Source organism: Xenopus laevis, chromosome 3L (genome assembly GCF_017654675.1).
Source record: "Xenopus laevis strain J_2021 chromosome 3L, Xenopus_laevis_v10.1, whole genome shotgun sequence".
Taxonomy (NCBI): Eukaryota; Metazoa; Chordata; class Amphibia; order Anura; family Pipidae; genus Xenopus; species Xenopus laevis.
The window spans coordinates 38,864,399-38,986,294 of NC_054375.1; the positions used below are offsets into that span (position 1 = coordinate 38,864,399).

The 121,896-nt window shown below is 37.3% G+C and overlaps 1 protein-coding gene and 1 long non-coding RNA gene across 2 annotated transcripts; one reads left to right on the plus strand and one right to left on the minus strand.

Annotated features, from left to right (window-relative positions):
• Nucleotides 1-31,169: 31,169 nt before the first annotated feature.
• On the plus strand, nucleotides 31,170-95,604 carry lcp2.L (lymphocyte cytosolic protein 2 L homeolog; the record flags this gene model as incomplete). Its single annotated transcript, NM_001092298.1, is given in 21 exon segments — nucleotides 31,170-31,493; nucleotides 35,550-35,612; nucleotides 39,117-39,163; nucleotides 63,037-63,102; nucleotides 73,745-73,776; nucleotides 75,463-75,506; nucleotides 76,556-76,733; nucleotides 78,121-78,209; nucleotides 80,308-80,353; nucleotides 80,459-80,545; nucleotides 80,789-80,814; nucleotides 84,263-84,288; nucleotides 84,367-84,462; nucleotides 85,776-85,806; nucleotides 87,038-87,050; nucleotides 88,217-88,325; nucleotides 88,985-89,025; nucleotides 90,402-90,493; nucleotides 90,731-90,808; nucleotides 93,164-93,319; nucleotides 94,547-95,604. Coding segments are annotated over 21 exon segments (1,527 nt in total). The 3' UTR covers nucleotides 94,676-95,604.
• A 6,063-nt stretch (nucleotides 95,605-101,667) lies between these two features.
• On the minus strand, nucleotides 101,668-121,585 carry LOC121401445. Its single transcript, XR_005966252.1, has 3 exons — nucleotides 121,142-121,585; nucleotides 104,761-104,854; nucleotides 101,668-101,958 (listed from the first exon to the last, which is right to left on the minus strand). It is a non-coding gene; the product is annotated as an uncharacterized LOC121401445 (long non-coding RNA).
• Between the last annotated feature and the right edge of the window lie 311 nt (nucleotides 121,586-121,896).

The following is a 121,896-nucleotide window of genomic DNA, read 5'->3' on the forward strand; positions in this document are numbered from 1 at the left end:
ACAGACGTAGACAACTATTCGCTAGCGAAAAAGACCGTCACAAGCACAGTTTAGAGGCCTATCGCCAGGTGAATTTTTTTAGCGGTCTTTACTCAGCAAATTCACTAAAGCAAACTTTACAGAAGGTTACCTCTTTTGCCACAGTTTCCTTCACCACCTTAGACCAGGCGAACTGATAAAATGAAGCTACATCCTCCTCAATCTTATGTCAGTGACATCATATCCTGTATGCCGGAAAGGCATAAAAGTTGTAAAAAACGATGGCATTTTCTAATTTTTTAAAGTGGGATTGCCATCAAAAGTCCTAACTATTAAAGATTTTTGTGTTAACAATTTTTCCCAACCATTTGAGGGGCATGCGACATTTGATTTTGGGATGGCTCATGTCTAGGGCATTAGAGGATCTCTTTTGTCTTTATTTTGCTTCCTTGGACATGTGTAATAATAAGTGGCGACTGCAAGCATTTTAACCATCTCTACTAAAGACTTATGTATGATCTATGTGTACCCGCCCTTTTCAAATTGACCTAAGCGTAAGAGTACTAATGAATGACTATGAAGATTTTCATTCATCCAGGTCATGGGATATCTCGTATAGGTAAATCTAAAAACAACTGGACTTGCTGAGTAATCACTGAAGACTTTCACTACTCATCCGAGCAGCTTTTTCAGTTCAACTGACTGGTGTGGGAAGTTCTCAGCATATACAGATGAAGCCACTTGGATTTGTGAGTTAAATGCGTCATGACTCAGGGTTAATTGAAGAAACTGGGTTATCTAAAGTCATCTTAACTCATTTAATGCATTTAACCTTTTCATTAGCATACCAAAGCACCATTGTGAACAATGGTGAATGCTTTAATTAGATGGGATGTTGTGACACAGTTTTCTGTGTTAAATGAGATAAATGGGATATCTGTGTTTAGTTATTCTGTGTCAAACAGACAAACCAAAGTGGCTGCATCTGTAAGTGGAAAAGTTTACATGCCGAGAACTTTCCACACCAGTCAATGTCTTCATTGATTACTCAGCAAGTCCAGTTGTTTTTAGATTTACCGATACGAGATAGTACTAAGTTTCGCTAGGCAGAATTGAACGCTAGCGAAAGAACACTAAGAAATGCTTGCGCTGACGCTAGTGAAACTTCTTCAGTATTCGGCTGCAGAGATGCAACTTTGCATTTTAGCGAATTAGTGTACTGGTAACGAATTTGCACCTGACTTATTGGCGCAAAAGTGTGGCAAATCGTTCGCTCTAGTGAATTTGCTCCGTTGAGTTTTTGGCGGTGCCAAAAGGTTTAAAGGAACAGTAATGCCAAAAACTGAAAGCGTTTTAAAGTAATGAAAATATAATGTACTGTTGCCCTGTGCTGGTACAACTGGTGTATTTGCTTCAGAAACACTACTATAGTTTATATAAACAAGCTGTTTTTTAGCCATGGGGGCAGCCATTCAAAGCTGAAAAAGGAGAAAAGGCACAGGCTACACAGCAGATAACAGATACGCTCTGTAGTATACAATTGGATTCTTTAGAACTTATCTATTATCTACTGTCTATCCTGTGCTTGAATGGCTGCCCCCATGGCTACACAGCAACTTGTTTATATAAACTATAGTTTGGTTTCTGAAGCAAACACTCCATTTTTCCAGTGCAGGGCAACTGTACATGATATTGTCATTACTTTAAAGCACTTTCATTTTTTGATGTTACTGTTCCTTTAACTGAACATCCAGGTGGTGTCTCCAGTGAGAAGCCACCCTGCATATATTTTTTTCTTTTCTTGAAACATTGTAGTACAGAGAAGGAAGAAACTGCACAGATATATAGGTCACTTTTTAATTTTTTTTGTTCCGGTACCAATCAGCAATCTAGCCTGTAGCCGCTAGGCTCACTTACTTTGACAAAAGCATTTGAATGTTAATTCATTATTTCAGACTGTTCCAGCAACAGGAAAGTTGAATATTTACTTTATATTAGAAAGATACATAGCTATTTAATGTTCTCATAACCGTGAGAAGTAAGCTGCAAACCCAAAACTGAAACGAGATTATAAATTACATTTGATATTGCTTTGTGCATTGCTCTGGGTGCTTCCTGATATTAATTTTGCTTCCAACGTGAGGAATTTGTAAGGAATCTTATGTCTCTTAAAATGCTTCTGCACTTAGTGGAGTTTTTTTCTCCCCTATATAAAGCAAGGACCTGGCATTAGGTTCACAGCTACAGGGGTTGCTATGGTTGGAACCACTTCTTGGCCCCAGGATTGAACGAGCCTTGTGTATATTGCTCTGTTTCCACTAGTATTAATTTAAGAACTCTGTAAGGCATATTTAGAAAGTTGTGTACAAATAAGTAGGTAGCATACACCAAACATAACTGCTTTCATGCAATGCAACACATTATAAAATGAAAATTGGGTAATGTTTTTTGCAAATTCTGGTTTAAAGATAAAGTGCACCCCTTTGTTCCACATGTGTGCAATAAACAAGGATTCTGCTAAACACTGCTAAAGTGCTAAAGTGTCCTTAAAGGGATACTGTCATGGGGAAAAAAAATCAATCAGTTAATAGTGCTGCTCCAGCAGAATTCTGCACTGAAATCCATTTCTCAAAAGAGCAAACAGATTTTTTTTTTATTCAATTTTGAAATCTGACATGGGGCTAGACATATTGTCAATTTACCAGTTGCCCCAAGTCATGTGACTTGTGCTCTGATAAACTTCAATAACTCTTTACTGCTGTACTGCAAATTGGAGTGATATCACCCCCTCCCTTTTCCCCCCAGCAGCCAAACAAAAGAACAATGGGAAGGTAACCAGATAAGAGCTTGCTAACACAAGATAACAGCTGCCTGGTAGATCTAAGAACAACACTCAATTGTAAATACCCATGTCCCACTGAGACACATTCAGTTACATTGAGAAGGAAAAACAGCAGCCTGCCAGAAAGCATTTCTCTCCTAAAGTGCAGGCACAAGTCACATGACCAGGGGCAGCTGGGAAATTGACAAAATGTCTAGCCTCATGTCAGATTTCAAAATTGGATATAAAAAAATCTGTTTGCTCTTTTGAGAAATGGATTTCAGTGCAGAATTCTGCTGAAGTAGCACTATTAACTGATGTGTTTTTAAAAAAACGTGTTTTCCGATGACAGTATCCCTTTAATATATTGATGATGGGCTGAGTGCAGAGGATCTCTTGTATTTGTCTATATGAATTTTGTGGTCACAACCTCATTGCACCCCCGCTTAATGTTTTTAAAAATTAGTGGTGAGTACAACATTCCCTTGTTTGTTATAGTATAGTATAGTACATTTTTCCTATTGTTTTCATAACAGAAATAATTTTTTTTTTTTTTTTTAACTAAACAGGGCAAACAGACAATTGAAGTTATTTCATGTTTGGTCCTTGCAAGATACAGAATTACATTCCCAGCGCAGAGAAAACTGAAATCCATTGCGTAGAGAGATTATCTGTGCTAATCTTATTATCTACCTAACAAGGACCAAACATGGAGAATCTGCAGTTTGTCTGTTTACCTTGTTTAGCCCAATAAACAATAAAAAAACAGAGATTTTTCATGATTAAAACAATAGGCAAAAAGTATGTTCAGCACAAGCCCTATTGGCTGATTCATGTTGAACTGGTGTTAAATAAACTGGTGGTCAGAAAGAGGATAATATGCAAAAGCAGAAGAGCTTAGCGTGCACCCAAGAACTACATTCAGTTATTGAATTTAGGTCCAGATGGACTTTTTATTTTGAGTTTGGTGACATGTTGTTGCTTTACATTGATGTTACGACGCAGCTCTGGGGCAACTTTTCTATTTGCCATCTATTTTTCCGACACTTTGATATTATACACTCCTCTACAGATAAACCCCTTACCTAAAATGTAATGCTTTAACCTCAGGAGGTGCAGTAAATACAAGTTGCTATGTTTTTAAATTGAGTACAAAAGACACATTAGCTATGCAACCTAGTTCTGAAAATGTACTAAATCCTTCTCTTCCAAGGGAATAATGCATCCAGGCTTTTCACTTTCAGGTCTGTAATGTTTATAAATATCTTGGGATTGATGTTAGCTGGCTAATATTAGCATGGTGTCCCTATGATAAAACCTGATGTATTCATCTCATTGCAGCATGCATATTTGTCATGCTATCACATTGCGCCTGTAAGCGATATAAATCCTGATTTATTCTTAACTTCTAGCGCAGCATTTGTCATTCGTTGATTCTAATGCCAAAAGGGATCGCCGCGCCATCAAGTAAAAATATCCCTTTATCTAGTTTCATCTTTCAGGATATTCCTTTGCACATTTATGGTGGACTAACTCAACTGGGTAATTAGAAGTCACTAGACCCCACATCCAAACCATTAAAGCTCCCATCATCAAAACTATGGGAAACCAAAGGGTCATTTATGAATGCAGATCAGTGCTCAAAGTGCAATTTTCAGACCATGACCATGAAATCAAGCATGTTTGGAAAAAAGCACCTTAAAAGAAATATGTCAATAAGTGCAATACACCGGATGTGTTTATAAATTGCCCCTATAATCTCTGTTACAGTACTGCTTTGCTCTCAAAAGAAATTATAAAGGTTTTTAATCTTTGAATTCATGGTTTCCTAAAGAATATGTGTTCTTTGACAAGATATTTTAGAAGCTGTGTGGGTTGGAGCAGAAGGTCCCAGTGAACTCATAGGCTGAGAGATGTAGCCAACAATGAGGTGAGCCTGGATGCAATTTGCACATTGTTTGCTCTGTGTCACTCATTTTCTAATAACATATGGATAAACAAAACGATAGTGTGTTTTTCCAACTTTCCATACCACCTTTAAAATGATTTCTAATTCGTAATGTAATTTGAGTTGCCATTGGAGACAGTATGCTGCATTTTCATTTCAGAAAAATTTAAAGCAAGCAGGGGATCTTGTTAAGCTTCACATAAACGACCAAATAATAAAATACTCTGAAAGCCCTCTCTGAACTTGATTTACTTGTTATACTTGATTAACCTGCACATTCGTTTATCTTACAGAACACTTTGCATTTTTTAAAAATCCGACTTGTGAATTTGCGGTGTTTTAATCAACCTTATCCTGATTCGTTCATTTATGGGCGAGATTCATAATCTATGGGAAACTATGCGGAACGGAAAATTATGCTCTTGGGAGATAATACGCTTTCTTTTCATTACAGTTGTCAAAAGCACTCGAGCAATGATATAGAACTCTCCACTTTGCTGATTAAATGCATTCAGGCACCTTCTTCCAGTCCTCAGTAGGAAAACTTAGAAATGCACTTATAAATATGTCTTGAGCACAGGAATTTAACACTGTAAATAAAATGTATTCATTAACATAAATAGAGTTTTTGGTATGCCTGGGTTTAGGAAGTTGTGTTTCTTGTTCCTAAATTCTGCCTATTTTGAATGATTTAATTTAAGGCAAATGAGCTCTTATATATCCATCAGACAAAGAATAAAAATGTAATTGTATATTGTGACCATGTTTGGTCTCTATTTCTATTTGTGATTGATTTAAGAAGTTCAGTTGGCAAGAAACAATGTGGTTCCCAACTGCGGCAGAGGAGGGTCAGTTTAAAGTACAGTAAGGTTGAGAACTGGGGAGAATGGTCATTTGATATCCTAGATTTTACTGAGAACCCAACTTAAAGGGCAATGAGGGTTAGATCTACAGTAAATTTGGAATGTATTTGCTGTCTTAGATATTCTTGAAATGATGGCTAAATGACTGATATGCTAATATTTCCTATATTGATACTCATTTTAATGAGCTAAAGTGGGCCCTGACCAAAGGTTGGACCTGAAAAAAAGGTGGCCCTGATCAAAGATTGGGCCGTAAAGGGGAGCTTGAAATTAAAACATTTAACAACCACTGATCTAAAGGAACTCCTGGACGTTTTCTGCAGATAATACTGCTTTAAAATATTTGTGCAATACATTTAACAATGCAGCTATGTGTTCAGTACACTGCGTTCGGTATGCCTTTGTTGCATTTTTCATGTGTCAAAGTGAAGAATGGCCACACTAACTACAATTCCCATGGTCAGCTCTGCAGAAAACATTGTATAACATAGTTACAAGTTATATATACTGTATATATATATATATATATATATATATATATATATATATATATATATATATATATATATATACATATATATATATATATATATATATATATATATATATATATACGGATATACTGTACTATATATACTGATATCTATACTAAGGCCTTGATTTGATTTGTTGCAAGGCCACAAAGGCCCGGGTCTAGGGTGGCACATTTTTAGGAGCGGCATGCCACCCAGCTGCATCTGTAGTTCACACCTGGAGCATGGAGCAGAGGAGCTGGAACTGTGAGAACGAATGAGTGTGTTGGGGGAGGGGTTTAGGAGGCAGCCGGCCTAGGGGCGCATCACTTCCAAATCCAGCACTGTCGATACTTAAGTAAAGATCCTAAGATTACTATAGCCATGGATATAATGCTTCTTCAAGAAGACATCCAAACCATTCTTAAAGGCATTAATAGAATCTGCCATCACAACCTCACTGTGACAAACCACCTACACTGCTTCAAATGAAAGTTCTGTTCCTCTAGTCTAAAGGGGTGGTCTCTTTCTTTGATCTTTTCTAAGGGAGAAAATATCCCCCACTGTCTATAATAGCTTTTAATATATTTGCAAAGCGGAATCATGTCCCAACCTTGACAGTCTTTCCTCATATTTTATTCCTTCCATCCTTCCATTTATTTTACCCAGTCTAGTTGCACATCTCTGCACTTTCTACAGCTCATTAATATCCTTCTGACTGGAGCCCAAAACTGCACTGCATGCTCAAGATGGGGCCTTACCAGGGACCTACAGTATAAAGAGATGAAATTATGTTTTCAACACTTTATGCAACAGTGTTTAAGTAGCCACTGAGTGACTCTGCCTAGAGATACACAGCTTGTTATCCACAAACATCCCCAAATCCTTCTCAATTAAAGACACTTCTACTTTGTGTATAACTTGTATTTACAGTATGTTAGTTCTACCAAAACTCCTAAGGGGCAGATCAAAGTGCACCCTTAAAAACTCATATGGGGGAATGTAATAAAAGTCGGTAACGGAAAAACTATTTGAAATAAATTTTGCTTTGCGCGAATTTACAGTAATACAACTTTTACAAACTTGGAAACTGTTTAGCGACCACTTCCAACGGTGGAAGACCGTTTGCGAATTTTATAGTTTGAGCCAATCAATGTAATAAAACTTCTTACTGAAAAAGTCGTTCTGTTTGCTCCAAAAGATTACGACACCTTCAAGCACTTCTTAATAGTGCGCAATTAAAATTCGCAATGTAAAAACAGTTTAAGGACCAATATTACATTGTGAGATGTGGCTTTTTATTCTTATTGGTGTGAATTGTTTTGCTCTTTGCGCCTTTCATTACATTCCCCCGATAGTCTAGAAAATGCCCATAAAGTTGTTTTTGTTTGACATAATCATAATGCTGTGAATTTCATTGGTTATAGGCTGTATAGAGAGTTAATTAGAGAACATAATTCATTTCCTGCCCGTTATCCATAGTGTTATGTCACACAGCTCAGCCCGACTTGAAGGAAATATTTACTGAGAACGTGGCTCTTGCACCCATCAATTCAAATCATACTGACTGTATAACATAACGTATTTGGTACGGCTGAAAAGCCCCATAAAATGTTCATGCGGCTCCCATTTATTTAAAGAGGAAACCCTGAAACCTTCAATATAGGTATTTTTGCCTATAAAGAGGTTTTAGGCCATTGCCATTCAAATAAATGGGAGCCACAAAGGCAGTTTTTTGCTCTTCCATGATGAGTGGTTTGTTATTGCTTGTGTTTACCATGACTTCTCTGTAATGCTAGGTATATACAGTTTACAGGACGCTGTCCCACATTATATATATTTTTTTGAAACCTCAAATTATTCCATGCAGTAAAATAAGTTAAAAGGGTAGTTTACCTTTTTATGATATAGAATGTTTAATTCTAAGCAACTTCTCAATTGGCATTCATTTTTCTTTTTTATAGTTTTTGAATTATTTGCCTTGTTCTACTAACTCTTTCCAGCTTTCAAAAATAAATGCTCTTTAAAGCCACAGATCTATTGTTATTGTTACTTGCTAATCTTTCTATTCAGACCCTCTCCTATTCATATTCCAGTCTCTTATTCAATTCAATGCATGGTTTCTTTGGTCTCTAGCCGCCAGATTGCTGAAATTGCAAACTGAAGAGCTGCTGAAAACCAATTGCAACTTATTTCGGAATATCACTCCCTACATCATACTAAACGTTAATTCAAAGGGGAACAACCCCTTTATGTACACCTACAGTATAGTTAGCTATTCATATTTTTTAATATGTTGTATAAAAAGACTGCACTGTGGTCTTTTTTCTGTCCCTCCTTGCAGATTCTGTATTGATTGCAGAAAGGCAGAACAAGTGCTGTGTAGTCAGGCATTCACTGAGGCTTTCAGACCATTTTCTCGCTGGATTAAAGCCCAGCATTAAATCTATGTTGTTAAACTATCACTCGCTTTTAATAAATAAGTCATGTGAAATTGTGTTATCATAGCAATATATTAAACAGCAATGAGATTTTTTTTTTGCCGTAGCAAACAATATACACTTTTAGACTGGATTATTATAGTGTTTTTATTGTTATTATTATAGAGTCATTTATTTCAGTGTCTTGGATTCTGTAGATGAATGAAAATGCAAGTCATCAGTTAATATGTTTTAAATATTGGGCTTTGAAATTAGTTTCCTTTGATTCATTATAATGCCTATGATCCTTCCATTTTATCCAATCCCAGCTGTATATTTTTTCCAGTTATCTGGCAGTTACATATTTCACAACCCCAACTCAAACCTCTTGCTTATAGGGATACTGATACTTTTCTATACAGTAGTATATTCTAAAGGGCATATTTGTGGTGTATCAGAATACACCACACATCACTACTTTAACACCATGCTACTCCCAGTAAATTTGCATTAAGTTATGATGCTGTTTAGATTCTATTTTTTAGGAAGGTCACCTCCTTTAATGCCAAGTGGGCACATTTTAACGGGTGTCTATAGAAAAAGTAGTCCAAGTCACATCACTGGTAGCAAATATTTGCCAGAAAAGCTCCTGTAATAGTTATCTGTTGTACTTTGTATGCAATCCGTATGTTCAATCTATACGATAAACAGCTCAAGTGTGAGAGCTATCAAAAATAAGAGCCATCAAAAATAGAAAAAGTAGGGAAAGTAGGGAAGTAGTTTAAAAATGAGAATCTTTTATTAAGACATTTATATCCTAATGCATTATGTGCCTATGAGTAAGTGCCCTGTTAGGCATCAAATGCATTAGGTTGTTAATGGCCTAATAAATGATTTTTACATTTTTAAGCTTTAAAAAAGAATTAATGTGAGATGGGATTCCAAGGGAATCAAAAGCCACTACGAAGAATAGGGGAGATGGTCAGGAATGTAAAGATACATTGTTAAATAAATGTATGTAGTTAGAAGGCTTTTGGTTTTCACTTTGGTGTCCATTATCAGAGAAGAAAAAAGATAAAGATAACCCCAAAGCAGAATATTCAACCAAGAAGCTTAATAAGCATGCTAACAGTAAAATAACCATATAATTGTGGTGGCAATGCATGTAGAACAGACAATTAAAGTTGGAGCCTCTGGACTTTCCTGTGATTGAGGGAATACAGAAAAAAAGAAAACCTGTCACAATATGCACTGGATGAAGTGCACAAATCTTTTGCATTGAATTATAATGCTTCATACACATACTCTTCATTATTTCCTTACTATACAGTAAAGCTGAACATAGATGTAAAGATTTTTAAAAGATCTGATCATCGTTGTGAGACCACGATTATATCGAAACGATCATATGAATTGTCCATCAACTAAAAAGACCATTTGCCAGGAAAACAAAGGGGAGCTGCCTGCTTGTCCCTGCAAACATAGATAGATTGCACTGGGGCCGATAAAGATTTTTTAAACTGGCCGATCAATTTTCTAACAGTTGTCGGACGAAAAATCGTAAGATGTACGATCGTTCGAATCCCACTAACCGCACGATAATTTCGAAGGATTGGTCGGACTTCGCTAAAATCGGACGTTCGGCAAGAAAAATCTTTGCGTCTATGGGGACCTTAAGTCCATTGTGTAGTGAACACTGGTTACATATGTCATTTCCCAATGGAAAAATGATAAACCATTTTAATCTAACATATGTAGCTGTCAGGCAATTGCTGATTCTGCCCTTTGCCACAGTTAACTGGGCACAGTTTGTACTCTTATGTATCCAGGCACGTGGGTTGTTTTTTGTTCCTTTCTCAATATATTTGAAAGAATGCTGTATTTCATGTCTTCAGAATGTTGGCTAAGTGAGCCATTTTGCTGTTTCTCCTTTATTTATGGCTTAGTATTAACAGTATTTTAGAATTGGGGGCTGATAAATGCTTTGTAAAGGTAATAACCCTTTTTATACAAAATAATAGGACTCATTACTAACAGTAGAGGCTCGAGTTCTAATGGAAGCAACATTGCCCATCTAGAAAGCACTTGCACCTTTACCATTACATGGTTTTGGACGCACTCTGAACTAGAGCACTGTAGGCCAAGGTCAAACACAGATCAGAAGCGCAGCACCAAACCAGGATCTGAAGAGCAGAGCTGGGGGTTTTATAGCCAGTCTAATGGCTTACACCTGTGGCCAGGGCCTTAGCTATCTGCTTGCATAGACTGACTCCCATTCAAGATGTGTTTGAAGAAGGGACAGTTGTGGGAGCACTCCTGTGATAACCTGCCTGGAGTTGAACCAGGGACCTGGTGTTCCTGTGTTGCCTGCATTACCACTGCTCTATGCGAGCAGATAGCTAAGGCCATAGTTCACTCCTATGGCTATGCTTGGTAATTGCTAGTAAGCATGGCTTGTTTCACCTGTTGTCAATCTGGCCACAGGTGATCTGTGTAAGCCATTAGACTGGCTATAAAACCTCCTACTCTGCTCTTCGGATCCTGGTTTGGTGCTGAGCTTCTGATCTTGTGTTTGACCTTGGCCTGTGACCTTGACTACACTTCAGCTTTCTGATTTGGTACCACATTGTCTGTTTGGTATTGACCCGGCCTGTCCCTTGACCACACTCCTTGTTCCCTGTCATTTTTGTATATGTTACATTTCCTTGCCTGCCCAGAGCTTCCCCATTGGTCCTCTCATGTTGAGTCCTGGCAGCATCTGAGTAGCGGATGGCTCCTCCCAAAACCAAAGGCGGCTGCTATAGGCAGAAGTGTGAGCTGAGACCGAGACCTTGGGGTTTGCTCTGGGTTTTGGGATACCATACGTTACAACTCCAAGGCCAAATAAAATTACAAAGGAAGTGCAGCTGATCTGGCCAGGATGGTTAAAAACATACAAAAAAGAAATAATTCCCTGGTCCCCCTGTTTCACAAATAAATTTAGTATCTAAGCTAATGCATGTATTTTGCAAAACAGCGTTTTTTTAGTAACAAAATTATTACGATCGGCTTATCGATTTTATGATCATAATTTTGTAACTAAAAAAACCCTGTTTTGCAAAATACATGCATTAGCTTAGATATTAAATTAATTTGTGAAACAGGAAATGTTCGTTGATCCATTTTTTCTTTTTTTGTATGTTTGTTACGGACTTGTTTGACAAGGAGAGGGTGGGTTCAGGAAGGGTTAGGGTAGGGAGAGACACCAGAGGTAATGCATGTGTGAGGGTCCATGTTGGTTTGTGGAAGTGAGGGTCTGGGTTGGGTGCTGGTCTGTAAAAACAGTCTTGTACAGGACTCTACTTTGTATCTTACTAAAGATGAAAAATACCACAGAAGGTGCAGAATGTAGAGTTGTCAGGCACCATGGGCAGGAATTAAGTACAGGGCTCCCTAGGCATGGATTTGTGGAGAGGCCACCAAGGCCTGGGCCTAGGGAGGCAGGATTTTATGTGATGGCATGCTGCCCAACCACACCCACATTGGTTCAGAAACACTGGGGATACGGAGGAGATACAATTGTTTTTTAAATTTCCTGTGAACTAATCCCTGGTGATGAAAATTTGAGCGAATGAAAGGGAGGGGACGCGGGTGATAAACGCTATGTAAATCCGACCCTGGGGCTCCCATATCTTATTGCATCCCCCCAGCTTGCATATTATTCCAGGGAACATCCACACACCAAGCAGAATATCTTCCTTTTGCTGACTATCTTTACTTGCCACAGCTAAGATTATTTCCCTCAAATACTCTTGGGTGCCAAAATCATACATGTATCAACATTTCACTTAGATTTGCAATTACTAACCAGACTCATCAGAGGGGTCATTAATGCATGCAGTAGGAAGTGTGGTTGCACTAAAATGGACACACTTGTTGCACTAATTGACACCATTTCATAAATGTACTTGCACCCAAACACTCTCTAATGCAATACTGCATTATGGATAAAATATGGCCTTGCACTTGCATAAGAAATTGGAAGAGAAATCCCGCAGTTGCTAGCATTTATTAGTAATGGAACAACACCAGGACATTTTTAATGTTGACAAACATACTTTAACAGGGAAGTGGTTTGCATTGTAAGCTATATTTTCTTTGAATATAAACATTCCTAGGGAATAATGCTGGGATATTAACCAGCTGAAGAAATACAGATTCTACCTGGGCAACACTATCAGGGAAGCTTGCACTGCATCAACAAATATGTCCTGATCGCTCTTGAGACTTTACACTGCTACGAATTTTCATTTGATTAAAAAGACTGCATCACTTTTAACTGAACTAAGCTAGCTAAACTATTAAACTGCCACTTAATATATGACAGAACAGCATTTTAAAACATGGCATTTCAGTACTAATTATTGTATATACACACGATAGATGACAGTGAATCAAATGCAGACTGATATAAACCCCATAACAATTACCTGCATAGCTATATTAAAAAGCATTTCTTTTAGAAAACAATGAACCTGCTCTGGATGTCACTCAGTTCCTAGATATTGTATGCAGTACCTGAATTGTGTTGTCAAATTTTGGATTTTTGCAAACTTCAATTTAATTGATGCCAGAAAAAAATACAATAAATATCTACAAATGTAGTGACATTCTATATTCTGTAATAACAATCTCTTATTGAATCTCAATTGAAAAATGTCAAACCTGCAAAATAAGTAATATCATTTTTTAATTGTGTATACCGTATATACTCGAGTATAAGCCAATCCGAGTATAAGCCGAGGTACCTAATTTTACCTACGAAAACTGGGAAAACTTATTGACTCTAGTATAAGCCTAGACACAATTACAGCCCTGTCTCCCAGTAGCGCACATTCTGCCAAAGCGACCCCCCCAGCGATCAACCGGACTTCTTTGCAAAGTTGATGGTGACAGAGAATTGCCAAACGGATTACTGTGTGCATTGTCCCACTGTCCCATAACCATGTGCAGAGGGTGCTGTGTGATATTGCCATCACTGTTAATCTTTCGTATAACCAACAGAGGGCACACTGTTATTCTTTCATATAACCAACAGAGGGTGCTGTGTGATATTTCAGTCACTGTTATTCTTTCATATAACCAACAGATGGCGCTGTGTGATATTGCAGTCACTTTATTCTTTCATATAACCAACAGAGGGTGCACTGTTATTCTTTGATATAACCAACCGAGGGTGCTGTGTGATATTGCAGTCACTGTTATTCTTTGATATAACCAACAGAGGGCGCTGTGTGATATTGCAGTCACTGTTATTCTTTGATATAACCAACAGAGGGCGCTGTGTGATATTGCAGTCTCTCCCCAAGCGAACTGTTGGTATAGGAATGATTAAAAGTGACTGCAATCTCAGCTACTGCCTGCTGACCCGAGTATAAGCCGAGGTAGACTTTTTCAGCACATTTTGGATGCTGAAAAACTCGGCTTATACTCGAGTATATACGGTACATTTATTTCATGTTGTCGATGCTTTTCTTAAATGATAATAGTTTAGTTACATATACTATATACTATATAAAAATTACTCATTTACTACAAGTAATAATAATTCTGATAAGGATTAGTGATGGACGAATGTATTCGCCAGGCGCGAATTCGCGGTGAATTTGCGTGATTCGCCGCTAGCGAATAAATCTGAGGTGTAGTAAATGTGCCCCATAATGTTTTAGCCCATTTACAAGTGCAAGTGAAAAGTGTAAATTTTAGCATAATATCAGGCAACTGCAAATTAGCATCTGATCAGGTAACTCTCAAGCTGTGCAGAAATGACATGAATAATGGCACTTGCTAAGGGAAGCCTATGGAAGTAATGTCTTCTTAAGATAACTAAATATCAGAGCTCCCGTGTGCCCATAGGCCTTGCAGTTGCACTTTTTGTGCAAATGTGTGCAATTAATAAAAGCAGTAAATTGATGCTAGGTAGAAAGTGTAAGACGTGTATCATAGTAGATTGCATCCAAGCATGCAAGATTATGTACACAATTTAGTGCTTTATATACTGTCTGTTTTTTTGTTTGTTTTTTGACCCAGAATTTAGCTCCACTAGTAGGTCACAAAACACCCCAAATGCGTTCACATTCAATTTGATGGCAATCACCCAGATTGGGACAGTGCACCCCCAGGCCATTGAAATGAATGGCAAACAACTGAATATTTGATAACAATGTGTGCCATTGCATGGTTGAAAAAATGTTTATATGTGCACGGTTGTTAATGGCATTTCAGTGAAATAGACATCACTGTTTATTTATACAGCGCAAGGAAGTTATGCAGCACTTTACATTCATTTATAGTCTTACAATAATTTAATAAACAAGAGTGACAGGATAAAAATAGGACTGGAGGGCCATGCTAACAAGAGATTACAACCTAAAGAGTACAGCACCAGTGATCAGCACCAGATTTCCAAATGATGCTCTACAAGGGCAGCCGCCTCCCCCCAACACACGTGATTGTGCATTCTCTTACCTGTGCCAACCAGCTCCTGTGCCTCCCTTGCATCTCCAATCCAGGTGTTCTGTAGGAACCCAGAAATACAGAATCAGCTTCGCGGCATGCGACCCTAGGCCTTAGTTTTTATGGCCTTGCCACAAATCCTGGCCTGCTGATGATTCTTTATGCTAAGTTGTCTTCTGATAATAGTCTCTTAAATATGCTTCAGGCGGGTCTCTAGGGACTGTTTATGGGTTCAGAGGGAAGAGGATAGTTTGATGGCTTGTGCCAGGTAATTCCATAGACAGGCAGCAGAAGCTCCAGAAAACATGAATGGGATGAAATGATGATAGGAGAATTGAGATCAGAGCTTTGGTAATTTGTTTTAAAGGGATTCTGTCACGATTTTTATGGTGTAGTTTTTATTTCTAAATGACACTGTTTATACTGCAAATAATTCACTCTACAATATAAAATTTAATTCCTGAACCAGTAAGTTTATTTTTTTTAGTTGTAATATTGGTGTGTAGGCAGCCATCTCAGTGCATTATGTTTGGTCATGGGCTTTCAGAAAGAGCCAGCACTTTAGAATGGAATTGCTTTCTGGCAGGCTGTTATTTCTCCTACTCAATGTAACTGAACGTGTCGCAGTGGGACCTGGATTTTACTATTGAGTGCTGTTCTTAGATCTGCCAGGAAGCTGTTATCTTTTGTTAGGGAGTTGCCATCTGGTTACCTTCCCATTGTTCTGTTGTTAGGCTGCTGGGGGGAAGGGGAATAGGGTGATATCACTCGAACTTGCAGTGCAGCAGTAAAGAGTGACTAAAGTTCATCAGAGCACAAGTCACATGACTGGGGGCAGCTGGGAAACTGACAATATGTCTAGCCCCATGTTAGATTTCAAAATTAAATATAAAAAATTATGTTTGATCTTTTGAAAAATGGATTTCAGCGCAGAATTCTGCTGGAGCAGCACTATTAACTGATGTGTTTTGAAAAAAAAATTGTTTTCCCATGACAGTATCCCTTTAAGGGTCTTGAATGTCAATGCTTGTATTGCAAGAGGATATTGGGTGCCAGTGAAGGTAGTTGCACAGTGGAGCAATTGACATTCAACTGTGAGTTAAAGTGATACTGACGCTAAAAAAACTATTTTTTAAAATATGAATGTACATTAAAAGTTACCTATAGCTCATGTTGATCGTTTTTTGCTGATCGGTTTGTTTTTGTTAGTTATTGTTAGTTGATGTTCCTAAACCTGACTGTTTTGACAACCTGACTGTTCCATCTCAGCCTGTCAGTTAAAGTTTCTAATGCTAACGGACTTCTGCTGTACAAATATGGCAGCCCCCTACTAGACGAGTATGAGGAGTCAGATGGATAATGCAAAAGCTTTGAACAAATACTTCATGGCAAAATTATAAGTAGCAAACAAAGCCAATACTATGATAGATGTAAAAATGGTTTAATTTCTGGTGTCAGTATCTCTTTAAGTAGAAGAGTCTAGTGGCAGCGTTTAGATCAGAATGAAGTTGTGAAAGACAGTATAAATGGAATACTAGCATGGAATAAGTTTCAATATACAAGGTGGGAAACAGTAAGTGACTGAATAAGTGTTTTGGGAGAGATAGGTAGATATGGGTATCTTTAACATAAGCGTGCATATAGTAAAAAGTGAGGGGAGCAGCTACAAAAAGAACCTTGTGGGACTCTAATAGAGATGTTTGATTTAGAAAAGTGTTTTGAATGTAAAGTGACATTTCTTTGAGTCTTTTGTCACGCTGCTATTATAATTCCACTCCCATAGGACACATATTCCCAAGAGCAGTGCAATCTCAGTCTGTGCCCAGTGTGCAACCTATCAAAGACGATAACTATAAAACAGCTCAGCTTTATCACTCAAGCGGAATGCCATCAGCATATCTTACAATCTTACCGCTATACAAATTACACTCAGCGGTACACTTGGCAGCAGTGACCATACAAAGAATCTGATAATTATTTACCTTTTACGGAGAATAAAATCAGCACTTGTGAAAACGAATTTACCTAAAGTACTCTTGTACGGCAGTGCTAAAGTGGGTTTTATAGCAAGTTAAAAGTATCAAACGTTGCACAAGAACACTTTGTCAGCAGCAAACAGAGCACATACACCCCGAGCATACTTGTCATGAACTGCAGTCATATATAAAATAATCTGTTCTGTGGATTTATCAGTTAAAGGTTTTAATATGTTTATGAAAATAATGGTCAGTATTTTAAGAATGGAACAAATCATTGTGATAAGCATTTCATTTATAAATAATATTTGTTATAGACATATCAACTCACCCGCATTTCTTGGAAGTCACCCTGATTTAAGCCGCCCTCATCTGCTGTCAGTAATTTGCACCCAAAACCTCTGCTCCATTAAAATGTATATAGTTGTCTTCTGAAGTCCTCCTATTGTCAGGAGCAGTTGGACAGTGATGGGGGTAGGGGGGCCAAGATGGACCCAAATCTCTTTGGAACCAGGCTGACATCTCGACTATTACAATATTCATTTTAAAAGTATAAACCTTGTGTTAGAATGTATATGTTAAAAATGGTTTACTTGGGAGGAGTAAACCCAACCATCCAACTGTTAGGAGGCAGGGCGAGGCTTTCTCTGGAGACGACGGGTAAGTGTTAGTTACAGGGTTCCTTTAGCGTGTTAAGCCTAAACACACAACTGACATTCTCTTACTAAATTGCATACTAATACTAAAATGTGGCCAACATTTGCATGTATCCTAATTTAAATTAGAATGGGCAAACCCACACAATGCACACAATTTTGCTGGGGCACCTGCACTCAACTACACTTAAGGGTTGCACTGTGGGTAAAACGATTTACTGGATGCACAATGTGTACCAAATTGAAATTGCATGTATTCATTATATTTTTGTTACATCAAATTCTGATTTTTTTTTACTCATATAAATTGTTTTGTATGAGTCTTTGGTAACAGTTCAGCCAAGTAAATAAAAATATGAAAAAAACAAACAAGTTAAAGGTACTAAACAGACATTGTAAACACCAAAACAAGTCCCACAATGATCGCTGCTATAGAGGAAGCAGACCCTGCGGCTGCAGGGGGGCCAATGAGGCCATAATTCATATACATTCCAATAAATACTGTTAAAACAAGTACATTTTTAGACATTTTTTGGGGCCTTAAAAATTATTTGCTGTTTGGGCCTGCAATATCTAGTTACACCACTGAAAATAAACAAGCCTGTTGTGACTTTACAAGCACAATGGAGATCATTTAACATCATAAATAACAGATCATGGTAGAGTCCTGCGTGGGAGCAGTTGGGCAGACCCTTACCCAACCCAGATCCGCTCAGAAAACGTGACCTGGACCCGCTGACCCACTATCAAGCAGCCTGTCTGCTACCCGACCCTACTAACACTACCCAAAACTTTGACTTTAAGTGCCATCGCTGGTAGGAAAACCAGGCAAGGGGAAAAATACTTTTAACTTCAGGAGGTGGGGGAAATACAAGCCTGCATCAGGTAGGTTACCCAGGCAGGATACTCTCGGACCACCCACATGTTCAGGGAATTGGGGTCTTTCTGGCCAAAAACACTTTGTGGGTTATTCCACAAGTACTGACTAGTACCCAACCCATGCAGGATGCAAAGCGGGGTATAGTTCAGACGAAAGGAGAGAAAATGGAAGAATCAGAAATGAAGAGGGAGTGAACCAGAGAAAAGAAGGCAATCTATTTTCAATACATAGTAATCTCCTAGCAATAACAGAATTTAAACAGTTTACAGTATTTAAAAAAATATATGCAGAAAAGCCCATCTAAACAAATTGTTAGAAAATCCAGCCAAGATATGGTGTGGCTCAAATACACTTCTTTTGAGTGATGATCTCAAACCAGCTATTATATTGTAATCTATCATATATGTATATGAGAAACTTGCAGCATCCAAAGGTTACCAGAGGTAGCAAAAAGTTAGAGCCAAAATTGTAGATTTTAAAGTGGAATTTCAACTCTTCTAGTGCAAGGAGTGCAATTGTGCTCTCTGTACAAGCCATGATAACCCCTGTAAAAAGGGAAGTGCAAAAAGGGAAGATTGGTTGGTGTGTGGGGGGGCACTGAGGGCAGAATTGCCCCGGGTGCTGCTTAATAAATAAGTTTACTGTACTGAGAACATTGACAGCAAAAAGCATTTCAGAAAATTCATTTATTGAGGTTAATTTTTGTTTCCTCATTTTATTTATCGCACAATATGATCCTCATTGTTTACCTCCACCCTTGATCAGCTAACCAGTTCATATGTTCCCCCAAAGACATGTTTGCCCTATTGGTACTACAGGGGGCCGGTTTATCAAGGGTCGAATTTGATAATAAACCCCAGAATTCAACCCTCGAAGTTAATTCCTTCGCCTTCGAATATTGAATTCGAAAGATTCAGCGCAAATCATTCGAACGATCGAAGTAAAAATCTTTCGATGGAACGATAAAATCCTTCGAATCGAACGATTCGAACGATTTTAAGCGATCGATCGATCAAAGGATTTAAAAAAAAATTTAGAAAAGTGCTGGGGAAGGTCCCCATAGGCTAACATTGCACCTCGGTATGTTAGTTATGTAGTCAAAGTATTTTTTAAAGAGACTGTACTTCGACTATCGAATGGTTGAATACTTGAACGATTTTTAGTTTGAATCGTAGTCGAAGGTCGTAGTAGCCTATTCTATTGTCGAAGTACCCAAAAAAATGCTTCGAAATTCAACGTTTTTTTTCATTCTAATCCTTCACTCGAGCTTAGTAAATGTGCCCCCAGATGTTCAGTTATGTCAGTCATTCCACTTGGATGTCCCATTGCGATCTTAAATTTGTCTAGAAAAGACAAAAAGAAGAGAAAGTCGTCCCCAAGATCTATAACATTCCATCTCTTTTACAGTTATCAATTCTAATATAACCCCTTTTTCCAGGATAGTGGCATATGCTTACCTATGGATATATCTGAAATTCAACCATTCATCTTATGAGATGCATTCAATTCTAACTCAATCTCTCATCCTGTCATATATTGACTATTGTAATTCTCCACTGATTGGTCTTTCTCTCCTATCTCTCCAGAGACCACTGCTATTCCAGTCTATAATATATGACTCAGTCAGGATCAAACACCCCACCAACTACTCTTTGTATGCCATGCTACTCTGCCAATCCATACATTGACTTCAGAACAATAATTTATACTACTAACACAAATGTTCAAAGTGGTTCAGAACTCTGTCCCACCCAATATCTTTGACCTTATCCCCAAGTACTTACCAAACAAGTTATTACACTCATGATCTTCTCAACACCTCACTCACATACATATATTCAAGTGCATCCACTTTCTATCAGTCTTTCTCCTTGTTTTTAGCTAAAATGATCTCTTTAGAGAAGTCATGATACACTATATGAGACTGCCATATTTCTCACTTTGCTGACTTCTTATTTCTCCATTCTCCAAAAATGTCTCCTGGCCCTTTTAGATTGTAAAATCTCCTTCAGCAGGCCCATCTTAACATTCTGTATTGTGCAGTATAAACCCTTCTATTGTACTGTGGAATATTTATAATTACTTCTTAATCATGATAATGACATATTCTCAGTTGAGCAACTGTGTTCATTTTTATTATTTTATTTATCCATGTATATTATAAATAGGTACCTCCATCACACCTAGAGGTGCCTGACCAATTCCAAAGCCAGTCAGACTAAAGAGGTTATCGTTCCCCCTTAAAACCCTTAGGGGCTGAGCTACTAGACTGCAACAAAATTTACTTTGAAAACTTTTATGAAACCAATTGTTTACCCATGAGCTAGAGCTATTCTTGTTCAACAGTTCTCCATGCAGACATTCTTTCTCGGTTGCACCAACTTTTTGCAACAGAGCACTCATTACTATTTGCTATTATCATATTCATTTTATTTGTATAGCATCAATCATTCCTACTTGGCTCACCCACCCCTACTTGCTTTATCGTGGGTATTACACACACTCACTTTTTACACACACAACAATTTTTAAGCATAATTAGACCCATTTTCAAGTAATTTTTCAGGCAGTAGCCTTCCCAGTTTAGCCAGACAGTCTCCAAGCCCTTTGCCAAACCTTTTCTCTTAATTAAACACATGCTAATCACAATCTCAGTTTTAAAAATAGTATTTTCTTCTTCCTCAGAGCAGCAATACTAGACACCTCTGGAACATTCACCACCCAGACTTGTGTTTGCTGGTCTTGTAGAACCTCTGCTGCAGGTTGCACAACTGGATTCTCTGAGAGGTCATCACAACAACCATAAGTCTTTTTGCTTGGCCTTGGCCACGTCTGGGCAATTTACCACTTACTTACCAATTATTTACCACTAGATATCTCAGGACACAGTCACAAGCTCTGTGGTTTCTCTACCAGGGCTCTTCTATTTGGCTGCAAGTTTGTGCTGTAGAAAGAGTCAAAGGCCACCCTTTAATTGCCAAGTGAAAAGCAGTATTAAATACTTTGCTACTGCTAAAACCCCTTATTTTAGGTTGTCCTGGATCAGTACCAACAGTAATGATCTTACTATAAGACAAAGGGCGATTGCACAAAAGTAAACTTAAATGTTATCAGAGTTAAACAGGAGTAGAAAGAAAGCTGAATTCACAAAAGCCTTAATCCATTTCATGAATACAGTGGTTTTGTACACTTTGGAGTTAAATTGACATTCCAGAATTTGGGGTATCTCATTTCTCCATACAACTTGTACCATTTAAAAATGTGTCTTTTAAGTTATCAACTTTACAGTTAATGGAATTAAATTAAACGTCTCAATCAAGTTCCGAGCTACAACAGTTGTAGGTTTAGAAACAAAGCGTCTAAGCTTTCCACTTCCACTGTATAGGAAATACTAGTTCTGGCAATATTTGGACTGAGATTTCTCTTATGACCAATACTAGTGCTGCTAATGATGTTTCAAGTAAATTAATGTGAGAAGGTGTTTTTGAGTGTCTATGGGGGAATTTAATAAAAGTTGCAAAGAGAAAAACAATTAGCACAAATAAGACTAACAATATTCTTCCTTAAACTGTTATTGCATTGCAAATTATAATTGTACCCTTTTGGAGCAAACATAACAATTGTTTCAGTAAAGAGTTTTATTACATTCACCGCGCACTGGCTCAAACTATAAAATTCGCAAACTTTATTCCGCTGTCGGAAATGGTCGCTGAACAGTTTCCTGGTTCGCATAAACTATATTACATTCATGGAAAGGAAATTTTGTTCTTGCAAAGGCATAACTGTTCGAATTGCGAATAGTTTTTCCGTCACCAACTTTTATTACATTCCCCCACATGTGTGCTATCAGCAATACAAGTGAAAAGATGTTCCTCTCTAACTTTAATTCGAGTTATATATACTAATTTAGATATGCTGTTCATGCATTTGTTTGTGATGGATGATTTAGACAAAAAGCCTTAAATATCTTCCTCCTCAGGGAGCTGAAGTGGCAGCTAAGTCTACATTGCTCTGGATATGCAAGTTGTGCTTTTCTGCTGGTTCTGACATCAAAGATTAATGGCTTAATGCAATCCAGGTTAAAACAGAGGGCACACACTTGTAACGGCATCTATTACAGCAGTGATAATATGTAGACTTGTAGAGAAGCCTGGCACAGCAAAATTCCTTTAATCCATGTTTCAAGGTCATACTAATATTGGGTATATTTTTATCGCACACTATACAAAATTCAAGGGGTGTATACATCGCAGGCATTTGTTATACAGAATGCATGGGACATCAGGTTTTTTGGATAAGTATTCCTTCCCAAATTTTGATCACTATGCTTTAAAATACATTTGGAAACATAGGATTGTTCTGCCACCAACATTAATTAATGTATTAGAAGCAATTATTTATATCATGTGGATACTCAGGGACAATTCTATATAATCCAGCTAGAAGAATTGCCTTAATTACATTTAGGGGCCCATTGATTAAGTTCGAGTGAAGGAATAGAAGTAAAAAAACTTCGCATTTCGAAGTGGTTTTTTTGGCTACTTCAACTATCGAATGGGCTACTTCGACCTTCGCCTACGACTTCGAATCGAAGGATTCTACTAAAAATCGTTCGACTATTCGACCATTCGATAGTCTAAGTACTGTCTCTTTAAGAAAAAACTTCGACCCCCTAGTTCGCCACCTAAAAGCTACCAAACTCAATGTTAGCCTATGGGGAAGGTCCCCATAGGCTTGGCTAACTTTTTTTGGTCGAAGGATAATCGTTCGATCGTTGGATTAAAATCCTTCAAATCGTTTAATCCAACGATCGAACGATTATTCCTTCGATCGTTCAATCAAAGTATTTGCGCAAAATCCTTCGACTTCTATATTCGAAGTTGAAGGATTGTCATTCCTCAGTAGAATATCGAGGGTTAATTAACCCTCGATATTCGACCCTTGATGCATCTGCCCCTTAGTTCACATGCAATCAGTGCAGCCCTGCAACTTCTTTTTATTAGACCCATCCCTGATGAAATTTAAGGCACATTTTTCAGCTGTGTTTTTTTTTTTTTTTTTAGCAAACCGTGTTTTGCAAAAAAAAGCAACAAAAAACCCTGTTTTCCTTTATGCCACCATGTGTTTTGCTCCGCTGGAGAAAAAAATCAGTTTTTTTTTTATTTTGCTCTGGAAAAAATGGCAAATGCAATATTTGTTTGGGATTTTTTTTTTGGGCCAAACAAAAGATATGGAGAAATTGACTTTTTCTTGCAATAATGCAACCCTTTGACTTTCATGATTTTTCTGTGTTTTTGCCAATATTTGGGCAAAGCAAAATGGCAAAGTTTCACTCATCACTACTAATAAGGTTTTTTTTTGATGGCATCAGTGCAAATTTTCCATTTTGTTTATCAATACAGTAGATGGCATTAAATATTAACATGCACTCAGTATGAAAACCTTAACGGCATTATGGTTTTGTTTACATTTGGGAATATGCTATGTCTTTGGGATAATTGTATAGCCTTTTTAAAATCGCCTTGTGCTTTATAGGTTTTCATCATATATTGCGGATAAAGCAACAAATTGATGCTGATTGTGCATTTTCTTCATTAGTGTTTTCAAATATACAGAGGCTGAAAACATAAAATTTGAATCAAGTTACTACTTTAGCACAAGCATAAGGTTTATTACCAAACTGGTAATTTCGGCACACAGAAAAGATCCCTTAAATAATATTTTACACATTTAATTCAACCAACTAGAAGGATAATGCACATGTAAAATTCCTGAATAAAAAAGTAGACTAAATAAAAATTGGCTTACATTCAGTCAATTTGATGATATAAGATATCTACTTGTAAAATATTCATATCAATCTTTATTTAAACATAAAACAATACATTCACCATTCAGTTTTAATACATGGCACCATTTTAAAATGTTCTAAAAGGCTTTTCTTTCTACTAATGCATCATGTTAGTTTGACCTATGATTAAGTGCCAAATGCACAACATGAGTAAAGCTGTAACATGTGTTATGTTTGCTTAAAGGAAAACTATACCCCCAAAATGAACACTTAAGCAACAGATAGTTTATATCAAATTGAATGACATATTAAAGAATCTTACCAAACTGGAATATATATTTACATAAATATTGCCCTTTTACATCTCTTGCCTTGAACCACCATTTCGTGACTCTATCTGTGCTGCCTCAGAGATCACCTGACCAGAAATACTACAACACTAAGGGGCCGATTCATCAAGAGTCGAATATCGAGGGTTAATTAACCCTCGATAGTCGACTAGGAACTAAAATCCTTCGACTTCGAATATCGAAGTCGAAGGATTTAGCGCAGATAGTACGATCGTACGATTGAAGGATTATTCCTTCGATCGAACGATTAAATCCTTCGAATCGAACGATTCGAAGGATTTAAATCCAACGATCGAAGGAATATCCTTCGATCAAAAAAACTTAGGAAAGCCTATGGGGACCTTCCCCATAGGCTAACATTGACTTCGGTAGCTTTTAGCTGCCGAACTAGGGGGTCGAAGTTTTTTTTAAAGAGACAGTACTTCGACTATCGAATGGTCGAATAGTCTAACGATTTTTACTTCGAATCCTTCGATAGTCGTAGTCGAAGGTCGAAGTAGCCCATTCGATGGTCGAAGTAGCCCAAAAAAACCTTCGAAATTCGAAGTTTTTTACCTTCGAATCCTTCACTCGAAGTTAGTGAATCGGCCCCTTACTGTAACAGGAAGAAGTGAGGAAGCAAAAGGCAGAACTCTGTCTGTTAATTGGCTCATGTGACCTTACATATGGTTTGTATGTGTGCACAGTGAATCTTACGATCTCAGGGGGCGGCCCTTATTTTTTAAAATGGCAATTTTCTATTTATGATTACCCATACTACTAAAAAAGTATATTATTATGATAATGGTTCATTTACATGAAGCAGGGTTTTACACATGAGCTGTTTTACTCAGTATCTTTTAATAGAGACCTACATTGTTTGGGGGGTATAGTTTTCCTTTAAAATAAAGTCTGCAGTTCCTTTACTGCCTTTCTGTGGGATCTGTGAGTGTCTGTTCTTCTTCCATGGTATGATTCCTCTGTTAGGAGCGCTCTGTTGCAGAGTGCTCTGCTTTGCATCCAAAATGGTGACACCCATGGACACTGTGTTGATGACGTAAATAAATAAAAGGACGCCAGGAACCCGGGTTCAATGCCTGCATATAGGTCCTTCTTGCTAAGTGTTTCTGGGTTTTCTAAATTACTTTTCTGACTTGTTCTACCAGATATAGACCTTCTGCTTCAGCTCCGACTTTGCTTCTATCTGCCTACCCTGCTTTTTTGCCTGGAAATCGACTGCAAATTTTCTTATCCCTTCGGACACTTTTCTGCTAGCGTCTTCCTCCTTGGTCCCTACTTCTACCTTACTGAGCCGTTAGTCCTTCTCCTCTATTGGTCTGGGGCATGTGCACCCAGACCCCACGTGGTTGCGGGTGAGATATTTCACCCTTTTGTAGCTTCAAGCTTGCCTGTCTCTCCTAGAGATACATGTCACAGACTTAGATTTACACATGTGGAGTACATTGGAATTTTACTACACTCCCTGCTTAAGTCTAAGCCTACTTCTTGTAGGATGAGATGGGGCAGCACATTTTCCTCCCTTTACACAGGAAGGGGGGGTTCCCCTCAAGCAGAGCAAGAACAAGTGCCCAGGTCCTTGTTAGGGGCATAACTACAGAGGAAGCAGACCCTGTGGCTGCAGGGGGTGGGGCAGGAGATATAGGGGCCCCATGAGGCCCTAATTCATATTTGATTTAAAAAAATATTGGTAAAACAGGTCTAGACATTTTGGGAGCCTGAAAAATAGATTTCTGCGGGCCCAGTAATATCTAGATATGCTTCTGGTCCCCATAACGGAGCTGAAGTGCTAATTCTCTGCCACTGCTCCTATTAACACTGCACTTGCACTGCTGATTGGGGGTGGCCACTGTATTAGATAATGACTGTATGTGATATTGGTATTGTATTACTGAGATATATCTGTGTGTTTAGGAATGTTTTTTTAATTCTTGATTTTTAAACCACAGATAAAACTGTTTTACAATATCAATGGGCATTCATTTGTTTTCTTTTTGTTTTGTTAATTTGTTTTTGTCTCTTTACCTACAAAGAATTAATTTTGTATTATTTGTTTCCTTACTGTCGGATAACACTAGGGCAAGTTCTGCGGCTTTTATCCCATCGGTATTAATGCGTGTAGGCAGCTACACAAAGGACAATGGGAAAGAGTTTCCATGTATCTGATACGGGTATTGAACTTGGACCCCAATGAAAAACATGACTGGGGCATTAGGATCGAACCTTTCTTCCCAAATAATATCACCTATTGCTTTCTACATGAACAGCACTGCTACACCCTTATGTAAGCTTTCTGAGCTTTAACAACACATACATTTCCTATAAACCAGGCATTACCTTAACACCTGTATAGAGGTGTAAAATTTTCTGCGGACCCCAATAATCAGATCCCCCTCCCTTCCCCCCCAGCAGTTTATCAACAGAACAATGGGAAAGTAATGGGGAATTTTAGCTGATTGACGAGAATCAACTGTACTTGCTATGTAAGGCAGTTTCAATTTACATAAATAGGAAGTGGTATGTGTGTTTTCAAGCATTTCTCTGCCAGCTAAAATATGTAGTTGAATTAGCTTGAACAGTAAAGGAGGTATATATTTATACACAGTATGCACTTGTAAATAATGGTACAATGACTTCCAAAAACAACATCTCCAGATCCTAAATACAAGAGAGGCAGTGGGAATTTTATCCTCAAATACATTATATAAAGTGAGACACAATGACTGTCCTGACACTTCCAAAAGCTGAAACCTCTTCCGCACACCACTTAATTGATTCACTAGGGTGCATTCACTTCCTTGGCTGCTCCCAAGTCCAATCCTATCCAGCGACTTTGTATGAAAGTAGCACACCTATCCACCAGCAGTGTCCTGACATTTCCCCTTAACCTCCCAAAACATAAGTTACCTGAAGACTGGAGAAGGTTTCAGTTTTAAATGGACCAACATTGTCTGAAATTTTTAAAGGGAAATATCAGTTAATAGCGCTGCTCCAGCAAAATCCTGCATTGAAACCTGGTTTTTAAAAGAGAAAACATTTACATTTAATTTTGAAATTTGGCATGGGGCTAGACATATTGTCAGTTTCCTAGGTGCCCCCAGTCATGTGACTTGTGCTCTGATAAACTTCAGTCACTCTTTACTGATGCACTGCAAGTTGGAGTGATATCACCCCCACCCTTTACTCTCCAGCAGTCCATCAATAGAACAATGGAAAGGTAACAAGATTAGGGATGCACCGAATCCAAATCCTTTGTGAAAGATTCGGCCGAATATCGAACCAAATCCTAATTTGCATATGTAAATTAGTGGTGGCAAGGGGAAAACATTTTTTACTTCCTTGTTTTGTGACAAAAAGTCACACGATTTCCCTCCCCGTCCCTAATTTGCATATGAAAATTAGGATTCGGATTCAGTTTGGCCGGGCAGAAGGATTCGGCCAAAACCAAATTGTGCAGAAAAAGGCCGAATCCTGAACCAAATCCTGGATTTGGTGTATCCCTAAACAAAATAACAGCTCTCTGACACCTGCATTGCTAAAAATTCTCCCATGCCCCACCTAATGGTAGTTATGAGAACACTTAATATCCAAGAAAATCCAAGTCCTAATAACCCATGTCACGACTCATTCAGTTACATTGAGTCGGAGACACAATAGCTTATCTGAAAGCAGTTTCATTGTGAAATGCTGGCTCTTTCTGAAAGCACATGACCAGGCATAATGACCTGAGATGGCTGCCTATAAACTGAGAGTACAACAAAAAATAAATTTATTGGTTGAAGAATTACATTTTAAATGGTAAAATGAATAATGTGCCATGTACACAATGCAATTTAGTAATAAACTATACCATAAAAATAATCTTTTAAATATGCTCCTTTTTTCCATCTAGTGGTAGATATGAGAATAGCGCCCAAGCAGAAGAAGTAGATTTAGGACCCCAAAATGACTCCAGTTACAATGAGCAGGAAAAACTTCTGAAAAACAGTTCCATTGTGAAGTGCTGGCTATTTCTATAAATAATTACATTTATTAGTTCAAGAATAAAACTTTAAACAGTAGAGTGAATTATTTGCAATGTACACAATGTGTTAATGTATTAAACACTGCACCATAAAAAATCACAACAGGATCCCTTTTATAAAATGTAGTTCACTGAGATCAACCACTTAGGGAGCATTTTGGATATTCAAACATTCCAGTTCAGCAGAGTTCCAGTTGAAGGTAAAATGTGAAATACATATAAATAAATACTGACTGAAATGGAAGTAAAAGGATAAAAAAGGGGGAAAAAGTAAATATAAATACATCAAATAAAAGGTGCAAAGAGAGAAGTGCAGAAAAATGTATCCAATGCAGAACAGAATAGAGACAGGAAGATGGGTAAATACCCAGAAGGGAAAGAATAAGAAAGTGTTGATTCTGTCCTACTGCCAGTGAGGAGTAACCAAAGTAAAGTAGATCAAAGAAGCATTAAAAAAGGCCATTAACCATTGTCCATTAACTACGCCATGATGTGATAAAGCGAACATAGCAGAATGATCTTCCTCAAACTGATTCAAAAGTCACTGCAATTTATCAAGTAGAGGCACTCCCAGCCTGATGCAAAGAAATCTCTCCGTTGAGAGGGGGATGAATAGCCTGTCAGTGTGGGTGGCCTTGTGTGAAGGAGTCTGTGTAAGTGTCTAAGGAGAGGGCATGGTTTTATTTTGATTGAAAAAGGAAAGGAATATATAAAGGTTTAGTACTGCAACACTCAGTCTCGGACTGGGACTCACCAAAAAACTTTAGACCAGGGGTCCACTCTCAGTTCTATTTTCTTCCTCTCCTCTCTCAACCTCTATTCCCCTAGTCTCTTTTTTCACAGACTATAATCTATTATTCCATCTATTTAGCCTCTTTGTTCTCATAGAAATAAGGAATGGCCATGAAATAGGCCAAATGTTTAGAAGCAGGAGGGCCCACTGACACCTGGGCCCACCGGGAGTTTTCCTGTTATCCCGTGGGCCAGTCGGACATTGACAATATTGGAAGCTGTGCTGTAGTGTCTGCATTTCTCCGCACGTACACACTCAGCAATGCCCTAGGTACCGAAGAAAGACCAGTTAAGGCATCATCCACCCTACAAGTGAGGAAATAAACAGGTGACTGGCTTCTGTCCTTGTTCCCTTTTATGCTTCTACTCACTAGTTAGTTAGTAAAACGGATTTATAAAGGCTGCCATCTTGTGGGCAAATGGGACTGATTGTCATATAATCTGAACAGAGAAACACAACAATAGTAACTGTGGAAACAAAGGTTCAGTGAGCAAGGAGCATTTTTAAAGCTGCTTTCTTGTTCTACTCTGTCTATCATTCCCTTTTCAGTCCAAGTATCCTTTTTGTAAAGCCAAGAAATTAAACATTTTTGGCTATTCCTGTGAGGACAGGGCTCCACTGAGGCATGCACCAACTGCTGCTCTTTAATTAGCACATCTAAATGATGTGCAACTAATGGGGAGTGTAGGGGACAGGTAGGGGGGAACCAACATGCCACCCACTCCTGACCAACACAGTCACCAGTGGCATAATTACCAAAGAAGCAGGGGGTACAACTGCATCCAGACTTGCGCCCCCCTAAGATCACACATATGGAGGAGGTAAATAAGTGCCTGCAGCAGACACATCCATGACATGTTCCTAGCTGCACTACTGCCAGAACTGCAAATTTGCAAAAAAATAGAACACGGTCAGCAAAAAAATGGCCAATCGCTGGTTATGTTTGCACTTTGCACCCTGCTTTCTGTATGGAAAATGACACCTTTGTATTTGTATTTTATTTGAAAGAAATATAATGAGCCACTCTACCAAAATTCAAACTTTGGGAATCCGGATCTTATCACATTTACAAAAACACGTCAAGTCTGCAGAATGTATTCAACACCATGGAGCTGTCAAGCACCAGTTTACTCTATGATGTATTAGAGCTATGACGCAGCACTGAGCTCTAACACCCTTCCCAGATGCAAATCACAAGCAGGAATGAATGATTTAAGCATAAATTCCCTGCCCTGGAAATAATTGCTAGAAAACAAATAGTCAAAAATTAAATGTTCATTATTTTTATATGTAACCATAGTAAACTGGCCCTGTGTCTTCTCATAATGCCCATAAATCATAGAATTCCCATTTTCTTGCTGATCAATATACACTGGAGTTTAAGTACAATATCATATCTCGTGTTTAGAACTACAGTTCTCAACTAAACAGAATTAATAGAGAATTTACAGGTGCAATGAAAAAAAATGCTGCATAAATGCCCTATTAATGGTGCTGCAAGGGAAGGAGGTCTGATTACTAATCACTAATTGTTTTGTGTGTGTTTTTTTTTTTTCGTATCTACAGTTTACCACCATGAACATGTCTCATTTGAGGAAGTGGTACAGGAAGTCTGTTGACTTTTTCTGAGAAGCGAGCAAGGGGAAGTTGCATTTTCAAAAGATGATTCAGTGTAATCGAATGGTAAAAGCTGAATTCTGTTTGCTTTGTTAAACTAACCCAGGTATCTACAAGAACACAGTCTTGGAACTTCACAGGAATAGCCAACATTTTTGAATATCTTGGCTTTGCAAAAAAAAACAAAAAAAAAACGGATACTTGGAGAATCTTGGGCTGAAAAAGGTATAAGGTGGAGGCAACTGGCTATTATGATCCAACCTGTTCAGTAGAAAAAAGAAAAGAAGAAAAACATGGATTTTCGAAACATCCCATCATGTTCTGAAGTCAGCTGTTGGAGCCCAGAAGCTCTCATTGAATATTTTAGAGATGTAAGTACCGTTATATAAAACTATATATTAGTATATATTTCATAGAATTAAACTTTTATGTTTTTAATACCTACTGCAGTTGAATAAAATAACTGAGCTACACACACACACATATATATATATATATATATATACAGGTATGGGACCTGTTATCCAGAAGGCTTGGGACCTGGGGAGTCTAGGGGAGATGCCATTTCTTAAATTCAGAGCTTTCTGGATAATGGGTTTCCAGATAACGGTTACCACACCTGTACATGTAAAAGAATATTTAATAATACTATGGGGCAGATTTATCAAGGGTCGAATTTCGAAGTTGAAAATACTTTGAAATTCGACCATCGAATTTAAATACTTCGAATTCGAATATCGAATTCGAAGTTTTTTCCGAGATTTTGGCAATCGATTAAATCCTTTGCAGTTGAACGATTCGAAGGATTTCATCGATCGATCGAACAATTTTAATTCGATGTGTAAAGACTTGGAAAAAGTGTGTAGACAGTCCCCATAGGCTAACATAGCAATTCGGCAGGTTTAATTTGGCGAAGTATTGAAGTCAAAGTTTTTTTTTAAAGAGACAGTACTTCGATTATCGAATGGTCGAATATTCGAATGATTTTTATTTCGAATTGAAGTCGAAGTAAATTCGAAGTCGTAGTATCCTATTCGATGGTCAAAGTATCCAAAAAATTACTTTGAATTTTGAATTTTTTTACTTCGAAAATTCCCTCGAATTCACTTCGACCATTGATAAATCTGCCCCTATGTCTTAATATATTTCTTATCTACCACTTGCATTCTAGGGGGAGAATACAAAACAAATGAAAACTTTTTTTTTTTCAATAGCTTCCTTTTCAGTTCCGAGTTCATTGTGTTTTCAGTTTCTAACTAACCTAAATATAGTTATCTAGATAGATAGAGATCTTTGCAGAATAGACTCATGACTATGTTTTTGAACATTGTGGGATTGTTTTTTACTCTGCTTACTTATAGTCATTCTAACCCCAGTAGCAATTTGTTGCTGAAATACAGATGGAGCAAACTGTATCCAGATATTTTGTTTAGATGGCTCATTGCGCCCCACCATGTGAATCCCTGTACATAGATACATATCACACTTCACGGAAGCCATGTTGTACCATGCGTGCTGTTTGAGCTCTGTGATGTCAAAACAAAGTTTGCTCCATCTACATGCTCCAATTTAACCCTTGACATACGGATGCATTTGTGACTTGTGTTGTCAAAAACAAAGTAATGCTGCACATTTCTAAGCTTAAATCACAGGTCTTTGGTCTATAAGACTTTTTAGGGCTGCCCTGTAAATTCCCAATTGCATTGTGTCTACTACTGTCATTTACTACCTGCACGTTCACCTTTCCTCTGCTGTTTGTTACCTTTGCTTTAAAGGACCTTCAATGCCCTTTTATTGATTTTTCAGCAGCTTCAAATGTTGAAGGTGTCCTTATTTAACATGAGGTTTTTCATTTAGTGAGCTATAAAATACATCTGATCCCTGTTTATTTCCAACTGGCAGCCTGCATAGTATGGTAAAAATAACAGTTTTTTTTAAAAATTCTTATACAGGTATGGGACCTGTTTTCCAGAATGCTCTGGACCTGGGGTTTTCTGGATGACAGATCTTTCTGTAATTTGGATCTTCATATCAGTAGAAAATAATGAAAACAATAAAGGGGTTGTTCACCTTTGAGACCTTTGAGATGAACTTATAGTATGATATAGATAGTCTGGGACAATTTGCATTGATTTGAATAAAAGACTGGAATATGAATTGGAGAGGCCTGAATAGAAAGATCAATAATAAAAAGTAGCAATAACAATACACTTGTAGCCTTACAGAGCATTTGCTTTATAGAAGGGAGTCAGCGATGCCCATTTGAAAGCTGCAAAGAATCAGAAGAAAAAGGCAAATAACTATAAAAAAAATCATTAATGAAAACCAATTGAAAAGTTGCTTAGAATTGGCCGTTCTATAACATAATAAAAGTTACCCTTTAAATAAACCTAATAGGCTGGTTTTACTTCCAATAAGGATTAATTATATCTTAGTTTGGACCAAGTACAAGGAACTCTATTATTACTACAGAGAAAAGGGAAATCATTTTTAAAAATCTGGATTATTTATATAAAACGGGGTCTATGGGAAATTGCCATTCTGTAGTTCAGAGCTTACTGAATAACGGGTTTCCGGATAATGTATCCCCTACCTGTACTTTATTTCTACTTGTTTTGCAAGCAGGCTATGGAATAACATTGCGAGTAACACATTCCCATTGATATATAAATTTACAGCAATGAAAATGGTATATTGGCAGTATTGTCCACTACCTATAATACACCTGTGGTCAGTGGTTAATGTGGTCTGCTGCTTGGTATCTTAATGCACAGACACATACCCACAAGCAAACTATATTTACATAGATCAAAAAATAATAATAATGTATCATGAGTCGACAATGGCCAGATTTCAAATGGAACTGATGCAAAATTGTTTTTAAAGAAATGTAGCCGGCTGTTGTTCTGGGTCTAGGTGGATTAACAAACAACTTTATTAAATACGAAAAGTCATGCCCTTGTTAAAGCAGTTATTTCTTAACTTCTTGATCGGTGTAGTAAAATATGTTTATCAATAAACTTACTACTCTATATAAAACTCTGTGAATTTACCCAAAATCCATCTGTCGTTCACTCTTTAATATCACGGTGCAGGTATCATGTATAAACAGGATAGATTATTTAAATGAATGAGATAATTATATTTCCGCATTTGCCTTTAAGCTCATACAATATTTAATGCCGAATTGGTAAAATTACCTCGACACCATCAAATATATTTGAATTCAGCAGAAAGATAATTTTATAGAATATACAATTTCATTACACAATGACACATACATTATCTGCAAAATACATTGTTATAAACAATTCTTTGTGTCATCATCAGTTATGATCAGTTATTAGTGTCACATTAATCATTGGAACACGTGTGCTGTAACATATAACATATCCATTGCTCAACATGTTTAATATTTAAGAACTCGGGAGTTCCCTGGAAATCTAAGGTGCCTTCTGAGATCTCTATACTGGTATGGAACCTGTTATCCAGAATTCAACCTGGGGTTTCCAGATAATCGATCTTTCTGTCATTTGGACCTTCATACCTTAAGGGGCAGATTTATCAAAGGTCGAATTTCGAAGTAATGGGAGTTTTTTTGAACTCTCATAAATTCAAAATTCTAATAAAAAGACCAACTGAAATTTATTAAAAAAATGTAAGTTTTTATCTGCAGGTGTATAGGCCATATTTATTTGAATTTGAATCGTTCGAAGTAACATCGTATTCGATTTGAAGTTTTTCCAAGAAAGTCAACCAATTGACTCCAAATAGGTTCTAGGAGGTCCCCCATAGGCCAAAACAACATTTCAGCAGGGTTTAGATGGTGAATGGTTGAAGTCGAAGTTTTAAAGAGACCATACATGATAAATTTAGAACTTTTTTTTTCAAATTCGATTTGAATTTGGACTATTCCCTAGTCGATTATAAGGATTTCAGTGATCGATCGAATTATTCAATCCTTGATAAATCTGCCCCTAAACAAACCCTTTAGGCTGGTTTTGCCTCCAATAAGGATTATGTTTGGATCAGGAACAATGTACTGTTTTATTATTACAGAAATAAATGAAATCATTTTTAAATATTAATATTATTTGGATAGAATGAAGTCTGTGGGAGATGACCTTCCCATAATTCGGAGCTTTCTGGATAACAGGGTAATGGCACCTGTATATTGTATTCTTTATCTCTTCAATTTATGATTACAAATTACATAGTCTAAAACGTAATCAGCATATGCACTTCAAACTTCTAGACTACAAATTCTACCAATGAGAATGTTCTCAAGTATAATGTCTATAAAATGAAGTAAATTTAAATTATCATTGGTTTATCATGAATAAGGATAGGGTTAATCATGTGTTTGTTTAATGGAAATGCGATTAATTTCTGTTTTTTTTAAATCATTATCTGTTTCCTTTTAAAAGCACAACCTTCGTGACTGTGAAAAGTTGGTTAAAAAGCAAGGAATTACTGGAAGACGATTTTTGGTGAGAACTTTATTCCAAAAATGTATATTTTCATATAAATATGTATTTATCTCCATTTGCACGCTGTACTCGTTGTGGTTAAAATACAACATTTTCTTGCAAGAAACTTTCTGCTTTTATGGTGCAAGATGGTGACCCCCCCCTGACAGATTTGAAGTCTGGGATCGTTGCTGCTATTGAGAAGCTGAAACATTAGGCTTGTGAAATAAGTTCAGTATATAAAATATGGCATTTTTAGCCATGTTAATTTTTAGGGTTTAGTTCTCCTTTAATTCTTCCTTCTCCTGCCACACATTGAACTTGTTCACAAAGTCCACCATCTTTGTGAACTTTATTTGCCTCTCAGGTAGTCAGGTAAAACCCTAGACCCTCTGTAAAAGTCAGGAACTAAAAAGTTGTACTTCTTTTCTGTATGTTGAACCATACAGGATCCAGTTGTAGTCATACAAAATGTTGGTGGCTTTTTCATGTTTTCATCTTTAAGAGCTGAGCACTTAAAGATGTGAAATGAAAAATGTAGTCCTAATGTGGTATCACCTAATATAACTGAGGATGCAGGCCTATGTCTATATTTATTAAGTGCAGCAGTGATCGTATTAGCTTCTACTTACCTCATCTACAGCATTTATCACACACACAGTGCTATATATTGCTCCTGTATGCTAATTTGCTGTATACATTTATCATAATAAGTGAAGTCCATCCAAATTCTAACCAGATCCCACATAGGGCTGAGCTATTAGGCGTTAGTAGATTTAGCAACAATACTTAGCAGTTTGTAAAACATTTGCAATAATTATGGATAGGGATGGGTGAATTTTTTCCCTTGTTTTGCCACGGAAATGATGCTCATAGACATGTGCGTCAGAAAAAAAAGACGCGCAACAAAATAATTTTGTCGCCCATAGACTTTAAGGGGCGTCGGCAACATTTCGCTGGTGGCTAATTTTTGGCGAAACGAAACGGGTCAAATTCGCCCATCCCTAATTATGGATTAATCAATTTTTTTTAGTTAATTTTGAATTCCCTGTCTACCATTTGCACTTGGGAGTAAGAATTTAGCTGGGTGTTGGTGCTCACTACAGCTGTTGTGCTGCACTGCACTGAGGGCCCACCCCCATTAAAATGCATGACATTGTGATGAACTGACACAGTTTTGGTAAATGTAGAAATTCTTAAAAACACTTCAGAAAATTGGTTAAACAGGCAAAATATCAAACTTCATAACAGGATTCCAAGCAGTTCAATATTTTTGTTTTAAATGTATATGAATTTGTGCCAGAAGTCTAATAAAATGGTGCTGATCTGTATAAAAAGGATCCCTACAATAAATACTACTATAAAAGTGGTCCCTGCGATAAACAACAAATATGAGGTCAATTGATCAATTTTTACTAGTGGTACTACTATGCTTACTACCAACACTGAACACTAACGCCACAGGAAATATATTTTTAATAAAATCAATAAAAAAAAATGTAGGCTAGCAAATGACACATTGAAAAAAAATTCCTTAAAAATTGAAATTTGAACTGCTGGGAATACCTGGTAATAATGTCTGGCCACCTTCACTAATTATATGATTATAGTACATTTTTTTTATTGAAGTTTAACATAAAATGGATTATATTACCAGGGCATACTATATTTACGAACATGGAATAAATTGCTTAAAGGGGACCTGGCACTTTAATAAATAATTCCAAATCTTTTTCTATTGTGTTTGTCAGGCAAGATAAACTTTACTTACACCATGTAAATTATTTAAATCTTGTTCATTCAGTCTTGGAATTACACCATCACAGCAAGCAGGCAGACGCCATTTTGGTCCTTATTAAGGCAAGCGTTGCATCATCCCAAAATATTGTTTATGTGCCAGAATAGATAATTAAAAAGAGACATGCCCATGCACTAGGTACATGATTAGAGGGTGAGAAGGGAGGAGGAATTTGAGGAGTGCTGGTACATCTAGGAAGTGCAGAGATTAAAGTGAAGGTAATTGCTGAGTACCTTTTTATGACAGTTATGGATGTTTTAAAAGAAAAATTTGGGGTTTCATGTTTGGTTTAAAAAACCCTTCATTATGCAGCTTTTTATGGCTGGGTGAAAGGTCCCCTTTAAATTCTGCCATCGGTAGCAACACATTGCATCTTTATTTTCATTTTCTTACTTATTATGACCGACATATTTATGATTTTTTTACCAATCACATCCACCTCTGCCCCAGCGAAGTCTAAAGTATTGTTTCCCCTACCACAAATGCACACACAAAGTTTTGTTTTTTATCAAAAGCCAAAAATATAAAAGGATTGCACACTCTCAAGTTCAGAAAACAAAAAATGTTTATTCACAATCAATCACATTATGAAAAATGCCCTATGAGCTTTTACCACAAACTGGTCTTCATCAGATAAAAAATAAAGAATACTATTTTTCCACGATGAAGACCAGTTTGTGGCTGAAACTGATAGGGGCATTATTTCTAATGTGGTTGGAAAATTATAACGTTGGTGAATTCTTGAACTTTTGCTATGGAGACATTTAGGGGGTTATTTACTAAAATCCTTATTTATTCAATTTTTTTTATAATACAAAGCTCGACTTAATCCCCATTCACGATTTTGCCTTATTTATCATTAAAATATTTTGAATAAATCAAATCGGGGAAAAACTTGATAAAATGGAGCGAAAACCTGTATCTGACTTTTCTCCTGAATGGCTCAATTTTTTCAGGATATTGCCCAAAACCCTGAATTTTTCATGTTATTGTGCTAAACCCAACGCAAATTGGGATAGAGACATCTGCCATTGACTTACACATGACCTTGACAGGTTTGAGATAGCGGATTTTCAGATTCAGGCTTTTTGCAGCATCGGGGTATAATAAATCTCGAAAAATGTTTTTTCTTTCCACAAGAAATTAGAGGTTTTTGCCCCAAAAAGCCCAACCAGAAAACTTAGTTTTAGTAAATAACCCCTAATTGTTCTCACAAATCCCTTGTCATTTCTTATAAGCTATTCCCCAAATGATATTAGGCCACACTGCTGAATTATAAACAATGTCACACATTTAGCCAGCTGAAAGGGCACATTCCATACAATTCAGTAACGAAACTAGAGGGGGGCAGGCCCTGGCGCGGGACACGCAGCCGGACCCCCCTCCGTACGCGTGGAACGCGCCACTGATACAATTGACAGGAAAGGCTAACAAGAACCAAATAATGTAGGGAACATGGAAAAAATAATGACAGAGGTGAAGCAAGTACCTTAAAATTTTTATTTCTAGATGCAAAGGAAAACCCTACAACCAAAATATAATGGTTCATTTCTTAATACTTTAACTTCACTAAAAGTTTTAGTAGCTCTTCAATTATTGAACACTGGTGCTATGAAGTACTTTTTTTGCTGACATGGAAACTTGCCTGATCTTTTCAAAGACTACGAAAATTGCATGTACCATAAATATTTTGCTTTCTTCTGAATACTTATTTATTCTGGTTCCAGGAAATGACAGAAAATGAAATTCAGAAGTTTCCTAAATTAGCAGTACCGTAAGTATGCAATGCACAAAAATTCTTAATACCTTTGCATAATTTGTTAATGTGATGGCGAGTATACGTTGAAGTAACAGTTGTATCAGTTGCACCACAGGGAATGAGTTTCTGTACAATATAATGCTGCTTATTCTGGTTTGGTGGTATAGTCACTTGTTTCAGTTCTTCTGTACCATGTTATAGACTCATCAGCAACTCTCATGTCTTGTCCTCTCATGGTCTTAGTTCCCTTATCCCTGTTGCCTGTAAAAAAAATTTGTTTAATTTCCCTTCTGGTTATATAATATCCATATTTGGGGAGCGTGGAAACACATATATTTTTATGCCTGAAACTGACTTTTTTCGTGGAGAAGAAGCAGGTTTTGAAAGCCAGAAAACTAGAATTCCAAAGGATCCAAGGATCAACATGTGACAAAATCTTTGAACAAATTAGAGCAGTGATCCCCAACCCCTTGAATGTTGCTGGCCTCATAGCAAGTGCTTATTTTTGAATTTCTGGTTTGGAGGCAAGTTTTGGTTGCATAAAACTTCATGTAGGCTGCCAGTTACATAGGGGCAACCAAATAGCCAATCACAGCACTTATTCTGCATCCCCATGGACTTTATTCATGCTTGTGCTGCTCCACGACGTTTTACATTTGAATCTGGCTCATGGCTAAAAAAGGCTGGGGACCTCTGAATCAGAGGTTAGTGAAGACCCAGTAGTCTTGGTACATATTTATCCAATGAAAAAATAGAAAAAGTAAGGACTTCATCAACAATTATTTCAGAGTAGTACATGCCAAGTAAATGACGGGCGCAGTGTCGATTCTGCACCTCTTCCTTCTGCCCCAGCCACATACCTCCTACCCCCAATAATACATACACACACCACTGGTTTGGAAACAGATGGCCGCAGTTGTTTATTTTAACACAGTAATAGGAATAATTAACATGTAAAACATTTTAAACTTTTACCAACCTTTTGTATATCAAAAATTAACTACCTTTATAATGTTATTCGCCCACCCGGGGGAAAGGGGAATGGGGGTGGGGTGGCTGTACCCAAACTGCCAATATAGGTTACTGTGCCATTTCTCCCAAGACCTAAACCGGGCTGCCTACCTTCCCATGAAGACCCAGGCCTACAAGGCTACTTCCATTCACTATGAAATACCCCCTTTTAAATTCCCCTGGGGGTCTACAGGGAGGGAGGGCGGGATGTTGCGTCCTGCTGCCTCCATGTCCTGGTAAGTATTACCGCTGCTCTGGCCCTTACCACAAGCCGGGACCCTCCAGCCAATCAGAGCCCTACAACAAAGAAGGGGGCGGGGACAGGCGCTACTCCTAGGCCCTGTCAAGTGCTTCCCCTATACGGGTCATGGGGTCCCAGGAAAATATATGAGCTATTAACTTAGCCACGAAAGAAATGTATGCATAGCCATTGGGGCAGGTTAGATGGTCTTGGTTTTCAGAGACTTAAAGGATATTTCTATAGGGAATGGCTTCTTTTTTCCAGGTGGGCTGCACTACAGTACAGTTGGTGCAGTTATTTTGGTAACGTGATGATCTGGAAAGGGGAATGCTATGTGGAAAATGGTGGCATAATGATATAATTAAGGTATACTCAGATGACCTGCAAGTTTGGAGATCACATATAGTGCAATTACATATAGTATGCCTATGATGTTACTGGTACTGCAGAAACATAGATTTGGATTGAATTTGTTACAAGACTGAGCAAAATATATAGAAATGCATGAAATGCTTGCTTGAGAGAATAAGCAGTAATTGATGATAATGCCAAACACTGTTTTCATAGAATTTTTCCTCATTTGATCTAGATTCCAAAAATTGAAACATAGACATTCACTACATCGGCAAATACGAAATCAGAGGACAACAAATTCACATAAATTCAGTACATACTTTAGATAGTATGAAAAGCAATCATACAAAATTCTAGTAAAAAAGATAAAGAATATTATCTTGAGGAGGGTTTAATTTCATATGTGAGCACATGAATTATACTTGATAATAGTTGATAATTTACTATAATAGTCATCTCATTCCTTGAGATAAACAATAACTACCGCTTTAATAAATAGTTTTAAGTCTAGTAATAATCAACAGTTAGCATTAACTGGTCAGTTGTTTGAAAGCAAAACAAACATCTACTCTTTAATGATTATGTAGAGCAGTGATCCCCAACCAGTAGCTCGCGAGCAACATGTTGCTCTCCAACCCCTTGGATGTTGCTCTTAGTGTCCTCAAAGCAGGTGCTTATTTTTGAAATCCAGGCTTGTAGGCAGGTTTTAGTTGCATAAAAACCAGGTGTACTGCTTAACAGAGCCTCAATGTAGGTTGACAATCCACATTGGGGCTACTAAATGGCCAATCACAGCCCTTATTTGGCATCCCAGGAACATTTTTCATCCTAATGTTGCTCCCCAACTCCTTTTACTTCTGAATGTTGCTCACGGGTTCTAAAGGTTGGGGATCCCTGATGTAGAGTGTTTTTAATAGGTTTAAATACATTTAGAGGGTTATTTATTAAAGTCCGAATGCCAAAAACTCGAAAAAGTCATGGTTTTTCCTTTACTATAAAATCCAAATTTTTAGTGGATAAAAAATTTGAATTTTTTTCGAGATTTATTATAACGTGAGGATGGAAAAAGTCAGAATTCCGGCATCTCAGACCTGCTGTTGTATACAGTATAAATCAATGGGAGAGGTCACTATCCTATTTGCAAGTTTCTGTGGTCTGCGCTCGAATTAGCCTGAAAATCCGACTATTTCAGACTTTTCAGGCAAAAAAAAATCTGGCTTTTCAGGGAAAAAGCCAGTTATATATATATGATTTGAGAAAAAACTCAAAAAAAATCTGATTTTCACTTTATTTTATAGAGTTTGATAAAATCAAGCTTTTTTATTAATAAATAAGGCCCCATCATGGATTCTAGTTTGGAGACTTTTTTAGTTAAAAAAATCTTGTTTATTACCGATATCAAATTCCTCTCAAGGTTTTATTATGGTAATTATAATTAAATATGTATTTTTTTTAGCATTACCTATTCATCATGGATTATATCACAGGGATCGGAAAACACAAAACATTTTGGAGAGGGCATATATCTTTGGCACCACGATTCCTGGTTTCAGCAAAAACTCTGTATAGGAAAGATGACGATTGGCGATTCCTGTGTAGTAGCTGCACCATTTTTTTATAATAGCATTATAGTGTTTGTCATTCGCAACCTGCATGCACAAGTCAAAAATGCCCTTCCCTGCTGACAGCTGCTTTTGTTCACTTGAATGGGAAACACAAGCTAGAGACATGTACTGGTAGGTGGGTATCACTGACTCATCCATTGCATCAAAAGCAGCAAAGAATCCATTTACCAAAAGAATCTAGGGAAGACATCAGCAACAATGTTGTCAAAATGATTTTCTGTTCGGATGGATATGGAATTGACTTCAATGCCAGTTTAAAGGAACTAGGGATGCACCGAATCCAGGATTCGGTCCGAGATTCGGCCAGGATTCGGCTTTTTTCAGCAGGATTCGGATTCGCCAGAATCCTTCTGCCTGGCCGAACCGAATCCAAATCCTAATTTGCTTATGCAAATTAGGGGCAGGGAGGGAAATAAAGTAAAAATGTTCTCCCCTTTCAACGCCTAATTTGGATATGCAAATTAGGATTCGGTATTCGGATTCAGTATTCAGTCAAATCTTTCGAGAAGGATTCAGGGGGGGGGGTCGTTCGAATCCAAAATAGTGGATTCGGTACATCCATAAAGGAACAAATAAATTAATACTAATCCTGTCCAGCTCAGAGAACTTGAATATTCCATTCCAAGTCATCTGGAATATAACATTCTATTACATAACACTCTTATGAATAATACAGGCCTTTTCTGTTGCATTTTGTAAATGGTTGTAGGCCAATCAAATTAAGTTTTACATAAACCAGTCTCCAATGAACTTTAAATAAATGATTTGTTAAGGTTTGATATTTATCGAATGCTGTTTTTTTGAAGCTTCTAAAATAACTTTGAGAAAGAAAAGCTTTTGTGATTCTTGAAAAACTGGGCCCTTTAATGCTACCCGTAACCCTTGTTCTATCATTTATTGTTCTAAATTTTTGTAAAGCACTGTATTACTAGCTAGTGCTATATAAATAAACGATGATAAAATTATTTATGTGCATAATCAGAACAGGGGTTGTATAGACTTAAAGGAACAGTAACACAAAAAAATGAAAGCATATAACATATAATATAATGTTAGCATGCACTGGTAAACGCTGTGTGTTTTCTTCAGAAAAACTACCATAATTTATATGAACAAGCTGCTGTGTAGCCATGGGGGCAGCCATTCAAGCTGAAAAAAAGAGAAAAGGCACAGTTCACATAGCAGATAACAGATAAAACACCATTGTATTGGACAGGGCTTATCTGTTATGTGTTATGTAATCGGTGCCTTTTAATTACATACATGTCCCTGGTGATCTAGTGGGGCGCGGGGACGCTGTGGGAACACCTGAAGCTTTGAGTCCGACATGCTGATACATTCTGTTCCTATGCGTGCGCCTCTGGGTTAGACGTGTGCCTCTGGGTTAGACGTGCGCCTCTGGGTTAGACGTGCGCCGGCGTCTTGACATCATTTTGCCTTGCCGCCAAATTTCAAAATTTAAAGGGGCCTTGAGCTGTTACTCATTGGCCAATGTAGGTTTATTCTGATAATTCCTGGGTGCTATTCTAGTTTGTTATTCCGTGTTTTACCTTGCCGGATCCTGATTCTTGTCCTGATTGCTGCCTGTCCTGACTCTTGCCTGTTTTCTACCATTCTCCCGGATCCTGATTTGTACCCGCTACCTTTTACTATCAACCGGCCTGTGACTTTGATTACGTTCCTGTCTCTTGATTTTGTACTGCGCTGCATTATTTTGTATTCTGTCTTTCGATTGTGTACTGCACATTTTCCAGCTTGGTATTGACCCAGCCTGTCCCTGGCCATGTTCCTACTCTCCGTTTCTGTTTGCACTTATGGTTCCCTTGCTTGCCCAGAACTCTCTCCCTTGTTCTTCCGTAGACCTGGCGGTATCTGAGTAGCGGAGGGCTCCACCCGAAGTCAAAGGCGACTGCTACAGGCAGAAGAGTGGGCTTAGACCGGAATCCTTGGAGTTAGTTCTGGGTTTGGGATACCTAATGTCACAATTACCAATGCAGAGCAACAGTACATTATATTTAAATTGCTTTCATACACTTACAGTTTTTGGTGTTACTTTTCCATTAAACTATGAATGATAGTATATTAACCTGTCAGTAGCTATTACTGCATAAAATGAATGATGTGTACGTCGGAGTACATTTGCCCGAGTGGACAACTGTGCACACAATAACGTTCTTGCCTTACATGAGGAAACAGGCAGGCATGATTCAGGCAGGATAACTGACAATGGTAATCTCTTGAATTCCCCTTGTGCCATTCTAAAACAACATAGTATTTTCCACATGTGTATACAAAATAGAGAAGCATATTCTCTGCATAACAAAAGCTCTAACTGTTGTCAAAGGCTTATGCAACTCAAACATTTGAGCAAAGTTAATGCAAACTAGGCACAAGGGCCCGATCAAGTCTTATTCCAGTTTAACCAGGACATTATTTCTGATTTTCTCAGACTCTCATATGGCATGTTACCAATGGATTGGAATAAAACTGATGCAACAGCATTATTTTAAAATAAAAAAAATTTTGCTCAAATGTTTGAGTTGCTTTTTGAAGAAACAAGTAATTGTGATGGATATATTAGGGGTTTCTGTGTTATGTGGGCCTCTTTATCAAATTTTGGTTTGGAAGCCTTCTGTGTGGTATATACCTGATACTTTTCAGTCGTCCCAGCTAACTTAAAAGCCTTTAAAGCATATCTTTTCTTGCCAACCAACAATTCTGTCAAACAACAAAGGGTTTACTTTGCGACAAAGTTCCTTGCTTACAAGGGGAATATACTGACAAGTATATTTATTAAGCAGCATTTTAAAGACTTCCCATTTTTGTTCTGTGTTTAATCATAACAGGCACTTCACGTGGGGGGTGGGTAGCATCCGGAAGAATATCAGCAACGGTGGAGCCAGAAAAATAGATAAAAAAATAATAAACTTTAATTAAATCCTTAAAATAGTATATACAGGCGGGCAGGGAGAATGTAGCTTGACGCGTTTCGTGACCAATATGTCATTTCATCAGAAGCTCCAAGCTACATTCTCCCTGCCCGCCTGTAATACTATTTTAAGGATTGTATTAAAGTTTATTATTTTTTATCTATTTTCCTGGCTCCACCGTTGCTGACGATCGGTCGTAAAACACCCTGGAGCACCGTTATTTCAAATGGGTCCTTTTTACCGAGGCAGGGAGGGTGGGAAACACAATTAAGTCTGAATTATTTTACTGTACATCCCCTTAAAAACCCTTCCAAACCAACACTTCTCCCCTTGCCTCCTCCCCTAGCCTGTCCCTCTTTTCTCCTCCACTGTTAGCCCCCTCCATTGTTCTTACCTGGGGGCTGGGGAGTGAAAGACTAGGCTACATCTGGGGGCAGGGGGCCCCGCCTAACCCAATGTCAGCCCTAAACGGGCTTCATTCCTCCTATTCTTTAAATGCTCACCCACACAAATGCTAGAGATGAGTTGAGAATTATTAGTTATTACCAAGTCCAAAAGAGAGTCATTCCGACTAAGTTCCTGAACTGGCTGAAATGAAAAGTTGTCATTAAAGGGGATGTAAAGGCAAAAAAATAAAATCCCATTTTTACTTTCTGTAATGAAAAAGAAACCTATCTCAAATATACTTTAATTAAACAATGTGTACAGTTTTTATAAGAAACCTGACTGTATGCAGTGAAATTCACCCTTCGTTTTTCTTGCTCTGACAGCTGCAGTTAGGAAACTTCCTAACTACCTCTAAAGTGACAATTTGCTCACGACCGCCACAGAGATAAGCAGTTTAGAACTCTTGCTCCAAATCTGCATACATACCATGCACTGGGTCAGACCTTCAATCTTGCTAGCACTCATACTGTAATCCCAGTTACAGATCAATAAGCAGGAACTCAAAAAATAGAATATATAAGAAACTTTTTACCTTGATTGAACTCCTGTCTTTGTAACTCCAATTACTGAGTCCCCACTAACTCCTGTGCTTATAACTCCACTTACAGAGTCCCCACAAACCCCTGTGTTTGTAACTCCATTTACAGAGTTCACACTAACTCCTGTGTTTGTAACTCCACTTACAGAGTCACCACGTAAAGAGAACCCACTTAAGAGCAGATATCCAATAGAGCAAGCTCCACTGGAGTCCCAGGGGTTCTATTTATTCAGTCTGTTCAGGAGCACTAATCAAACCCCTCCCATCTCAAAATGGGGGAAATGTAACTGCAAAGTAAAGCAGCTTCTGGCAAACTTGCTGTAAACACAAAATCACACCAAACTGTGCTATCTAGCACCTAAGTGTATGACGCGCCGGAGATTTCCCCAGCTTCTTACCTCCCGGCGCGTCTCTCCTTGAGTGATGGCACCCATTCACGCACTTCAGGGTCCGTCTTTAAAGTGACTCTGGCGTCCAACGCTGAGCGTCTTGACGCCTGCGACTTGTCATCAGGATGGTGTCAAATTTGAATTTTTGGTGCCAAAGACTGCTTAAAAGGCCATTTTGTTAATGCCCAAGCTGGTTCCAGTTTTTCTGATCCTGCCGAAGCGTTCTTTATTATTGAATTCCTGTTTTTTTTACTTTTTGCCTGACTCTTGACTACAATTTCTGCCACCTACCTTGAACCTTTTGCCTGACTTTGACTGCGTCTTCTCTTCATCCCTGCCGGTACCTCGCTTACGATTTTCGCTACGCACTTCCTTGTTGGATTCTGCAGCAGAAAGCCCAGGGCCCCAAAAAGGGCGTCTCCTGTGCGTCCGCAAGGTACAGTCACCGACCAAGGTTCTTGACAACGTGGTCGTTACAGTAAGACTGAGAAAATTAAAAATTAAACCAAAGTAGTTATGATTTGTATATACATGGAGAACTAGGCATGACAGCCTGAAGAAATACACTATTACAGTACATAAACTCATTCTAGTTTAGCCAGGCCATTATTTCTGATTTTCTCATGATCTCATATTGCATGGTACCAATGGATTGGAATAAAACTGATGCAATGCCATTATCTATTATAGTAATAATTTGAACTATTAGCTTTACCCTTATATTTGCTCGGGATGGGACCGATTATTCTCAGGTGTGGGCCCTCGCACTGGTGTGGTGGCAGGGTACAATGCAACTGTAATCAGTATTATTTCCAAAGAATGGATGCCAGTGGCCAGAACATTAACCAGAACTGATTTATTGTATAAGTATAATGCAACAATGCAGGGCACAGTCATTGACCAGACAGTACACACCCACAAGAAAGACCATCAGCAGATCAATCAAACTCATAAGAGGAATATATCCAGACAACCCAGAATTTTACTTCTTTATGGGGGACTCCTCTTTAAAGGGAACCCAGGTTGGAATCTATCTAGTCCCTTAAACCTGTACACTGGTTCCTTGTCAAAGAAACAATGCCAAGGAGGATCTAAAAAACAGGTTTTGGTGGAGCCAGGAGCTGCTTATCTAGGTAGCCCGGAACCTGGATATCTGTCCTAGAGAGAACTGTGACATAAATGAGCTGCCCCTTACTAAATCCTGCACTAATAATAAGCTCCTCAATTGACTCCCATCCACTTAGTGGAGTCTCTGGCAAAAAGCTCCTAGAACTGCATGGTTTTCCTTTTTATATTATAGCACTCTGCCACCATATAGCAAAACTAGGGAAACAATGGTTTGACTCAGGAAGAGGAGAATTACTAAGGGGGTTAGTTACTAAAACTCAGATTTTTCTGGTCAGGATTTTTGGGACAAAAAGTAAAATTTTTCAAGATTTATTATATCCCCATGCTGCAAAAAAGCCTGAATCCAAAAACCCAGCATATCAAACCTGTTGAGGTCATGTATAATCAATTGCAGATGTCCAGATCTCAATTTTAAGATATCGTGGTTTGTGCTAAATTTAGCCCGACAATCCAAAAATTTCTGGGTTTTCGGCAATAACTAGAAAAAATTTAAGAATTCGGGAGAAAAGTCCCAAAAAAATAATATGATTCGGGTTATTCAAGTTATTTTAATGATAAATAAGCCAAAAAATCATGGATTGGAATTTGGTCAAGCATTAATTAAAAAATGGGATAAAATTGGATTTTAGAAATAAATGAGTACACCATTTAACAGTCCCCTACATTTAAAAAGGATTGTTTATTTTTGATTGGCAATTTTAGGGCTGTAAATTGAAAATCTATATTAAGTTTATTAAGACAACTTCCATAACAAGAATTTGGACAGTCATATTAGAGTATATGTGTTTTTTTTAGATTTTGCCAAAGCATTTGATACAGTGCCGCATACATATTTTACCTCTAAAATAGGGTCTGTTGGTCTTGGTTGTGCTATTTGTATGTAAATAGAAAACTGCTGAAATATTGTGTACAGACAGCAGCTCTCCAGTTTGCAATTTCAGCAATCTGGTTGCTAGGGTCCAAATTACCCTAGCAACCATGCCTTGATATAAGAGACTAGAACATGAATAGGAGAGGGCCTGAGTAGAAAGATGAGTAATAAAACTTAGCACTAAAAATACAGTTGTAGCCTTAAAGAGCATTTGTTTTCATATGGGGTCAGTGACCCCCATTTGAAAATTGAAAAGAGTCAGAAGAAAAAGCAAATAATTAAAAAACTATAAAAAAAAATAATTAAGACCAATCGAAAAGTTGCTTAGAATTGGCCATATTATAACATGCAAAAAGTGAACGTAGAGTTGAACCACCCCTTAAAGGTGAACTACTTTAAATTAGATTGGCATTGGGGGGGACTCTCGCGCATATTGGAAAACTTGAAGTAATATGAAACTCTATTGTTCATGATAATGTACAGCTCACTTCCCACATACAAATCAAATTGTATAAATAATGTACAAAAAAGTCGATCTCTATATATATAGGTTGTGGTATGCACATCCTCCTTGTCTACAGACCTTCTTGCTATTTGTTCAGAATGTGAGAAGAAAACATAACTTCCTTTATGTTAGAAAATAGGACTTGTTCCTTACAATAACATTATTTGTTAATATGTGATGATTTCACATATTTTGCAGTGGCACAAGATGGATAGAATTGCAGCACAGATAAGTAATATCACTCAATGAGTTAAAATATTGATCTGATACTATAATAGGTGTTAACATATTCCGCAGTGCTATACTTAAGGGTACATAACTAACATACAAACAAATGGATACAGCAGGCGTAATAAGCACCATCCCCACAAGGGCTCACATTCTAAAGGGAACAGGGATATGTGAGACAAGATATAAAGGGATGTGTCTGTAAGGGGAAATTTGTGTTTGAAAAATATTAAGTCCATGGCTTTAGTGAGGAGAAGATGTGCAAAGGCTGTGACAACTTAACGAGCTAAGTTTTAAGTATTGGTTTGGTTGAAGAGTTTTGTGTAAATACTTGATATTTCATGTGATGGCACTGTATGTTGTGTAGGTAGCAGTGTCGGACTGGGATGCCAGGGGCCAACCAGAAAACCTTAGGCTGAGGGCCCACTTTCCAAACTACTATACCTCCTCTCCTCACTCAACCTCTTTATTCTCCTAGTCTCTTTTCTCTACATACTATACTCTTTTCTTCCAGTATTTAGCCTCTTTGTTCTCATAAACAAATATGTAATGACCATGAAATAGGCCAAATGGTTAGAAGCAAGAGGCCCACTGACCCCTAGGCCCACTGGGAGTTTTCCTGGTGGTTTTCCGAAATCTAGGAAGTGCTGAATGGAAGTGAAAGTAATTGTCTGCTCCGCCTCTTTGCCTAAGGCATAGAGGAGGGGCAGACAATATTTGATTGACACCTGAGATTTTTAAAAGAGTTTACAACAGCTATTAATGCTTTAATACAAAATAGAAATTGGATTTCATGTTTAATTTGAAAAGGAAATTTATTGTACAGCTTTTTGTGTCTGGGTGACAGGTCCATTTTAATACTCAGAAAAAAGGCAACTTTGTTGCCCTGGAGTCTTCTCTCTCCATTCTTTATTTAGTCATTCTAAGTTCAGTCTCACAATTACCAACAAAAATGTGATATCAAATTCATGCAAATTAAAAATTCTTTGCACATATGAACAAGAGTAAAATATAGATATGTTAATAGTAAATAAAGGCTATTCAGACTAGGGACTTTCAAAATATCAGAGGATGCAGGAATAAAACAGAATGACCAACAAAATCCAAATCTTATTTATTAAAATCCAAATTTTCCTGATTATTTCAATTTAAAAAGTCTGACAAAACTAGAATCCCCGATTTGACCTTATTTATTAGTAATAAAAAGCTTGATTTTCAATTTTTTCTTGATTTTTCATGCTTATTCCAGCACACAGAAACTTCAAAATAGGTTAGGGACCTCTGCCATTGACATATTTACAACTTTGGCAGGTCTGAGATGGTGGATTTTCAGATTCTGACTTTTTGCTGCATCACACTTTAATAATTCTCGGGGGAAAAAAATTGAGCCTGACTGGAGTTTAGTAAATAACCCCCCTTAATGTAATGTTTAAATTGTGGCTTGCTGGATATCAATAAGAGAAAAAACTTGTCTGAATGAGAAGGGAAGTGAATTAGTTCCTCAGTACACAGTAAAGCTGTCATTTTCTATCACTACAGAAATACTTTCATTAGCATCAATGGTAGCTGTAGACCTTAAAAAAAAATCCAAATTTATCGTGATTTATTAAAGTCCAATGGTATGAAAACTCTGAATCCGAATCAAAGCTCTCAGGGTCCTGTATTAAGTAATGGGGAAGGTCCCAGTGTCTGCGTCAGTGTCAGTATTGATATCCGATGATTTTGGGGATTTTGGGCCAAAAAGTCTGAAAACCATGAAAAATTTACAGAAAATTCCGAAAACTTCTGACTTTTCAGGCAAAGGCCCAAACCTATGTTTTTGAATGATAAATAAGGTCCATTTGGGAATTCGGAGTTGCTCAGATTTTTATCTTAGGAATACTGAGATAAATTCGGAGCTTGATAAATAACACCCTATATCATTGATTATCATTTTCGACTGTTGTAGCCCTTAATGTCATATATACAATACACAGAAAGAAGACCCATCTCTGTTCTCATGCGTGTCAACTGTGTAACTTCCACATGGAATAGAAACTTACCATATATTCCTCTATAGGCAATGGTTTAGTGAAATCAATAGCTTGTGGCTTCTTTTCATAAAACAAAATACCACTGACTAAACTTGGCCTTTGTATTTTACTGCTCATTTCAGTCCAGTTATCTGACAGCCTGAAAACGCAAGTCATTACCAGAGAATTAAAGAAGTTGATAAAAATAATTTTACAAAACCTCTACCGAAGCCCATACTGCTATATGAGATGCTAAATAATACTTTTTTTCTCATCTGGATTTATTTAAAAATGCACCTGTCCAACATCTGTGGTTTTAGATAATTTGGCTTTACTGACCACAAGTTTAACCACAGGCATTGCTGGAATGGGTAACAATTTAACCTACTGTAAAAGCCAGATGCATGCTTAATTAATGACTATTTCCAAAAGCTAGAGAGCTGGTGGATTTATTTATAACTAAATTACCTTCTAAACAACAAATAAAAGTTCTGCTTCGTGTCAGTGTGGACCAAATGTGTACTTCATTACTTCAAGGCTATTAAAGACAAGGTCACCTTGTATTTAAACAGAAAAAATAGAATAATAAGCTAAGTGCCATATGCTGAAGCTCTGTAAATAAATGGAACCTTTTGTCTACTATTTGCAGTAGTTAAAATACATTTTTAAAGACCTCAGTTTCTTTAGGCTGTTGGGCAACAGGTTTTATCACGTTTTTGCTTGGTTAGTAAGTACAGCAGCATATTCAGGGATTCAGGGACATTAAATACAATATATGTGAAAGCAAATCTACCAGTTCTAATGGTAGCTTCCAGTTCACAAACATTATGGAATACAAGAAAGGCAAGGGAGGTTGCATTAAAAATAATAACACAGGGTCCAGATTTAGGGAAGAAGTACAGGTATGGGACCATTATGCAGATAGCTCTGAATTAAGGCCATCTCCCATAGACTCCATGCTTAAAAATTTTATCATTTTTCTCTGTAATAATAAAACTGTACAGTGTACTTGATCCAAACTAAGATATATTAATCCTTATTGGAAGCCAATTCAGCCGTTTGGGTTTATTTAAAGTTTACATGATTTTCTAGTAGACTTAAAGGAGAAGGAAAGGCTAAAATTAAGTAAGCTTTATCAGAAAGGTCTGTATAAATATACCAGTAAACCCTCAAAGTAATGTTGCTCTGAGTCCTCTGTCAAAAGAAACACAACATTTCTTTCCTTCTATTGTGTACACATGGGCTTCTGTATCAGACTTCCGCTTTCAGCATAAACCTCCAGGGCTCAGTCCTAGTTCGTGCTAGAACCCCAACCCCAACCCCAAAGGTCAGTCCTCCATAATATAAAGAAAAATTGATCCCGGACAGCACTCGTTGTTGTATCAAAATTGTATTAAAGGAGAAGGAAAACTACAGAAGCAGTTTATTGCCAATAGATTAGCCACAATAGTGCAAGCTATAACCCTATATTTATTCTGCAGAATGCTTTACCGTACCTGAGTAAACATCTCTAGACGTTGTCTCTGTTTGTTTAGAATAGCAGCTGCCATATTGGATTGGTGTGACCACTTACTGATGTCCTGGTGTCTCTCCCTGCTCACTCATCGCTCTGGGCTCAGATTACACCAGTGAGGGGAGGAGGGAGGGGGAGAGGAGCAAACTGAGCATGCTCAAGCCCTAGCCCTGGCGGTTTAAGTTGAAAACAGGAAGTCTGATACAGAAACCCATGTGTATACAATAGAAGGAAAGAAATGCTGTGTTTCTTTTGACAGGGGACACAGAGCAGCATTACTTTGATGATTTACTGGTATATTTATATAGACCTTTCTGATAAACCTTACTTACTTTTTACCTTTCCTTCTCCTTTAAATAGTAAAAAAAATACATCACTAGATATGTGCACATTTGTAATAGCGACATTTCGAGCCCAAAATAGGCTCTTTCTAGAGCCGTGTGAACAATGTTTTAAATTCATCTTACGTCCATGTGATATTTAAAGTCCATCATAGGAAGTGACATAGTAACATTCCATTAATGCCTTATACAGGGTTCATGTCATGCATGCTGTATATAAAAGAATGAAACATAAATAGAGTATAAATCTAAATATTTTAAAATATTTTAAATACGGATATCCATATGGTTTACAAAAACAGATATAGATTATAATCCTTATTCAGGCCATGTGGATAAAGGGAGTTCAGTATATTAATCCACCATACCTTCCTCTGTTTCAATTTTAATTCACAGTCCCCTCCTCTCTCCAATGGGGGTACTTTTTCAAGTACCATAAATCATAACTGTTCAGCCGTATGCCCTTTTTCTATAAAGTGAGAGCAGTAGTCCTATATTCCACAATTTTATTGTAGATTTATGATGCTAGATATGTGATTTCACTTTTTGTACAGACTCCCCAACATAAATCACAGGGGCATACAATCACATACACTAAAAATTGAGATAAACAGGTGAGATACCCTTGTATTTGAATAGTCTCTCCTGTGCCAGGGTGTTCAAATGTTTTCCCTTGTATCACATGTTTCCATTGTTTGCAATTCAAACATGGATACATGCCATTATTTTTTATTCCCAAAAATGTACTCTTATGCATGGTCTCTTTGCGTACTAGAGTTCTAGTCAATTTCTACCAAATAGTTCTACCTCTTTTGTACGATATTGACGGTGGTAGTGCAAATTCTCTCACCGTGGGATATGCCCTACGTAATATATACCAATGTTTCCGTAAGATCGTTTGCATCTGTCTACTAAAGGCATCATACTGGGTAACAAATGTAATTCTAGGGCTTTTAGATTTTTTGTCCTTTTTTTGAATCATAGCCTTATCCGCTCTAGCTAACACCCTAGATGGATGACCTCTCTGTTTAAATGTAGTTCTCATTTGTTCAGTCTGTATGTCCCTAACTGCTGGATCACTGACTAACCTGTGAACTCGAGTTACTTTGTTAATGGGTATTGAATTTTTTGTATGCAGTGGATGATTACTTTCAAAATGTAATATCTGATTTCAGTAGGCTTGAAATATAATTTAGTTAGCAAACCTCTCTCTCTATATACCAATACGTCCAAAAATGAAATTTCTTTCGAATTATGTACCTGTGAAAATTTAATAGATGGATGAAACCCATTGAGACGTTCGTGGAACCGAGATAGGGAGCTCATGTCACCCCACCATATTACAAAGATATCATCGACATATCTCCACCAGGCCACACAATGTTTCCAGTAGAAATCATCCCGATATACAAAGTGCTCTTCAAGCCAAACCATGAAGGTTATATGACGGGGCGACGCTCGGTCCCATCGCGGTTCCATGTAACTGTAAATAGAAAAGGATGATAAAGGTCCAATGAGGCCCAAAACATTGGACACAAGAGTGATGACTCAATAAAATTGTATGGAAAATAACTGGAGTTTTGGTCCATTTAACATATTATACATTATAACTTGACCTAGCACCCGATACTGGACTTGGTGTATGAATGTGGGTACTTTCTGACTTGTTTTATATATATATATATATATATATATATATATATATATATATATATATATATATATATATATATATATATATATATATATATATCCTTTCAAATAATATGTTACTTAAGCTTTATAAATGATGGCACTTTCAACATGAACATTTTACTGATATGCATTTCTTTAATGATACATGCATACCTAAAAGCCATAAAGCACTGGAATTCCACACGTGACCATATTGTAAATTTAAGGGGTCAATGCAGGCATCATATGGTAATAAGAGAAATCCTAAATGTTCATGTGAAAGTCAGAGAGAAACAGTGGCTGTAGCTATTCTGCAAGAGTGAATACAGGAAGCAGAGATAAGAAAGTTAAGTTGTGTGCAAGCACTATGTTAATTATATACTTCCTTCCTCCAACAGGAAGCTTTAGAATAACTAACTAGTGTGTGTGTGTGTGTGTGTGTCAGTAATCTGTTTTTACTTTGGGAAATGCAGCATTAGTAATAAAGCTTCCTGTATAATACGGTATTTGCAATTATATTTGTATTTGGCCAGAATCATGTCAATTCTGCATTTAATTACAATGCGAGAAAAATGTAGACAACCTATTTTTCTATTCTAGTTATTATTAGGTACATACAGAAAACAAAAATAAAAATAAAACAAGAATAGATAAGGTAAATTATAAGGTACATTTTTTTCTGCTGATTTTTTAATAGTCTTTGACTAGGCAATCTTTCTGTTTAAGGATTTTTTTATTTCCCTCTGTCCCACACTGGAGATCTATAATTGGGATTACCAAGGACTTTTTCTTGTCCCTTCATACTGCTTTGAATGGACTAAGGATTTAAAGCGAAACTACACCCCCTCACAATTAAACCTAAAGTGCACAAAATTATAAATGTGTCCAGGAATACTACACTATATTATTTTTCTATTTACTTCTTCCCTACAGCCTACAGGCGCTGATCATTTCTTGCCTTTGGATTTACGTACAGAAAACAGCTCAATGTATCAGCCAATAATAGTTATCCGACCCATGTATTTCGATAATTTTTCCAGGACATATTAAAAATATGAGTTTAAGAGGAGATAAAGTGATAGCCAGTAGTAAAGGCACCAGGGTTCTTGAGAATTTGTTGGGCATATTGAAATTTGAAGCAAAGCAAAGTTCAGTCTAGTAAGGAAAACAAACGCAAAAAATGTATGTGTCATCTGTGCACTAAAATAAGGGTCCATGTGTATCATAAACACAGAAGAACTCAATTTTTTGGGTTTTATGGGACCAAAAAAAAATTGTGTAAATCCAGGTAAATGTATTATGCATTATATATTGGTGAGACCACAGAAAAACAATAGAAAATGTGGGTTTGAAAAATTGAGAGTAGGATGTAGTAGGATGAAAGGGACTTTTTTAGCATTCACTGAGACTGTTAAAATAAAGTGTAAGAACAAGATAAACAGGGTAGCAAGATGGGAGCTAAATTCAGCAGAAATAAGTTTTAGTACCGCATTTTGCAGTTCTCCTAACCACAGCCTGAAGCTGTTACAACAGACTGTTTCTATATTGCATCACAATTCAGTGTTTTATTCTGGGTAACAGGCTCAGATGCTTATCAGCTTTTTGGGCTCGTTCTATACAAAGCGTGTTGTGCAAATGTAAACTGAACCGACTGTAAATACACAACTGTTACAGCAGGGTGAAGAAAGACAGACCACACAAGATTACAGGCCAATTAATATCATTGAGCCCAACCATGTGAATATGCATCGGCCCTCTCAATGCAGGACATCACAGTTGGCATCTATTAAAGGACATATATATATATATATGTGTGTGTGTGTGTAAAATACTCTGGTTAATGTTTATAAATATCCACTTTAATTATTTTATTTTCATCTCTTCAATTGGACATATCTATTCAATTGGACATTTTATTTTCATCTATTCAATTGGACATAGCAATAGGCTGACAAGGCATGTTGGGAGTTTCAGTTCGCAGGTTGCATGTCACTGAGAGTCTGTGAGCCTCTTGGTTTGTGACATTTTATTTAACAGTTTAGCAGTTTCTGTAGGTATTTGCATACGGTCACCTCCATTAATTGCTGTAGGATATATCGCGAGTGTGTGTTAGCTAGGGATGCACAGAATCCACTATTTTGGATTCGGGCCGAACCCCTGAATCCTTCGCGAAAGATTCGGCCGAATACCGAATTGAATCCAAATCCTAATTTGCATATGCAAATTAGGGGTGGGAAGGGGAAAACATTTTTTACTTCCTTGTTTTGTGACAAAACGTTTCCCTCCCTTTGCATATGCAAATTAGGATTCTGGTTCGGCCGGGCACAAGGATTCAGCCGAATCCTGTTGAAAAAGGCCAAATCCTGGCCAAATTCCTAACCATATCCTGGATTCGGTGCATCCCTAGTGTTAGCCAAGGTAGGTGCCATCTACATTTTCTTTGTTTATATTTTATAAAAGACACTGCAGCTACTGCTGTAATCAATCATGAATTTGGACACAACAGCCCCCTCTGAATAACCCAAAGTAGCCAAAGAACAATGTATAGCCAAAATAATTCAGACACCCCTTCTAAAATGATGTCTTTAGTTGGAACAGTGGTTGCTGATGAGTAACAAATTCCTATGCAAGCAATAGCATACCTCCCAACTGTCCCGTTTTCAGCAGGACAGTCCCACTTTTGACAGCTCAACCCGCAGTCCCACATTTGTACTGAAAAGTCCCAACTTTCTCTGCACTGAACAGCCAGAAAAAGATACAAAGTTTCAAAAACGTAATTGGCTTTTGGCAGAGAGCCCAGAACAGCCACCAGGTGCAGCTAAGATACTTTTGTAACAATTTTGAGATAAGCAAATAAGTAATTAGATAAACAGGTCTATTGGGAGAAGCTAGACTCTTAAAGGGAAATTCACCTTCATTAGCAAAACTGTAATAACTAAAAAAAAATAGAGAAATATGTTCAAACTTTCATAACCTGCTAAATTTTGTAAAATTAAAGGTGTGGCCACAAAAATGGGCGTGACCAAACAATTGCCGCTCTATTTATTTCCAAAATGTTGGGAAGTATGCACAAAAACTATTAGCTGGAGTGGTGTAAAAGGTTACCAGAATTGGTCTCTGAAGTAGTGGAAATGCATTCTCTATAGACTTTAGACTTCACCAGTGGAACACATGCGTCTGGCTTTGGTGGATGCAAGGAGAATGCTGCTTGCATGAATGTGCAATGTTTTTTTTCTAATATATTATTGCATCTTGCTATTTTCTGTCATTGTCAATAATTGTGTGTAGTTCATAAAGTTTGTTCTAAGCAAATTATTTCAGGAGCAAGAAGGGGGAAATACCATTTTGGCAGTGATCCATCGGCATTAGCATGTTGAGCAAGGCCTCAGGGGTTCAGGCTTCTAGGGACAAGTTAGACTACTGCAGAATGAGACCCATCATGAAGATATGTTGCATGTATAATTGTATAATTAGAATGAACACGACTGCAAGGGAGGCATCCAACATCATTTTTTTAATGTTCTTGTTGATGTATGGAAGCAAATCCCACCAAGTATGTTCTAGCACCTAATCGACAGTCATCTCAGAAGAGCAGAGGCTGCTATAGAAGAAAAAGAAAACCCAACTCTGTTTCAAAATGAGGTGCTGAACAGGGAGATGGCCTAACTCTTGTGACCTTATAGTGCACTCTGAGACATTTAATTGTTCAGGTGTACTGTATTTTAGAAAGCAAGAGATAAAGAAGAGTTTAGCTTATATTTTGGGACTTTTTTTGGGAATTTTGCTTTGCTGAAAATATGCGAAACTGCAAAAAAATTCACCAAATCCTTTGAAGTCAATAGGCCACAACACGTACAAATTTTTTCACTCATTGGAGTCTGTGGGCGTTTTCTTTGGCCGCGAAACTCAGCAAAAAAATTCACAAATTTATGATTTAACTCACAGGAGCATTCTAAAGCATGTAGCATTTTGTGACACTTGAACTATTTTATTCTCTTGAAAAAAATGTACTTTAACATGAAACTGAAAAATTTGTAGCAAAAATTGAAGTTTTGCTTACTAAAATGTTCACTTAATTGCAGATAGAAAATAAAGCAAATGGTATATGTAGTCTTTGCACTCAGTGCTGGCTGTGTTTGTGTTAAACAGCAGAAAACATGCAAAGTGGATTGTAGGCATAAAGAAAACACTAAAAATGGTGTGATCCAAAAGGTACTTTATATCACAGAGTGTCAGCAACAGTGTTTTCTGGGGTAGGTTTCACATATGGCTGAGAGAGAGGTCACTGGACCAACAAACTACTGTGTACTCTCTGCTATGGACAGTAGTAGTACAGTGAAGGTGTCATGAAACACATGTGTTAAAATGCACAATTAGTTTTGTAAAGTCATCTACTAGTTAGAAAGTGAAAGCAAATACCTGGTGCCTATGGGAAACAGCAATGGTGCAATTTAGAACCTCTATATTACTTTATAATGCTTTCATTTTAAAAACAGGGTCTGCTTACTTAATATTTAGCAATATTTGATAAACTGACCAGCTGCATTAAAGCCATCATTGGTCTGACCAGCATTTTCTCTATTGGCAGAAAAACTCTGGTGCAGAAAATGCAAATAATGGCTGATAATGCCCTGTGTGTCTTAGCAGTGACTGTGCACACATGGTGGAGTTTGGGGATCAGGATGTATTTGCAATTAACACTTGATCCAATAATAGCCTAACAATTTACATAATCCATCAAGTTCCAAATGAACCTCAGATTACATATATGGCTGACACCAAAGGGTAGGAGAAATCTGAGGCAGCATGCCACTCACTGGACACATCTCCACTTGGGACTGGGCAGGAGTTCTTGACAGTTGCCTAAAACTACATGGCATAATTAAGATAAGGCCTTACAAAGGATCTATGAAGAGGCAAAATCACGTTTTCATCCCTTGAGTTAATGCCCTTGTTAATAAAAGAACTGAGTCACACTGTCTAGAGTTATACAGCTTGTTATCCACAAAATCCCCAAAACTCAATTAATGATACAACCAACACATTTTGTATCATCACATTTGTTATTTCTTCCGAAATAACGTAAAGAAAGCTTTTGCTGCAAAAAAAGATGCCCGCAGACTCTAAAAATGTACTAATGATCACTATTAAATATGTTTGATAATTGCAGAGCTACGCTCCTTTTGAACCCTGGTATGAATACCATCAGGACCTTGGCTTTTCATTGAATTTGCTCCTTCATTGCCCATTATTTTTAGATGATAAAAAAACGGGTCTATTAAAAAGGAAGCCTTAATCATCTGGTTTGTGAGTTGTGTAGGCAGATGATAAATAACAGTTTATAATCTCTGATTTTTATTCTGCTCTCATCAACCAATTGACCTTCCTTTGATACTAAAGGATCACACCCGTCCTTGCTTCAGAGTCCAGGGCCCAGGGCGGCAACTTCAGTTAGGTTTGAAGCCTCCTTTTGTAAAAGAAGCTGGGCTTCATTCTTCTCATTTTTATGGGAATATATAATATACTTGTGACATCAAATGGAGAAAGAAAGCAAAATATACTGTGCTTCCTGGCTACAAGTTGAGTGTAAGTCTATTTGTTCCAGTAATTTAAAAGAAGAAAAGTCAGACAGAAAAGAAAGAAAGACAAAGTACTCTTGATAACCTTCAGCTGATCCACATGATGACAAAAACAAACTCACTTGAAGCTGTATGGAGTTTGCCACCAAACAGAGAAATAAAATAACTTCTGCATTTGTTCTAGTTCATACGTATATTCTCAGCGGTTAAATTGAATACTGCCTTTTCTGAAACTACTTTAGGGAGCATATTCCACATCTTCCCCATTTCCACATTTACTTAGTGTTTAACCGCTTCCTGGTTTCAAACAGCTAACATGCGCGTTCCATGTTGAATTCTGGTATTTGGATGGATGCTGTATGTTACAGCTCATTAGCTTTCTGCGGTAAAAAAGTGCCCATACCCCACAATGGCACAACATAATCATAAGCCTTTTTTATGGTAACAGCTACCTTGATTGTAAATAAGCATGTGATCTGTATCCTGGGATTGTAGGGCAAGTCAAACTTATTTTGAAATGTTGTGTTTGTTCTTGTCAAACAAGGAACCCACTTTACAAAGTAAATCCTCCAGAGCTCAGTCTGCAAGGCCAATGCCACACGGGATGATTCAGAGAGTTTTGTTGTGAATTTCACCTTAGTGGGCGACCAACAAAATGCTCAGAATTACCAACCAATTAATTTAGTTAAAGGGATACTATCATGGGAAAAAATTTTTTCAAAATGAATCAGTTAATAGTGCTGCTCCAGCAGAAATCTGCACTGAAATCCATTTCTCAAAAGAGCAAACAGATTTTTTTATATTCAATTTTGAATATCAATTTTGGGGCTAGACATATTGTCAATTTCCCAGCTGCCCCAAGTCATGTGACTTGTGCTCTGATAAACTTCAATCACTCTTTACTGCTGAACTGCAAGTTGGAGTGATATCACCCCCTCCCTTTCCCCCCCCCCCAGCAGCCAAACAAAAGAACAATGGGAAGGTAACCAGATAACAGCTCCCTAACACAAGATAACAGCTGCCTGGTAGATCTAAGAACAACACTCAATAGTAAAAACCCATGTCCCACTGAGACTCCTTCAATTACATTGAGAAGGAAAAACAGCAGCCTGCCAGAAAGCATTTCTCTCCTAAAGTGCAGTCACAAGTCACATGACCAGGGGCAGCTGGTAAATTGTCAAAATGACTAGCCCCATGTCAGATTTCAAAATTAAATATAAAAAAAATCTGTTTCCTCTTTTGAGAAATGGATTTCAGTGCAGAATTCTGCTGGAGTAGCATTATTAACTGATGTGTTTTGAAAAAAACATGTTTTCCCATGACAAGATCCCTTTAAGCAATAATCATCAGACCTATAAGTATAACGAAGCACAGGCGATTGAAGGATTGAGATTGCAAACATGTTGTCCTGCTGAGCTGGAAATCAGAAAACAAGGCACTTTGAATTGCCTTCTGTGCCATCACCACACAAATTAAACAACATACGGTATGCCACAAATTCAAGCAAAACTGCAGTTTAGAAATTTTAAAATCTGCAGGATTTGAATTGAATTTACTACCTTCTTATGCTAATTTTTAATTGGCAGTCAGCCCTCCTTAGGTGCTGATTTAATTATAATCAGGATAAAGGTTTATAGTGCAACTTACAAATGTAATATTGCTGTTGGTTTTTCGATAGCTAATTGTTCTAAAATCTCTCTGTTGGTGCAAAGTACATGCACAGCCAACTCACAAGTTGTTTAGTCTTTCTGACATTTTACATTGTTTGACTGTATTAATTCAGTGTTTCAAAAAAGGGTTAATAAAAATCAATGTATTGAAAGAGAACTAAACCCTAAAAATAAACATGGGTAGAAATGTGTTTGAAATACTAAACTTACTGCAGTAAGTTTTCAGAAATATCAGTAATGATTCAGGCCTTCAAGTTGTGCAGAGCAGGACACCATCTTGGATATAGTTAGGAGTGCCAGTGACACACATGCTCAGTGTGCTCTGGGCAGCTGTTGATAAGCTAAATTTAGGGATTGTCATGCAGCATCAAACATTATAAAAGATGAGGCTACAGGGCTGTTTATTAAATATGTACTATATTGGGAGTTGGTCCTTAAGTTCAGGTAACTGCCAGCAGCACAGAGCATGTGCAGTGAATCAGGAGCAAAGAAGATGGAGAGCGAATGGTGCTTCTTCATAAAATTAATTAAGACTGCTGAATACTGTATAAATGATATATACGTAATACATAACTTTATAAATACAGGTATTTGATCTATTATCCAGACGTCTTGAGACCTAGGGTTTCCACATAAGCCGTATTTATAATAAGGCTACAGTACAAAAACCCATTGGGATTATTTTCCAATCAACATGAACTTAGGCTAGTTTAGTTTAGTATACTAAAATAATTTCTACATCTTTATAAATATCCACTTTCATATACACACACACATATTATAATTATTCCCATTGCTAACATGTAACAAATAATGTAAATTTGTTTTCTAGAATGCTGATAAAAATCCAACAGCACATGAATAAGAAAGACGAGAAGAGGAGCTTCTTTCAAAAAAGGTAAGCCACTTTAATTTGTTTACGAGTAGCGGTTTCACTGCCTGGTGATGAGCGTATTTTGACGCATTCTTTATTGTTCATCTTTAAAGGAGAACTACAGCCTGAGTAATAACTGGGCATCTGTCCAGAACCCTTCCTTTATGCTAAACTGCATCACTAAGGACAGGCTAAACGTGGACCTTGTTCTGAAAAGCAGAATAGCACAGCAGGGTTGGTGGACCCATCTCACACCGCTTTAGGTCCTCTTCTCTGCAAACTTCCAACAGGAGCATATAGTAACAAGAAAATCTGGAGACTGAGAGTCTTTGAAAGTATGTAGTTTTATTTTCGCACTACATGTTTCGGACCCAACTGGTCCTTCCTCTGGTGCATGTTACAGAGAGGAAGACCAGATGAAGGACCAGTTGGGTCCGAAACATGTAGTGCGATAATAAAACTACATACTTTCAAAAACTCTCCAGATTTTCTTGTTACTATATGATACAGTGGTGGAGATGGCTACTCCATGTGTCTGTTGAAGAGTCTGACTAATGAAGTCAATTGGTGGATTACTGAGGAATAATTTCCAGTTTCCAACAGGAGCATGTGGACCTGGTTTCAACTGTGCATGCTCAGTCACTGTAGTTTCTAAGGTTCCCACCTAGAAACTTGAATTGCTCGTCTTTTCCTCCATTCCTAAAGCATTTCATTACTAAACCTTCCCCTTTTAAATCCTCATTGCCCTTTCTGACTGCTTACATTTCCACAATCTGTCCCTTTTCCCACCCCAACGCTAAAGGCTTGCCTTTTCTCCGGCTCTGTGATGTCACTGGACCTCCCATTCCCCTGCTCCCATGACATCATCGAGCAGCATCTCCCCCCAGCAGGCCAGCATAAGTATATGAAAAAAGTTGACAACCCTAGCAGTTGCAGAGAAACCCCCACTCTTCAACCTTTATTAGCAGAAGCCCATTATGAACTAGTCTACAATGGTGTTTTTCCACCATTGCTGTTTATTAACATTTACCTAGTCTATAACTCATCTTTATCTAATTTTAACATTACAAGTGATTTTTTTAGCACTTATTTAGGTCATGCTATAACTTTTGCAGATTCTTTGGGAGCCATTGTAAATGGCAATGAGCCAGATTCAATTGAGTGACAGCAAGGTGAACACGTAAAAAGTCATGGATGAGATTCAATTTAAAATGCAATTCAATTGATTGGCTTATTACGTGAAAACTCTATTGAAGTCCATGGGAAAAAACTGGAACTGAATTTGGTGAAACGTTTTTTCTCCTCAAACTGAATCTCATCCATAAGATAACTTTTTCTCACTGAATTGAATCAGGCTCATTGATGAATAGCAAATATAATTAAGTAATTATTAGCACATTATTAATGTAATACTAATCTGATTAAAGGTAACTGCATTCCATATTTGCTGTTTTGGGGTTTAGTGCTCCGAGTCATTACATACCTTAATGGCAGGAAACACAAACAAACTGTTAGGGGCATATTTATCAAGGATCGAATTTCAAAGTTAAAAAACTTCGAAATTCGACCAACGCATTTGAGTACTTCGATAGTCAAAGTTTTTTCCCAGCGTAAACGGCCGTTATCGATCAAAAAAAAATCATACGATCTAACGATTTAATCCTTCGAATCAAACGATTCCAAGGATTTTACAAAAAAAACTTTGACTTCTCAAAACTTGCCCAAAAGCCTCAGGTAGGTTCTAGGAGGTCCCCCATAGGCTAAACAGCAATTCGGCAGGTTTAACGTGGCGAAGTGTCGAAGTTTTTTAAAGAGGCAGTGCTTTGATATTCGAGTGGTCGAATATTCAAAGTTTTTTTCAATTCGAATCGATTTGTGGCCTATTTGATGGTCAAAGTATCAAACAATTACTTCGAAATTCAAAGTTTTTTGCTTCGAAAATTCACAAACTTTGATAAATCTGCCCCTAAGTGCTTGACACCGTTTGTGGTATTTCAACTCAATTGCATAATAAAAGTGAATAAGGTCTTGCAATACCATAGAATACAGACAGTTGTACTTATACAGCTTACCGTATATACTCGAGTATAAGCCGAGTTTTTCAGCCCCCAAAATATGCTGAAAAACTCTACCTCGGCTTATACTCGGGTCAAGCACAAAAACGGTCGCCGGCGCCTAAGAATAGTCGCCGGCGACTAAGAATAGTAGCCAGCGCCTAAGAATAGTCTCCGGCGCCTAAGAATAGTCTCCAAGAATATTTGCCGGCATCCAAGAATGGTCGCCGGCATCCAAAAACAAGACGCCGGCACCTCCAATGGGAGCAGAAACCCTAAATTTTTTGATTGAAACTTACCAGAAGCTGCTGCATTTCTCACCCTAGGCTTATACTCGAGTCAATAAGCTTTCCCAGTTTTTGGAGGTAAAATTAGGTACCTCGGCTTATACTCGGGACGGCTTATACTCGAGTATATACGGTAATTCAAATATAACATTTTGCATAATGAAATCAAATGTAATTCTTTGCCAGTGAGGTAAATAGCCGTAAACAACCATATGCTGCTTTTAACAACAATTATATTTACACTAAACTTTAACCCTTTAAATGCCACAGATCGTAGAATCTACGTTCTGTGGCAAAGGTACTTGAAATGCCACAGAACGTAGATTCTACGTTCTGCAGCACTTCCGGGTTCAGAAGCGGAGGAGCGGCTGTTAGAGCCGCTCGCTCCGTTCCTGCTCGATCCCCTGCCCCTAGGCAACGAGCAGAGCAGGGGATCGAGTGGCCCCTGGGGCGCGATCGCCCAGGGGCCCAAAAACAGCAGCAGGCACGTGTTACTTACGTGTCCTGCTGCTGCAGCCTGCACCGGATCGACGATCTCCGCCCCCACAGCACACAGACAGGAACCACGAGGCAGATGTCTTCCAGGGAGTCTTCCTGATCGCCTGCAACAGTCTCCAGCGATTTTTTCAGGTTAGTGCAACAATTACACACACAAACACACCAACACACACTTATTACAGTAATACACACTTAGATTCACACTTACACACACTTACACATACATTTTTGGGGATTGGGGGGTCACTTACACTCACTGCACTTACACACATGTGCACACGCACACACGCACACATAACATGTAATTTACCATTTGTACACACGCACACGCACATACATGGCATTGTGGCTTTTTTTTTTTTTTTCTTATCGCATCGTCTCTTTTTTTGGCTGAAAAAAATGTTTTATTGCCATTACGAATAGCGTATTCGCTAACCGTACTGTGCAATATCTTTTTTATGTTATTTCGGTGATTATATTGCAATTTTGGGTATTTTGGTGCATTTTTAGCCATTTTATTGAATTTTTAGCCATTTTATTGCATTTTCAGCTCTGCGTATGTTGTGTTCACTTGTTTCTAGCCGTATAACCTGTTTGGCCCAGCTAAAATATTCAAACTGTGATTCTGACGGCCGATAACACTAGTCTGGAAAAAAAACATTGATTTTTGTGGTTTTATTGGATTTTTTTGCATTTCACTCTTTACTGCCTTATTTTGTTTTGCCTTGTAAATTTTATCTACTTTATATCCATTTGGGGGTCTCTGTGCGCCACATAGTTTGGTATATCTATGCATATTGGGCATCAAAGTGTTCAGTAGACCCCTGGCGTTCATATTTAGGATGTTTTATGCTGATACGTTACGAAATGTGGGGCATATAATGGGGTAAAATTCAAGCTTTGTGACGATTTTCAGAAATTTGATAAAAACCGTTATGTTCAGCATTGCTTTGCAGTTTGGCAGTTTGCAGTAGAAACACTTATTTACCCATATTGGATTCGTCAGAATGTGTACTTTCTGAAAATATATGGTTTTCTGGGGTCTCTGTACTGTTAGGGGGGTCTAATGTCGCATAATACACACACCAGGTGCTCATATTGCAGCAGCCAGCGCGTCAGCCGTGAAAATGTATATACACTATTGTCATTTGGGGGTCTCTGTACACCACATAGTTTGGTATATCTATGCATACTGGGCATCAAAGTGTTCAGTAGACCCCTGGCGTTCATATTTAGGATGTTTTATGCTGATACGTTAAGAAATGTGGGGCATATAATGGGGTAAAATTCAAGCTTTGTGACGATTTTCAGAAATTTGATAAAAACCGTTATTTTCAGCATTGCTTTGCAGTTTGGCAGTTTGCAGTAGAAACACTTATTTACCCATATTGGATTCGTCAGAATGTGTACTTTCTGAAAATATATGGTTTTCTGGGGTCTCTGTACTGTTAGGGGGGTCTAATGTCGCATAATACACACACCAGGTGCTCATATTGCAGCAGCCAGCGCGTCAGCCGTGAAAATGTATATACACTATTGTCATTTGGGGGTCTCTGTACACCACATAGTTTGGTATATCTATGCATACTGGGCATCAAAGTGTTCAGTAGACCCCTGGCGTTCATATTTAGGATGTTTTATGCTGATACGTTAAGAAATGTGGGGCATATAATGGGGTAAAATTCAAGCTTTGTGACGATTTTCAGAAATTTGATAAAAACCGTTATGTTCAGCATTGCTTTGCAGTTTGGCAGTTTGCAGTAGAAACACTTATTTACCCATATTGGATTCTTCAGAATGTGTACTTTCTGAAAATATATGGTTTTCTGGGGTCTCTGTACTGTTAGGGGGGTCTAATGTCGCATAATACACACACCAGGTGCTCATATTGCAGCAGCCAGCGCGTCAGCCGTGAAAATGTATATACACTATTGTCATTTGGGGGTCTCTGTGCGCCACATAGTTTGGTATATCTATGCATATTGGGCATCAAAGTGTTCAGTAGACCCCTGGCGTTCATATTTAGGATGTTTTATGCTGATAAGTTATGAAATGTGGGGCATATAATGGGGTAAAATTCAAGCTTTGTGACGATTTTCAGAAATTTGATAAAAACCGTTATGTTCAGCATTGCTTTGCTGTTTGCCAGTTTGCAGTAGAAACACTTATTTACCCATATTGGATTCGTCAGAATGTGTACTTTCTGAAAATATATGGTTTTCTGGGGTCTCTGTACTGTTAGGGGGGTCTAATGTCGCATAATACGCACACCAGGTGCTCATATTGCAGCAGCCAGCGCGTCAGCCATGAAAATGTATATACACTATTGTCATTTGGGGGTCTCTGTGCGCCACATAGTTTGGTATATCTATGCATACTGGGCATCAAAGTGTTCAGTAGACCCCTGGCGTTCATATTTAGGATGTTTTATGCTGATACGTTACGAAATGTGTGGCATATAATGGGGTAGAATTCAAGCTTTGTGACGATTTTCAGAAATTTGATAAAAACCGTTATGTTCAGCATTGCTTTGCAGTTTGGCAGTTTGCAGTAGAAACACTTATTTACCCATATTGGATTCGTCAGAATGTGTACTTTCTGAAAATATATGGTTTTCTGGGGTCTCTGTACTGTTAGGGGGGTCTAATGTCGCATAATACACACTCCAGGTGCTCATATTGCAGCAGCCAGAGCGTCAGCCGTGAAAATGTCTATACATATTGTCATTTGGGGGTCTCTGTGCGCCACATAGTTTGGTATATCTATGCACATTGGGCATCAAACTGTTTAGTAGACCCATATGTTTATATTTAGGATGCTTTATGCTGGTAATGATACATGGACAATACGATGCTGGAAAGTTGAAGCTTTGAGGCAATTTCCAGATATTTCACCAAAACCGCCAAATTTGGCAAAGCCTTGCGACTCAGTAGTTTGGAGCAGAAAGGCATGGGTACCCATTTTAGATTCTGTAGAATGTGTACTTTCCAAAAATATATGGGGTTGGGGGGTAAACATCTATTTCTGTGTTTTTACCCCACAAAAATGCAGTGAATGTGTTAATTTTTCATTAGCTGAAGTTACCCACCGGACAATTTGTATGTGCTAACTTCATTTTGGGGCCTCTAAATGCCATATACTTTGGTAAACTTATGAACGATGGCCACCAAAATGTTCTGAGGAACCCTGGCAATCATATTTAGGGTGCTTTTTCTTAGTACGTAATGACACATGGGTGATATGGTGCTGGGAAGTTGAAGCTTTGAGGCAATTTTCAGATATTTCACCAAAACCGACAACTTTGGGAAAGCCTTGCGACTCAGTAGTTTGGAGCAATAAGGCATGGGTACCCATTTTAGATTCGGTAGAATGTGTACTTTCCAAAAATGTATGGGTTTGGGGGGTAAACATATATTTCTGTGTTTTTACCCCACAAAAATGCAGTCAATGTGTTGATTTTTCATTAGCTGAAGTTACCCACGGGACTGTTTGTATGCGCTAACTTCATTTTGGGGCCTCTAAATGCCAGATACTTTGGTAAACCTATGAACAATGGCCACCAAACTGTTCGGAGTAACCCTGGCAATCATATTTAGGGTGCTTTTTCTTAGTACGTAATGACACATGGGTGATATGGTGCTGGGAAGTTGAAGCTTTGAGGCAATTTTCAGATATTTCACCAAAACCGACAACTTTGGGAAAGCCTTGCGACTCAGTAGTTTGGAGCAATAAGGCATGGGTACCCATTTTAGATTCGGTAGAATGTGTACTTTCCAAAAATGTATGGGTTTGGGGGGTAAACATATATTTCTGTGTTTTTACCCCACAAAAATGCAGTCAATGTGTTGATTTTTCACCCACGGGACTGTTTGTATGCGCTAACTTCATTTTGGGGCCTCTAAATGCCAGATACTTTGGTAAACCTATGAACAATGGCCACCAAACTGTTCGGAGGAACCCTGGCAATCATATTTAGGGTGCTTTTTCTTAGTACGTAATGACACATGGGTGATATGGTGCTGGGAAGTTGAAGCTTTGAGGCAATTTTCAGATATTTCACCAAAACCGACAACTTTGGGAAAGCCTTGCGACTCAGTAGTTTGGAGCAGAAAGGCATGGGTACCCATTTTAGATTCAGTAGAATGTGTACTTTCCAAAAATATATGGGTTTGGGGGGTAAACATATATTTCTGTGTTTTTACCCCACAAAAATGCAGTCAATGTGTTGATTTTTCATTAGCTGAAGTTACCCACGGGACTGTTTGTATGCGCTAACTTCATTTTGGGGCCTCTAAATGCCAGATACTTTGGTAAACCTATGAACAATGGCCATCAAACTGTTCGGAGTAACCCTGGCAATCATATTTAGGGTGCTTTTTCTTAGTACGTAATGACACATGGGTGATATGGTGCTGGGAAGTTGAAGCTTTGAGGCAATTTTCAGATATTTCACCAAAACCGACAACTTTGGGAAAGCCTTGCGACTCAGTAGTTTGGAGCAATAAGGCATGGGTACCCATTTTAGATTCGGTAGAATGTGTACTTTCCAAAAATGTATGGGTTTGGGGGGTAAACATATATTTCTGTGTTTTTACCCCACAAAAATGCAGTCAATGTGTTGATTTTTCATTAGCTGAAGTTACCCACGGGACTGTTTGTATGCGCTAACTTCATTTTGGGGACTCTAAATGCCAGATACTTTGGTAAACTTATGAACAATGGCCACCAAAATGTTCAGAGGAACCCTGGCAATCATATTTAGGGTGCTTTTTCTTAGTACGTAATGACACATGGGTGATATGGTGCTGGGAAGTTGAAGCTTTCAGGCAATTTTCAGATATTTCACCAAAACCGACAACTTTGGGAAAGCCTTGCGACTCAGTAGTTTGGAGCAGAAAGGCATGGGTACCCATTTTAGATTCAGTAGAATGTGTACTTTCCAAAAATGTATGGGTTTGGGGGGTAAACATATATTTCTGTGTTTTTACCCCACAAAAATGCAGTCAATGTGTTGATTTTTCATTAGATGAAGTTACCCACAGGACTATTTGTATGCACTAACTTCATTTTGAGGCCTCTAAATGCCAGATACTTTGATAAACCTATGAACAATGGCCACCAAACTGTTTGGAGGAACCCTGGCAATCATATTTAGGGTGCTTTTTCTTGGTGCGTAACGATACATGGGTGATATGGTGCTGGGAAGTTGAAGCTTTGAGGCAATTTTCAGATATTTCACCAAAACCGACAATTGTGGGAAAGCCTTACGACTCAGTAGTTTGGAGCAGAAAGGCATGGGTACCCATTTTAGATTCGGTAGAATGTGTACTTTCCAAAAATATATGGGTTTTGGGGGGTAAACATATATTTCTGTGTTTTTACCCCACAAAAATGCAGTCAATGTGTTGATCTTTCATTAGCTGAAGTTACCCACGGGACTGTTTGTATGCGCTAACTTCATTTTGGGGCCTCTAAATGCCAGATACTTTGGTAAACTTATGAACAATGACCACCAAAATGTTCAGAGGAACCCTGGCAATCATATTTAGGGTGCTTTTTCTTAGTACGTAATGATACATGGGTGATATGGTGCTGGGAAGTTGAAGGTTTGAGGAAATTTTCAGATATTTCACCAAAACCGACAATTTTGGGAAAACCTTACGACTCAGTAGTTTGGAGCAGAAAGGCATGGGTACCCATTTTAGATTCAGTAGAATGTGTACTTTCCAAAAATATATGGGTTTGGGGGGTAAACATATAATTCTGTGTTTTTACCCCACAAAAAATGCAGTCAATGTGTTGATTTCTCAGTAGCTGAAGTAAAGTCCTGAACAATTTGGATGTGCTAACTACATATTGGTGTCTCTAAATGCCAGATACTTTGGTAAACCTATGCATAATGGGTATCAAATTGTTCAGTGGACCCCTGGCAATCATATTTCAGGTGCTTTTTCTTGGTACCTAATATAGTTTGGGATATGCGGAGCAGCAAAATAAAACCTTTGAAATGATTTTTCAGAATTTTGAATTTTTTGTTGAAAAACCGCTATGTTCAGACAAGCTTTTATGTTTGGTAGTTGGGAGTAGAGAGACATAGTTACCCATTTTGTAATCGGCAGAATGTGTACTTTTCAAAAATGTATGGTTTTCTGGGGTAAACCTACGGTTTCAGGATTTTTTGCCTTGGAATCTAAAGCATGCCGTTTTCTGCCTTAGTGCTTTCAAAATTTGGTAATAGACTGCCGGGAGTTTTTGCTGTACAGAAATCCTAAATCTCCCTAAAACTATACATATCTGGTATTGGCACGTTCGAGAGACATAAGGCTTTCCAAATCAGTTGGATTTTCATCCGTAAAATGAAATATTTTTCTGGTATAAATTGATATACGATGAAAAATGGTAATTTTTCATTTTTTTTTGGTATTTAGCACTATAAATTTTTTTGCACAGGTGTAAATACATGAAAACTCAGGCAGATTTAGAAAGCTCAGTTTCTACCGAAAAAAACAATGTATAGTTTTCCTAGGTAAACTATAGGTTTCCCCTCAGAAAATGCCCCTAAAGTGAGAGAGCACAAAATGTTTCAAAAACGGCTGGCATTTCGCGTAACCAAAATGTGAAATTCTGCTGGCACTTAAAAGGTTAAGCTCACTGGAAATGCTTAGAATGTACAGATTTTTATAGTTGAGTATGCTGTGGCTTGAGGGCAGCAATTTCAGTAGATAATTCTCTTTAAAAATGATTTACTAATTTCCTGTGACCACTAGTGATTAAAGTTGACCACAGAATGTTTTAGACATAAATTGTTCATACTTACTATACAATATTGTCTTGTGTCCATTTTCTAAAATGATATGGCAATCAAGTACCTGAAAAAAACAGATCTACTCTTCTAAGTTCAATGTTTCTATCAAATAGTTCTAGTTTGGTTTCTAGAAGAGAAAAACATTGGCCCTTAGTTTTGAAAACTATTCATATTATTTATTATTAATAAAAAAAAAAATCGGTCTTATTGTCTATCGACAATTTAAAAAAGTTCTTCTCATTTCCCTATCAAGGTCATTTGACAAACTAATTAAAATAACCACTTCCAAATAAATATGACTGTCCAGAACAGAAGACCTTTTAGATCACACACTTGTTTAAGGAGTGCCCATTGGCGCCCTTCTCCTCTTCAGTGCTGCATTTAAAATGGAGGCACCCATGTTCCATGTGGGTCATTGCACATTGATTTGGAGCATGATTTGAAATAAAAGCACACTAAAGACCTGGGTTCAATAACCAAATATAGGTCTTTATTGGTAAAGTTGTTGGGTGCTCCTAAATTGTTATTTTGACTTGATTCTTTGGTTCCTGGTTTCCTGCCTTGATTCTGACTTCACTATTCACTGCCTGCCCTGATCTCCTGCCTGGGTACGACTATGAACTTTCAGGGCTGGATTAACATAGCAGACACCCCTAGGCCCTCTGCTGTTCATCGCCCTTTCTGTACCAGGACTTTCTGTATCCAGCTTCCTCCTTGGTCCAGACTCCAACCTTAGTAAAGACACTAGGCCCTGACAACTTGAAGCTGCTGTAAAACATGACAACCATCAGCTTTATTTTCCTTTTTAGGAAATATCAGCAACAAAATATCAGCCTAAATAAGGGGCATCAGAGTCCAGGAATTTTGCTTTGTCATATTCCTATATAATTAACCCTTGAAGGTATTACATTTAAGTTTTTTTCCAAAGTTTTTTTTCCTACATTCAGAATGACATTCTGCTTTGTTATTCCTTAAAATATTTTATTATCTGTGTTTTAATTCCCATGTTCTATTTTTGACAGGGCAGCAATCCCAAGAATTCCACAGGAAACTGGTAATTATGTCACAGCAAATACTTAATAAGACAGGTTTAAAATATATTTTACTGCAGTTTTGGTGTATTTTATTTTATATATTGTTACTGTTTAACATATTATATGTTTCATTATTTTTTTATTTCCTGTTTATTAATTTTCTGCGGTCTGTTACTTCCTAATTATTGCCTTGTGTCCTATATTTCACTTCTGGGTTTCCACCTTTTTCTCTTACTTTCTTATTCTTTTTTGTTACTCTTCCCATGCTTCTCATTTCTCATTTTGTCAACAGTTTTTACTTACTCCTTTTCTTTCCCTTTCATTTTCCATTACAGTTTAATTCCATATCTTTAGAAGGTTTCTACATTCATATGTTCAAGTTCTACTCCCTTTATCTCCCACAATGTATTGTGCTCTCACATTTTGAAAATACCTTTTTAAGAGACCTCTTTAACTTACTATTGCCTTGACCCATCGACTTTTGTGGTTCCAGGGTTAGCGGAATTGGAGTGTTGCCTAGTGATGGGTGAATTTATTCACCAGACACGAATTCCTGCATTTCGCCGCTGGCGAATAAATTTGCCGCAATAATTCGCCAGCAATTCTTAAAGTAAATTGGCGCCTACAATTGTCACTGGTGTCAGAATTGCCGCTGGCATATTGCATTCTGACCTACTATAGATGTGAAGCTTTTTTCATGTGTAATAATAGCCAGTCCCTCTTCTTTATATTGTACTCATAGGTTGTATGTTACAAGTTTTTAGAGACCCCATCCTATGCAGGGGGTTGAGGGCAAAGGACTGAAATGGGTGGCTAGAGTTAGGGATGCTTGGGAATGAATGATGGTGTGTCACCAGTGACCATACTCCTACCCATAAAAACATGGGGGCAGGTCCAATAGCTTTTGAGAGTCAAGCAATGAGTACCAGCCCAGAGTATGGGGTGGACAATTTCTCTCCAACCCTATTGATTCCTTCCACCTATTTATGGCTTCAGGGTGAGGTCCTAATAGTTAAATAATATGCATGAAGCACTCTTTCCTTTCGTCAAAGTGTTTTCTTTCTACCCTCCCTCTACTTTGCCAGTGGGGTGAATGTTCAATTGGGAAACACTGACTTCACACATCCTGGCATGTGTCAGGCCAAAACTTTAAGGAGTCCTTAGTTTTATTTACCTTTAGCAGGTTTCTCATCTGGTCATAAAAAACCTCTATAACACAAGCGAAAACACAAGGTGGGGTAAGATCTTGTTTTCTGTTTATAGAGCAACTAAAACCTCATGGTTGCGCACATATACCTACAATATTTTAATTGCTTTTTTTTCTCAATTGACTACAAAAGCAGAACACTGTTTTATAGATTTCTGCCTCACACTGCTACAAGTCTTTCCCAAATGAAAAGTAAGTGCTGTGCATGGTCTGCGAGCCTGACGAGAAAATAAATTGCACTCCATCGGTGCATTTCTCAGCTTGGGTTCTCATTAATATTGTCTTTTGATGCTGGAAGCAGGCTTTATAAATTCATCTAAGAATTAACTGAATAACTGTGTAGCACACTGTTAATGTTTCAGTTAAAAGTGAAAGCTTTTGATTCTATTTGGTGTGAGACCAGTATGTGCTGATATAGGGATATAACAAATAGATTTTGGATTGTTCTTATCATTAGTCTTAAATAATAAATAAATGCTGTTGACCCTGTCTTTTTCAGAATTTATTCCCGAAGACAAAGAGTTTTCCGACTCTGACTCATTTGTAAGTAATCATATACTGTCACTATATATATATTTATTTATTTACTTTTTTTTCAACTAGGCTGAACAGTTGGATAAAAAAAAAAAAGCTGTCCTCAGATGAAATCTGTTTAGTCTTCATGCAGAGTGTGTGCTTCTGCTTCATACTGTTAGACTGGGATGCCAGGGAAACTTCAGAAAACCTTAGACCTCCGGCCCACCCTCAACACTATATTTAATTTTCTCTGCATTTACCTAATTTATTCACCTAGTGTTTTCTCTTTGTATATGATCATATATCATTCACTTCATCTCTCCTCTTTGTTCTCATAAAGAAATGGAGAATAGTTATGGGAAAGTCTTACAAGGTCAAATGTTTAGACCAGAAGGACTAACCAACCACCAAGAGCTTTCATGGTATCCTAGTTGGCCAGTCTGATACTACTGCTCTATAAAGTGTAATGTATGTGCATTGTCTGTTACAAATCCTGTAATCTGTCCTCAGATTTGACAAGCAGGTCTTGGTCAATGTCACATTCTATAGGCTGGACAGTGCAAGATTGAAAACCAATACTGTAAATCCCTAAAAAAAACTGCTATAAAAAAAGTCCCTTAAAAGTCCCTTGTTAAAAAAACAATAAACACCAATAGCTTAATAATGGAGGGTGTGTGTGTGCATATGGGGAAAATTCTGTTCTATTTGCTAAGCTGTTGGTCTCTTTGTGAAACACAATGGTGTACATAATACATATTTTGAGGAGACACATTCGATAAAAAATTATTTGTAGGATAATATTAAGGTTTCCACTTTATGGACAACAATATGCAATTGTACATTGTTGTGGATGATTTGCTCATCTCTGTGCAGCATGCAGGGTATATCTATGTTGGTTTAAGGGAAGAGGTTATACTGTGCAGAGAGAACCCAGTGCTTTGTAGGGTCTTGCAGTTCTTGCAGTGTGTATCAACATGGTATAGGACAAAAGTTTCTCAGCATGCACTGCGTAAAATTTAATTTATATACAGCTGATTTCTGATTATCTTTGCTTATTTCATACACACAATGAACAGGAGGAGGATTATGAAAGTCCCAATGAGTTTGATGATGATGACGACTATGAACGCCCAGCATCAGAAAATGAAGATGAAGACGGAAATGGAGACTATGAGCCACCTCCTCCCAATATTGAAGATACTCATCCTGCCATATGTCAAATAAAGCCAAATGCAACTAACTCACCCTATGCAGGTAAATTAGGTACTTTATGTGCATACTTCATAGTGTCCCTTCATAGTTGCAAAAGACACATAAAGGGCACCAATCATAACTAAAATAATTTCCTAAGTAAATACACTATGTGAAAGTTCAAGAAATCTGATTTTTAAAACAGTTAGAATTGTTTGTATAATGTAAATCATCAGCTCATTATACCTTCTGCAAGATCTCCCCTATCTCCACTGCACTTCTAGCTGAGGCAGCCATCTTGTATTTCACTGGCTCCTCCTACCTATATCTTCCCAGCCAACTGTAGCTCTGAAATCTCGCACATGCTCAGTTGAAATTCCTTCCTTGCTTATCAACCCGTCTAAGCTATTTTCAAATCAGCCAAACCTGTGTGTTAGCTGCTGTTCAGTAGTGCTGCCACCTGCTGGAAGTTAGTGTGTGCCCTTCATTTGCATAATAACATCACCAGCAGGGGACAAGATAGGGAAATCTCCTGATATTTCTAGTGGAGGAGTTTACTAAAACAAGGCATTCTGGGTAGAATACTCAAAGCATTGTTACAATCTGAGCATGCTCCTGAAATTTGCATATAAGTAAGGGATTTTTTAAAACCTGCAGTTTTTTTCAAAAAACTATATATGTAGTTTGATTAAACTGTTTATGTTGTACTGGTCAGATGTGTTTGATTTTGGCTGTGATAGTTGCCCTTTAATACTCAATTTACATACTCTTGAAAAAATAAAAAGGTAGAGTGGGGGTGATGTGATCAAGGCTTTGCATAACTAACTTAGGATATTCAATTTAAGTTTAGGTCAAGATAAGCCAGGTTTAAGTTAATATTAAGGGACACATTTACTAAGCTTGAGTGAAGGATTAGAATAAAAAATACTTCGAATTTTGAAGGTTTTTTTGGCTTCCTCGACCATCAAATTGGCTACTTCGACTACAACTTCGAATCGAAGATTCAAACTAAAAATCGCTCGACTATTTGACCATTCAATAGTCGAAGTACTGTCTCTTTAAAAAAAACTTTGACTACCTACTTCGCCACCTAAAACCTACCGAGCACCAATGTTAGCCTATGGGGAAGGTCCCCATAAGCTTTCCTTGCTTTTTTTGATCGAAGGAAAAACGTTCGATCGATGGATTAAAATCCTTCAAATCGTTCGATTCGAAGGAACGATTTTTCCTTTGATCATTTGATTGAGCGAAATGCAGTAAAAAGGATTTTACTTTGAGGTTCGAATATTGAGGGTTAATTAACCCTCGATATTCGACCAATAGTAAATGTGCCCCTAAATATTATTGTCAGTTCTTGGAGTGTATGTATGCCCATATTATTGCTAGACATTCTGAAGCTTTGAGTTAATACACATTTCCAAGTATTAAATATTTATTTTTAAATATTCAGACAGAGAGTTTGGAAATTCTATGAAAAATCCTCCAGAGCCCCCAAAGAGGCCGGGGAATCCAGCACCTCCCACAAACAGGGGCCATACTGTAAGTTGTTTGTTGACTTGAAAACAATTCTGAATATATTTACAATAAACCTAAAAAAATGTTGGCTCTGGAATTAAATATATGTTGTCTTAATATATTTGCTTACTCGGTTTGCCTACTCAAACATTCTCTTCCTTCCTTACTAACAGGAGAAAAGGGAAATATTGCAGTCATGATATTAAACCCAGTAATTAGGACTAATGCTGACCAGATAAATCTATTTTGTATGTAGATTTATCTGTACGTGGTTGTATTTTAAAGTGTCCTGTCCCAAAAACAATTGCTGTACTGGCCCATAATCCTTTGATGCAATTGTACCAAAGTTGATAAACCTGAACAAATAACCAGGCTGAAGCCTTTGTTTGCCAGAAATAAGGATTACAGCATCCTACCTCTTCAACCCTCCAACTCTGTGTTCTGTTATGTTAGACACCCACTCACTCAAGCCTTTGTAGATTACATTTTTGGCTAAATAACGATACTAGAAACATGTTTTATTTTGCACAGACTATCTATTTTCCCGTTTTCCTTTAATAGCAACAAACTAGAGTGGCTTAAGCTTTTTGAAAGGTCTTGGAAGGAGACGGAAATGTTCACCAGTTCTTTTAAATGGAACTAATAAACGAATGGGTGAATGTAAGAAAAGTCGCAAAGAGCAAAACAATTTGCACAAATAAGAATAAGAATTTGCATTTCCCAATGTAATACTCTTCCTTTATTGTTAATTGCGAATTTTAATTGTGCATTGCCCACTTTTAAGTAGGGCTTGAAGGTGTTGTAATCTTTTGGAGCAAACGTAACAACTTTTACAGTAAAGGTGGCCATACACTGAGAGATTCGCCAAACGAGCGGATCTCTCTCCGATATGCCCACCTTGAGGTGGGCAATATCGGGCTGATCCGATCGTGGGCCCTAGGTATTCGACCCTAAGTAAATCTGCCCCAAAAGGTTACTGGTTAAATTAAGGAATGTTGGCCTGGAACATAGTATTTGATAGAGAACTGGCTGAAATATAGACTACAAAGAGTGGTGGTAAATGGAACATTTTCTAATTGGACCAGTGTGTCTGTACTAGGTCCCTTGCTTTTCAACTTGTTTATTAATGACCTGGAGGTGGGCATTGAAAGTACTGTTTAGATGATACTAAATTGTGCAGAACTATAGGTTCCATGCAGGATGCTGCCACTTTTCAGAGTGATCTGTCTAAGTTGGGAAACTGGGCAGCAAACTAGAAAATGAGGTTCAATGTTGATAAATGCAAGGTTATGCACTAAATGGCAGTGTGTTGGGAGTTTCCTTAAATGATAAGGATCTAGGGGTCTTTGTAGATAACAAGTTGTCTAATTCTGGGCAGTGTCATTCTGCGGCTACTAAAGCAAATAAAGTTCTTTCTTGCATAAAAAAGGGCATTAACTCAGGGGATGAAAACATAATTATGCCTCTTTATAGGTCCCTGGTAAGGCCTCATCTGGAGTATGCAGTTCAGTTTTGGACTCCAGTCCTTAAGAGGGATATAAATGAGCTGGAGAGAGTGCAGAGACATGCAACTAAATTGGTTAGAGGGACGGAAGACTTAAATTATGAGGGTAGACTGTCAAGGTTGGGGTTGTTTTCTCTGGAAAAAAGGCGCTTGCGAGGGGACATGATTACACTTTACAAGTACATTAGAGGACATTATAGACAAATAGCAGGGGACCTTTTTACCCATAAAGTGGATCACCGTACCAGAGGCCACCCCTTTATACCAGAAGAAAATAATTTTCATTTGAAGCAACGTAGGGGGTTCTTCACAGTCAGGACAGTGAGGTTGTGGAATGCACTGCCGGGTGATGTGATGATGGCTGATTCAGTTAATGCCTTTAAGAATGGCTTGGATGATTTCTTGGACAGACATAATATCAAAGGCTGTTGTGATACTAAACACTATAGTTAGTATAGGTATGGGTATATAGAATTTATTTGAAAGTATGGAGGGGTGTGTGTATGGATGCTGGGTTTTCATTTGGAGGGGTTGAACTTGATGGACTTTGTCTTTTTTCAACCCGATTTAACTATGTTAGTATGTAACTAAGAGGGAAACTTTTTTTTATTGTTTCAGTTTCCAGGGTATTCACCCTCATCAAATCAAGAAAACAGATCAAACAGTGAGTATTTTTATGTATTTGTTTTCATTTGCTGTTATAATATTTAATACTTTTGGTGTTTGCCATTACATTTCCTCATTATGTTCTTTTTAAATGTTTCTGAAGCACTTGGTCCAAGCATCGATCGTAGAACCAAGCCAAGTTTTGAAATCAACTGTCCACCAAATGTTGGCAGAGGGATTGGGGCTCAAGGTAAGAATTTATTTTGTCCATGACAGATTCAGGTATGAAGTTCAAGTAAGAAAATATTGTGAAGATAAAGGATGACACTGCAATTGTTTGTGCAATTAATAGGTGAAACCTTAACATTATTTGTAAATTCACACATCTGCAACTTTTTTGTGACTTTTGTACACAAAGTAACATAACACATTCCACTGTTTTCACACTAGAAAATATTAATGACTACAATCCATTCTCTCTCATTTTTTTCAGGGAAGAAACCATTTATTCCAGGAAAGGTAAAAATAAAAAACTTTGAGCTTTAATTTTTAACTTTGTGAAAGATACTGGGCCAGATTTAATTCAGTGAGGAAAATTTATCTCCTGGTTTATCACGTGAAAAGTCATGGATGAGATTCAGTGAGAGGAGAAAAACTTTCTCCAACTTCAGTTCCAGTTTTTTCCTATAGACCTCAATAGTTTTCACGTAATAAGCCATGAATTGAATTGAATCTCATCCATGACTTTTCACGTGATAAACCTTTTTGTTACTCAACCATGAGATAAGTTTTTGTGTATTGAATTGCATCCCAAAATGAATCTCATCCTTGACTTTTTATGTGATAATCCTTTTTCTCGCTGAATTGAATCTGGTTCACTGTATGACAGTTTAAAATATAACATGTTTTCATTTCAGATTCAGAATATCTAACATAACAATATTAATAATTCAGGTCTTCAAGGATATGCACAAGGAGTCAATATCTTTAATTCTGTTAGGAGTGTCAGTGACACTGCACATGCTCAGTGTGCTCTGAGCAGATGTTGAGCAGCTAAGCTTAGGAGTTGAGCAGAAAATGTTCTCATGTCATTAAAGTTGATGCTACAGAGCCGATTATTACATTCTGGTGCAAATTGCACTGATGTCTAAGCTAACATGTAATGAAAATCTGAAATAAATACTAATAGCTTTGTATTGTAAATTCGATATATACAGTATTTTGTAAGTCAGTCCTTAAAATCAGGTAACTAGCAGCAGCACAGGGCATTTGATAAGAATCAGCAGAAAAGAATAGGAGCTACTGGGGCATCTCTAGAGGTACAGATCTTCACTGCTAAAGGAATGGCCTTGCCTTGGGTTAGTACAGAAGCCCAAAACACAATATGCAGCATTTCTCTACCCTATTTCTTTGTTAAGCTTTAGTTCTGCTTTAAATGCTATTAGCAAATTTACTTCCATGTTACCTACTTTCAACTTGTGTGTATTGTCAATATGCCAACCAGCCTAATGAATTGCACACAGTTGCATGTCAGGTGAAACATATAGATGGGATTGGTTATTAGAGCAGAGTGGGTGGAATTGGTTCAACTGAAGTAACAAATATTGACCAAAGCCAAGGAAGGGGGAAATTGTGTGTTAATATTATAGGTTTGCTTTAGTTTAATAGTTATGATTGGCTTCCTAATTGTACACAGTGATTAATAAATGTGTCATGCACAGCCCCACCCTGGGTGGTTCTGTTGGTGCTTACTTTAATGACTTCTGCTTTATATATTTGTCTAAACTCTTTGTGCACCACTTATGCTTACACAAAGCTAATTGAAGTATTGTAGGCACGAAGCCAAATCTTCCTATGCAGGATCATTAAAGTGGAAGTATATATATATATATATATATATATATATATATATCTATATCTATATATATATATATATATATATATATATATATATATATATATATATATATATATATATATATATAAATAAAAAATTATTTTTTAATTAAAAAAAATCCATGGTTTTATATATTTTTTATTTATTGAAAAATTCCGGATTATTGTTTTTTTTTACCCATCTGCACACCTCCTCTCTCCCCTTGCAGTGAGGGGGAAACGTTGGCTGAACCCAGGGGGAAAGGGATTCTCCCCAGCTGTGAGACAAATGAGAGTTTGAATACCTGTGCCCCTTGGTGCCTTTTGGCCAAGGTTTCGGAGATAAAGGGGCCCTCCCTAGCCTCAGTGAAGGAGAGTTTGGAGACTTGCCTTTTGGCCTGTGGGACTTGAATATTTTCTTGTGCACATCTCCTTGTGCACATCCTTGAAGACCTGAATTAATTCTCTTTTAAGGATAGGCTATTTTGAAACCTTTGTGCACGTGTGATTTGCACTTTGCACTTTTTTTGCACTTTGGGACTGAAAGCTCTGACCTCGGCCTTTAAATTAAAAGAAAATGGACTGCCTCTTGGTGACAGAGTTTATCACATCACAAGAGAAGTTTATTGAATCAAAATGGACCCAAAAGCAAATGAGCCACAGTTACTGAGCTGTTATAATTGGACTATGCCTTGCATAATGAGAACTCAACACTTGCTGCTCCTTCATTATCTTTTTGGTGCATCTTGTCACCTTTAAGAAAAACCTCATGTATCAAAAATTGAGTACTGAGCACAATCACTGTTCAGGCGCATCAATAAATTTAAATCCAAACAGTTTAGTTAAGAAACTGGAACTTTTTGGAAGTCATATCTGTAATGCTACAGACAACAGGTCTTTTCCTATAATTTCCAAGCAAAGACAGCATAGAAATGATCAAGTGTACAAAGAAATTAGTGTAGCCAACTTTAAAGAAGCAGTCCACCTACAAATAAGCTTTGACAGTCATATTCTGGGACAATTTCCAACTGGTATTTATTTTATATTTCAAATTATATTTTAAATCCATAAATGTGGATGTTTATTGTTTTTTATTGTTTTTAACAAATTTGCTTTATTGTTTATTATTTGTTATTATTATTTATTATTTTATTAAATTATTAATAATTTATTAAATTATTATTTATTGTTTATTATTTATTATTTATTGTTCAGCAAATTAAGCAGCTATCTGGTTGCTGGGGTGCAACTTACCCTAGGAACCAGAAAGTGTTTGGAATAAGAGACTGGAATATGAATAGAAGAGGGCCTGAACAGAAAGATAAGTAATTTAAAGTAACCCAAAAAAATTGCACCTAATAGAGGAATAGTTTTTTGACTGTTGGGAGACCCCCGTTTCAAAGCTATAAAGAGGCAGAGAAAGAAGAAAAAAAATCAAAAACTATAACAAATTGAAGACCAACTGAAAGGCTGAACGTTCTTTAGCATCCAAATATTAACGTTGAACTAACCCTTTAATTTCATGGTTTTAAAGGTGATTCGATTTTCTCCATCCACATCGTTTTTCCTTTTATTTATAGTTTTTATACTGGCACTTTTTAGCTTTCAAATTGGCTCACTGACCCCAGCTGCCCAAAATCTATTGCTCTGTAAAACTGCCATTTTGTTGTTATTGTTACTTGTATTACTTGTCTTTTTATTCAGGCCCTCTCCTATTCATCTTCAAGTCTCTCATCTAAAACACTGTCTGGTTGCAAATAAAAAAGGGTAAATTGAACTCTAGCAAGAAGATAGATGCTGCAATTCGAAACTGAAGAGCTGCAGTGCACAGAAAAGCTAAATAATAAAAAAAAACTAAACATTAAAAATGAAGATCAACTGCAAATCGTCTTGGAATATCATTGTCCCCATCGTATTAATTGAATCATATTAAAACAAGTGGAACTGCATCTAGTGGGTTTCTAGTTTTCTTTGCATGCATTGAAGATCCAGGGTATATACTGATTGATCTTGATCTGTGAATCAGGAAAGACAACTCAGGTTGAGGTCGACTACATGTATGATTTATGCACTTGTTTTTTTCTTAATCTAGATTCTGCCTGGACATGCAGGTATCGGGTAAGTAATACTGGATATAATCTATCCAAGCAAAATATGATTGCAGTGGCTGTTGCTGAATATTTATGTCTGTTTCAGACAACAGGTACCTGAGAAATTACCAAATCTTATAAAACCTCCCATTCCCAGTGAAAGAAACAATCAGCCATTTGAAAGGAAAATACCCAGTCCAAGGTAAAAAGGTTTTATTCTGTATATAAAGTCACATACACAGATAAAGGGTGATTTTCCTTCAGTCATGCAGAGAGCACAGGGGCACTGATAATCAACAACTTAGGAGTAGTGATGAGCGAATCTGTCTGAAGTTTTTGCGAAACGCATTGAAGTCTGTGGGCGTTTTACGCACATTATGGGCGTTTTTTCTTTTGGTGACTTTTTTTTTCTCCACATGCATTAAAGTCAATGGACGTTTTTTCTTATGGTGCCATTTTCTCCAGATGCTTTTTTTCTTATGGGCGTTTTTTCACAGCAAATTTTCCCATGACGAATTTGCTCCTCAGTTTTGTAACTACTAATGTAGGAAACTACATTACTTGTATATTTTTTTTTTATAGAAGGAGATTTAAGGGAAAACTGTACCCCAAAAATAAATACTTAACTAACAGATACAGTTTATATCAAATTAAGTGGCATATTAAAGAATCTTACCAAACTGGAATATATATTTAAGTGAATCTTGCCCTTTTACATCTCTTGCCTTCAACCACCATTTCGTGATGGTCTGTGTGCTGCCTCAGAGATCACCTGACCAGAAATACTGCAGCTCTAACTGTAACAGGAAGGAGTGTGGAAGCATAAGACAGAACTTTATCTGTTTGGCTCATGTGACCTAACATACAGGGTTTGTCTGCACCGTGAATCGTAGGATCGCAGAGAGCGGCTCTCTGTTTTAAAAATGGCATTTTATTTTTTTAGGATTACCCAGTTGTACATACTATTAAAACATAATATTATAAAAATGGTTTGTTTACACGAAGTAGGGTTTTACATATGAGCTGTTTTATGCAATCTATTTTTGAGACATGCATTGTTTGGTGGTACAGTTTTCCTTTAATTTACAGAAGAAGATTTAATTAATTAAATTTACATTAGGAATGTAAAAAGGGTAGACTATAGGCCGCATATGTGAAGCCTGAATGCAACATGCAAATTGCAAAAGAGGCTACAAAATGTAATTTTTTTGCACTTTGCACATTGTGCCAAACGAGCGGATCTATCCATGTATGGCCACCTTTAGACAGTGCAGGATCCAAGTCAGATGGAGCCCCTAAAAAGTGCCTCCTAAAGCTGCTCTCTGCATTGTGCATAACAATGTAAAAATGGTGTAAAATCCAGGGTCATGTATTAAGCATGATAAATAGACGGGACAACAAAAAAGCAATGTAAAGTTAGAGAAAACTTAAAATCGGGGGATGTAAATGTGAGGTTTCACTGTACCTGAAAACAAAGGTTTTCAGTCTAATTTTCCTTTGAATCATTCATTTTAGACCCAGTTTACCCATGGAAAAAAGATTCAATGTAAGTAAAAGGTTTATATGCACAAACATAATATATCCATAGAACCATGGTTGTTGAGGTAGAAAAAAAAACTTCTTCAAATGCAACACTTAGGGGCAGATTTATCAAGGGTCGAAGTGAATTCGAGGGAATTTTCGAAGTAAAAAAATTCGAAATTCAAAGTAATTTTCTTGGATACTTCGACCATTGAATAGGATACTACGACTTTGAATTTACTTCGACTTCAATTCGAAGTAAAAATCGTTTGAATATTCAACCATTCGATAATCGAAGAACTGCCTCTTTAAAAAAATTTTGACTTCAAAACTTTGCCAAATTAAACCTGCCAAAGTGCTATGTTAGCCTTTGGGGACCTTCTACAACAGTCCTTAGACATTGAATAAAAATCCTTCGATCATACATTAAAATCATTCTAATCGTTCAACTTTTATTCAACTGCAGGATTGCCAAATTTGCTGAAAAAACTTTTTCTCATTCGATGGTCGAATTTCAAAGTTTTTTGTACTTCGAAATTCAACCCTTGATAAATCTTAGCCCTTAGGGGCTGATTTATAAAGAATCATGAAAGGGGATCAGGTATATACTATAAGGGGGTTATTTATCAAAGGTTTATATACCTTTTTTTTAATAACTGTTTTTTATACCTCGAATTAACTCACAACTGGAATAGTATCTTATTTAAGAAAAAAGCTTGAATGGAAAAAAACTTGATTTTTCAAGTTCGAGTTGCGAAACCCATAAACTCGAATTGATGGAGTTTTCAGTGAAAAAAAACTTGAATTGCTCAAATCATTCGAATTTACCCTAAAACATAATGAAGGCTATTAATATCTTCAAGCGGTTCAAGGGACTCCTACATGACTTAGACAGGTTTTGGATGGTGTAGTTTAGGATTTGAGCTATTTCTCAAAACTTGAAAACAAATATGCATTTTTTTAACATCAATATACCCAATCCCTTTACTTAAATACTCATCAATTAGCCCCTTTGATCCCAGAGATTCTGTTTGGTTTCCAGCAGATCAAGTGGAAAGCAACAAAACCCATACAAACCTTCTTTAATTTCTGTTTGCCTTTCTCTATAATATCAGTATAAATTGAAATCATTGATAGTGATAGACTTGAGTTCTTTTTCAAACCCAGTAACTTTTTTAGTGTCTTGCCTCTTAATTGTAATATAAATTGTTTTTGTGTATTGACAACTCTAACAATATGTTTTTTGTTATTTTTAGCCTGAAGAAGATGGTAAGTTAAGAAGTCTTTGTATGTATGTACAAAGTGATTAAATAACTGTCTAATCCAGGCCATCCATTTGAATTTTTGGACCAAAATGTTTCTGTGACTATTTTTCATTAAAGGACCAGTAACATCAAATTTTTTTTAAAAAAAATTTGTTTGTATACAATGAAAAAAAAACCACAAAGACAAATGAAAGTTTGAAATCGCTAAGTCTTTATTAAGAAATAACTTACCGAAACTACACTTACACTCCTCTTCAGAAAAGGTGATCTGGCGATCCATCATGTGGCATTTGATTTCTCCTCCCTGCCTTCCATATAGGAGATAGCCAGGGAGAAGAAATCGAGAAGTGCGCGATGGATTGTCGCCCTGACGCCTTTTTAGAAGAGGAGCGCAAGCGGAGTTTCGGTAAGTTATTTCTTAATAAGACAAAGTTTAATTTGTCTTTGTGTTTTTTTTACTTCGTATACTAATGATTTTTTTTTTAAAAACAATTTGATGTTACTGGTCCTTTAGTCCAAATAACAGTCTGCATGGAAGGGTTTAGGCTTCCCTACCCACTGAAAATGCTACACAACAAAGGCTATGTGTTTTATGAGCCTAACATTGTTATGTCAATTGTTATGAAAAAGGCTGCTATGAGTCAGTTCCTGCCTGGTTTTCAAAGCACCCAAATGTAACAAACATATAGGGGCAGATTTATCAAGGGTCGAATTTCAAAGTTAAAAATACTTCAAAATTCGACCATCGAATTGAAATCAAAGTTTTTTTAAAGAGACAGAACTTCGATTATCGAATGGTCTAATATTCGAACAATTTTACTCCGAATCGAATTCGAAGTCGAAGTCGTAGTAGCCTATTCGATGTCGAAGTATCCAAAAAATTACTTCGAATTTCACATTTTTTTACTTCGAAAATTCCCTCGAATTCACTTCGACCCTTGATAAATCTGCCCATACAATATAAATACACACTAAAACCTAAACTAAAAATGTATTATCTACATTTGTTTTCATACATTTTTTAGACATAAAAATTGATGTAGCAAAAAATATATGCACACAGCAAGTGCATAATAGATCCCTTTAAACACAATAATTAGTAGTGATATGTGCTGTGAAAAATAAAAGTTGAACATATTCCCTAACTTTATGTTCTCTTTATGCAAACAGCATCCTTGCGGCAATTTCCTTCACCGGGAGGCCCTGGCTTCTCTTCAAATACATTTCCTCCAAGGCCCTCTGCAAAGAATTCATTTCCTGGATTACCAGTTACAGACGGGTATGTAACAGTAATGTTTTTTGTAATTTTGTTTAATTAGTAATAACAATCATTAATGGCCCCAGAAATTGTACAAATTGCGCACATCAACAGTAAACAGCTGAAATGCTATAAACATTGCAAATATTTTCATATGACAGTTAATTGTTTTATTATTATTATAATACACAAAGGCCATGAATATCCTGTAAATAATATCCTTGTAAAGGGTGCTTAGTGATGTTATTTCTGACACATGACTCACTGAACCCTGTGTATGATTATAATATTATTTATTTAATTATTTCATAATGTACCCCATGTTAGAGTATATTAGAAGCCCCGTCAGAGTTCATTATGTTTCATGTAATACAATAGACAAAGTATGACTTAGTTGTAGTAAACAGAGTTGATAGAAAATATACTCCGACAAAGCTGGGGATTATTTATATATAGGCCACAAAAAAAAAATGGATGTCAAGTGAAATTTATTATTTTAATGTTTTACATTCCAGGACTTTTATTCAAAGGTTTTTTTTTATTGTTTTAACATTTTCATAAACAACAACAAATTGGACATCAGTTAAGTTCTTGCATAAAAAAAATATAATTCCAGGACTTTTAATTGCTTACAGTTTTCAGTCTCTTTCTCTCTTTTTTTTTTTTATACATATTAACAGTCCAGGTCTACCAGGACCAGCACCTCCCCCTCATAAACCAGGTAAATAAAATTTTACAATTTCAAAACAAAATTTAAATTTGCATCAATCTATGGATTCCTCTAATGATGACTGTTAATTAACTTACATGCAGTGGCATAACTAGTGTGTGCTAGGGCCCCCTGCAAAAAAATCTTCAGAGGGGCCGGGCGCACTCCGATTCCCATCCTCCCACCCCACTTCCCATCCCGCCTCCGCCCCACCAATGCCCCACCTCCGCCCGCCCACATCCTACCCCAACTCCACAAATGTCCTGCACCGACCCCATCCACTTCTGCCTGACTCACTACCCCTTCCCTGCCAGTAAGAGAGAGCGGCTGGGGAAGAGGGTTTTTTATTAGCTATAGAGGAAACAGACCCCACAGTCTGAGCCCCCTGTTCCCCGGTTCCCCCCTGCGACTGTGGGGTCTGCTTCCTCTAAAGTTATGCCACTGCTCAGATGTACAGTCTGGATCAAAAACTATTTAATTACAACATGGAGTACCCAACATAATTGCATTCATATATTCTTAAAAATGAAATGGTCCTTTTATCCAAATAGCCACAAATATAGAAACACGGGGAGGCCCATTTACTAAGGGTCGAATATCGAGGGTTAATTAACCCTCGATATTCGACCATCGAAGTATAATCCTTCGACTTCGAATATCAAAGTCGAAGGATTTACCGCAAATACTTTATTCGAACGATCAAAGGAAAAATCGTTCGATCGAACGATTAAATCCATCAATCGAACGATTTTCCTTGGATCAAAAAAAGCTTAGAAAGCTTATGGGGAAGGTCCCCATAGGCTAACATTGGTACTCGCTAGGTTTAAAGTGCCGAAGTGTTGAATAGTCGAACAATTTTTAGTTCGATTCAAAGTCGTAGTCGAAGGTCGAAGTAGCTTATTCGATGGTTGAAGTACCCAAATTCGAAGTTTTTTCAGTTCGAATCCTTCACTTGAGCTTACTAAATGTGCCCCACAATGTAGTATAATAGCAGCACACTCCATAGTAAATTTAAGATTACAGGATTAATGCTTTTTATACATCACCAATACAGTGTAAAAGCAACAAAAATAAAATAACACGCAGTTCAGGATCTATGAAACTATATAACTCTCCATTTGTTGCATGGTGTCATCTTGATATTTAACTTGCAATACAAAGCTTGTAAAGATATGTATTTAACACTGTTTGCATACTCAGCTATATAGATAGCTAAATATTATATTGTCATAATATAATATATGTCATAAATTTAAAGTACCGGTACTCTGGCCAGGGCTACAATTAATGTTTTTAATATTTAGATGGTAGGATATGCACCATTTTATTTTAAACCTAATGAGCCTAATGAGACCATTTCATGAACTATGTCCCTTGGTGTCTTTCAGGTAATATGAACCGGTCTTTCTCAGAAGGAACATGCAATGGCAGGCCACCAGCACCTATTCCTACCAACTATAATCAGACAACAGAAAAAGAGGTAATATGTGAACGTTTGTAGTAGATGAAGTGTGATGATATATGCAAATTTATTACACGTTATGCATATTAGAAGATCTAGCTTAACTTGCAGGACCTTGTGGGTGAAAATCTAATTGTTATATTAAAAAAAGTACCTCTGCACTTTGTATTGATTTTGCTCCATTTCAAATAATTATAGCATTTAAATGACTGCACTACTGTGCGGAACACTTACCAATATCATTTCATATACTAGAGCCTGTCACAAGACCAATGGTATACTGGTAACATTTCAAGATCCGAAGCTGAAACAGCCCTTAGATCCATCAATCAGGTAAGAAAAAGAAAAGGAAGCAGCAAATAATCGCTTTTGCCATTTCATGATAAAATAATGCAAGACTGAATTGCTTTTATTTTCTAACCTGCATAAAAAAACCAAAGAGTTTGTATGTGCTTTCATGTCAGTTTGTCAATTATTGGTGTTTAAAGGAACAGTAACACCAAAAAAATGAAAGTCTTTTAAAGTAAGGAAAATATAATGTACTGTCATGCTGCACTGGTTTGCTTCAGAAACTCTACAATAGTATATATTAACAAGCTGTTGTGAAGCCATAGGGGCAATCAAATCTGAAAAAGTTGAAAAAGCACCTGATACGCATAAGCTCTGTAGTATACAGTACAATGGAATTCTTCAGAATCTACTGTGTGTCCTGTGCTTGAATGGCTGCCCCATGGCTACTCAACAGCTTATATAAAACATAGTTGCCATTTTTACTAGTGCAAGGCAACACAACATAATATTGTCATTGTTTTTTGGTGTTGCTGCTCCTTTAACATGAAAAAACTTTTTGTATTTAGTCATATTTAGTTTGTGCATAGCAGGCTTGACTATTTAGGGATTTATTTATCAAGCTCTGAATTTATCTCAGTATTTCTAAGATAAAAATCCGAGCAACTCCAAATTCCCGAATGGACCTTATTTATCATTAAAAAAGTCAGAAAACAAAAATCCGAACAATTCGGACCTTTGCCTGAAAAGTCTGAATTTTTTGGACTTTTCAACAAAAACTATGAATTTTTCAGATTTTTCAGAGTTTTTGGTCTGAAATTCCCGAAATCATCGGCTATCGGGACAGCAGCGCAGACACTGGGACCTTCCCTATTGACTTACATAGGACCCCGAGAGCTTTGAGATGCCGGACTTTCGATTCGGATTTTTCGATTTTTCGGACTTAAATAAATCCCGAAAAATTCAGATTTTTTTTATTTTGGTCCGAAAAATCCAAATTTTTTGGATATTCAGAGAGAATGAAACTTTTATCACTTTTATGTTTGGAGCATTATGGCCAAAAGAGTTTGGTCAAGGTGACTGTTATATCTGCATCATTCAGTGTGTGTTTAATGCAAAGATTATACATTCCTCCTGCAGTGGAGATCCAATTTTTTTTCATTTGTACAGTTCTTATTCCTTCCTTTGCTGTCTCCCTCATGCCATTTCTCTTACTTCCTGTCCCTGCCATCTACCCATTTAGGGGCACATTTACTAAGGGTCGAATATCGAGGGTTAATTAACCCTCGATATTCGGCCATCGAAGTAAAATCCTTCGACTTCGAATATTGAAGTCAAAGGATTTACCGCAAAAACTTCAATCGAATGATCGAAGGAAAAATCTTTCGATCGAACGATTAAATCCTTCGATTCGACCGATTAGAAGGATTTTAATCCATCGATCAAACGATTTTCCTTCGATCAAAAAAAGCATAGAAAGCTTATGGGGAAGGTCCCCATAGGCTAACATTGATGCTCGGTAGGTTTAAAGTTGGTAGTCGATGTTTTTTTTAAAGAGACAATACTTCGACTATTGAATAGTCGAAATCCGAAGTTTTTTTTACTTCGAATCCTTCACTCGAGCTTAATAAATGTGCCCCTTAATATTAATTACCCATTTACTATTGTAAACAGTTTCTTTTTTTTCCTAATATTGTTAACAGTTGCAAGTAGCGCTCTGTGATTTTTTTGTTGTAAAATAAGAGAAGCATGCTTATTATTCATTATGTATTTTATGGCATTTGGTAATAATGGGCAAAGGGGAAATCTTCATCCTGATGAAGAATTATCATTTAATCCTTTGGGGATTAGTGACAAAGGGGAAATCTTAATCACGAAGAAGAATTAACGTTTAATCCTTTGGGGGTAAGGGGTAAAGGGGAAATCTTCATTCTGAAGAAGAATTAACTTTTAATTATTTGGGGGTAAGGGGCAAAGGGGAAATCTTCCTCCTGAAGAAGAATTGACTTTTAATAATTATTTGGGGTAAGGGGCAAAGGGGAAATCTTCATTCTGAAGAAGAATTAACTTTTAATTATTTGGGGGTAAGGGGCAAAGGGGAAATCTTCCTCCTGAAGAAGAATTGACTTTTAATAATTCTTTGGGGTAAGGGGCAAAGGGGAAATATTCATCCTGAAGAAGAATTAACTCTTAATTCTTTGGGGGTATGGGGCAAAGGGGAAATCTTCGTCCTGAAGAATGAACTTTTAATTGTTTGGAAGTAATGGGGCAAAGGGGAAATCTTTATCTTGAAGAAGAACTCATTTTTAATGTACATATAGTAATGTGTGACCATTGAAGCTAATTTATTGGGTCTGTATTGGCAAACTGAAAAAGAAATCACTTTAATACCTGTTGCAGGATGGAACATTTTTGGTGAGAAACAGCTCCAAGTCAACAGCGTCACATCCATATGTTCTAATGGTGCTATACAGAAACAAAGTTTATAACATTCAGATTCGACAGGACCAGACAAATAATGTATACATGCTGGGGAGCGGACTCAGAGGACAAGAGGTACCATATTTATTTATGTTTTGTGAGTGGGATAAATAGGATAATCTATTGTAATCCAGGTATGGGATCCATTATCCGGAAAACTGTTCTCCAGAAAGCCCAGAACTATGAGAAGCCATCTTTCATAGACCCCATTATAATTAAAGTTTTTAAATACTATTTCCTTTTTCTGTGTAATAATAAAACAGTAGCTTGTACTTGATCCCAACTAAAATATAATCAATCCTTGTTGGAGACAAAAAAAAAATCTTGTTTAATATTTAGTAGACAAAGTATGGTGATCCAAATTTCCGAAAGACATAACCTGGAAAACCCCAAGTCCCGAGCATTTTTTGTTAACAGGTCCCATACCAGTATCAGATTTGCATAATATAGTTCCCTGTAGCATTTTTTTTTTTCGTTACCAAAATCCCTGATTTCTTCTCAAATATAAACAAGATATGCCCAGGTTACGCTAAACAGCTTTTCACCTTCTCCACTCAATGTTGATTTCAGATTTTGAGATTTTGCTGCCACAATATATATATATATATATATATAAATATATAAATATATATATATATATATATATATATATATATATATATATATATATATGTAGCTCATAGAAGGACCCACACTCCAAATTCTTGTGTCTCAAAGTTTTATTGATCCATCACTTTGTGCATCCTCGTTGGGGCCTTTATCAAGGATATATATATATATATATATATATATATATATATATATATATATATATATATATATATATATATAACAAAGGTGTTCTTAAAAAAACTCTTTACAACTACAGGTATTCAACCTACTATCCAGAATGCTCAGGACCTGAGGATTTCTGCATAAGGGGTCCTTCCATCATTTGTATCTCCATACCTTTTAAAAAATAATTACTATTATAGTAGTAGTAGTAGTAGTAGTAGTAGTAGTATTATATTATTATTACTAAGTATTTTTATTATTCTTATTATTACTATTATTTTATTTATTATTAAGTAATTATTATTATTATTATTATTATATTATTACTAAGTACTATTATATTTTTACAAAGAAAAAAAGGAAATAATAAATTCAAGTTTGAATTATTTAATTAAAACAGAGTGTAAATTTCCAGGAAATACGTCATGAAAGTTCATCTTTAATTCTTTTTTGATTTCGTGAAAACCTAAGCTTAAAAAATTCTACTTTCACATCTATATAAATCTGATTAATCCCTGTTTCTTGCAGACCTTTGCTTCGGTTATGGAAATTATTGACTACTTTCATAAAACACCACTTCTCCTTATTGATGGAAAGGACCAAAGTTCGAGGCAACACTGTGTGCTTACAGTTTCAGCTGGTTGCTGCCTAACTTAACAACAAAATTGAAGTCATAATTTTGATAATTTGTGAATACTGGTCCTTCTCAAGCTTTCCAAATCATTTCAAGGATAACACATAAAACTTCCTTTTTTTTTTACTATGTTTAACTTGTTTTTTCTTTTTTTTTGTACTCATCCATTTTTTTTCCATTGTTTTAACATGAAGATTTGAGAAGGCTGGAGGCAGGTTTCACATCACATTGTTTTAATCCATTACAATATGGTGGTAAAACAAATTTGCTCCAACAGACTTGGCAACATGCAAAGTGAATATACAATAAAATCTAACTTGTGTTGTGAAATGTATCAACAGTTCTAATAAATGAATAAATAAAAGGATACCACAACCTGCTCCCATGGACTGTGTGTAATATAAGTTATGACTAAGTAACAAAAAAGTGCCTGCTATAAGGGATTTGGCACAGAATGACGTTCCTTAAGAGGAGACAGGAAAAAAAAACCTTGTGGAAACCTATATTTTAGTCTTTTTATTATACAGAGTAACTGGTATTTTTGCTAGCCTGTTGATGACATTAGAGCTCTTTTTTAATAAAAAATGTGTGTTTTATCTGTACATAAAATGAAATCAGTTAGATAACATGGGCTTGGGGCCACATAAAACAAACCTGAGAATGATTGCACTAAGTGTGAAAAGAGTTTTTATTAATAAACAGGTCGTTCTGAAGCCATTTACCACAACAGATAGCGATGAATGGGCATATGCAATACACTGAGTTCGCTCAAGCTGTTATTAAATGCCCAGCACTGAAAAAATAGTCAGATATTCTCATGAAAGCAATGCACCTGCATTCACCAATCAGTGTTGTACTAGAGCTTTGAACTTATTTTACTGTGTCATGTTACACAATTATATTTGTATGGACATACTTTTTTGTTTTCAATGAAATAAATCTATCATTAATACATGCTGAGAATGTACTTGACATTTTTTTTCCTGCTAGCAATGACATGAAAAGACTGCTTTACACATTGCATCTATATATGTCTTGCAGTGGACACAGTAATAAGGATATTAAAAATGGCTGCATTTGTTCTCTGTACAGTTTGCACATTTGAAAGCAATTCTTAGGGGCAGATTTACATAGGGTCGAATATCGAGGGTTAATTAACCCTCGATATTCGACTGCCGAATGTAAATCCTTCGACTTCGAATAACTTAGTCGAAGGATTTACTGCAAATAGTTTCGATTCGTTCAATTCGAAGGATTTTAATCCATCGATCGGACGATTTTTCTTCGATCAAAAAATTGCCAGAAAGCCTATAGGGACCTTCCCCATAGGCTAAAATTGCACCTCGGTAGGTTTTAGGTGGCGAAGTAGGGGGTCGAAGTTTTTTTTAAAGAGAAAGTACTTCGATTATCAAATGGTCGAATATTCGAACGATTTTTAGTTCGAATCGTTCGATTCAAAGTCGTAGTCGAAGGTCGAAGTAGCCAATTCGATGGTCGAAGTAGCCAAAAAAAAACATTCGAAATTCTAAGTTTTTTTTATTCTATTCCTTCACTCGAGCTAAGTAAATGGGCCCCTTAGTGGCCCAGTTCACATATAAAACACAGTTGTTTTTCTTGTTACTTCCAAACTTTTTTTCCGTTCAGTTGGTTTCACCAGAAATAATAACTTTTTTCAATTACTTTCTATTTTCTGTTTTTCTAATACTGAAGTTTAAAGTTTCATTTTTCACCTTTTTCTGTCTTTCTAAAGCAGCACTGGGGGGGGGGACTGACTATTTTAAATTGATACGTTTAGTTGTTGCATTTGATGAGCAGAATGCCTGAGTTTCATTAAAGGGCATGTAAAGGCAAAAAAATAAAATCCCATTTTTACTTTTTTTAATGATAAAGAAACCTATCTCCAACATACTTTAATTAAAAACTGTGTACCGTTTTTATATGAAACCTGACTGTATGCAGTGAAATTCTCATTTACTGCTGTGGATAGGAATTGTCAGACAGTCCCTAACTGCTCTGCAGGGAAACAATCATAAATATGAACAGCAGGGGGAGCACTCGCCTCACGTCTCAGCCGTGCAGAATTCAAGCAGCTTTATTTGTTTCCCTGTAGAGCAGTCGGCGACTGTGTAGAGATTTGTATTGTATTTTATTTTTGCCTTTATATCCCCTTTACTGTTTCCAACTCCAGCTGCAGGGACAAAGATCATGGCAGAGCCGGGCCAAGCCGGGCAAGCGCCCTAGGCAGCCTGCCCGGCTGCTGCGCCGGCTGGTTGAGCGCTTCTGCGCATACGCCAAAAGACACATCTGCGCATGCGCGAAAAGACGCTGCTGCGCATGCGCGGAAAACCGCTTCTGCGCATGCGTGAAAAACGCTTCTGCGCATGCACGAATTGACGCATGCATACGCGCACAGGTGGGAACAAGGGGGCGGTCGGCAGGGAAGGGACCGGACTAGGGGCAGGAGTAAGTACGTGCCTGGCGCCGCTCCACCTTTGCGCCCTAGGCACATGCCTACTCTGCCAACCCCTAGTTCTGGCCCTGGATCATGAAGCCAGATTTAAACAGATAAACATTGATTTTATTTGGAGGATTATTTTGTTGCAGCCACTGGTTCTGCAGAGTTGGAAAAAGTTTGTAATAAACAATACAAAAATTATAAAATCCACAAGAGATAACATGACAACACAGGACCCGGTGCAGTCTGTATATTCTGTTTTTAATCAGTCTCGCTGTATCGGCTCCGGCCAGCTATTATTTGACTTGTGCTGATTTGATTTATGATGATCCCTAAGCAGCCTAGACCACACTGAGCATGTGCACAGCCTTGGTCTTGGAAAGAGTTACAGGATGGTGACCCCCTGTGGCCAACTTTGAAAGCATAAATCATTTGTTTGATTAGACTTGTGGTACAGTAAGTTCATGTTTATGTTTAGTATCCAAAATACAGCATTTCTAGCCTTATTCTATTTTAGACTTTACTTCCCTTTTAAAGGCGGCTGTTATAATTGATACAAAAGTTTTAAATATATCACAGATGCTGCTGAGAAATATATCAACTAATGTAGCAAATTGTAACAGTTCAGAATCTGCACCTGAATTACTGAGCTGCCAGACTGAAACACCGGAGAAAGAAACATTATTAAAACTTTTAACTTAAATTTTAGAAAAAACGGTCATGGATAAAAGATGGCAAGCAATTGTCAGTTGTCAGTTAAAAGCAGTTTCATGGAATGAATTCTAACTGGGGGCTGGCGGGGCTGGCGGGGCTGGCGGGACACCGGTAAAAAAACTCAGTGGCCCCCTGCCGGCCCAGACCTAAACAGGCCCGGATTTGCGGCAAGGCCGCATAGGCCCGGGCCTAGGGCGGCAAAAAAATAGGGGCGGCATGCCGCCCAGCCGCATTATGGGGACGCGTGCGTCCCCATTCATTTACAGCAGCTGCGCCGGCGTTTTTTCGCCGGCGCGCTGGGAAGGGGAGGTGAGGTGGGCGCTAGGACCGCGCGGCCGCCTGGTCGGACCGCGCGGCCTAGGGGCGCGCCTCATTGAAATCTGGCGCTGGACCTAAACCCTGCTGAAGCTCCCCCAGCCCGCCACTGGCATGTGCTGGCGGCCACTGTATGGGGGTGTGGGGGCAGGGGCACCTAGGTGGGGTGCATGGGCCCCTGGGGTGGCAGCCCCAGTGGACCCTGCACCTACCAGTCCAACCCTGGTTCTTACTACAGCTAAATGTAAATATGTAATTGCAGAATGTAGCAGGTTTGGCTAAACATAATAATTACTTGCTAAAAAAAAAAAAGTAATACCAAAGTAATGCAAGACCATTACGGGCTCAGAAGTTTCAGTGCCTGAAAAGTGCAGAGTTCAGTGTTGGTGGGTGCAGAGCAGCCTTCTGTTTACCAGCTGCTATAAGTACAGGGCTCTGTTGGTTGAGGAAGGAAGACACAGCAATTACTCTGACTTACATATAGTGATTCATGAACACCTGACCCATCTTTACTGTAATACATCTCTCCAGCTTTATCATATGTTGCATTAGTTATAGAGCTAAAGACTTGTTCATGTACAAAATACTTTTCCTCGCCTGTCTTGGCTCTAGTCAATAGAAAGTGCCCCAACACAGCTTGCTTGAGATTGAGAAGGTTAAAAGAGCAGCAAATACTCAAGGCCAGATGACTTTAGAACCTGCTCTGACAATGACAAGTCTTTAAAGAAGAACTAAAGCTTAACTAAAGTAGGCTAGAAATATTGTACATTATGTTTTGGGCATCTATACCAGCCCAATGCAACCACAGCCCTTTAGCCATAAAGATCTGTGTTTCCAAAGATGCCATGGTAGCTTCCCATCTTCTTTTCTGCTGATTCACTGCACAATATACTGTACACATAGAATATAAATGTCCCAATATAAGGCTGATTAGTAATTAATACAGATAATTACTACATGGCAGCACATAAATCAGTGCAATTAGAATCAGAATTTAATAATCAGCCTTGTAGTATCAGCTCATATTACAGGACAACCTCATTTTCTGCTTAATAATTAGTGATGACCCCTAAGCTTAGTGATGACCCCCCCGTTACAAATTTGAAGTCCTGGATCATTGCTACTATTGACAAGCTGAAACTTTAGGCTGGTGCAATAAGTTCAGTATATAAAATATGGTAGTTTTAGCCATATTCATTTTTAGGGTTTAGTTCTCCTTTCTATAAAAATAGATGGTCCCCTTAATCTTTTAAGATCCATAATAGGCAAAGAATTGTAAACTCATGCCTAGTATTTGTCAATCCAAATCTGAAATCTGTAGAAAATACTTGCAAATAAACCGGTAACTTATTTACAAAGGACACACAAGCTTTGCCCTACTTAAAGAAACCAAAGACAGAATTAGCTTTATAAGACAAACACCTTACCTGTGCTTTTCCCAGATTCTCTGATTCATTCCCTGATTAAAAGGCACTTGACAGCGTTGACTGGCTTTCTCAATTTAAGTGTTTTTCTGAAATAGCTACTGCATTTTAGATGTGGTCCTCAGACAGATAAATCATTATATTGGCTGATACATTAGATAGCTTTAAAAAGGGTGGGTTGGATGGCTATTTAGCAAGTGAGGGAATACAAGGTAAGGGAAGATAGCTCATAGTTCAAGCTGATCCAGGGACAAGTCCGATTGCCATTTTGGAGTCAGGAAGAATTTTTTCACCCTCTGAGGCAATTTGGAGAGGATTCAAATGGTTTTTTTTTTGCCTTCCTCTGGATCAACTAGGAAGGTGAAAATAGAGTTAAAAAGTTGAACTTGATGGACATCTGTCTTTTTTCAACCTAAATTACTATGTTACTATATTCTCGTCCCTCAGCTAGAATCTCAATGAATGACTTACTGACATGGATTCTGAGAAATGCCCCTCTTGCCTGTTTTTATGGTAATCAGCTTGGAGCCTTTTCTTCCTAGATGTTTGATACTTTGCTGAATCGCTAAGATGAATCCGTTACAAGGTCTAGAATTGAGTGTGCTTACTGACTGACTCAAGAAAATGTTTAGGTTTATACAAGCAGTATACTTGTAATTAGGGATGCACCGAATCCACTTTTTTGGATTTGGCCGAACCCCCCGAATCCTTCACAAAAGATTTGGCCGAATAACGAACCGAATCCGAACCCTAATTTGCATATGCAAATTTGGGGTGGTAAGGGGAAAACATTTTTTTCTTCCTTTTTTTATGACAAAAAGTCACGCAATTTCCCTCCCGGCCCCTAATTTACATATGCAAATTAGGATTCAGTTCGGCCGGGCAGAAGGATTCGCCCAATTCCAAATTCTGCTGAAAAAGGCAGAATCCTGGCCGAATCCCGAACCGAATCCTGAAATTCGGCGCATCCCTACTTGTAATATGTATTAATATGGTGTTATAAATATTTATAAATAGTGTTATTGTTGCAACTGGCAACTTTCTTATGACAGTTAATTATTTACAGTTATTCACTTTTACGGCCAAAGAAAGTCGCAATGAAGTATAGGATGCCCGCTATCCAGAAAGCTCCGAATTACGGAATGGCTGTCTCCCATAGACTCCATTTTAGCCAAATAATCCAAATTTTTAAAAATGATTTCCTTTTTCTCTATAATAATAAAACAGTAGCTTGTACTTGATCCCAACTAAGATATAATTAATCCTTATTGGAAGCAAAACCAGCCTATTGGGTTTATGTAATGTTTAAATGAACTTCTAGTAGACATAAGGCATGAAGACCCAAATTATGGAAAGATCCATTATGTGGAAAACCCCAAACCCCAGGTCCTGAGCATTCTGGATAACAGGTCCCATACCTGTATTATACTATCTTTTGCAGTGAGGAAACACTTAGGGGCAGATTTATCAAGGGTCGAATTTTCGAATTCCAATTATTGAGTTTATTTTAGTATAATCTGACTAGAGAATAGTCCGAATTCGAATTTTAAAATTTATCGTGTATTGTCCCTTTAAGAATTCTAATTCGACTATTCACCATCTACAACCTGCGAATTGGTATTTTAGCCTATGGGGGAAGTCCTACAATCAATTTGGAGACGTTTGGTGGACTTTTGATAATCAAATTTTTTTTGAGAAAAAACTCAAATCAAATTTGAATCGAATTTGATTTGAGTTTGTGGGTCAATCCTATTCACCCGAATGTGAAAAATTCTACTTTTTATATAAATTTCGATTGGTCATTTTTTTTTAGAATTTCGTGTTTATGGGAGTTTTTAGAAACTCCCATAATCTCGAAATATGACCCTTGATAATACTGCCCCTAATTATACAGGCTAGCCATGTACAAGGAATTCTCAAATTTGTTGAAATATCGTAATTATTATATGTTCTATCAAGAACTAATGTATAAATAGTTAATCTTCCTTAAAATAGTTCTCAGCATGCCTCCATTATATTTACAGCATATAAACTCTTCCGCTTATCCAATCACAATGGCAATTGTAACTCTTCAGAGAGAGACGTCTAAAATATTGTCAGATTTTTGATTTACAATATTTTTAATTGACCGATTTTTAATATTACAATATTAATTAGGTAGGCAGTAGCTGTATTAGCTGCGTAAGAGAAAACAGAAGAATATACATTAGAAAAACAGAAAACTGTATATAGATGCATCGAAGGCCTCCTTCAGTGGGTCACCTCATCTTCCTTTGGTCACATGCTATTTTTTTTTCCTTCTTGAAAATATTTTTCTCCTCAAACTTTCTTAGGTACTTCTCTTTTCCTTGATAGTTGCATGCTAAATTCAGATCACAGAGAAGCAACTGTGATTTCTCTGGATGGGATTAAACATACAGGAATGCAATCATGAGAATACAGAAAGATTATCTTCCTGAAGCTTTAGGATATCTAAAAGATATTTCTCAGTAGCATGTAACAGACAGTAGCATGACTTTACAGAGTCTGAAGGTCTGCTGTATGGTAGTCACACCCCTAGGGACAGATTTATTAAAGGTCAAGGTGAATTTAGAATGAAAAAAATTTGAATTTCAAGCTATTTTTTGTGTACTTCATCTAGGGAATAGTCCAAATTCGATTCAAATTTGAAAAAAAAAATCATAAATTAGAATATCGACTGTCTCTTTAAAAATTCGACTTCGACCATTCGCTATCTAAAACCTGCTGAAATTGGTGTTTTAGCCTATAGGGGACCTCCTAGAACCTATTTGGAGTCAATTGGTGGACTTTGATAAAGCAAAGGGTTTTTTTGAAAAACGTTGAATTGAATTCGATCGATTGTGATATTACTACGAATCAAACGATTCGAATTCGGCCGAATACGGACCTATTCGATCGAAAACAGACCTATTCGACCCAAAAAAACTTCGACTTAATTTCGGTTGGTCTTTTTGAATTCGAATTTCGAAGTTTTTTCCATTCGAAATTCGACCCTTGATAAATATGCCTTCTAATGTAGGATGAAAGGCTACAACTAAAGTCATGGTAGAAAAAAAAATGGATTCTGTCCATTTCTAAATTCTAAATTAGACTGTTTACACTGAAAATAATTCACCATATAAAATGTCATTCCTAACCCAAGTGTATTTTTTCAATTGTAATATTGGTGTGTAGGAAGCCATCTCAGGTTTATTTTGGTTGCTCATTTGCTTTCAAAAAGAGCCAGTTGCACTATGGAACTGCTTTGTGACAGGCAATTGTTTTTCCTACTCATTTTAACAGATTCTTACTATTGAGTGCTGTTCTTATACAGTATGTACCAGGGAGCTGTTATCAGGTTACCCATTGTTCTGCTAATGGGCTGCTGGGGAAGAGGGAGAGGATGATATCACTCCAACTTGCAGTACAGCAGTAAAGAGTGACTGAGGTTTATCTGAGCACAAGTCACATGACTGGGGACACTGGGAAATTGACAATATGTCTAGTCCCATGTCAGATTTCAAAATTAAATATAAAAAAAAATCTGTTTGCTCTTTTGAAAAAGAGATTTCAGTGCAGAAGTCTGCTGGAGTAGCACTATTAATTATTTTGAAAAAAATAAACATGTTTTCCCAAGACAGTATCCCTTTAAACAGGCAGTTTAGACCCAGGTGTAAAAGTGCAGTATGTATGTATATATACTTTTATTTAAATATAGCTCATTGTTTATGTAGCACTGTAAATTAAACAATGCAATAAAAAAACAGAAAGGGAAAATACAATAAAATCATATACATACAGTAGATACAAAATACATTTATTTGATTAAATGCTTAAGAGATAAGAGGAAGGAGATGATTTTATATATATGAATATTGTCTGTTCAGGTACAACACCACATCCTTTTCCAAATGTCAGTGCAAAGTGCAATCTGCAATTTTGGATGCCAATTGCTTATGTTTTTTTTTTCTATCAACGATTTAGCATTTCCCCCCTAGAATTTCAGCATGAGAGCAGGTGCAAGCTATGTTCTGGCGACCGCAACTTGCACTTGATATGCTCTTATATGGTCACAATGTAGCGTTCGTTTTTGGATAGTTTTGTTAAAATGATTTCCAACAGTTGTTTTTTTTTTCCCATGCATTTGTGTTTGAATGGTGTCAGTTCTAGCATGCAGTGTTAATAGCAGCCAGTTGCAGCTATTATAGCGCAACCCTCAGAGGTTCAGGCTGACAGTATTTCCAGAGTTACTTTGTGATCATTCATGCATGTGTACATAATAGCGTTGCACCAAATTTCACTATTTTGGAAAGATTCGGGCAAATACAGAACCCAATCCTAATTTGCATATGCAAATTATGGGTGGGAAGGGGAAACATTTTTTACTTCCTTGTTTTGTGCATATGGAAATTGGGATTCGGATTCGATTTGGCCGAATCCTGCTGAAAAAGGCCGAATCCTGGTCGAATCCCAAACCGAATCCTGGATTCGGTGCATCCCTAGTACATAATTCATCAGAGCAAACTGAAGAGGCACATTAGTGTACACTGCAAGTTCCAAATAGCATATATGATTGCAAGTACCCTTCTGTATAATGTCAATGCATGTGGTTTTATGCTACATTTTGTGCAGTTAGCAGTTCACGATGCATGCCTTAATGAGCCTTCTTATGTGTTATGGTCTCGTGTTCTCCGTTGAGCAGCTAATGAGGCAGAAGAGAAGCTAAAAGCATGTGCAACAGTTTACAAGTGTACTTTATATACCATGGGCAATTTAATACTGCTGTTTAAAGGGCCAGTAACTGTAAAAATGTTGTTTAAAAAATTAGTTAGTATGCTATGAAAAAAAGACACCAACACATATTAAACTTTAAAGTCACTAAGTTACAAAAACTCCACTTGCGCTCCTCTTCAGAAAAGGCGATTGGCGATCCATCATGTGGCGCTCCATTTCTCCTACCTGCCTTCCTTATAGGAGATAGCCAGGGAGGAGAAATCGAGTGCTGCACGATGGATCGTCGCCCTGTCGCAGTTTCTGAAGAGGAGCGCAAGCAGAGTTACAGTAAGTTATTTCTTAATAAAGACTTTTTAATAAGGTTAATATGTGTTGGCGTCTTTTTCTCATAGCATATTAATGATTTTTTTTTAGAAAATTTTTGCTGTTACTGGTCCTTTAAATAAATATTCAGGTCCGTGCTCACCTGTTAGCTTTTTAAGATCAGCAGACATTTTTTCCATGTTCGTATTCATACCTTCTAAGTCCAGCTTTTGAATATTAGCATGACTCTTTGACATCTGAAATGTACATATTTAAACAAGGCAACATTAGCTGTTAAATGAATAATATACATTGAAAAAGGTTTCACATGAACACCAAATTAGTAAGATTTTTTTTAATTCCCCTCTGATAACCCCAACCCCTTTCACCGGCCTACCTCCCAAAAGGCACCAGCGGGGACTCACCAAATAACTTCAGTCACATTTTTCATGTGAAGATTCAGGTCCTCTTCACCGAAGGTTTGGATTGGCTTCAACTAAGCATGAGTTGTGGCGAAAATCACAGTGAGGAGGATATGAAGTTGTATGAGATATAAGGGTATGTATCATCTGGCATTAAAAGTAGTGTCTGCCATGTGGAAGAGTTGTATGTGCTACATCACAAAGCAGCAAAACTGATACCATTTTGTCCTACGGGTTTGTACCAATGGGAGTGGACATTACTGCAGCATGCAGAAAAAAATATACCTAAACTTTTTTTTGTCCCATGTTTAAACCTGCACCCATGGGTACTTACCCATTGGACAGAATCCAATGAAATAACGCACAATTGTGTTTGCCTTGTTGTAGTTCAGCAGTGGAAATGATATATATTCTACTTTCTTAGAAGTAATATAGTAGTAATAATAATATACCCTATACAAATGTATTTTAAGAAGAGTATTCTCATTTAGGGGCAGATTTATCAAGGGTCGAAATGAAAACTTGAATTTTTAAATTTGAATTTTGAGCTAACTTTAGTGTACTTCGACTAGGGAATAGCCCAAATTCGATTAGAATTTGAAAACAAATCGACAATTCGAATGTCGAAATTTATCATGTACTGTCTCTTTAAAATTTCGACTATTCACCATCTAAAACCTGCCAGATTGCTGTTTTAGCCGATGGGGGCCTCCTAGAACCTATTTGGAGTCATTTGAAAAATCAAAGTTTTTTTTGGAAAATCCTTTGATTCGAAATGGATTGAATATGATCCAGATTCAAATCACCCGAAGTTAAAAAATTTGATTTTTTTTTTTTTTTATAAATTTTGCGTGGTCTTGTTTTATTAGAATTTCGAGGTGATGGGAGTTTTAAAAACTCCCAACACCTCGAAATTCAACCCTAGATAAATCTGCCCCTTAGTGTATCATCCTACAGGATACATTAGAACCTATTGCCACCTACGAAATGCAATATTCGATGACACATCTGAGTTTTTCTTACTCCTAATCTTGCCCAGCCCTGCCCCTTATGCAGTGGTGTAACTAGAAATTGCAGGACTCCCTAGCAAATTATTTTTCACGCTCCCAAAATGTCTAGAGGTTGATCTGTATTATCGATATTTATGAAATTGTATATGAATTAGGGCCTCATAGGGTCCCTATACCTCCTGGTCTGCTTCCTCTGTAGTTAGGCCCCTTTCCTTATGTCTTATGCTCTCTTCTCCTGTTAGATTGTAAGCTGTACGACCATCTTTACATTTGTATCAGTCAATTTAGTATGTTTGGTGTTTCCACCCTTCTATTGCACAAAGGGCTGCCAAATATTCATTTTAGATGCTTAAGGCAGTGGCAGAATGACATCAGGGGGCAGAGCTGGTGATCAACTGGCCAAACGGAATCCGGGCAGACAATTCTACCAGCAGTGTTGGGGTTCTGAGTTCAGACTTGGGCACTATCAGTGTGGGTGCAATGCCAATATACAAGCAGGTTAACTGGCACATGAGATATAGACCTTAGCGTAGGGGCTTATTTATTATGGTTTGAGTTGTATTTTCAAGAAAAAATTGAGTTTTCAAGTTGATTTTTTTGGTAAAAAAAAAACTTAAAATTTTCAAGTTTTTTATTTTTTCGATATTTTTATACCCCAACACTGGAAATAGCTTGAATCCAAAAATACACCATCTAAAACCTGTCAAGGTCATGTATGTGTCAATGGCAGAGGTCCCTTGAACCATTTGAAGATGTTAATAGCCTTCATAAGAGTTTTGCCCGAAAACTCGAACGATTCCAGTTTCTTCCTGCCAAAAACTCGATCAATTAGAGAGTTTTGGGGGTTTTCCAACTCGAATTCGCAAAACTCGAATTCCATTTGAGTTTTTTCTTGAGTTCATTCGAGGTCATTCGAGGTATAAAAATACTAGAAAATGTAAATGTGTGCATTATACAAATGTGAAGTATCAGATGATCTACTTGATACCATAAAAAAAATTGGCTGCCATTGTATAATTGCCATTATCTGAAAGCAAATACAAGTAATGGATGAAGGTACTGAGGGCAGCATACAGAACACACTGTAAAGTACATAATAGGGTAGATCAAATTTTGTGCATTGTGCAGCAGCTATTTCCACTTTCGCCTGCAAGAAGGACTCTGAGCAGCATGACCTTGCTTACGATACATTGCTTTTTTCCCTTTTTATAAACAGACCTGCATCAAATTTATCAATCTTGATTCTTAAGCTCCTTACATTTGGCAATGCTAAGGGAGAAAACAGAGAATCAGCAAAGGTTTTGTTACTCCTCATAAGAGCTTAACCCCTTTTATTCAGGTAAAATATAGATACTGATCTGTAGGCTGCATATTGCAGCAAGATTTGCTGTTGAAGCTATAACCCCACAAGACACCAAAATCTAAATCAATATATCATGTAAAATAAATAATTTACTCTTGTTCCTCTCACGTAAATTGTTTTAATTTTACCTTAAGTCTACAAGTAAAGTACACTAGTGATGTGCGGGTCGGCCCGCGGTTGTGTGTGGCAGACAGGTCCGAATTGAGCTCTTCTCCTTTCTCTCCCAGCCCGCCCCCTTACACTGACGGCTTTCAACTTCCGCTTCCTATTTTATAGACACGTGCCTGCAAGCCCCGCCCCTTTTCTAATGTCATCGGGAGGGCAGCGCGGGTCTATAAAAGGAACAGGAAGTCGCGAGCGGGCGCGGGTGGAGGGAGGGCGGGTTAGGGTTGGGTTCGGGGTGGGTAAAACCCGACCCGCACATCCTTACAGTACACACTATCTTAATTATATTCAAATTTTACTATAGGTGGCAATAAAATAGATGATATCAGTTTTTGCTGCCAAGGTAATGACAACTATACTACATGTATAGAATCCGTTATCTGGAAACCTGTTATCCAGAAAGCTCTGAATTACGGAATGGCCATTTCCCATTTTAATCAAATAATTAAAGTTTAAAAAAAACATTTATTTGTAATGATAAAATAGTACCTTGTACTTGATCACAACTAAGATATAATAATAATAGTGATGGACAGATTTCTCCCGTTTCTCTTCGCCGAAAAGTTCACGAATTTCCAGTGAAATTTATGACGCACATTAAAGTCAATTTTAATTGTTGCTGGCGGCAAAAAAATGTTGACGCTGGCGAAAATGCACAGCAAATTTCAGCGGCAATTTCATGAATTTATTTGCCAGCGCCAAAATGAGAAAATTTGCAGCGAATTCGCGTCTGCCGAATAAATTCACCCATCACTAATAATTAATCTCTAATGGTAAGAAAACAATCCCATTGGGTTCAATTAAAGTTTAAATAATTTTTTATGACTTAAGGTACCGAGATGTGAATTATGGAAAGACCTCTTATCCAGAAAACCCCAGGTCCCAAGCATTCTGGATAACAAGTACCTGTATAAAGCATCATAACATAGCTTCTGAAATAATCACCTCACAGAAAGAGATGTTGATTTAAACATTTGAAGAGAAGAGGCACAGACGAATCAAAACTCTCTCAGAATCAGTACGCCAAGGCTGTGCTATTTATAAAACATTTTTCTGTTAATCCACCCACTGACTTCCTTTCATATAAGCTGAAAATACGTGATTTTTAGTAGACTTTTTAACTACGCCATACCCCAGTCATATCAAAAACAACAATCAGAAAAGTTTACCCGCAAAAATAAACTTCGCAATGAACTCACTAAATGGACAATGGAACAACAGAGATATTTTCAGCTTTACAATTAAATGCTGACGTTAATTACAATTCATGCAGTTGCTACGATGTTCCTTCATAATAATGACATTTAGATGAGATCACCACGGCAGTCGGGAATGCCCACAGATTTATCAGGTTCATGTTGCAAAAAAATGAGTGTAGTGTGTACAAGTCTGTCAGGTTCAGACTCCTGTATAGTTATCTGTATTTGGAACTGCTCCTAGCTTCTCTCTGTACAGGGGCACATTTACTAAAGTGTAAATTTTCTCTTCATCTACCTTCACCAAATTTGACCTCAATTTGAATTTTCACGTCTCCTATTTACTAAAAATCTTAAGTACACAGTTTCACGATAAATGTGGTGAATTTTCTCCTGCCGTAAATTCTTTGTGAAAATGGGCCAGTATATTTTTCCCATACAATAGTAGAGGGGAAAATCCTCTAGAGAAAATTAGCAAGGAAAAAGTGATGTTGATAATGGGATTCAAAAGTGTCTGCTTTATCTTTATCTAACTGTATTTCACCAATCTGAACCTGAAGAATTTTTTCTTGGAGAAAATACATTTGTGTGCTCTTAGTAAATTTCAAATCAAATTTTCAATTCAACCCTTAGGGGCAGATTTATCAAGGGTCGAATATCGAAGTAGTATAAACTTCGAAATTCGGCCATCGAATAGAATCCTCCGACATTTGAATTCAAAGTCGGAGGATTTTATACATCATACGATCGTATTCCGATCGTAGTACGATGATACGATCATACTCCGATCGTACTTCAAATTGAACGATTTTATCGTATGATTGTCCCAATAAATCCTTCGACTTAAAAAAACTTAGCAAAACACACAGGAGGTCCCCCATAGGCTAAACAGCAATTCGGCAGGTTTAAGTTGGCGAAGTATTGACGTTTTTTTAAAGAGACAGTACTTCGATTATCGAATGGTCGATTAATCGAACGATTTTACTTTGAATCGAAGATTGAAGTTGTAGTAGCCTATTCGATTGTCAAAGTATCCAAAAATTACTTCAAATTTAGAATTTTTTTACTTCGAAAGTTCCCTCGAATTCACTTCGACCCTTGATAAATCTGCCCCTTAATTAATCTGCCTCTTGGTGTATTCTACTTTTAGTAAATTGGCAATGTTGAGGGAAATCTTCATTTTTGGTGAAACTTTCAACCTTTAGTAAATATGCCCCTATGAACCTCCTGTATTAATTTTTTCTCCTCCACTTTTTGACATCAGCAATAGGTTTAGGTTGGTCTTGGTCAACATTGTGACCGTAAAATGTTGGTTGTTGTGGGTTATAATCAGTGATTTAGGATCAGTTTAGTGTTAAAAAATCTTTACTAAAGGTAAAGATATTAATAATAATAATAATAATGTGTTATTATCTTTACCTTTAGTGAAACAAATGGATTGATGCTACACCTAACACATTGCTGCTATGTCTAGTTTTTTAATATGTATGTGTATTTTAAATTTGGAATAAATAAAGTGTGTTTTACCTAATATATTCCCAGTAGAGCAACTCTGGCAAAAGAGATAACGTTCAGTAAAATCAGCACTTTACTGAATTTGCAGACAGCAAAAAATTGCCTGGCTATAGAGTGTGAATGAACGCTAGCGACGGTCCCGTTCGCTCCCGAATTGGCGCCTGCTAGTGAATTGGTGATGTCCCTGTGGATGGCAATGTTAGTGAATAGTCACTAGCGTTGGCCACTTCGCTCTTTAGTAAATTTGCCCCTATGAGTGTTTTTTTGGTGGCAACTTGTTTCTGCTTTGGAACTAAAAATTAGGAGGGTAAAATTACATGCCTTTTTCTCTCAGTATACTGCTACACTAGGCTACAACTGCTTCTTCAACAGAAAAAAAGAGTCATCTGTTGTCAATTTCTTAAAAACATGTCTCTGATTATTTACATTACCTCTGGTCGAGTGGTAATGGTATCTACTACTACACAATGTTGCTGTTTAAGCAAAAACTACCGTCTATAGTTTGTATATTATTACTAGCTTACAAACACAGGCACAACTAATAATAAATCTGGCTACCAACGGATAATATCTGGGTGCTTTGTATCCCACATTAAAATGAATAAGCCATTTATTTAAGTGTATGTTGCTATATTATGGAAATAAAACCGCCTTTATTGTTTCACACAGCAACTTCAGCTATTGTATGAAACAATAAAGGCGGCTTCATTTCTATTTCTCCACTTCAAGCTATAAGGTATGTGAAGAAGAACACATTTTTGCATGCACCCCTCAGAAGAATATTTATAACGAGTGCTGGGAGACAGTTGCTTTGTTTGTTCCTATATTGACAGTGGAATGGCTCAGATCCCTTCGGTTGATGTGGAAGGAAAGGAGAAGAATAAATTGGTGTAGGCGTTTGTCGCATGTCTCTCTTTTTTGTCACAGAAAGCGAAACAAGGCGCGTGGCAAGTTTTTGCATTTTCTCTGGCAGCATACACCTGTAAATCTGTAGATGCCGACATTATTCTTTTTTTAATTCTTTTTTTAGGGTAAATGTTTCTTTTCCAACAGAGCCATCGGGAGCTGACGCGTTAGAATGCATTTGAGTTTTGCTTTATATTGATATTCTTATTTTTAACCTTAAACTTGAAATGTACTGTAGTAATAAAATTATAAACAGTCGATAGCTTATGCGCGATGAACTTTTCCTCAGGGTACTCAGTTTTGTGCTTGTATGCATGAGCATCAGGGGTATGTGCTTTCCCGTTACCTCACAGAATCCTTTCCTCACTAGTCACTCTCTCTATTTTCTACCTGCAGGTTTCTGAGATTACAAGTTGTCTTTTCTCTGTGATTTCCTATGTGTTTGCTCTCTTTCTGTTTCTGCTGCTTTCCTCTGTGCAACATTACCTCACAGCAGAGACAAGCAGCTCCTCTCCCCTCACAGGAAGCCACTCCCTCCGGCCTTCACTTCCCAGACACTCAGGCCTTTTTTTTTACAGAAGAAAAAAAACATAATTTCAATTTTTGGTGCACAAGTTACACCCTTACCTATATTGTCCACCTTTACCCCTCTCTGTTGCTGTACCAGTACATGTGAATAAGTGCCTGGAGCACTAAATGCCCATAATCTACAAGTTGTTACTGTATCATCCATGTAGCTGGGTTTAATGGCTAAAATAGTAGTGAAATCACATTCTTTTCCACCTATGTACTGAACTACCTTATCCATAATGACACGTTTCCATAAGAAATCCTACTCCAAATAAGATCTTTTTCTTTCCTAACTTATAGGTGACTGTTCAAATCAAATTGCCAATTGGTTGCTATGGGAAACATCACCAGTGTATACCTCCCAACTGTCCCTTTTTCAGAGGGACAGTCCCTCTTTTCACAGCTCAACCCGCAGTCCCTCATTTGTACTGGAAAGTCCCTCTTTTCTCTGCACTGAACAGCCAGAAAAAGAAACAAAGTTTCTCACATAATTGGCTTTTAGCAGAGAGCCCAGAACAGCCACAGGTGCAAATAAGATACTTTGTCACAATTTTGAGACACAAAAACACAGTTTAGATAAGGAGAAATATTTTCAAACTTTCATAATCTGCCAAATTTTGTAAAACAAACATGGTAATTATGTGTGTGGCCACAGAAAGGGGTGTGGTCAAAAAAATTGCTGCGCTACATGCGTAAAAAAATTTTTTGTCCCTCTTTTTACTTGGGAGGTATGCCACTGATGTTTGTCTCAAATGTTAATTTTACCAAATAATTTCACTCCAGAAAATCATTAAACACCACTTTTTTTTTAAAAAAACCATCACCTTAAGCACATATATTTCTGTGTAATGTCAAAATTCTGGAGTAACACAAATTTGTTACTTAAATTTCATCTTTCTGAATTTTGATGTTATCATTATCAACATAAGTAAAATTCAGAAACATGCTGACAATGATAACATCAAAATTCAGAAAGATGGAATTTAACTAAGGAATTTATGTTACTTATGTTGATAATGATAACAAATAAGTGCCTACTGTGCACTTAGAGTGTAGCCCCAAAATATGCAGCTGTTATTGCCCTTCTACCCTGTCCCAATGGTTGTTAGGGTGATCCCCTTCTGAAAAATTCTGACCTAGACATAAAGAGGGGGCATTGAAGGGGTGGGGCAACAAGGGGACACACCCAATGCTGTGGGTAGGGCCGGATTTGATAGCGTGGCACCCCAAGGCTGCATTGTCCAAGAGACAGGCGTTCGCGCAGGCCTTCCTCTGGATCAACTGGCAGTTAGGCAGGTTAAAAAAAAATTAAAATGTTGAACTTGATGGACGTGTGTCTTTTTTCAACCTAACTTACTATGTTACTTACTATGTTACTATGTTCTACAGGGCTTATCTGTTATGTGCTATTTAAACCTAGGGTCGCAAAAAACCGCCTCTGGTAACTTTAAGACTAATGAAAAATTTAAATTTTTTAAAAAAAAAAAAGTAAATTTTTGAAATGGAAATTCAGCTCTGCTAGTGCAGCGAGCGCAATATCGCTCTCTGCACTAGCGATGCGCCCCCCTGGACCCACTCTGACACTAAAAGTTGAAAGCGAGGAGCGGGAGGGGGTGGCATCGGAGCTGCTGCCTCAGGTGGCAGCAGCCCCTGAAACGCCGCAGTGTAAAACTGTACCTTTTCTCCTTGTCCAGCTTTGAATTGCTGCCCCATGGCTAAACAGCAGCTTGTTTATATAAACTATAGTACTATATCTGAAGCAAACGCACAACTTTTACCCAGGGTCGGACTGGGGGGCCTGGGCGCCCACCGGGACTAATGGCCCCCTCCAACCCCCCTGCTCTGACACACCGAGCGTGCTTAGCGCACCTGCGTGAAGGCACTGCTCGACGCCCCTGCATGAATGTCGCTGCACGGCACCTAAAAACAACTTTTTTTTGTACAATCGATTGGGAGAGGGGTTTGGTCCGGCGGGGGCCCATTAAGGGTCAGGCCCACCGGTTTTTTCCCGGTGTCCCGCTGGGCCAGTCCCACACTGCTTTTACCAGTGCAGAGCAATAATACATTATATTTAATGACTTCAAATCACTTTCATTTTTGTTGGAGTTACTGTTCCTTTAAATTTACCTGCATTTTGCTGTTCCCGGTAAGCTGCTGCTGTACACTGTTGCCTGAGACAAAGTTATTTTATGGTGATATTTCCAGGGATCAGTAGAGGTTTCTGTTTGTTTTATAACATATTTACTTTGCTGAGTGTCCCTCACCTACGAGAGTAATGAAAAGGTACATTCAGGTTCAGGTTTTAATGTAGCTGTGGGAGGATTCTTCCTAGGTTTGTCTGATCATCCAGAGATTCAAAGTACTTATTCTGCAACCCAGAGCTTGTGCTTTGTCCTCCAGGCTCCTGGGGCATTGGCACATGGAGTTGTAGGCTCCACTGCTCTGTATTTTCCACTGCTCTGTAGGCTGAGAGAGGCAGATCTGCTCCGTGTCCCTGCTCCTCCCCTCACATGATAAACCGTGAGATAACTTTTTCTCACTCAATTGAATTTGGCCCTTAGCCTGAAGTATCCAGGGGTGAGGTAGGCTTATTCTTTTTACAGCGTTTCCATTTTTCTATATAGACAACAGAGGTCTGCCCCCTAAAACTGTCACCCTAGACAAGGGCCATGACGTCTATATAAATAATTTGACCCTGCAGCTAGTCTGTTTTGCTTTCATTAGTCTTATGGCAGTTTGTGATAGTCATGTACATCATAAAATAAAGACTTTATAAAAATAGGTAAACAAGCTCTCTCCATGAAATGTTTAAAAAGTCCAAATATTGACTTTTTTCACCGCTAAAAATATTTTGCACTCAATTTACTATCAATTTTCCTGGCTGAAAACATACATCTCATGTATGTACATCTTCCCATAGACAATGGTGCTAAAAATCGAGAACAATTTTGAAGATACAGTATACGAATAGATAGACAGACAGATAGAATGCAATATATACTTTTTATGCAAAGTAAACAGTCACACTTTACCAGCAATGTGGACAGGTTACATGGCACACGCCATAGAATAGCTTTAATCTGAAGAACATTGTAGGCAATAAATAAAAAGCACACGGAATTCAGTAATGTTTGTAAAAAGGCATAACACAGTATCATAAAACAAAAACATAAATACTAGTGGTAAGGCTTAAAAAAAGAAAAAAACTTCTACTGCATTCTATTGTCAATGCTGCCATCATGTGGATAAATTGTTAGATCTCTTTCCACTGTACTTACTCTCTAATATGTTTGAAGGGACTGGCACTAATGTATGAATAATGCTTTATGTTCACTTGTGGTTCTGTTGAAATGATTAGTGTGCCATGTGTACTGTGTGAAAAATTATGCAGCATTTCCAGGTCTGATCATTTTCAAAAGTTTGGCAATCCCTGGGCAAATTGTACATGTTTTTGAATTTCTAACACTATTTCTGCAGGGAATAAATGTTGTTGTGGAAAGGCTTTTTTACAAATACACAAAAGTGCAAACTTGTGCACATTATTTTCTAAGGTACTGGTACCTAAAAAGAGCTACCGTATATACTCGAGTATAAGCCGAGTTTTTCAGCCCCCAAAATATGCTGAAAAACTCTACCTCGGCTTATACTCGGGTCAAGCGCAAAAACGGTTGCCGGCGCCTAAGAATAGTCGCCGGCGCCTAAGAATAGTCTCCAAGAATATTCGCCGGCGTCCAAGAATGGTCGCCGGCATCCAAAAATGAGACGCCAGCACCTCCAATGGGAGCAGAAACCCTCAATTTTTTGATTGAAACTTACCAGAAGCTGCTGCATTTCTCACCCAGGCTTATACTCGTCAATAAGCTTTCCCAGTTTTTGGAGGTAAAATTAGGTACCTCGGCTTATACTCGGGACGGCTTATACTCGAGTATATACAGTATTTGCACTTTGCGCCTAGAACTATTTCACTGTTTCAGGTTGCTTTGATACACATGTGTACAAAATGCAAAGTACAGGGTAATGAATGCATGAAATTAATAAGAGGCAGGTTCAGGAAAGTTTATCTAACACTATTTAGGATCAATACTACCACTGAATTTTTTTCTTTATTAAAATGACAGATTTGTTACTTATCACAGCCCTGGGGATTTACAACTCCCTGCCACTCCCAGTGGAGTATGCATTACGTAGGACATTTTTTTTAAATTGTGCCCTTGCTGTAGGACTGAAGTAATGTATTTTGTCTCAGTTCTCTTTTGTAACAGTGTTTCTCTGGGATTTATACTTTTGCAATGCAATGGGAAAATTAACCCATCGCTTACCACTGTTGTGCTAGGAGTGGGAATTGTAGGTACGCAAGCCCCCTACCCACACATTTGCGAAAACCCAGACTCCCAGCTCATCACCGTGAAAGTTCAATTCAACTATCCTCCATCCTTGTTGCGCAAGTGCCTCTTCTGCCTACCCCTAGTTCCAGGCCCTGAATAGATAATAACTGAAAATCCACACAATCTTGCAAATTACTTAGAAGCAGTTTCTTTACAGTCACTGATGCAGTTTCCAGTATAGATCATAATCTCTATTTATAAATCTTCATATAAATATTAAACAGTACCAGGATTCACAAGGTATTTAGCTTCTTCTTCCACCTTACTGAGACTTTCCATATGCTTAGGTGGCCCTCATGCTTAGGATGCCACTTATGGAGCATGACTGGCAATCTGTGGATTCTGCAAATGCCAGAGGGGCTGCTTTAAGATACAGTCACTATTTAGTGGGCTGGTAGGGGGCTGTTTGGGCATCCTTCTACTAATGCCTTTACCTCTATCACTCACCAACTACAGTGAGCTCCATGGAATTTGGCCTACAACTTGTTGAGATCTACAGAGCTAATCAAGCTCACCTAATTTCCTTGGCATCATCAATATTAACTCTTCATTAGGCAAGAGATACTGGGGCACACAACTCACACCCTTATTTAGACAATGGCAATCCCCTGCCATACTTGTTGGCAATGAAGTAGGCCTGGTCCCAGACCTTTCCCACAGTGCCATCTAGTGACTGGAACATAAAATAACTTGTTAACCCTTTACACAATTTTCTGTATTAATCTTGTGTTTTCTATTCTGGCAAACCTAAAGTATTAAAACATTTGCAGATCATGTCTCTGAATCTACAGACCTGTGCCAAACAATGTAAAACCCACACATTACCTCACACATTTTACACAAAAATAATGGGTAAAGGTCACTCTCAGGTGTTTGTGGGGAGTGGGTCTGGGTCAGCCCAGTCTGACCTTGATTGGTTAGTAAAACCATTCCTTTGATAATGAATGACACAAGACAGAATTTAGTACTATTTGGAGCAGCTGCCAGTGGAGGATAGTATAACAGACAATTTTAAACTGATATGGATCAGTTTTTTTCTTACTTTTTTAATATCCGAATAAGACTCAATAAAGGTTACCTTTAACAAAACTTGTGTACAAGTATGGGATCATTATTTTGAATGTTTAGGACATGGCATTTTCCACATAATCTTTTTTTGTAATCATTTTTGTGATCAACATACTAAAAAACACTACTTTAAACATTTAATAAACTCAATGGTTTGCCACCAAGAAGGATCTATGCAGCTTAGTTAGAATCAAAAATAGAATCGAAATAGACTTTGCAGCCTTCCTGTAATTCTGAGCTTTCTGGATGGAACAGGTTTCTGGATAAGGGATCCCATAATGTATGCACTATTGTAAAATATTAGGATATTAGAATTAGAATGCCTTGACCTTTATAAAAGCACTTGGCCTGCAGGCCGCAACCTTTATATGGTCATAGAACTCCTCAGACTATCCTTCTACATCTATTTTACAAAAATGCATACATTATACATTAAAATTCACAAATTCAAAATTCGAATATGCAATTAAAAATCACAAAGCAATAACAGTTTAAGGAAGAGTATTACATTGCGAAATGTGAATTTTTATTCTTAGTTGCGCAAATTGTAAATCTTCTAATATCCAGCCATAGCTAAGAGACAGGCTCAGTTTCTAAGTTATATACTAAATATATCCTATATAATAAATTTATCATATATATTACATAATAAAAAGTGTAATCATGGTCTCATAATACAAAGAGTCTGTATAAGATAGTAAGGCCTGAATAACCTGCATGTACTCTATATTTGTTCTTCAGCCAGATGTTACCATAACATGAGTACTTAACCTGTGCACTGCCAGTAGAGAAACCCACACACAGATAGATGAGATAGATAGATAGATAGATAGATGATAGATAGATAGATAGATAGATAGATAGATAGATAGATAGATAGATAGATAGATAGATGATAGATAGAAATGATAAAAATGATAGATGAGAGAGAGACAGATAGATAGAGAGAGAGAGAGAGAGAGAGAGAGAGAGAGCGAGAGATGATGATAGATAGATAGATAGATAGATAGATAGATAGATAGATAGATAGATAGATAGATAGATAGAAATGATAGATGAGAGAGAGAGAGACAGATAGACAGATAGATAGATAGATAGATAGATAGATAGATAGAGAGAGAGTGATAAGGGAGAGAGAGAGAAAGAGAGAGAGAGAGAGAGAGAGAGAGAGAGAGAGAGAGAGAGAGAGAGAGAGAGAGAGATGATAATTAGATGGTGTGAATGATATAATCATAAACAGGAGAGGTGTTGGTGTTCAAAAGCAATAAAATAGTAGTTAACATACATTTTAGAGAACATATTACTGTTTAGTATGGGTTAATCATCTTATTCCTACAAAGCTGGTATAAGACCATAGTTCCTTTAATGCAGTGCTTCATAATAAAACAAAAAGAAAAAAAGTGTCTAAATGATTAACAGACAAATATTTTGGCAGCTCTGACCTTTCCATGAATTGACTGGTTTGTTTGTCAGGATACAGAAGGAAGTGGGCATAAACAATTTCAGTTTTTACAACCAGTAAAGGGATATTTTGCAAAGAAACAAGCCGTGTTAGTTGTTGAAACTTTTTTTTGCATCCCCTCAAACAAATGACACTATTCTGATTTTTTTTTCTCTCAGTGGTAAATAGGGATTCTTTGTTGACAATGATAATATTATATTGTAAAATATATTTGTATTTTCGTATTTTGTATGCTTCATTGCACTTATATATATATTTTGTACCAAAGACTCTTTCTCACTCTGCTCTAACCATGCTGGAATATGTCCCTCTCCGGAGACTTCTGGATATGGTTTTTTGAATATTCAGTGGATTATTTGGATTTTTCTTTGCGCATACTAAAAATAGGGTTTCTTCCATTTTGGCTCTGATACATTTATGGCATTGTTATATTTCTGAACGCGAAGGCTACTCAGTCCTGGAGGAGGATTTGTCATTGCAAACGGCATTTCAAGTTATTAAAATACTTTGCAAGATATGAAAATCGGAATATTGATTCCAGTGGCAATCCGGATTTAAGCACATTTTAGTTATCATGAAGAGCTTGAAATATACCTGCAAGTTTTTATGCAAGTTTCATATAAAGGAATAGTTATCCAGAGTGCTTGATACCTGGGGTTTTCCGGATAAGGGGTCTTTCCATAATTTGGATCGCCATACCTTAAGTCTGCTAAAAAACAATGTAAACATTAATGCCCCCAATAGAATTGTTTTGCTTGCAAAAAGGATTAATTATATCTTAGTTTAGATCAAGTACAAGTACTGTTTTATTTTTACAGAGAAAAAGGACATCATTTTTAAATGTTAGAATGATTAGCTCTATAGGAGTTGGCATTCCCGTAATTCAGAGCTTTGCTGTGCTGCTATATGCAGATGGGTGAAGAGAACAATATATATATATATATATATATATATATAATAGTATATATATATATATATATATATATACTCTTTCTGAACTCAGTGTTCCCTATCAACCTCACGTTCTTTTTAAAGTGCTACCTTTGCTTTTATAGGTTTGACTTCAGTTAATTTTGATTAATCCTCACACTCTTTCAAATTCTAACCTCATTGCTTTAGCTTGGGAAACTACTGTATTTTGAGATTAACAGTGCTAATATTTTCTTGTTTTGGCCGATGTACATGGAAATTATTAGATACATGATGTTTCACTGTAATGCTTGAATTGTTACTTATTGATTGTTTTGTGTAATAAAGTATGATAAAGTTTCTTTATAGCACAACAGCTAGCCAATGGTTCCTTAGTATGAAAAACTTTGAAAATGTCATATATTTTCTTTCTTAAGCGTTAAAAGGAGACTTTTGTCTTAAGTGTTTAAGGGGGAATGTATTTTTTTAAAAAAAAATCACATTTAAAATGACATCTTTGCAAGTGTTTAGCACTGCTCGCAATGTAAAATCAGTTTCTGGCGAATATTGCATTGCGCATTTTCGCTAAGCAAAGGTTTAGCGTTAACACCTACTCTGGGGTTTCATTAAATATTCTGTTGCAATTAAGGTTTTGCGAAATTTTATTACATCCACTGAGAACATTTGCAAAAACCATTTGTTCGCAGAGATGAAGTAGTTGAGGTCTTTAATCAGTCAAAAAGGACACAAATGTTCACAAGCTGCTTTGCACAGGTTTTTTTTTTGCTAATGAGACATATTACATTCCCTCTTAAGAGACTTTTTAAAATTATTTTATCTCTCTCTCTAATTCTATAAATCTGACCATTTTGGGTTATTGTCTTGTTCCCATGTGCTTTAATGAATAAGTATGTTTATAAAATACGATAAAATGTAAGTTTTTTAATTATGTGTTTCATTAAATTTTTCTGGTGCACATATAACAATTACTAGTATATAGCTGTCATCTTTTTACAGATTTAACCCCTCAATCTTTTTGCACTTCTTTCTGTGTTTGCGGATGGAGGAGGGTAAAGAAGCAACAAGTTGGTTTTTGGAGGCTAAGAATGTTTGGATCTTTAAATCTACCGTAAAGATTTTCTACTTCTTTTTATAATGACACAGACAGCTCTGCAGTCCTTGGCTTATCCAACAATCTGCCATCCTCTGGTTGTTTTTTACAATTTGCTAAAACATTTAACATTTCACAGTCAATTGAGAGGCAACTATATTGCCTTTATAATTATAAAAAGCATGCTATTCCTGAGAGCTAGATTGCTGAACATTAGGAATACTGAATGTAATGGAGGGAGTATGATCTTAAACGGGTGCCCTTAGCAAATACTATTGCTTATCAGTTATCAGTCTCTGAACCAATTGCTTAACTATGAGCACCATTTCTATACAGTATAACTGAGCTGCAATTGATTTATTCAGTGAATAAAAAACAGAGAAAACAAAGCCATCTCATAATGCTGTAACTTGTTACATAAATTCAAGCTATAGAACTACTAAAGGCCCCCTTGGAATGTACCTGTACTAGCAGAGCTCCTGGTTCCCACTGTGTGCTCAAAGCAATGACTTCAGATTTACCATAGAGTGCATAGACCTCTGTTATTCATCTGCTGAGAAACCACTTCTTTCCTGTTTCTGGGAAACAGAGTTCCAGAAGTTCATAACCTGTACAACTGCAGAATTATTGGATATTTTATATTGTTTGTTATATTTAGTATTTTCATTTTTTTTATTATCAGACCAGCCTGCAAGGTTATGTTGCCTTCATTCAGATTTGCACTAATGAATAACAAACAATATACATTTTATGCTGGAGAGATGAGTTTGCAGGGGTGCTTGATACAACACAGACTGTTTGTTGAAGAACGGCTTATTTGTCAATAAATAAACAGCAGTAAATAGACAAAGACTATTGCATATTTCTATATCTTGTAAACAGGGACGCAAAGCATGAGCTTTATTTTATTTAGACATTCAATAAAAAGCAGAAGGGGTTTTGCACAAAAAGGGGAAAATTTGAGTAACAGTACAACAATATATGTTTGCAAATCTTTTTTCCCTTTTTTTGGCCTTAGAGGGGCTACACTATAAATAAGCAAAAGTGTGTGTAGAAACATTTATAAATGTTGTTCCATTTTTGTGTGTATCACAGCTCCTTTCAGAAGCAGCCAAGTATTTGGTTTTACTTCCAGTAAGGAATACTTTTATTTTAGCTGAGACTTGTTGTTTTACCTCCAATAAGGAATACTTTTTATTTTAGCTGGGACAAGGTGT